This window comes from Oncorhynchus mykiss, chromosome 16 (assembly GCF_057628025.1).
Source record: "Oncorhynchus mykiss isolate SJ-2025 chromosome 16, ASM5762802v1, whole genome shotgun sequence".
Lineage (NCBI taxonomy): Eukaryota > Metazoa > Chordata > Actinopteri > Salmoniformes > Salmonidae > Oncorhynchus > Oncorhynchus mykiss.
This window is the reverse complement of record NC_143037.1, coordinates 69,897,040-70,041,218: the sequence shown is the minus strand read 5'-3', so window position 1 is coordinate 70,041,218 and position 144,179 is coordinate 69,897,040. Positions and strand designations below refer to the sequence as shown.

Sequence of the window (144,179 nt, the reverse complement as noted above, 5' to 3'; positions counted from 1 at the left end):
TACGTCGGCTTGGTTACAGAGCAATGAGAACCTAAATACATGTGGTTGAAAGTGTGTGTGTGTGGGGGGAGGGGGTTGCGGCGTCAACTGTAAAATGGAAAAGGGGCCCACCCTAAACACCTGTTTTGCTCTCAAATCATTTATACAAATAAATATTTTCTTATTGAAAGAAATATCAGGCAACAACTTTTTATCCTATAACATGTGTGACTGGCGAGTGCTGATACAGGGCTAATACAGTATAGTCTCTTCACTGTGTGTGACTGAGACTGATACAGGGCTAATACAGTATAGTCTCTTCACTGTGTGTGACTGAGACTGATACAGGGCTAATACAGTATAGTCTCTTCACTGTGTGTGACTGAGACTGATATAGGGCTAATACAGTATACTCTCTTCACTGTGTGTGACTGAGACTGATACAGGGCTAATACAGTATACTCTCTTCACTGTGTGTGACTGAGACTGATACAGGGCTAATACAGTATACTCTCTTCACTGTGTGTGACTGAGACTGATACAGGGCTAATACAGTATACTCTCTTCACTGTGTGTGACTGAGACTGATACAGGGCTAATACAGTATAGTCTCTTCACTGTGATCAAGTCTTTACTAAAGTTAAGCATGACTGTATTGTTAAACGTGCCAATGTGTCCTTTTACTGTCCTGTGAGCATGGAGCACATTGAGAGGTTATAGTGGTGTGAGCACATGTACCCTTGGTTCCCCCGAGGAGTTATATTGGTGTGTATTTAGCTTGTGTGTGTGTGTGTGTGTGTGTGTGTGTGTGTGTGTGTGTGTGTGTGTGTGTGTGTGTGTGTGTTTGGGCATTCAGAAGTGGTCTCTGTAGTAGCTGTAGCCCTCCTCTCTCCCTGGTCCAGTCAGCCAGCCACACGGCTCTCTGATCCACAGCACAGCTGCAGTAGGGTGAGGGAAGAACGGAGGGACACTCAGCCAGCCACACGGCTCTCTGATCCACAGCACGGCTGCAGTAAGGTGAGGGAAGAACGGAGGGGCACTCAGCCAGCCAAACGGCTCTCTGATCCACAGCACAGCTGCAGTAGGGTGAGGGAAGAACGGAGGGGCACTCAGCCAGCCACACGGCTCTCTGATCCACAGCACAGCTGCAGTAGGGTGAGGGAAGAACGGAGGGACACTCAGCCAGCCACACGGCTCTCTGATCCACAGCACGGCTGCAGTAGGGTGAGGGAAGAACGGAGGGGCACTCAGCCAGCCACACGGCTCTCTGATCCACAGCACAGCTGCAGTAGGGTGAGGGAAGAACGGAGGGACACTCAGCCAGCCACACGGCTCTCTGATCCACAGCACGGCTGCAGTAGGGTGAGGGAAGAACGGAGGGACACTCAGCCAGCCACACGGCTCTCTGATCCACAGCACCGCTTCAGTAAGGTGAGGGAAGAACGGAGGGACACTCAGCCAGCCACACGGCTCTCTGATCCACAGCACGGCTGCAGTAAGGTGAGGGAAGAACGGAAGGGCACTCAGCCAGCCACACGGCTCTCTGATCCACAGCACGGCTGCAGTAAGGTGAGGGAAGAACGGAGGGGCAGTGACTCACACGCTACTACACTAATTTGTACATGCATGTCACATGCCGGTTGTGTGTATGGGTGTTTGTGTCTGTGTGTTTGTGTGTCTGTGTGTTTGTGTGTCTGTGTGTTTGTGTCTGTGTGTTTGATGCAACGTGTGTGCATGTTGGTTGTTCAAGGCCAATGGGATCCTCTACTAAAAAGGTAAGACAGGTAACCATGAATCATCAATGAATCCGTTTTCTAAACAGTATTTTGGTTGATGTCATTTTTAATGCTTGAGTATGTAGTGCAAAATGCAATGAAAAAATAGCAGATTTGTGAAACCATAGTTTTTGTTCTGCATATCATATAGGATTGAAATTTTATATGTACTTAGACACCAATTATATATCTACGCCTACAAAATGTGCATTAATACGTCTTGCAGGCATGGCTTGAGTATTGCAAAACAGGATAATTTTTTTTATGATAATACATGATATGATGACAGAAACACTAAAAGTAGTCTAAATTTATAAGTAGAACTTTTCAATATTGAATGTGAAAAACGATCAATTGTGATTGTGAAACACACATTGCTTCCTTTTGTTAAATACTTTAAAGATTGGAAATAAATATAAAAAATAGTGTTCCTACAAAATCAGATCTAATGTTATTTAGATTATTACTAGATATTATCTACCGTGTCCTGCACAATCTGACTGAGCATACAAGTATCTGACAGCGGTGGTAAGCAGAAGCAAGCAGCTTTCTTACATGGCACATATTTTACATGGAACATATTGCACTTTTACTTTCTTCTCCAACACTTTGTTTTTGCATTATTTAAACCAAATTGAACATGTTTCATTATTTACTTGAGGCTAAATTGATTTTATTGATGTATTATATTACGTTAAAATAAGTGATCATTCAGTATGGTTGTAATTGTCATTATTACAAATAAATAAAAATCGTCCGATTAATCGGTATCAGCTTTTATGGTCCTCCAATAATCGGTATCGGTATCAGCGTTGAAAAATCATAATCGGTCGACCTCTAATTTCATCTAATCCCATAATTGTTCTTCACACCATGTGAAACTGTAAAATGGTAGGTTTTGTATTAGTGTGCATGAGTGCGCGTTGTACAGAGACTGGGTGGTCAGTTCCGCTCAGCTGAAAGGTGTCACAGAGGTAGAGGGACATACAGTTACAGTAGTAAGACTGACTGTGGATTCCTCACTTTTCTAGAGATTGTCATTGTGGTTCACCCCCTATTGACTGTCAATCAATTATTAGGATTGGCTTGATAAATACATTTGTAAAAAATTTTTTTTTTTTTTAATTACCTCAAAATTGAGCTCTGTTGTCTTGGTATAAACTGGGAATATCTACAGATGTAGAATCTTATCACCCTGATGCAGGAGAACTTTCCTACAATGCAGGAAATGTCAAATTTGAAGTGTATTTGAGGTTTAAAAAGGCTTCTAAAGTTTGTAATTTCCAATTAGAAATTTCAGACATGATTTTCCCTTACGAAAAAAGGTATCAACCCCTACAAAAACATCCATGAATTATAATATAATAATTTACATTTCCTGTTACTGCAGTTTTATTTTCCTGCTGAAGCAAACAAGCTCAAATTAGAATCCTACATCTGTAGTGTGTTTACATCAATAGTAGTTTGTTGTGAATTGTACAGAGGCATTGATTGGACCATAGCAATCATTAACCCATGGCTCTCTGATTGTCAGATTTGAGAAACAGAAAGAGAGAGTTGATTGAGCTGGGCCTTGATGAGCTGATGGAGCTGACGGCGCAGAGCCTGAGCCACCTAGAGATTAAAGAGCACATCAACATCATCAAGGAAATCGGCTGGGGGGAGTATGACAAGGTGCTGCTGGTCACCCATCACTGCAGGGGTAAGTAGCCTACTCATAGTTTAATAGGTTGAAATACTATTAGCTTTTCTTTGGTTCAATGACAATGAAAGATTAATTTATTTCAAGTAACTTGAAAGTGGTTGAAAGTTTTCATATCAAAGTATCCTTAGAATTGGCTTCCTAGTGTAGACTACTGCCAATTCTGGCAAAAAAATCTGCTAATATAATTTATACCGTCTGCTATATCTACAGTGGTTTCTACAGTTGTCTACAGTGGTCAAAACATTGCCTATGGTCATAACATTTTGCCAAGTTGATACAAAAAATACAAACTGTCCTGATAAACCTTTATAGACACGAAATCAATGTATTCTGTCTTCTAACAGTGTTTTCTGGTCAAAAACCTCATATGGTCAGTGGTCACATTTGGAAAGTTGTTATGAAAATGCAGGAACACCGATGGCCTCCACCAAGCTCCGGGGATTCCTATGGGAGTATTGCATCTCCTTGCACCTGTCCTGCCACTCCTGCATTGTGGGTCTCTTCGGAATCGCCTTCCAATGCAATGAGCGCTACGGCTTTGCCCAGGAGCTTGTTATTGGGAGGGAAAGTAAAAGAGTAAAGTTAACTCATTGTTTCATTTTGATGTAGTAAATCTGTGACCTATAAAGTGTTTAAGAAAACAATTAAAATGTGCATGTTATCAATGTTATTCCTTTAAGTATCGATAAAGCTCAATGTGTTGTCAAAAAAAAATCCATATGGACTGTACAGTCTTCTAATTCACATGTTAGACAGGTACAATGACCCCAGAACAAATGGTGTAGCCATGTTGCAAGGCACACTATCCATAATCACTGCGTGGGTGCGCATTGCATTATGGGTAGTGTAGGCTTTATGTTATTAACACAAACAACACACCACTCCTCTGCTCCCAGGTAGGTATCCCAGAGTGTGCTGTGAAGCGCTGTGTCCTTCAGATCACCAGTGCCCTGGAGTTCATCCACGAGCACCTTCTGGTCCACCGCGACATCAAGCCTGGGAACATCCTGCTGCTGGGTCAGTGCATTTGGAAAGTATACAGACCCCTTCCCCTTTCCTACATTTTGTAACAGCCTTATTCTGAAAAAGATAAAAGAAAAAAGGTTTTTAGATATGTTTGCAAATGTAAAACTGAAATACCCCAATTACATAAGTATTCAGACCCTTTGCTCAGTACTTTGTTGAAATCCATTCCAGGTGACTACCTCATGAAGCAGGTTGAGAGAATGCCAAGAGTGTGCAAAGCTGTCATCAAGGCGAAAGGTGACTACTTTGAAGAATCTCAAATACAACAGGTCACCTTACAGTGAAATGCTTACTTACAGGCTCTAACCAATAGTGCTATTTCATGTGTTATTTCATAGTTTTGATGTCTTCACTATTATTCTACAATGTCAAACATTTTAAAAAATAAAGAGAAACCCTGGAATGAGTAGGTGTGTCCAAACTTTTGACTGTGGTTCTATGATGATACTAGCCTGGCACACCTGTATTTGGGGAGTTTCTCCCATTCTTCTCTGCAGATCCTCTCAAGCTCTGTCAGGTTGCATGGGGAGCGTTGCTGCACAGCTATTTTCAGGTCTCTCCAGAGATGTTCGATCGGGTTCAAGTCCGGGCTTTGGCTGGGCCACTCAAGGACATTCAGAGACTTGACCTGAAGCCACTCCTGCATTGTCTTGGCTGTGTGCTTAGGGTCGTTGTCCTGTTGGAAGGGGAACCTTCGCCCCAGTCTGAGGTCCTGAGAGCTCCCGAGCAGGTTTTCATCAAGGATCTCTCTGTACTTCGCTCCGTTCATCTTTGCCTCGATGCTGACTCGTTTCCCAGTCCCTGCCGCTGAAAAACATCCCCTCAGCATGATGCTGCCACCACCATGCTTCATCTTAGGGATGGTGCCAGGTTTCCTCCATAAGTGACACTTGGCATTCAAGCTAAAGAGTTCAAACTTGGTTTCATCAGACCAGAGAATCTTGTTTCTTATGGTCTGAGAGGCTTTAGGTCCCTTTTGGAAAACTCTGTGTGGGTTGTCATGTGCCTTTTACTGAGGAGTGGCATCTGTCTGGCCACTCTACCACAAAGGCCTGATTGGTGGAGTGTTGCAAAGATGGTTGCACTTCTGGAAGGTTCTCCCATCTCCACAGAGGAAATCTAGAGCTCTGTCAGAGTGACCATCACCTCCCTGACTAAGGCCCTTCTCCCCTGATTGCTCAGTTTGGGCTGCCAGCCAGCTCTAGGAAGAGTCTTGGTGGTTCCAAACTTCTTCCATTCAATCATGATGGAGGCCACTGTGTTCTTGGGGACCTTCAATGCTACAGAAATGTTTTGGTACCCTTCCCCAGATCTGTGCCACGACAAAATCCTGTCTCAGAGCTCTACGGACAATTCCTTCCACCTCATGGCTTGGTTTTTGCTCTGACATTCACTGTTAACTGTGGGACCTTATATAGACGGGTGTGGGACTTTTCAAATCCTGTCCAGTCAATTGGATTTACCACAGATGGACTCCATTGAAGTTGTCGAAACATCTCAAGGAGGATCAATGGAAACAGGATGCACCTGAGCTCAATTTCAAGTATCATAGCAAAGGGCCTGAATAGTTATGTAAATAAGGTGCTGTTTTTTATTTGTAATAAATAAATAAAAAAAAATTTAAAAAAAATAAATTTGCTAAAATGTCTAAAAACCTGTTTCGCTTTGTCACTATGGAGTATTGTGTGTAGATATTTTTTATCCATTTTATAATTATGCTGTAACGTAACAAAATGGGGGAAAAGTCAAGGGGTCTGAATACTTTCCAAAGGCACCGTAATATATACACACACACACATGCACATAGTTTCAAATGTATGTGGACACCCCTTAAAATGTGTGGTTTTGGATATTTCAGCCACACCCATTGCTGACAGGTGTATAAAACTGAGCACAGAGCCACACAATCTCCATAGACAAATATTGGCAGTAGAATGGCCTTACTGGAGAGCTCATTAACTTTCAACGTGGCACTGTCATAGCATGCCATGCTAGAGCTGCCCCGGTCAACTGTAAGTGCTGTTATTTGAAGTGGAAACGTCTAGGAGCCACAGCGGCTCAGCCGCAAAATGGCAGGTCACACAAGTTCACATAACGGGACCGCCGAGTGTTGAAGTAGCGTGTAAAAATCATCTATCCTCGGTTGCAACACTTACTACCGAGTTCCAAACTGTCTCTAGAAGTAACATCAGCACAAGAACTGTTCGTCATGAAATGGGTTTCCATGGCCGAGCAGCCGCATGCAAACCTAAGATCCCCATGCACAATGCCAAGCGTCGCCTGGAGTGGTGTAAAGATTGCCGCTGTTGGACTCTGGAGCAGTGGAAACGCGTTCTCGGGAGTGATGAATTATCATTGATGGTCAATATGTCAACTACAGTATATATATAAGTGGATTCTAATGTTAGAATGTTTTACAAAAATGGAACGCCTGTTAAACCAGTATTTTCCTAGTATTTTCCATTAGTCATCCTAACACGACATAACAGTGCACACGATTTGGTCATCTAATACTTTGGCAGATTCCTCAATTACAACATTTACCACATTCCTGTACAGCATGCCATTGATGCGGTGGACTGTTTGCACATCATTGATTTCACCAAGCAGAAGCACAACCAATTAATGCATCTCTTCTGTTATGGAAAATCAACAAAACTGGGCCTTTGTCACAGCCAAAGGCCTCCCCATTACAGAAATCAACAGAACTGGGCCTTTGTCACATCCCAGCCTGGTCTCATAGACTAGACATTGCATGGATAAAAGTCAATCAGAGACAGTGAAATTAGTATGATATGCTACGTTTGGTATGGTTACATAAGAATGATGGTTACTTAACCTTTTCACATGTGAGTTCCAAATATCATTAATGGCCGCCCCAGCGCAAGTTTTTTTTTTATGTGTGTGATGTCAGAATGTTCTCTGACTTCCAGATCCAGATGCCTTACTCCACGGAGTTCGGGGCTCCGGGTCCGGCGCAAGAAAGCCAGCTGGACGCTCTCTCCGCATGCATGGGGAAGAGGAGAGCATCAGGGCCGAAGAAGGAGCGGAGAAGGACGGAGAGCATCAACACCGCGTTCACCGAACTGAGAGAATGTATACCAAATGTACCGGTAGATACGAAACTGTCCAAAACTGTCCAAAATTAAAACGTTACGAATAGCAACAAGTTACATTTCCCACCTAATGGACGTGCCAAGAATTGTTACGCAACATGGACAGTTATTAACCCGCGCTACCCTCAAACCAAGGCACGCTGCCTGCTAATTATCTAAAGGCTATGTTTCAATCTCTAATTATTTTCTAACATCAGTTTGAATTGAGGTATGTTCCGCCTCCTCATTAATTCGCATAAGAAGTTGCCCATTTCACTGTTGCGAACAATTTATGTTTGAGGCTTTACTCAACTGGACAAACACGAGATCCCAAGCACTTCCCCAGATCAAGTATGCAGAAATTGTTGCATCTCTAGTCAGAACCCTTTTAACTAACCATTCCCATAACACAAACTTTTTCCTCCTGACAAAGTTTCTGTCTGGCACCTGTGGCGGAAGAATCAGAATTAGCTGTGTAACATAGATCATTAAGATGTCTTATCTGCATAGTATACTTATGTGATATTCTTGTTATTAGAATGTATCCCTTCGGACTCTGGTATTGGCAGTTGCACTTCTTCCCTCAGCTGGGGCTCAGTCACCTGGGGCTCAGTCACCTGGGGCCCAGAGAGGGGAGAGGTCAGGCTTGTCTTTCACATGTCCCTGGTGCTATGCAGAATATCAGAAAGGGAAGAGGACAGGAGGGAACATTGTCTTCATACAGTGAGAGAAAAAAGTATTTGACCCCTCTGCAAAACATGACTTAGTACTTGGTGGCAAAACCCTTGTTGGCAATCAGAGGTCAGACGTTTCTTGTAGTTGGCCACCAGGTTTGCACACATCTCAGGAGGGATTTTGTCCCACTCCTCTTTGCAGATCTTCTCCAAGTCATTAAGGTTTTGAGGTTGATGTTTGGCAACTCGAACCTTCAGCTCCCTCCACAGATTTTCTAGTTGAGTTGAGTTGATGCCAAAGAGCTCCATTTTGGTCTCATCTGTCCACAACACTTTCACCCAGTTGTCCTCTGAATCATTCAGATGTTCATTGGCAAACTTCAGACGGGCATTTATATGTGCTTTCTTGAGCAGGGAGACCTTGCGGGCGCTGCAGGATTTCAGTCCTTCACGACATAGTGTGTTACCAATTGTTTTCTTGGTGACTATGGTCCCAGCTGCCTTGAGATCATTGACAAGATCCTCCTGTGTAGTTCTGGGCTGATTCCTCACCGTTCGCATGATCATTGCAACTCCACAAGGTGAGATCTTGCATGGAGCCCCAGGCCAAGGGAGATTGACAGTTCTTTTGTGTTTCTTCCATTTGCGAATAATCACACCAACTGTTGTCACCTTCTCACCAAGCTGCTTGGCGATGGTCTTGTAGCCCATTCCAGCCTTGTGTAGGTCTACAATCTTGTCCCTGACATCCTTGGAGAGCTCTTTGGTCTTGGCCATGGTGGAGAGTTTGGAATCTGATTGATTGATTGCTTCTGTGGACAGGTGTCTTTTATACAGGTAATAAACTGAGATTAAGAGCACTCCCTTTAAGAGTGTGCTCCTAATCTCAGCTCGTTACCTGTATAAAAGACACATGGGAGCCAGAAATCTTTCTGATTGAGAGGGGGTCAAATACTTATTTCCCTCATTAAAATGCAAATCAATTTATAACCTTTTTGACATGCGTTTTTCTGGATTTTTCTGTTGTTATTCTGTCTCTCACTGTTCAAATAAACCTACCATTAAAATTACAGACGGATAATTTCTTTGTCAGTGGGCAAACCTACAAAATCAGCAGGGGATCAAATGCTTTTTTCCCTCACTGTATGTGAATGTGTCTTTATCTATTCTTTAACCATGTGAAGGGATGGCATGATTATTAATGGGGAACCAATTACTTGTCTCCACAATGTCTATGCGCCAGTCACTTCCTCCTTTGGCATTGGGGGATGTGTGTGGTAGTGTCTGGAACCATTGTATGTAATCTCTGATGTTGCACTTAACCTGGAATAGTGTATGACCTAGAGGCTCACTCCCCTCAGTGAACTTGTCCAGGAGTGTGGTCAATAAGGGATTTTACTTGAGATGGGAGTATCTGGAGTTGACAATTGATTTATGTCATTGGTCAAGTTGGTGTTTTTGTGCTATGAAGTACCAGGAAAGAGATCAGAACCTCGTCTTAGGGGCCAAACTGAACGTTAATATATAGCGAATGCTATCTGGCTACGGGATATTCCTTTCTCATTTAAAAAGTCTCACCTTGGGACCCGTTCCAAACATCTGTGGTTTGTTATGTAGACTATGGGGTGGATCTTTGCTATAAAAGATCTCAGTAGCCTTTGTGTTGGCGCTCTCAACGGATCATCAGAGAAGGTGAATCGTTGACCAGCCATCGCTATTGCAAAGCTCTCACTATTAAAGATTTAGTTTAAGTATAACTCTGACTTGTGTGATAAGTTTGTCTCTCCTCATTTGATGGTAAAGAAATGAACCACCACACACCCACATTACCTTCATTGTTGTTTTCCTTACAAATAATAACCTTGGACATGTGTGCGTAAATCATGTTGTCATTTCTACTGTAGCGCACTGAATGTATGAATGTATGACGCATCATGCATTTTCTGCTTTATTCACGTTTTTTAAGTACTGGTGGCACGTCATGAATTCAAATTCTTGCGTAGTGTAACGGTTGTCTTCCTCCGAGGAGGAGTAGTAGGAAGGATCGGAGGACCAATGCGCAGCGTGGTAAGTGTCCATAATATTTCATAAGAATCATGACCACTGAACAAAACAATAAACTACACGTGAAATAACTAACCAAAACAGTTCCGTGTGGAACACACAGACACAGAAAATAAACACCCACGAAACACAAGTGGGAAAAGGCTACTTAAGTATGATTCTCAATCAGAGACAACTAACGACACCTGCCTCTGATTGAGAACCATACCAGGCCAAACGCAAACACAACATCGAAAACGTAACATAGACAAACCCACCCAACCCACGCCCTGACCATCCTAAAACAAAGACATAATAAAAGAACTAAGGTCAGAACGTGACACGTAGATTGTAATGGACACATATGATGTGTGTAAAATACTTTTTTACCGTTTATGGTGCTTTGAAGGCAGCTGGGAACTCGGAAAAACACATGGTCAAATCATGATGTCAGTGATCTTCAGGTCGGATAGTCGGAGCTCTAGAAAGAGGCCCGAGTTCCCAAGTTGGAATTCCCGAGTGGATGTTTGATGAAGTTCACATTTATCTTTTACAATAAAAAATGAAATTGAGGAATAAAGTTGTGAAGACCTTTATTTCCCATCAGTACAAAACATTATTTAGATTATTTTCAGACAACAATGCTGATTAGACGCATTTGTTGCATCATATTTTCTGTTGCTACTGTTCCAATCACATGTTTGCGATGGTACGCCCTTTAACTAACCCTTCCCATAACCCTAACCTAAACCCTTTAACCTAACTCCTAAACTTAACCCCTAACCCCTAGCCTAGCTAATGTTAGCCACCTAGCTAGATGCATGATTCTCGTAAAAACTCGTAACATATTGTACGTTTTTTAAATTTGTAACATATAATACGAATTGTAATTCGTAACATATCATACAAAATGGGTGCTGGACATCCGCAAATGAATACATACCATACGAAAAGTAACATACTAAATGGAGTGTCTCGATTTGCGTATAGAATAATACGAAATGCTCTGACACCAGGTTGCACAGACACTGGCCTCCCCATTACACCAATCAAAAGGCACCTGTGATGAGATAAAGAAACATTTCACAGCAGTTTGCTCCACCTACTTTGTCCAAGGCCAACAAAGCTGTCTATGAAAATTACAGCAACTGGCCACGGCAGGCTAGTGATGTCAGAGCTGTTGTTTTGAATATCTAGTGGAAGAGGTTAGCTGGTTGACATTTCAGCAGTTAGTTCCACAAACTGCAGGGTCTTAGTTAATTGCATTTTAATTTATATATTAATTGGAGTGTAATTAAATGCAATAAAATTAATAGTTTTAACATTGTTTTATCCATAAGTTTAAATATTCAATTAACTTCAGTAACTCGTATTATTTAATTTCAGATTCTAAATTGTAAGACACACTGTTGCTGTTCAAGCCCTCAGAAGATCTATTTACTATGAACGAGGTAGTGATAACCCATGAACCATTTTGTCATGACTGCAGCCTCAGTGCTGTTAGACAAACCACATAACGTAACGCCATACACTGTCAATATCTTTAAGAGCATGTTTTATGCAATCAAAAAAGCTAAGTCAAATTGAAATCCGTGCCAAAATACAGAGGCTGCAGAGATTGCTGTAAAATTAATTCCAAGTGTGCACTATGGATGCTCTGAAGTGACAAAAAGCAAGCCCAGAATGAAAATGTTATCCCCTCGTTTAGATATTGGTATGTACTCTGTTCTATTTCTGTTTATATGCAACCTTTCCCCCCCCTTTTTCGTGATATCCAATTGATAGTTACAGTCTTGTTCCATCGCTACAACTCCCATACGGACTCGCGAGAGGCGAAGGTAGAGAGCAGTTCGTCCTCGGAAACACAACCTCGCCAAGCTGCACTGCTTCTTGATTTGACTTGGAAGCCAGCCGCATCAATGTGTCGAATGAAACACTACACACCCGACGACCGTGTCAGCGTGCATGCACCCGGCCCACCACAGGAGCCGCTAGAGCGCGATGACACAAGGACATCACGGCTGGCCAAACCCTCCCCTAACCCGGACGACACTGGGCCAATTGTACGCCGCCTCGTGGGTCTTCCGGTCGCTGCCAGCTGGGGCACAGCCTGGGATCGAACCAGGATCTCCCTGCATCTTTTTTTAATCATGCATCCCTACCTTTACAAGAGCCCCCTGCTAGAGTGGGAGGCTGTGTGTGATGTTTACATATAACACTAGAATCACCACTTAAAAATGAATCCCGCTGGGTATATCCTCAGTCCTGGGACCTCAATGGGTACGGAACAACTCCTGATAGCGCATGTAATGCTCTGAACGGGTTACGGGATGCTGTTGTGCATGTCTCTGCCGTAAAGGGACAACATAAGAAACACCATAGCTGGTCATGGGAATCTTTTTTTGTAGGTGTAACAGGCTGTGTGTCACAGAATCATTTTTGTTTGCCTGAGAGAATGTGATGTGATGGTAAATGGCTTTTTATGCTGTGTATCAAACTATAGCTGTTCAAAAACATACAATTTAGTACACAACACCAAAGCAATCTCCTATGTCTTGAACACCTGATCCTGTTTCCAGTCAGTCCGTGTTTACGGTAGATAATATTACAGTCTAACTAAGATTCATTTATTGTCCTTTTTCACAGTATTGTCAACTCTTACCTAGAGTATGTGCATGTCCCTTCACTGTTTTCACTTCTCTAAACTGTAATAGTTTTTGGAGCATTGTAAACCTTGAAAATATGTAGGAAAAACCATATACTATATAATTACCATCAATTGAATAATTTCATGTGAAATGTTGTATAAACACGACAGGATCAATAAAGCCAATAATTGGATCTCATTACAAAACAATACTGACATCACAGTTATATGTTATTATAGCAGTGCATTTTCATCAAAAGTGAATTACATAATTAAAACAATCAGACACTTTAATCACATAATCAGGGCCAGTATTCTTAATTATATATTTTATCTCATCATCATCTCAAATGTCTTAATTTTTAAAGTTTAAGTCGACTGATTTGAACTTTACACTGGATATTCATTTTTTTCCACCTATTGATGCAATTCTTAAATTCCAGTCACCAAATCCCAAACATGATTTCATAGATAAAAAAACAAAACACTAAACAGACATGTTTTAAACAAAAGACAGACAAGCTCTTAGCTACTACAATCATACATTATAATCCTTAACATTAAACAACTTCTAAAGGAAGAAAAATATTATTATTGATGTAAGATCATAAAAATTAAGTTGAAGATCAGAATAAAAACAACATATTTTTTTCTGCACAATGCTACTGCAATTTAAAATACAAAATGTTTAAAATGTTACGTTTATAAATGGTAAAAGTAGTAATTTTTTTTAAAGTACAATAAAAAAGATTGAAAAACAGCTGTTGGGTATGAGCTTTGATGCATTCACTAAAAGCAGTTAATTTGGCAGGTCTTCATGGAAGGAAACATTTCAAGATCCTGTTTCATGAATACATGTGTTGTGGTGAGACAGACACTATTGATTCCGTGTCAAACCAGTTCTGTTTTACAGGCCATGGCACAACAAACTAATCAAAACAGATTTTTTTTTTGAAGCAATATCAAATGTTAGACAAAAAAAAAAGTCAAGAAATTTGAATAATTGTATCTTTAAATATAAAAAAGAAATACCAATATTATATGAAGGAATGTGAGTTTTTTTTTTTAACGCAGGCAGCTTTTCCCCTCCAACTTTGGGATCCTGTAGACCAATGAGACAATCCAAATGAGAGACACACTGGGTTATTTAATACCCTCCAGATGACATTTGATGTGGTAATGTGTGTTTTTTCTATTTTGTCAAATTCAATCAACCAAACAGTAATAATTTTACATGACATGATTAAAATGAATACATAAAGTAGAACCAATTATATATATCATTCAATGATGTATAGTGTCAATATAAACCATATCATCAAAACACCATAATCACCTCTCATGGTTCTGTTAGACAACAGATCACGTCAAGCCTCCACGTTGCTCACTTCTGACCATCAGGCTCCAGGTAATCCTCGTCATCATGGATCGCCAGGCATTTGGGCTTGGGTCTCTCGTGGACCTCTGCAATCTCCTCTCTGGTCTCAGCTGGCGTGATCATTGACACCACATCATCGTAGCTCTCCTGTTGATCTTCCTCCACCTCGTAGGTTGCATGTTCTGTAAAAAATGTGGTACAGAGCAACACATAAAGAATAGTATAATCTAAGCTATTTAGCAGCCACTTTGTATCCAAAGCGACTTGTAGTCATGCATGCATACATTTTTCATATGTGTGACCTCAGTGGGAAACAATCCCAAGACCCTCAGTGTTGTAAGCACCATTCTTTACCAACGGAGCCACACAGGACCAAAGACACAACACATTCATGTATGCATGTATGTAACTGAGCTGGACCTTTATATTACCGTGGGTAGCAGAAGGTCCAGCACCTGGGCCTGGGCTACTGGTTCCATCTTCTCCACTGGATGCTGGTTGAGCTGGGACATTCTCCTCCTCAGCAATGTCATCATAAGACAGGGAAGACGCAGTACTTCGCCGGCCATTCTCTTTGTCTCCGCCACTCTCTGATTCTGTAGGAACGGAGATACAGAGAGGGATGTGATGGTACAGCAACGCAGCACTTCATTTGACTAGGACAGCTACAGTGATCCATTCTCCACCCCTTATCATTACAGTAGTTATCCCTTCGGTCATATACAGTGCATTCGGAAAGTATTCAGACCCCTTGACTTTTTCCACATTTTTGTTAGATTACAGCCTTATTTTTAAAATAATTTAATTGTTTTTTTCCTCATCAATCTACACACAATACCCCACAATGACAAGGCAAAAACTGGTTTTAATTTTTTTTGCAAATGTATTACAAATAAAAAACTGAAATATCACATTGACATAAGTATTCAGACCCTTTACTCAGTACTTTGTTGAAGTACCTTTGGCAGTGATTACAGCATTGAGTCTTCTTGGGTATGACGCTACAAGCTTGGCACACCTGTATTTGGGGAGTTTCTCCCATTCTTCTCTGCAGATCCTCTCAAGTTATTTCAGGGTGGATGGGGAGAGTCGCTGCACAGCTATATGCAGGTCTCTACAGAGATGTTCAATCGGGTTAAAGTCCGGGCTCTGGCTGGCTACTCAAGGACCTTCAGAGACTTGTCCCGAATCCACTCCTACGTTGTCTTGGATGTGTGCTTAGGGTCGTTGTCCTGTTGGAAGGTGAACCTTCGCCCCAGTCTGAGGTCCTGAGTGCTCTGTAGAAGGTTTTCATCAAGGATCTCTCTGTACTTTGGTGCCAGGTTTCTACCAGACGTGACGCTTGGCATTCAGGCCAAAGAGTTCAAACTTGGGTTCATCAGACGAGATAATCTTGTTTCTCATGGTCTGAGGGTCTTTAGGTGCCTTTTGGCAAACTCCAAGCGGGCTGTCATGTGACTTTTATTGAGGAGTGGCTTCCCTCTGGCCACTCTACCAAAGAGGCCTGATTGGCGGAGTGCTGCAGAGATGGTTGTCCTTCTGGAAGGTTCTCTCATCTCCACAGAGGAACTATAGAGCTCTGTCAGAGTCACCATCAGGTTCTTGTTCAATTCCCTGACCAAGGCCCTTCTCCCCCGATTACTCAGTTTGGACGGACGGCCAGCTCTAGGAAGAGTCTTGGTGGTTCTAAACGTATTCCATTTAAGAATGATGAAGGCCACAGTGTTCTTGGGGACCTTCAATGCTGCAGAAATGTTTTGGTACCCTTCCCCAGATCTGTGCCTCAACACAATCCTGTCTCAGAGCTCTACAGACAATTCCATCGACCTCATGGTTTGGTTTTTGCTCTGACATGCACTGTCAACTGTGTGGGCCCTTATATATACGGGTGTGTGTCTTTCCAAATCATGTCCAATCAATTGGATTTACCACAGGTTGTAGAAACACCTCAAGGATGATCAATGGAAACAGGATGCACCTGAGCTCCATTTCGTGTCTCATAGCAAAGGGTCTGAATACTTATGGAAATAACGGTATTTCTGTTTTTTTAAGTTGAATAATTTTGCAAACATTTCTAAAAACCTGTTTTCGCTTTGTCATTATGTGTTATTGTGTGTAGATGAGGATTTGAGGATTTATTTTAGAATAAGGCTGTAAAATGTGAAGAAGTTGAGAAGTCTAAATACTTTCCGAAGGCACTGTATATCTGTCAATCGACAAGGTTCTCTCTCTGCTACACTAAGCACTGAATTTATATACTATATAATGTTTTGTTGATATTATATATATATATATATATATATGGACTCACCGTTGCTTTTCAAATCTCTCATTTCCATTGGTCCAAATAGTTCACTTCCGTTGGTTTCCACGTCCTCATAGTCTCCACTCTCAAAAGCAGACACTTTTCTCGTTGAGAATCTCGCTGGATCCAGAATATTACACTAATTAAAACATTTTCAGTCTCTCCAAAGCATACATATTAAGAACATATATTTAAATGCATTCAAGTTGTTGTTTTCACATATTCCATAACATTTGATTCAATGTGTTGTTGTTTCTAGTTTAGACCATGTTGTCAAAGTGCTCACTGAATGCCCTCTAGTGGTGGCTCAATTGTACAAATGCATTTGAAATGTGTTTAGGACATAGAGATAGATAGAGGACTCATCAAGAATATAACCTATTTTAGCATGGACATTGCCGTTGAGGGCTTCCACCATTTTAAAGTAGTCAACTGGGTGGGGATTCCTATAAATTGGGAGCAATCAGCCAATGAAGAAGAAGACAATTGAATACTTTAAAATTGAGATAGCCTCAATGGCGCTGCCCATGCCGCCACAGACGCTATAATGGCAAAGATACAACGATGAGTCTTATATCTATGGTTAGGATCTATACCACTTTGGGATAATTTCCTAATTGTGACAGAACTACACAGATACACAAATTATTACAAAGGTGTCCTTCAATTTGGCCATTTTACTGTAAGTGGCTTTAGTTGGTAAATCGCTACAGTATTATTATCAGCCGTTGAAATTGCACTTACACTTGAACCTGGTTACAAATCGTCTTCGCATGAAGAGACAGAGGGCAACGACCATGACCAGAGACAACAGTCCGAGGGAAAGACCAACATACAAGTTGATGGGGATCGGGGGAATGGGCACTTTGATTGGATAACCTGAAATCATATTACGTGATTGGGGAGAAATATTATAATTTAAGACATAGACTGTACACATTTTGTCCATCGAAGATTTTAGAGAAAGAGTGTTTTGAGTTTTACTAAGATGGCAAAAGCAATTCTGAAAAATGAGAGAAATATTTTGCCATTCTATAGCTAGATAGAGCCCCACAGTCAGCAATATATCTGAAAACAAGGTTACCTCCTACATCGCGCTATAGCTACTTACAACCTGAAACATTGGAAATTAGCACTTTGAACAACTAATGGCAGTGTGGTCATTGCAGTACCTTCACAGTAGATTACACCAGGTGTTTTACATTCATTCTTCTTGATGACGCAGTGCTGTAAATTGCGATTCTCATTGGAACATTTGAGAGATGTCTCTGGTATTATTTTTCCTTCTTTTTCCTCTTCTGACTGTTCAATCTGATCCCGTCGGAGAAGTTGAGGAGTGCCACATCCTACTAGCTCTTTGCAAAGTAATCGACCTTCTTGTGAGAACATATTCTGTAGACATACCGACTCCCAGGTGCCTCGATAAAATACCTTAATGTTCCCTCCACATTTCTGAGTTGAATTGAATTTCACACCACCTGTAAAAAAAATGATAAAGCTACACAATTTACTGCACTGCTAACCTCTGTTATGGAAACATCACTACTGCATTAACGACACCATTAGTTATCGCTTGTCATCTACACGTCTTCAAAGTTAATATTGAACTCTTACCTGCACAGGACACAGAAACCAATCCTCTACCACACCTTCCTCTTGTTGTTTTGCACTGTCCGAGATAGGACTCCGAGCCAATGCAGCTGACGAAATGTGCATCACTTCGACTTCCTTTGTCGATTTCTTCGAATGAGATGCTGTTGCTACACTGCTGCTCTTGACATACTATTTTGGAGTGACTCTCACTCCAGTTATCATAACACACTGGCAAGTTATTTAACATCACCTTCCCAGAGCAGTTACCTGTTTCTCCCAGGCTTGCTGTGAGATGATCTATGGGGAAACATAGATGTAAGAACATATAGGCGCCTCAGTCCTTCAGCAGTAACATCACTAATCTTGGCAACTTAAATACCACAACATTTATATGGTATTATAAACTGGGTGGTTCAAGCCCTGAATGCTGATTGGCTGACAGCCGTGGTATATCAGACCATACTATGACAAAATATGTATTTTTGCTGCTCTAATTAAGTTGGTAACCAGTTTATAATAGCAATAAGGCACCTCAGGGGTTTGTGTTATATGGCCAGTATACCACGGCTAAGGGTTTTGTACAGGCACTCCTCGATGCGTCGTGCCTAAGAACAGCCCTAAGCTGTGGTATATTGGCCATATACCGCACCCCCTTCGGGCCTTATTGCTTAAATATACAGTACATTCAGGAATATATTAGGTACGTCCCAATAATATCTCCCTACTTCATGTTGGAAGTTTCATTATTTTCCTTTCAAATCAGTGAAGGGGAGTGAACAAGTGCACACTTTGGAATGAAGGGGAGATATTTGGGACATCGCCCCTGTGTTCATAGATATAGGATGTCACGTGGGGCCTAAGGCTCATTGTGTATATGTTTCTACAGTGACTAATGTTGTCATTTTGGAATAAAGATATGCAGAGGCAAAAATCACACCATTATCAGTGAGAGTATTTAGAATTGTTTGTCTTGTACAATTATTTGATCAGTATCTTACCTTGGCACTGTAAGTAGATCGACTGGTTTAGAGAGGGCCTGTCGTTTAGTTCACAGTCCCAGATGCTGTTTGTCTCCCCTTTACAGCTGTACTTCTTCCCCCACAAGAGATCATGATAATCTGCCTTTTCCTTAGCAGTATGTTTTATGTAGGCTCCACAGCCCAAGTCTTTGCACAAAACCTTGCTCTCTGTCTCAGTCCAACCATCGCTGCTGACAGCCCGACTATCTGCTTCACTGTACACAAACACGTACCCTTCACAAGTCCCGTTCCCTAGCTTCAACATCATTCTCCTCCATTCTGTGAAATAACACAAGGCACAGTGAAGGTTGGGCCAAGTTAAACACAGCAAAGCATGTGCAGCAGGTAGCCTAGAAGTTAAGAGCATTGGGCCAGTAACCGAAAGGTTGCTGGTTCAAATCCTAGAGCTGACTAGTTGAAAAATCTGTGGATTTGCCCTTGAGCAAGATACTTGATCCAAATTGCTCTGCATAAGTGTATCTGCTAAATGACTAAACCGCAAAGATAAGTGAGGAAACCCTCAGGCAAATACAGTTTTAAGAATGCAAGGGCCCCAAACTATACTTTTTACAAAAGACAAACTAGTTATTGTGTACATAATGACTTTCATATGGAGATTGTAAATAGTAAAAAAAAGTATAGCTATTATTGTAAACTTTCTACAATATATTCTCTTATTTTGACTCCGGTGTTGAAAACATAGAAACAAACAAAATACCAGAGCATTGGAGACCACCGAGGGCACATTGTTGGTTGTTGGTCTTAGTAACTGTAACTGTGCACTCTGCCGAAGACTTGCTGTTTGCACTACAGGTGAGGCCTGACACAACAGCCCCACTGTTTGCAGATGAAGGGCCAAAGAATGAGAGAGGTTTGACACCATGTCCACAACCCTGCTCTCGGCAGATAGTGTTTTGGACATCTTTGTTGTTTAGGGCAGTCTTACAGACAGGGCTCCAATTTCCTTGGTAGAACACCTGTACGTTACCCGAGCATCTCTCTCTATGCTCCATTAGCCTGGCCTTGACACTTCCTGCATTGGAATAATGACATCACATTTTTAAAAACAATCATGCATTAGCAAAATACTGTGAGAATAAAATGACAAAAATATGGATTTAATGGAAAACAGGGACTGTTACATGATATTACCTGAGCAAACAACATAGGCTGGCTTGTCCTTACAGTAAGACTGGTCAACGTTTTTGACCATGTTGCACTGACTGATGTTAGTTGTCTGCTGGGTTCTGTGCACACTGCTGATGGTGATTTTGTCTAAAGCTGATTGTGATTTTCTCAGGAAGGACAGAGGATAGATGGCTGATCCACAATCCAAGTCTTTACACAACATGTCGGACTTCTTATCCGTCCAGGCATCCTCACAAACACCTCCACACGCTCCGTTGAGGCACACCTCCACCTTTCCCCAGCATTCTCCCTTGTCTTTAGTGTCAACTTTCAGGCGTACTGTTTTACTACCTTTCAGGGCAAAGCCCGAGATAAGGAGGAACACCATGAAGACCTACTGTTAGTATTATTATCAAATTATTACCATCACCTTTTATCATCATATGCAGTTATTCTCCTTCGAAAAATAAAATAATCAACCATTATAAATAAAGAGAGAGAGAGAGAGAGAGGAATGGGATGGAATGGGATGGAATGGAATGGAATGGGATGGAATGGAATGGAATGGGATGGAATGGGATGGAATGGAATGGAATGGAATGGGATGGAATGGAATGGGATGGGATGGAATGGAATGGAATGGGATGGAATGGGATGGAATGGGATGGGATGGAATGGGATGGAATGGAATGGAATGGAATGGGATGGAATGGGATGGAATGGAATGGGATGGAATGGGATGGAATGGAATGGGATGGGATGGAATGGAATGGAATGGGATGGAATGGGATGGAATGGGATGTCAAATGTTTTTGTCAATAGAATGCTGTGTACCTGAGCAGACGACAGAGACTATACTGTGGTTTGACAGATGCTCACTCCGCTCGCAGTCAAAAAGGGATTTTTTCCTTTCCAGGCAGCTGTAAGAGTATTTCCACAAATCAGTGGTTCCACTAGTGGATTCAAAGGTAAATGAGGTAGCATCCCCACAGTCCATCTGTTGACACACCACCATGGCAGTTTGACGATCAAAAGTGGCGTTAGACCCAGACAGCCAGTAAGTCTTCCCAGCTTGCTCTATGCCCACCTTGCCAGAGCAGTCCCCCATCAGAAACACCACCGCATGCTCTAAACAATCAGAAGAGAGGCAGGCGAAAAGTTCCACCAATCAGTAAAACACATGTAATCCTAAACAAACCATATTCAACTGCAGCATCAAAGCAGAAAATAGTTATATTTGGGTAAAAGTGTACCTATGATTAAAACAAACTTGCCATAATAAACTGTAAAGTTTAATATGCACAAAAAAAGGAAAGAAACATACCTTGGCAGATTAACATCTTGTTTGTATCCTGTTGTTGTGGCTGTTTCTTGGTTGACTTGATACAGTTAGAGATAGATTTAGAGTTACTAGTACAGATCACCTCATTGTTCAATACTTGACTTGTTCCTTGAATGAAGGAATCAGTATTAGCCAAAGCATCACCACAAATCATTTGATTGCAAATCACTTTGGAGTTTTCCTCCTTCCAGTTGCTTTCACGGACGCTCTTCCACACCCCTTCATGCTGAATCTCTACTCTTCCAGCACACCTCCCAGGGCCATCTGACAAACGCACTTTCACACTACCTGGAAAACAATGTCAGGGGAAAAGAGTGTGAAAAACGGTTGATATTATTCCAAGTATTAATAAACCTACAATTTAGCACATTACAAAATGCGAAAATTAGAAACCAATGAGAAAGAAGATAAAGGTGGCACACTGCTCTTGCTAGTATCACTGCTCCTAGAGGGCCTTGAGGCCGATACGTTAAGCTGAATAAAGAGCAGTGATACTAGCAAGAGCAGTGTGCGTCCTTCTTCTTTCCTCATCTTATTCGGCTGTTACCATGCACCTGCTACTAAGATAGCTCAGATGTGCAATTGCCTTTTGAAGAAACCAAAATTCTCCTTCTTTAGATATAGCATTTGAAATGAACAAAATAGTGGTAATAGTTTTCCACATATTTTTCATGTTGTTGTAATTCTATAAACAATGCTGAAAACAATCCTACTGCTCTCACGTTTTCTGTGTTGTGTAATGTATAGTACCTGAGCAGATGACACTGGCTTTCCTGCATGAGGTTGGGTTCTTGTAGTGCATGGCCAGACAGTGCCACAGTGAAGCCTCAGAGTCTTTGCAATCTACTAGGTCATGCTTTCCATCTTTCTGGAGTTTACTCCCAGAGCCGACTAACACAACCTCTCCACAACCCAACTCTCGGCACACGACTCGTCCATCCTTCTCATCCCAGTTAGTAGAACACACAGCCTCCAGGGTGCCAGAGTGGTTGAAGTGTACTGACCCAAAACAATGATTGACATTCTGGCTTTGGTCATCTTTCAACAGGGATATGTTGACTTTGTCTGAAACACATCGAACAATAATTCTCAAAAACTTCTAGAAAGATATTACTTCCCCCCCCCCCCCCCCCCCCCCATGCACAACAAACAGAAACATGCAGCATTTGGACATCAAATAAATGAAATACATACACTAAATAAGTTTTATTCTGATAGCCTTTTCCCTTTTTAAGATGGCCTTTTTAAAGCTTTGCTCGGGATTCCAAACTCTAGAACATTTGTGATTTTTGCCTCCAGAACACTGTAGCGCTGTCTCAAAGAATGAACATTTGACCCCTTTAGAGAGCTTTACCTGTACAATCCAGGGAGATGTTTTTGGAACTGTCACAGACTATGTTTTCCTGACGGTGACTTTTGCCACACCGCATGTGTGAGCACAGATCATCACTTGATTTGTTCAGCTTGTATTGGCTTTGGCATACAGGTTTCCAAACACCGTCATCCTCTTCCACTTCCAACTGTCCAGAACAGACATTGCTTCCACCTTGTAAACGAAAGTTGTGATGATCTGTTGGACATAAATCATACATTTTTTTTTTGTAATTACACTTACAAAGGTAACAGTAAACGTTCCACTTTTATAAAATTAGTTGACATAGACAGTATATGTTGTTAAATTTGTCTTATCAGAAGGTGATCATAGTGCACAGGCAGATATCAGAACTTTGATACATTGACATTTGACTCATAGCAGATGCTCTTATCCAGAGTGACTTACAATCAGTTAGTGCATTCATCTTCAGATATCTAGGTGGGACAACCACATATCACAGTCACAGTATAAGAATATTTTGAAGATGATTGCGCAATGCGGCGGACGAGAGGACTGGGATTAACGATCAATAGGAGTTGGTTTTCAGTTCAACATCTGTTTAGAATCTGTGTGCTGTCAGTCCTGAGAGCCACGTGTGCTACATTCTGTACATTGAGTCTGTACATTGAGTCTGGGGCAGGACCCTTGATATTTGGCCATTGGCCAATTGTCCTGCAAGGACATCTCATTGGTCAACCCCAGACTAGGGTGGAGGGTTATAAATGGCATCCTGTTCCTTTGTTGGGTGGAGAAAATCTGAGGACAGGGGAGACTGAACATCTACCTCCCAGCATAACATCTTGATTTGTCCTTCTCAAATAAACCTATTTTTCTCCCCCTCATTTGTTTTGGATTTTGTGTTATTGAAGAATAAATTGGCAACAACAGTAAGTACACTTTTCCTCAATAAAGTAGTTATCAGAGTCAAAGCTAGAAATTAGGGGGGTGGAGGGGAATCAAGTGCAAGTGTTGGTTCAGGACACCAGAGGTGGCAAAACGAAGTGCTAGGGTTGGGGTGTAAGATTGGAGCATAGCCTAAAGGTAGGGGGCAGTTCCCCTTGCTGCTCTGTAGGCAAGCACCATGGTCTTGTAGTTGATGTGAGCTTCGACTGGACGTTAGCCACCTGGCTACAATTCGTAACATATCATGCGTTTGAAAAATGCGTACCATATAATACAAATTGTAATTCGTAACATATCATACGAACATACCGTACGAAACGTAAGATATCAGACTAAACGGAGTGTCACGGATTTTACGTACAGAATAATACGAAATGCTGTGAGACCAGGTTGTTCCACTAAGACCTCCACTAACTTTAACTACTCAGTGGGCATAGAACTGCAAAAACTTATGAATGTAACCCCAAAAGTGAATGGTGAAATCTGCAAACAGTTAGACACTAAAGAACCTTGATGCATCACACATACAGTGTAAGAATTATATGAAACAATTGAGATTAGAAGATAGTGGTTGTAAGATCAATGACTGTTAGCAGTGAATGTGGTGAGGTGAATATGAAATACTTGCCTGAGCAAATCACGGAGACAGGTTCTGTACATACCACTTTAGGATTGGTTATACATTGCCAGATATGTTTCTGATGCTCTGTGTTGCTGCAATGTGTAGGTTTGAGGACCACATGATTCTCAATTTGTGAGAACATTCCGGCTGATGGGAGACCTTTAGATTGGCCACATTTGAGATGTTCACACACAATATCAGCCTGCTTTTTATCTGAGCCAGAGGTAAAGAACAGACATGTGTTACGACCCAAGGGTGAAATTGTGCTGTAGATATTGGGGAAGATGAACAGTAGATGAGGGTCCTGGGTATCTCCCCGGAATTGGTTTTGATAATTTAAAACACATTTTCTGCAATTATGCAAATGCACCTAACTCCCCAAAAATAAAATACAATTTTGCCTATTGTTTTCACTGCTCACACAGTCTAGCCATACTTCTTGAAATACATTTTTATAAATGAAACATCCTGGATAATTGACACATTTGTAGTTTTGCTATTCACTACCTAAAACAAAATGTGGATAGTGATTGCTTGCACAACCTAATTAAGCATATAAAGTAAGTTCTAATGAAAGTTAATTGTTATCAAATGATATAAAGTATAATTAGATTGTATATTAACAAAAAATTGTCATGGGTCCCAAATTTTAAAGTAATTTATAATAACACAAAATCAAATCAGCCTAAAAACGATGAATGAATATTTCACCCATGCGAATGGTAAAACTAAAACTAAAAAGTATAGTATGTATTGCTACCATCAGAAATGAAGTTAACAAGACGTAGTTCTTACCCCATTTCGGATTACAAAAGTAGCCCGTTTCTTTGACCTTCCCCATTAACATTTTTTTGTACCTGAGAGTTCCAGCACATCTAAACCCAGGCAAATTCTCAAGCTCAAGCTGAATCTTATCTGGTGATAAAAAAATGACTTGTGAGGCTCAAAATGTAATTCAAATGCATAATTTTGTGTTTAATTTATGGAATTAAATAATGCAAATACTACACAAAATAAAATCAATATTTTCAATATTCGAGTTGACAATCAGATGATGTAAAAAGTCATTTTGCTAAATATCAAAGTTAGTAGCACAACTTTTTTAATATCTGTATTTGGTATACCATATAGGCATCGGCCTTGTGACACAGAAAATATTGAGGTGTCAGTATTAGCCAACAATTAACATAAGTAAATTACCAACCAGCTGAAGAACAACAAAATAGGTGGAGGAAATGGGAAGAAAGAATGTCTGTCAATGTAGTAAAATATCCAACCTGATAGAGTTACCAATACACAACAGAATATGTAAATAACTTAAACGAACACTTACCCGAACATGTGATTTTTTTGACTGTATCCTTGGTATTAGAACTTCTGTTCCACCCTGGAAACATGCAGTCCCATAGATACTCCTCGTTTCCATTGCATTCCACCTCGTTCATCCATGTGGTAGACCTAACCTTCTTCAGCAGAATGTCTTTAGAGCTTATGGATGTCCCACAGCCGATGCTCTTGCAGATGACCTTCTCATTATTCAGCTGCCATTTCTGGTCACCAACAATACCCCATTTCCCATCATGGAAGACTTCAACATAGCCCTCACATGGACCATCCCCACCCTGCAGGATCAACCTGTCTTCCACTGCACAGTAAAATAGATATTATACTATGGTTTCAATACATGTGTAGATGATCTTTTATTTAAATACACATTTTCTGTGTATTTGAGTATGTTTTAATAATGAGGCCCAAATCAACTACTTCTATTGGAAGTATTTTAAGATATTTTGCAATAATATTTGAAAGTGTTTTCAAATACTTCTTTCAAATACTATTTTCAAAAACCTAGGTTAAATGGTTAGGAATGTACTTGAGTCAGTGTCTTTGTATGCCAACGCTTTCCAAGTCTGTTTCCAAAGTTAATTCCAATATTCAACTACTTGTCTCTTAGAATAAATATCTGAATACTTACTTTGAAATGTATTTTAAAGTAATTGAGATATTTGAACCCAGGTCTGCTATTAGGTTACTGTAAATGGGAAATCTTAATTTACTAGCTATTTAACCAAAAAATGTTAGCCCCAATTTCTGAATGTGGTAGAAATATGGTACAATGTTCATAATCTGATATGATAGAGGAATATACTCTGTTTGGCTCTGCAGTAGGTATTTGGTATTATTATTCTTCAAAAGACAAAATTGCTTGTTTGATTGCTTGTTAAAAGCATCCAGAACAGGTTAAGATTAGACAACAACAAAAAAATAAGCTTTTAAACCAAAATCCAGGACAATAATTGTATAATTATTAATAACATACATTTAAAAATCATACAAAATAATTGATTTACTAATTTAGAACAAGGCCTAATGCAGACACATCTGTATGATCTATAATTAACAAATACATTGTAGGCCTATGAAGGGATATTGTATGTATTGTTGGACAATTTACTTCCAGTGTTAACATCTTATAGAAATAATTCAGCTATGGCTAAATATATTGTCACCCTTGCACTTTTCTTAAATAATTAAATGTATTTTTCTAAAATAAGTTGACATTGTGTCAAGAACAGCAACGCTGCTGGGTTTTTCCCTCCGTGTGTGTCAAGAATGTCCCACCACCCAAACAACATCCAGCCAACTTGATACAACTGTGGAAAGCAATGGAGTCAACGTGGGCCAGCATCCCTGTGGAACGCTTTTGACACCTTGTAGAGCCCCATGCCCCGACGAATTGCGGCTGTTCTGAGGGCAAAAAGGGGTGCAACTCAAAATTAGGAAGGTGTTCCTAATATTTTGTACACTCACTGTATGTAGAACCTAGTGGTGTGCTGGAGATATTGAAAATGAGGTTGAAAAGCGGTGAAAATGACCCTAGAGAGATATTACCACCTAAGGCTGCAAATAGGCTATTGAGGAGTCTTATTATGTTTAACCAATAATAATGCACTAAATCACAGACTAGGCACATCATGAAACACATTGAGGTGAAACATTCCAGACAGTAGCCTAGTCGCTAAATATAACTCAATTGATTGAACATTACATGCATTTCAATATGATTGAACTAGCCTATATAGGCCCATATAGCCTACGTATCTTTTCATGCCGTCATCTCAATTTTTCATTTGAAACATAATTTTATCCTTCACTTATTTGTAACAATTGCAAATACTTTGGCAACTTTGTAATTGTAGTCAACTTTGTAATTGTAGTCAACTTTGTAATTGTAGTCAACTTTGTTCTGAAATGATCGGCAGTCACAGTCACACAGACAGCATAAACATCTGGATTCTATGTTTAGCGGAGGTCTTCTGTAAATAAAGTGATGCAGAAGGGCAAAAAAAGCATCTAACGATGCCCCCTGGCCACCTCTACGAATGGTCTGGAGCACTAGTAGATGTGTAAAGGTTTTTAAGAACCATGTTACTACCGAAGGCTTTGGGAAACACCTCGGCTACTAAAAAATATATCGTAAGAAGATTCTAACGATGATCTTATTAACTCTATGAATGCTCTGGGAAACGAGGCCCTGAACTTAACACATTGGCCACTCCAGAACAGTCCAGCGTTTCTTCTTGAACCGTTTCTACTTGAACCCTTCCTGGGTGCGTTTTGATGTGTGTTTGGTGTCATTGTCCTGCTGGAAGACCCACAGCCTTGTATGGAGACCCAGTTTTTGGACACTGTGATGAACATTTGATTTCAAAACATTGTGAATTCAGTTGGGGTTTCTTGTGTCTCTTTCAGAATTGGGGTATTTCTATGTAAACCAACTTAATGGAGCATTCCAAGAAAATAACACCCTCCCTACAATCAAACATGGAGGAGGTTTGATAATGCTGTGTGGTTGCTTTGCTGCTTCTGGTACCGGGGGCAAGGCATCATGAAATCAGCAGATTATCAAGGTGTTTTGGAGTCCAATGTTTAACACAGTGTCCAAAAACTGGGTCTCCGTCAAAGGTTGTGGGTCTTCCAGCAGGACAATGACCCCAAGCACACATCATAAAGCACCCAAGAACGGTTAAAAAAATAAAACGCTGTTCTAGACTGGCCAACATTGAGTCCAGATCTGAATCCCTGTTCTGAAAAGAGCAGTTGGTGGAATGCACCCCTCAAATATTGCAGAATTGGAGCAGTTTGCAGCTGAAGAGTGGGCCAAAGTTCCAGCAGATCGGTGCAGCAAGTTCATTGATGGCTACAAGTAGTGTTTGTCAGTAGTTATCATGGCCATACAACCAAGTATTATTTTTCTCAATTAATAAAAAATAAAAAAATTAGTTTAAAAAAAACTAAAATTGTTCTGCAATGTTGAACATTCAGCAACAATGTGTGGAGACCAAACATTTTTTTCAATTTCAACTGAATTTAGAGGAAATAGGAAATTGTTTAAGAAAGGTGCAAGGGTACCAATATATTTGTCCGGAACTGTAAATGCATGGAGGGAAATTGTTTCAGTTATATTATCTATAACGCACTCCAAGAAGGCTACATATCCCTTAAATAAAGTACATTTTCTATCCTATTGACTTCCATTATTAATCAAAGTTTCTACTTGCCTTCAGTGGAGGACAGGTGTGGGGATGATGCATACCAGAGCAGTAGGAAGAACCACATAGTCACAACAGAACAGAAAAAATGAGGCAGAGAAAACTACCTTGGTTTATAAGGAAGGGTTGCATTTCCTTAAACTATAAATACAGGTCATCTTTGTCACCACACCTAGAAAACGCCATACAATGCAGCTCCAATAATCCCACTATTTATTACATTACTGTATTGTGAGTTCAAGAAATTACACACTTTGATACAGCTATATTATATTTTACAGAATAATTTTTAATTGTCAAATAAAGTTACATTTTACTGTAGGTGTCCATTGTAAATGAAGAGGCCTTGCATATTGACAAAAAGTAGTCATCCACACTTAGATAAACCATAGTTTTCTTGTGGTCATATGAATCAGTATTTCATGATAGTAAGATGTAGTTTAGTAGGGTTGATGTATTTACAGTAAAGGAACATGCATTAGTGCTTACAACTGTAAAAATAACTACAAGAGTAGAGGTTATTATCAAGTTTCATATGTCTTAAGAAATAAAAAGACGTGAAAACCCGACATGAACACCAAATGCAACTAATATTAGCCTAAATTACGGTAAACACACACTTCTTGTAACCAATAGAGCGGCAGGAAGCCTGACGGTTAGAGAATTGGGCCAGTAACTGACATTTGCTGCGTTTGAGTACCCGAGCCGACAAAAGTGTAAAAACTGTTTAATGTGCCTTTGAGCCAGAAACGTAACCATCATTTTCTCCAGGGGCGCTGTACTACTACGGCTGAACCTGTAAAACAACACATTTCACTGCACCTATTTGGTGTATGTGACAATAAAACATTATTATTATTATTTTTTTTTTTACATGTAAGGTATCATATGCCATATTTCAACATAAATGAGTTTAACTTGAACAACTATGTTTTTCATGAGCAAAACAAAATCATCTGAGACCCTCAGCTAGATGTCATCATGTTAGGCTGTGGCTGTGGCTGAGATAAGAGAAATGCCAGCTAAATGGAAAGGTTGAGTGATCTGTGGTTTTGTGGTCTGTCTGCTTACTGAGGGAGATGCAGTTATCTCCTACCATCTCAGAAGAGGAAAAGCTAGGGACACTTTTATTAAGCTCATCATCTTTAGCAGAGGCATTTTCATTCGTACACACAGTTCTTCTACATGTGCAGAAGGGGAAATTCTCCATCTCCAAAGAGGACACCTCATCAGACTATGAGTAGGCCTATCAGTCATCCAAGTGTACCTTTTTTTTGTGACAAATATTTAAACATGTTTTGTCATTTTTTTGTTGGGGGTTGGGGGTGGGCGGGGGGGTTAATGTTACAATATTTAAATGAACCTCAATCCATATTCTGTTCATATATTTTCAATTCATTATTTCCCACAGAACATAATGAATACAATACAGACTGATACCTAGTCAGTTGCAAAACTGAATGCGTCTTCTGCATTTAACCCAACCTGAATCAGAGAGGTGCGGGGAGCTGCCTTAATCGACGTCCGCTGCACCCTGGAAGCAGTTGTTGTTGGTGTTAACTGCCTTGCTCAAGGGCAGAACGGCATATTTTTCCACCTTGCCGTCTCAGGGATTCAAACCTACAACCTTCCGGTTACTGGACTAACCCTCTGAACCGCTAGGCTACCTGCTGTACATAACTAAAATGTATTGATCATTTTGATCATATTATAAAGTTGAAGTAATAACACATTTAAAAAAAGAAGGTGCCTCCACCACCAACCTCCCATCCCATTCACCCAGCCCCACCCAGCCAACACGCCACCACCCCCAACCTCCCATCCCATTCACCAAACCCCACCCAGCCAACACGCCACCACCCCCAACCTCCCATCCCATTCACCAAACCCCACCCAGCCAACATGCCTCCACCACCAACCTCCCATCCCATTCACCAAACCCCACCCAGCCAACATGCCTCCACCCCCAACCTCCCATCCCATTCACCAAACCCCACCCAGCCAAAATGCCTCCACCACCAACCTCCCATCCCATTCACCCAGCCCCACCCAGCCAACACGCCACCACCCCCAACCTCCCATCCCATTCACCAAACCCCACCCAGCCAACACGCCACCACCCCCAACCTCCCATCCCATTCACCAAACCCCACCCAGCCAACACGCCACCACCCCCAACCTCCCATCCCATTCACCAAACCCCACCCAGCCAAAATGCCTCCACCACCAACCTCCCATCCCATTCACCAAACCCCACCCAGCCAAAATGCCTCCACCACCAACCTCCCATCCCATTCACCCAACCCCACCCAGCCAACACGCCACCACCCCCAACCTCCCATCCCATTCACCAAACCCCACCCAGCCAAAATGCCTCCACCCCCAACCTCCCATCCCATTCACCAAACCCCACCCAGCCAACATGCCTCTACCCCCAACCTCCCATCCCATTCACACAACTCCATCCAGCCAACACGCCACTACCCCCAACATCCCACCCCATTCACCAAACCCCACCCAGCCAACACGCCACCACCCCCAACATCCCACCCCATTCACCAAACCCCACCCAGCCAACACGTCACCACCCCCAACCTCCCAGTCCATTCACCCAGCCCCACCCAGCCAACACGCCACCACCCCCAACCTCCCAGTCCATTCACCCAACCCCACCCAGCCAACATGCCACCACCCCCAACCTCCCATCCCATTCACCCAACCCCACCCCACCCAGCCAACAATCAATCCCAGAACAACACCAAAGGACCCTGTGAAGATGCAGGAGGAAACAGGTACAAAAGTATTTATATCCACAGTATAATGAGTCCTATTTCAACATAACCTGAAAGACCACTCAGCAAGGAAGAAGCCACTGGTCCAAAACTGCCATAAAAAAGTCAGACTACGGTTTGCAACTGCACATGGGGACAAAGATCGTACTTTTTGGAGAAATGTCCTCTGGTCTGATGAAACAAAAATGTAACTGTTTGGCCATAATGACCATCGTTATGTTTGGAGGAAAAAAGGGGAGGCTTGCAAGCGGGGCGGCAGGGTAGCCTAGTGGTTAGAGCGTTGGACTAGTAACTGGAAGGTTGAAAGTTCAAACCCCCGAGCTGACAAGGTACAAATCTGTCGTTCTGCCCCTGAACAGGCAGTTAACCTAGGCCGTCATTGAAAATAAGAATTTGTTCTTAACTGACTTGCCTAGTTAAATAAAGGTAAAAAAATACATTAAAATAAGAACAGGGGTGGCAGCATCATTTTGTGTGGGTGCTTTGCTGCAGGAGGGACTGGTGCACTTCACAAAATAGATGGCCTCATGAGAAAGGAAAAATATGTGGATATATTGAAGCAACAAGACATCAGTCAGAAAGTTAAAGCAAATGGGTCTCCCAAACAGACTTCCAAAGTTGTGGCAAAATTGCTTAAGGACAACAAAGTCAAGATATTGGAGTGGCCATCACAAAGCCCTGACCTCAATCCTATAGAAAATATGTGGGCAGAACTGAAAAAGCGTATGCAAGCAAGGAGGCCTTGTTGTGGGAAGCTTGTGGAAGGCTACCTGAAAGATTTGACCCAAGTTAAACAATTTAAAGGCAATGCTACCAAATACTAATTGAGTGTATGTCAACTTCTGACCCAGTGGGAATGTCATGAAAGAAATAAAAGCTGAAATAAATCACATACTATTATTCTGACATTTCACATTCTTAAAATGAAGTGGTGATCCTAACTGACCTAAAACAGGGAATTTTTTACAATAATTAAATATCAGAAATTGTGAAAAACTGAGTTCAAATGTCTTTGGCTAAGGTATATGAAAACTTCCGACTTCAACTGTATGTGTTGGCCTTTAGCTGAGATTATTCTTTACAGAGTCAAGTATATTTGTCCAGGGCTTAATTGTGAGGTGATTGCCATCTAAGAGCCAACATTTTTTTTTGTGGCAGGGCTGCCTGCCAGGGTACTTTTAAAGAAGCACTTAGTTAAGCACAGATAAAATGCACTCTGAAACTTCCCCCTGTTGCAATATGACTGAGGATAATCATTGTATGCATTATGTTTATGTTAATTAATTATTTGCTTGGATGTAACTTAGTAGCCAACATACAGTGCCTTGCGAAAGTATTCGGCCCCCTTGAACTTTGCGACCTTTTGCCACATTTCAGGCTTCAAACATAAAGATATAAAACTGTATTTTTTTTGTGAAGAATCAACAACAAGTGGGACACAATCATGAAGTGGAACGGCATTTATTGGATATTTCAAACTTTTTTAACAAATCAAAAACTGAAAAATTGGGCGTGCAAAATTATTCAGCCCCTTTACTTTCAGTGCAGCAAACTCTCTCCAGAAGTTCAGTGAGGATCTCTGAATGAACCAATGTTGACCTAAATGACTAATGATGATAAATACAATCCACCTGTGTGTAATCAAGTCTCCGTATAAATGCACCTGCACTGTGATAGTCTCAGAGGTCCGTTAAAAGCGCAGAGAGCATCATGAAGAACAAAGAAACACACCAGGCAGGTCCGAGATACTGTTGTGAAGAAGTTTAAAGCCGGATTTGGATACAAAAATATTTCCCAAGCTTTAAACATCCCAAGGAGCACTGTGCAAGCGATAATATTGAAATGGAAGGAGTATCAGACCACTGCAAATCTACCAAGACCTGGCCGTCCCTCTAAACTTTCAGCTCATACAAGGAGAAGACTGATCAGAGATGCAGCCAAGAGGCCCATGATTACTCTGGATGAACTGCAGAGATCTACAGCTGAGGTGGGAGACTCTGTCCATAGGACAACAATCAGTCGTATATTGCACAAATCTGGCCTTTATGGAAGAGTGGCAAGAAGAAAGGCATTTCTTAAAGATATCCATCAAAAGGTGTTGTTTAAAGTTTGCCACAAGCCACCTGGGAGACACACCAAACATGTGGAAGAAGGTGCTCTGGTCAGATGAAACCAAAATTGAACTTTTTGGCAACAATGCAAAACGTTATGTTTGGCGTAAAAGCTACACAGCTCATCAACCTGAACACACCATCCCCACTGTCAAACATGGTGGTGGCAGCATCATGGTTTGGGCCTGCTTTTCTTCAGCAGGGACAGGGAAGATGGTTAAAATTGATGGGAAGATGGATGGAGCCAAATACAGGACCATTCTGGAAGAAAACCTGATGGAGTCTGCAAAAGACCTGAGACAGGGATGGAGATTTGTCTTCCAACAAGACAATGATCCAAAACATAAAGCGAAATCTACAATGGAATGGTTCAAAAATAAACATATCCAGGTGTTAGAATGGCCAAGTCAAAGTCCAGACCTGAATCCAATCGAGAATCTGTGGAAAGAACTGAAAACTGCTGTTCACAAATGCTCTCCATCCAACCTCACTGAGCTCGAGCTGTTTTGCAAGGAGGAATGGGAAAAAATGTCAGTCTCTCGATGTGCAAAACTGATAGAGACATACCCCAAGCGAATTACAGCTGTAATCGCAGCAAAAGGTGGCGCTACAAAGTATTAACTTAAGGGGGCTGAATAATTTTGCACGCCCAATTTTTCAGTTTTTGATTTGTTAAAAAAGTTTGAAATATCCAATAAATGTCGTTCCACTTCATGATTGTGTCCCACTTGTTGTTGATTCTTCACAAAAAATACAGTTTTATATCTTTATGTTTGAAGCCTGAAATGTGGCAAAAGGTCGCAAAGTTCAAGGGGGCCGAATACTTTCGCAAGGCACTGTATGTTAAAGAAATGCTTGGATGTCTATCATAAAACTACTGTACTTGCAATGCTTGCTTTCATTTCACGAGAAAAACACATACCACAGAGACATCTCTGCTAACAGAAACCACATCTTCCATCGTAGTGAGCCGATGCATTGACTGTTTTTTTTCCACATACTGTAGGTATTACATGTCCTTAAATTGAACTTGCAATTTAGATGAATTCTTAAATTATACTATTTCTCCATCTCTTTCTTTGTTTGTTTTTGATTTATTTCATTGAAAAAGTTTAGGTGTAATACAAAGTATGTGGGTTTCTAAAACGGGCTATTGCATAAGACACCCCACCCCAGTAACCGTGGTGACAGTGAGGCCTAATGGTCTATTGTGATGCAATAGGAGTAAAGCCGTGAATACCATTCAGTCATTCTCTAGCTAGCTCTGGCAGCCAATGCCACAAATCATGTTAGTGAAACAGGTTTAGTGGCACTTCAAAGGTCAGTGACAATGTCAGGAAGATTAAGTCAGACTGACAGAAAGAGATGGACAGCATCACCGAATACAGGTCATATTATGGTTAGATCATCCAGTGGTCTTAAACTAATCATACAGTACTTGAGATTTTAACTGCAAGGTATTTATTCTGCATTATTTATGAAAACAGACTGTTGGTAATTGTAATAAATGAAAAAAATAATAATTATGTCAGCCTTTGTCTACTCGCAGTGTTTCTTTATCCTGGTTCTGGGGACACAAAGGAGAGACATTTAGTTTTTTGCACAAGCACTACACACCTGATTCAAATAATCAAAGCTTGATGTTGAGTTGATAATTTGAATCAACTGTGTAGTGCTAGGACAAAAAAACAAAATGTTTGTCCCTTTAGGTCCCCAGGACCAGGATTAAGAAACACGACTCTACCGTCATTTGAGCGTAAGGTGAAAGGTGAAGATTTTATATCACACACTGTAGCGCCCCCTACTGGCGACTTATCAAATTTCACCATGAAGGGCATTATAGGTAAAAAATAAAAATATATGTAAAATAAAAATTTAAACATATCACCATCATTCAGGGGGAGAAACACTAGAACAAACAAACAACTTAATAGCAAAACCATTTTCTAAATTCTTCTTGCTTTATTTGTGAAATATAGAATACACACCTCTGTGCCTCTGGTCTCTTTCAGCCATCATCCTCCAGGGCCCTCAAACTCAACTCTGGACCTCCAAGTTAGTTTCACTGCATTTTTTCATTGTTCTCCTCTAATCAGGGACTCCTTTAGAGCTGGGACACCAGCTGTGTACAGTTAATTATCAGGTAGAACAGAAATCCAGCAGTCGTCTCCAGACCTTGCAGGCTAAGAGTTCAATACCCCTGCTCTAGGGAATCAGTGTATCTCTATTGCCGGCATGAGTACTGGTGCCACCTCTGCTGAACCTGCACATCCGCTCACTTGTCATTGGATCAGGTTTATGAGGAGCAGTATGGATAAGGTTCTCATGGCTACTACACAACCTCCCACTCACTTGTCATTGGATCAGGTTTATGAGGAGCAGTATGGATAAGGTTCTCATGGCTACTACACAACCTCCCACTCACTTGTCATTGGATCAGGTTTATGAGGAGCAGTATGGATAAGGTTCTCATAGCTACTACACAACCTCCCACTCACTTGTCATTGGATCAGGTTTATGAGGAGCAGTATGGATAAGGTTCTCATGGCTACTACACAACCTCCCACTCACTTGTCATTGGATCAGGTTTATGAGGAGCAGTATGGATAAGGTTCTCATGGCTACTACACAACCTCCCACTCAAACACTTATTTTATTCATACACCATCCATCCATCCATATATATATATATATATATATATATATATATATATATAGCATATGACACAACTTTACCCAGCTGTTATCACTTCCATTAGTGTAAATAATGTGATTCATATAGCTATGTATGTTTGGAAATGAATGTTGGCAAATATGTGTGAGATGTCCATAACATAGCTGCAGATTGTACACCAGATAATGAGATGAGAAATCACCAAAGATTTGTGTCATCCATTGCTGCACGTTACAGGTTGGCCTACACAAAACGCTGCCATCGCTTCTTCACCTGACCTGGTATTGGCGATACTCTCTTCGTTCTCGATTCTGGAAAACAGTTGTATTATAAATGACATTTACTGTATAAGGCAACTGTTTTCCAGATTTGAAAAGGAAGAGAGTATCGCCAATACCAGGTTAGTATTTTATTTGTATTTAACCTTTATTTAACTAGGCAAGTCAGTTAAGAACAAATTCTTATTTACAATGCCGGCCTACCCCATCCAAACCCTAACGACGCTGGGCCAATCGTGCGCCGCCCTATGAGAATCCCAATCATGGCCGGTTGTGATACAGCCTGGAATCAAACCAGGGTCTGTAGTGACACCTCTAGCACTGAGATACAGTGCCTTAACTGCTGCGCCACTCGGGAGCCTCAAGTTGGCATTGTTTTGTATAGGCAAACCTGTAGCGTCCAGTAATGGATGCCAGAAATCTTTGGTTATATCTCATTGTCTGGTGTACAATCTGTAGTTATCCATAACAGTGCTCATTACTCTAGTCCTATCTGCACTATATAACCCAAAATAAAGCTAACGAATAAATACTAAAGTAACTTCAAAACAGCTGTAGTGCACAGTTTCAGATTTTTCATTGCAATATTATGCAAACAATAATAATTGTAGGAGGGGGAAAAAAAGTAGGATTGTAAACACCAGATCTTATAGTCCAATCAAGTACAGTAACAGCACCGACATGTTAGCATGTTGAAGAGAAAAGTATTTTGTGTATTACACAGCCGTCAACAGGCTGCATATACACTTAAACCTGTAACACAATATTACAAGAGCGTCTGAACTGAAAAACACTGTTGGTGATAATGGATGTCAATGATAGGATACTGTGAACTCAAAGATGGATAGATACTTTTTTTCTCACTGGTAACCTCTTCTCCCTTATTTATGACTCATTGACAGTGGATGTTGCTCAATCCCTCCTCTACATTTGATTTCCCAAGGGGGGGACGGGGGGACGGGGGGGGGGACGGGGGGGGTGGAACGGGGGGACATGTAGAATACCTAAAACGGTATCCATGCATATCTGTGATGAATTAACACACGTCCTCCCAACCTACTACACACAGACCATACAATCGGACTCACTTTGCATTCTGGCGAGAAACATGCCTGAATGTTTTTTTATTTTGTTCATTTTTTTAAACCTAATGTTCACTTTTGGTGCAGACATCATTATTACGTTACAATGTTGTTGTCAGGGAAAAATAAATCAAACAAACTGTTCTGAGAGAAATAAAATAAGATACCATGCAAAACGCCAGATGAGCTAGTCGTATCTGACACCACTAATATCAGTAGCTTCTCTTCTCCACCGTCTACTGAACAGGACTAATATCAGTAGCTTCTCTTCTCCACCGTCTACTGAACAGGACTAATATCAGTAGCTTCTCTTCTCCACCGTCTACTGAACAGGACTAATATCAGTAGCTTCTCTTCTCCGCCGTCTACTGAACAGGACTAATATCAATAGCTTCTCTTCTCCACCGTCTACTGAACAGGACTAATATCAGTAGCTTCTCTTCTCCACCGTCTACTGAACAGGACTAATATCAGTAGCTTCTCTTCTCCACCGTCTACTGAACAGGACTAATATCAGTAGCTTCTCTTCTCCACCGTCTACTGAACAGGACTAATATCAGTAGCTTCTCTTCTCCACCGTCTACTGAACAGGACTAATATCAGTAGCTTCTCTTCTCCACCGTCTACTGAACAGGACTAATATCAGTAGCTTCTCTTCTCCACCGTCTACTGAACAGGAACATGCATTGCTGTATTAAGCTAGAAGATGCATGTGATTTAGAGACGTATGATAGAAAATATGTTACATATGTAGTACCATCTAACGATCACTCCTTTTATTTTCAAATTCATTTGTGTAAAGATATCTATTGCAGAATACAGTATTCATATTTCTATCTGTAAAGATGTATTTAAATATCAATATAATTGTGCAATTATTCATAATCTTTATAATCTCTCCCTGCCATTTCTTTACACACATTATGTATATTAGTTTTTCCTGCTTCTTCTAACGTTGCATATCTTTGAAAAGTTAAAGGCTTTCGATGCCACGGTGGGTATATAATTGTTGAAAAGCACTCTTAGTAACCACACCATCCATCTGTGTCCCTTCTCTGAGTCCAAGAGACATTGTCACCTGTTCCTGGTCAGCTCAGATTGTGTCTGTGGTACTGCTTCGAACCCCCCCCCCCCCCCGTATCTCCCTGGGCCAAAAGGTCAACCTCACAGTAACTGTTCCAGCACATCAAATGGATAGTTACAATTAATTTACTTTATTTTTCTCACGCTGCCCCTACCTTGACTATTCAGTAGACATTACGTTGGTATCGGAGTGAAGCATTTGCAAAGAGTGTGGACGTTATCATCCTTCTTTCCCATGTTCTTCTCTGACGGACCCCATTCCTCTTGTTTTGTGCAATGGGTCAAGCTCCTGTGCTTCAGAGGGTTATAAAGAGGAGATCTTGACAGTTTCCTGGGTGTTATAGATACTGGAGCGAGAGTTGCGTAGGATGCCAGGGATGGCGGGTGAGTTAGGTAGGCTCTCATCAGGACTGTTGGCTGGGGGAGTGGGGATACTGATGATGGCTGCTGTGTAGTCAGTACAGTTCAGCTTCAGGTCTTCAGTTCTGGCGTTTAGACTGGAGCGACTGCTCACACACACACACACACACACACACACACACACACAGATATAAAGTTAGACACTGCACGTATCTGTCACCATTACCCCAAAATAGTCACGTGTTTATGTTGAGAGGACTTGTATGTGTCCTCATTGTAAGTAGATTAGTGTATTCAAGACAAGTTGTTTGTTCTTCCACTGTCTGTATAGTGATACATCCATCATAGCAACTATGTATAGAAATGCAAGCACTCAATAAAACAAACAAACTCACCATTATCAACTGTTTCCCTTAAAAATAAACAGTGTCACACTACAGTGACAAATTAAATACATTTTCCCATTGTTTTCAACTACATTTCTCATTAAACCCAATGGAGGTTGTTTTGACAAAACATCGACAGCATCAACATAGTTAGAGCCAGCAGAGTTTGAACAACTTAGAAACTGAATGTTCTTCTTAATGAATGGGCCAGAGCTAAATGTAGTAAAACACCAACAGCCTCTACAGGTGATTGAGTGGTGAGGCAAAGATAGAAAGGGAGGAGTGGGCTCCTTGGATCAGGTGGACAGTGTGTGCTGTACAGTACCTCTGTGGGTACTGAGTACCAACAGGTGTCTTGGTGACGTGCAGCGTGTCCAGCTCCTGCACACTTCCCCGGCTGACAGATACGGTGGAGTTGGCAAGGCGAATGGCCCTCCTCTTGGCCCGCCGGGAGCAGCAGGTGGTGGTGGCCCCCTGCTGGCTGGACAAGGAAGTGCTGCGGCTGGTGCGGAAGCCCATTGAGTCCATCATACACACCTCGCTGTAGGTGACTTCATCGGTGAACTCGTGATTCTGTCGACACATAAAATACAGAAAGACGTCTATCCTGGCCTCTGAACGGCCATCTTTAAACTAGCTGCAGGTGGCTGTATACTATATGATAACTTCTCATAACTGCTGAAAGTGTGAAACAGTGTGAAACACTGCCGAGTATATATACAGTACATCAAAATGAGCAATAAACGTATCAGACAATATTATCTATGAGATTTTTAAAAAAGCAGCACTCACGGTGGTTTTCTCCAAGCACTGCAATAGATGATGATGTTGATGCTCGAAGGCGGACCTGTTCTTCACACAAAAAGCTGTGCTGTCACTATCGCCACCCTGAGGGACACAGCAAGACAGCAACTCACTTAGCCCAACATAGCCACACATGAAAAGACCTTATCAGTGTAACTCGATCACATCAATAGTAGTTAGTAGTTGGCAACGTATTGCTGTGGGAAGCAAACTTCAGATTATAAACACAAATGGGAGGTGATTTTGTCCAACAAACATTGTAGAATGAGTTATTCTTTAGGCAATAATACAGTATATTGATGAGTAGAGCATATACTGATGAGTAGACAGTATACTGATGAGTAGACATTATACTGAAGAGTGGACATTATACTGATGAGTAGACATTATACTGATGAGTAGACATTATACTGATGAGTAGACATTATACTGATGAGTAGACATTATACTGATGAGTAGACATTATACTGATGAGTAGACATTATACTGATGAGTAGACATTATACTGATGAGTAGACATTATACTGATGAGTAGACATTATACTCATTATACTGATGAGTAGACATACTGATGAGTAGAGCATATACTGATGAGTAGACAGTATACTGATGAGTAGACATTATACTGATGAGTAGACATTATACTGATGAGTAGACATTATACTGATGAGTAGACATTATACTGATGAGTAGACATTATACTGATGAGTAGACATTATACTGATGAGTAGACATTATACTGATGAGTAGACATTATACTGATGAGTAGACATTATACTGATGAGTAGACATTATACTGATGAGTAGACATTATACTGATGAGTAGACATTATACTGATGAGTAGACATTATACTGATGAGTAGACATTATACTCATTATACTGATGAGTAGACATACTGATGAGTAGACATTATACTGAAGAGTAGACATTATACTGAAGAGTAGACATTATACTGAAGAGTAGACGGTATACTGATGAGTAGGCAGTATACTGACGAGTAGAGCATATACTGATGAGTAGAGCATATACTGATGAGTAGAGCATATACTGAAGAGTAGACATTATACTGATGAGTAGGCATTATACTGAAGAGTGGACATTATACTGAAGAGTAGACAGTATACTGATGAGAAGACATTATACTGAAGAGTAGAGCATATACTGATGAGTAGAGCATATACTGATGAGTAGAGCATATACTGATGAGTAGGCAGTATACTGATGAGTAGGCAGTATACTGATGAGTAGGCAGTATACTGAAGAGTAGACAGTATACTGATGAGTAGGCAGTATACTGATGAGTAGAGCATATACTGATGAGTAGAGCATATACTGATGAGTAGGCAGTATACTGATGAGTAGGCAGTATACTGATGAGTAGGCAGTATACTGAAGAGTAGACAGTATACTGATGAGTAGGCAGTATACTGATGAGTAGAGCATATACTGATGAGTAGGCAGTATACTGAAGAGTAGAGCATATACTGATGAGTAGGCAGTATACTGATGAGTAGGCAGTATACTGAAGAGTAGACAGTATACTGATGAGTAGACAGTATACCTCCACAGCTTATTACTGAGTGACTGCCCTTGACTGTCTGTACAGTAAGTCTTCTCCCTCTCTAATGATGTTAACCCGGACACAAAGAACTGTCTCCTGTATACCCACGACTACGTGGTCTCACACAGTTCCAACTACATCATCAAGTTTGCAGACGACAATTTTATGCCTGACTACCAACAATGACGATACGGCCTACAGAGAAGAGGTAGGTACTCTGACGTCGTGGTGCTAGGTAAGCAACCTCTCCCTCAACGTCAGCAAAACAAAAGAGCTGATTGTGGACTTCAGGAAGAACCAGGCTGGGCACGCCCCCATTGTCATCAACGGAGCCGCCGTGGAGACGAGAGGTCGACCGATTATGATTTTTCAACGCCGATACCGATACCGATTATTGGAGGACCAAAAAAGACGATACCGATTAATCGGCCGATTTGTAATTTTTAAAGATTTGTAATAATGACAATTACAACAATACTGAATGAACACTTATTTTAACTTAATATAATACATCAATAAATTCAATTTAGCCTCAAATAAATAATGAAACATGGTCAATTTGGTTTAAATAATGCAAAAACAAAGTGTTGGAGTGTAACGGTTGTCTTGGGTGGAAGAAGGAGAGGACCGAAGCGCAGCGTGGTTAGTGTTCATCTTATTAATGGAAACCTGAACACTTCAAAAATACTAAACAACAAAGTGACACCCGAAACAGTTCTATCTGGTGCAGACACACAAAGACTGAAAATAACCACCCACAAAACACCAACACAAAACAGTTCTATCTGGTGCAGACACACAAAGACTGAATATAACCACCCACAAAACACAAAGGAAAACAGTTCTATCTGGTGCAGACACACAAAGACTGAATATAACCACCCACAAAACACCAACACAAAACAGTTCTGTCTGGTGCAGACACACAAAGACTGAATATAACCACCCACAAAACACCAACACAACAAAGTGACACCCGAAACAGTTCTATCTGGTGCAGACACACAAAGACTGAATATAACCACCCACAAAACACCAACAGAAAACAGTTCTATCTGGTGCAGACACACAAAGACTGAATATAACCACCCACAAAACACCAACAGAAAACAGTTCTATCTGGTGCAGACACACAAAGACTGAATATAACCACCCACAAAACACCAACAGAAAACAGTTCTATCTGGTGCAGACACACAAAGACTGAATATAACCACCCACAAAACACCAACAGAAAACAGGCTACCTAAATATGGTTCTCAATCAGGGACAATGACTAACACCTGCCTCTGATTGAGAACCATATCAGGCCAAACACAGAAATAGAACATCATAGAAAAACTAACATAGACAACCCACCCAGCTCACACCCTGACCATACTAAAACAAAAGACAAAACAAAGGAACTAAGGTCAGAACGTGACATGGAGAAGAAAGTAATATGTGCCATGTAAAAAAGCTAACGTTTCAGTTCCTTGCTCAGAACATGAGAACATATGAAAGCTGGTGGTTCCTTTTAACATGAGTTTTCAATATTCCCAGGTAAGAAGTTTTAGGTTGTAGTTATTATAGGAATTATAGGACTATTTCCCTCTATACCATTTGTATTTCATTAACCTTTGACTATTGGATGTTCTTATAGGCACTTTAGTACTGCCAGTGTGACACTATAGCTTCCGTCCCTCTCCTCGCTCCTCCCTGGGCTCGAACCAGCAACACAACGACAACAGCCACCCTCGAAGCAGCGTTACCCATGCAGAGCAAGGGGAACAACTACTAGAAGGCTCAGAGCGAGTGACGTTTGAAACACTATTAGCACGCTAACTAGCCAGCCATTTCACTTCGGTTACACCAGCCTCATCTTTCGGTTACACCAGCCTCATCTCGGGAGTTGATAGGCTTGAAGTCATAAACAGCGCAATGCTTGACGCACAACGAAGAGCTGCTGGCAAAATGCACAAAAGTGCTGTTTGAATGAATGTTTACGCGCCTGCTTCTGCCTACCACCGCTCAGTCAGATACTTAGATAATTGTATGCTCAGTCAGATTATATGCAACGCAGGACACGCTAGATAATATCTTGTAATATCATCAACCATGTGTAGTTAACTAGTGATTATGATTTATTGATTGTTTTTTATAAGTTAAGTTTACTGCTAGCTAGCAACTTACCTTGGCTTACTGCATTCGCGTAACAGGCAGTCTCCTTGTGGAGTGCAACGAGAGAGAGGCAGGTCGTTATTGCAGTGGACTAGTTACCTTTAAGATTAGATCCCCCGAGCTGACAAGGTGAATATCTGTCATTCTGCCGTCATTGAAAATAAGAATGTGTTCTTAACTGACTTGCCTAGTTAAATTTAAAAAAATACAGATTTCCGATTGTTATGAAAACTTGAAATCGGCCCTAATTAATCGGCCATTCCGATTAATCGGTCGACCTCTAGAGGAGACAGTGAAAAAGTGAAGTACCTCGTAAAGTCCCACATCTTCAAGGAGCTGAAATGGTCAAACAACACGGACACCGTAGTGAAGAAGGTAAGACAGCAACTCTTCAACCTCAAGAGGCTGAAGAAATTCGGCATGTCCCTGTGAGCCCTCACAGTGTTCTACAGGATCATCATCGAGAGCATTCTGTCAGGCTGCATCACAGCCTGGTACAGCAACTCCACCTCCGCTGTCCACAAGGTACTACAGAGGGTTGTACACTCAGTCGAACGCACCACTGGCTGCACACTGCCTGTCCTCCACGACAACTACAACACCAGGTGTCACAGGAAGGCAAAGAAGATCATCAGGGAACCCAGCCTGACCCAGCCTGCTTTCACGGGCTGTTCTCCCCCAAAACATACATTTATCCACTGGCCCCTGCACACCCTCACCCCTCAATGAACAGTTATACTTGTCAGTCACTGGTCACAATCTTTGTTTACACACTTCGCCACTTTTAACTGCAGCAACTGTATAGAATGTTTAACTAATTGTAAATATATATATGTAGACAAGACAAGGTTCTGTCTATATTATATTATTTTACTTGGTATTATTACTAGTATTATTGCTATTATTAGTACTATTATCAGTACTTTTATTACCAGTAGTATTACTAGTATTATTGCTATTACCATTATTACTAGTGTTATTACTATTACTCGTAGTATTATTATCACTGTTATTACTAGTATCATTATTAGCATTATTACCAGTGCCATTACTATTATTGGTACAAGCATTATTACCATTACTATTATTACCGGTATTATTACTATTACTATTATTACTAGTGTCATTACTGGTGTGATTACTAGTATTATTATTAGTACTATTATTAGTGCTGTTGCTATTATTGCTAGTATTATCACTATTATTAGTACCATCGCTACTATTACCAGTGGTATTACTAGTATTATTACTATTGCTATTATTACTAGTATTATTACTGTTATTATTACTAGTATAATTATTGTTGCTATTATTACTGGTATAATTACTAGTATTATTGTTACTGTTAGTGCTAGTATGATTACTAGTATTATTACTGGTATAATTACTATTATTGGTGCTATTATTGTTACAATTACTATTACTGGCATTATTACTAGTAGTATTACTATTATTACTAGTATTATTACTAGTATTATTACTCATATTAGTACTTGTATTATTACTTTGGTTATCAGTATTACTATTATTAATAGCATCATTACTATTACAATTATTAGTACTATTATTATTACTTTTACCACTATTACTGGTAGTATTACTATTATTACTGGTATTATCACTGGTATTATCACTATTATTGGTACTATTAGTATTACTATTACTATTTTTACTAATATTAGTACTATTATTATTATTGCTGTTTGTATTACTGTTACTATTATTACTAGTATTATTACTATTATTAGTACTATTATTATTACTGTTACTATTATTACTAGTATTATTACTGTTATTATTACTATTATTAGAACTATTATTATTGCGGTTGCTACTATTACTTGTATTATTACTAATAGTCTTACCTTTATTACTATTGTTAGTACTATCATTATTACTATTACTATTGTCACTTGTATTATTACTAGTATCATTACTAGTAGTATTACTTGTATTATTGCAAGCACTATTATTACAAGTATTATTACTAGTATTATTACTGGAAACCAATACTATTATTATTGCTGGCATTAGTATTATTACTATTGCTATTTGTGTTATCACTAGTATTATTACAAGTGTTATTAATAGTGTTAGTACTATTATTATTGCCTTTGTTAGTACTATTATCATTACTTGTATTATTACTGCCGTTATTACTATTATTACTATTATTACTTTTATTACTTGTATTATTACTATTATTACTGTTATTACTTGTATTATTACTGTTATTGCTGTTATTACGTGTATTATTACTATTATTACTGTTATTACCAGCATTATTACAATTATTACTATTATTACTGCAATTACTTGTATTATTACTGTTATTATTACTATCACTTGTATTATTACTAGTATTATTACTCTTTGTATTATTATTACCAGTATTATTACTATTTTTGCTACTATTACTATCATTACTTGTATTGTTACAAGTATTATTACTATTGTCACTATTATTACTTGTATTATTACTATTACTACTTGTATTGTTACAAGTATTATTACTCGTATTATTACTGTCGTTATCACTGGTGTTATTACAGGTATTATTACTGGTGTTGGTGCTATTATTATTACTTGTATTGTTACTAGTATTATTACTGGTGTTATTACCAGTGTTATTACTAGTGTTAGTACTATTATTATTACTTGTATTATTATTACTGGTGTTATTACTATTATTACTATTATTACTGGTGTTATTACTAGTAGTATTACTGGCGTTATTACTAGTATTATTACTTGTGTTAGTGCTATTATTATTGCTTGTATTATTATTAGCATTATTGCTATTATTACTACTATTACTTGTATTATTGCTGGCATTAATACTATTATTATTTCCTGTATTAGTATTATTATTGGTATTATTACTATTATTACCTTTATTATTACTAGCATTATTACTATTATTATTACTTACATTATTATTATTACTATTATTACGTATATTATTACTAGCAGTATTACTATTATTAGTACTTGTATTAGTATTATTACTCATGTTATTTTTAGCATTATTACTATTATTGCCTGTATTAGTGCTATTATTAGCGCTAGTATTGGCAGTATCACTATTATTACTTGTATTATTACTGGCATTATTGCTATTATTAGTACTGTTACTATTATTACTTGTATTATTACTGGTATTATTACTGTTGTTATTTCCTGTATTAGTACTATTATTTGCACTATTATTAGTACTATTACTATTATTACTTGTATTATTACTGGTATTATTACTATTGTTTCACTCACTTATCTTTGACCTGCATTGATGGAGTTTGGAGCTTAAGAATTTCATTGTACCCTTCAATTACTGTACATCTGTGACTAATAAACTCTAATTTGATTTGAACACAGAACCCCAGAGGACCAGTGCCACCTCAGATGCTTCCTAAAAATCTAGCTAAGATTTCCAGGTCAAGGTGGTTAATCACCATCATACAGTGCCTTGCGAAAGTATTCGGCCCCCTTGAACTTTGCGACCTTTTGCCACATTTCAGGCTTCAAACATAAAGATATAAAACTGTATTTTTTTGTGAAGAATCAACAACAAGTGGGGCACAATCATGAAGTGGAACGACATTTATTGGATATTTCAAACTTTTTTTAACAAATCAAAAACTGAAAAATTGGGCGTGCAAAATTATTCAGCCCCCTTAAGTTAATACTTTGTAGCGCCGCCTTTTGCTGCGATTACAGCTGTAAGTCGCTTGGGGTATGTCTCTATCAGTTTTGCACATCGAGAGACTGACATTTTTTCCCATTCCTCCTTGCAAAACAGCTCGAGCTCAGTGAGGTTGGATGGAGAGCATTTGTGAACAGCAGTTTTCAGTTCTTTCCACAGATTCTAGATTGGATTCAGGTCTGGACTTTGACTTGGCCATTCTAACACCTGGATATGTTTATTTTTGAACCATTCCATTGTAGATTTTGCTTTATGTTTTGGATCATTGTCTTGTTGGAAGACAAATCTCCGTCCCAGTCTCAGGTCTTTTGCAGACTCCATCAGGTTTTCTTCCAGAATGGTCCTGTATTTGGCTCCATCCATCTTCCCATCAATTCTAACCATCTTCCCTGTCCCTGCTGAAGAAAAGCAGGCCCAAACCATGATGCTGCCACCACCATGTTTGACAGTGGGGATGGTGTGTTCAGCTGTGTTGCTTTTACGCCAAACATAACGTTTTGCATTGTTGCCAAAAAGTTCAATTTTGGTTTCATCTGACCAGAGCACCTTCTTAAAGATGTTTGGTGTGTCTCCCAGGTGGCTTGTGGCAAACTTTAAACAACACTTTTTATGGAAATCTTTAAGAAATGGCTTTCTTCTTGCCACTCTTCCATAAAGGCCAGATTTGTGCAATATACGACTGATTGTTGTCCTATGGACAGAGTCTCCCACCTCAGCTGTAGATCTCTGCAGTTCATCCAGAGTGATCATGGGCCTCTTGGCTGCATCTCTGATCAGTCTTCTCCTTGTATGAGCTGAAAGTTTAGAGGGACGGCCAGGTCTTGGTAGATTTGCAGTGGTCTGATACTCCTTGCACACTGCTCCTTGGGATGTTTAAAGCTTGGCAAATCTTTTTTGTATCCAAATCCGGCTTTAAACTTCTTCACAACAGTATCTCGGACCTGCCTGGTGTGTTCCTTGTTCTTCATGATGCTCTCTGCGCTTTTAACGGACCTCTGAGACTATCACAGTGCAGGTGCATTTATACGAAGACTTGGTTACACACAGGTGGATTGTATTCATCATCGTTTGTCATTTAGGTCAACATTGGATCATTCAGAGATCCTCACTGAACTTCTGGAGAGAGTTTGCTGCACTGAAAGTAAAGGGGCTGAATAATTTTGCACACCCAATTTTTCAGTTTTTGATTTGTTAAGAAAGTTTGAAATATCCAATAAATGCCGTTCCACTTCATGATTGTGTCCCACTTGTTGTTGATTCTTCACAAAAAAATACAGTTTTATATCTTTATGTTTGAAGCCTGAAATGTGGCAAAAGGTCGCAAAGTTCAAGGGGGCCGAATACTTTCGCAAGGCACTGTAACTGTTTTAGACAGTGAACAGCCTGTCGAAATCCTTACCATACAGATGATCTACTCTGTTAGACTGAGAGACATGAGTGTGCCAGGCTGGGAGGGATGGAGCAGGGAAACAGCTCTGTTAGTCACAAAGCCAGTCTGGAGACCTGCTGGAATCACTACAGACATGTCTGATAACATCGTCCCACGAACTGATATAGAGACTATACTGCAGCCAAAACCAAGAAAAGACCTGGGAGAGAAAACAACCCTTCTAGGTTTATAAATAACTCTGCAGTCCTGTAAGTAACGGGTTTATAGATCCCTGATCTCACTCTGGGATTGTAAATATTGGATTATAGTGACTTCAACTGCTGAGAAGAAACAGAATAAAGACTACTCAGGACTCAACCTGGTACATTAGTAAAGATGGGAATTCAATCTCTCTCTATCTCTGCCTCCTCCTCTATCACCTCTAGTCCTTAAATCAGCAGAATACCTTCTCATATTCTTCTGTCCTCCACTGGTGTGAAGAGAGATTAGGATACTGAAATATGTCTGCCAGGAGGATGGAACACTTCTTCACCTCCTTCCCCTGGCTACGGTTATTCAGGATAGTTACAGGAGATATTTACAGTTGAATTGTTTTCAATCATATTTGGCATCATAGAGTGTACACTCTTAGAAAAAAAAGGGTTCTTCGTTTGTCCCCATAGGAGAACCCTTTTTGGTTTCAGGTAGTCAAACCCTTTGGTGGTGAGGCAGGTAATACTGTTTAGTGGTGAACATTTTAGAGGTGAAAGGGTTCCATGTATATGGATAGGGCTCCCGAGTGACGCAGCGGTCTAAGGCACAGCATCTCAGTGCAAGAGGTGTCACTACAGACACCCTGGTTTGAATCCAGGCTGTATCACAACCGGCTGTGATTGGGGAGTCCCAGAGGGCGGCGCACAATTGGCCCAGTGTCGTCCGGGTTCGGCCGGTGTAGGCCGTCATTGTAAATAAGAATTTGTTCTTACCTGACTTGCCAAGTTAAATAAAGGTAAATATAACACTTAGAACCTGGTATTTGTGGTACCTGGTAGAACCTGGTAGGGTTCCACTTGGAACCAAAACAAGAGTGATTTCAGAGGTTTCTCAAATAAGGACAATGGAAGAATACTTTATGGTTCTAGGTAGCACCTTCTGTTCTAAGAATGGATTCAACACACAGTTACTAAATAGACTAGTCTCACATACACACAGTACTGTATGTCGGTAGGTACAGCTGCAGGCCGACAGTAAACCTTCAGCCTTTTCTATTTTTCCAAAGCTTTACCCACAGGCTCTCCTCTCCTCTTACGGTAGGATGCAGAATTTCTTCAGAATCAAAAAACACAAATAATACAACTAAGGATTACCGACCGCCGTCGGCATAGCAACCCCATGAACTGCAATGGTTACGTGGGGTAAAATCCCTGTGAGGAGGGGTCATCCTGGAGGGGTTATGTGTTATGTGCAATGACAACATTAGAATTAGTTACCCAATGCCTATATTCCATATAGGGCATTTCAAAAGAGGATATGGCCAATATACTATATGACATGATTTTATACTATATGACATGATTTTATACTATATGACATGATTTTATACTATATGATGTGATTTTATACTATATGATGTGATTTTATACTATATGACATGATTTTATACTATATGACATGATTTTATACTATATGATGTGATTTTATACTATATGACATGATTTTATACTATATGATGTGATGTGATTTTATACTATATGACATGATTTTATACTATATGATGTGATGTTATACTATATGACATGATTTTATACTATATGATGTGATTTTATACTATATGACATGATTTTATACTATATGACATGATTTTATACTATATGATGTGATTTTATACTATATGATGTGATTTTATACTATATGATGTGATTTTATACTATATGACATGATTTTATACTATATGACATGATTTTATACTATATGATGTGATTTTATACTATATGATGTGATTTTATACTATATGATGTGATTTTATACTATATGACATGATTTTATACTATATGACATGATTTTATACTATATGACATGATTTTATACTATATGATGTGATTTTATACTATATGACATGATTTTATACTATATGACATGATTTTATACTATATGATGTGATTTTATACTATATGATGTGATTTTATACTATATGATGTGATTTTATACTATATGATGTGATTTTACACTATATGATGTGATTTTATACTATATGACATGATTTTATACTATATGATATGATTTTATACTATATGATGTGATTTTATACTATATGACATGATTTTATACTATATGACATGATTTTATACTATATGATGTGATTTTATACTATATGACATGATTTTATACTATATGACATGATTTTATACTATATGACATGATTTTATACTATATGATGTGATTTTATACTATATGACATGATTTTATACTATATGATGTGATTTTACACTATATGATGTGATTTTATACTATATGACATGATTTTATACTATATGACATGATTTTATACTATATGACATGATTTTATACTATATGACATGATTTTATACTATATGATGTGATTTTATACTATATGACATGATTTTATACTATATGATGTGATTTTATACTATATGATGTGATTTTATACTATATGACATGATTTTATACTATATGACATGATTTTATACTATATGATGTGATTTTATACTATATGATATGATTTTATACTATATGACATGATTTTATACTATATGATGTGATTTTATACTATATGATGTGATTTTATACTATATGATATGATTTTATACTATATGACATGATTTTATACTATATGATGTGATTTTATACTATATGATGTGATTTTATACTATATGATGTGATTTTATACTATATGATGTGATTTTATACTATATGACATGATTTTATACTATATGATGTGATTTTACACTATATGATGTGATTTTATACTATATGACATGATTTTATACTATATGATGTGATTTTATACTATATGACATGATTTTATACTATATGATGTGATTTTATACTATATGATGTGATTTTACACTATATGACATGATTTTATACTATATGACATGATTTTATACTATATGACGTGATTTTATACTATATGACATGATTTTATACTATATGACATGATTTTATACTATATGACATGATTTTATACTATATGACATGATTTTATACTATATGATGTGATTTTATACTATATGACATGATTTTATACTATATGACATGATTTTATACTATATGACATGATTTTATACTATATGACATGATTTTATACTATATGACATGATTTTATACTATATGATGTGATTTTATACTATATGATGTGATTTTACACTATATGACATGATTTTATACTATATGACATGATTTTATACTATATGATGTGATTTTACACTATATGACGTGATTTTATACTATATGACATGATTTTATACTATATGACATGATTTTATACTATATGACATGATTTTATACTATATGATGTGATTTTATACTATATGATGTGATTTTATACTATATGATGTGATTTTACACTATATGACATGATTTTATACTATATGACATGATTTTATACTATATGACGTGATTTTATACTATATGACATGATTTTATACTATATGACATGATTTTATACTATATGACGTGATTTTATACTATATGATGTGATTTTTCCTCAGGGGGGCAATAACTAGGGAAATCCAAGTGATAACAACCTAGATACAGTATGTTAGAATGTTTCATTTAGGTGAGGTTCTGGGTATTGGTAATACAACTGAGGTGAAAACAGCTAGGAGTGGAGGGTGACTCCTGAGAGAAGTGAATTGCAGCTCATCCTCTAGTAACTCTTTATCTGTTCTGGTCCCCTGCTGCTAACATCATTATCTCTGTGTGTCCATAACCCACCTGTCCACAGCATCTGCTTTCTGCCCTCTGACTCGATGACCTCACAATAGGATTCCACATCACACACACACCTCTCAAGAATGTCTCATATAGGCAGGGACCTTATGTCATTGGTTAACACAGTGTCAATGAGAATTTGTCTCATTCTGGGGGGGGGGGGGGGCTGCAGGACTGCCTCCGGTGGATAGATTTAATCAAGGGGAAGTTTGGGATGAAATATTAATGACTGTCAATGTGACATTTGGTTATTTTAAACACCTTTGAAACTGAAGATGACTGATCCCCACAATGTGCTTTATTCATCCGTTTTGTGTTGTTGTCAACGACATGACATTCTTATGCAGATTTAGTGGAACTGCAGCAGAACGTGCTGGTGAAGTGAAGGTGTTCCAGAATGGAGAGAGAGTGTTAGAGATATAAATAGAGAGAGAGAAAGCGAGACAGAGAGAACAGTAATCTGTCTAATTCTGAAGTAAATACAGTCATTACTGGCCAAGAACAAGCTCCAATAAGTTACAAGCTCCAGTTAGTTACAAGCTCCAGTTAGTTACAAGCTACAGTTAGTTACAAGCTACAGTTAGTTACAAGCTATAGTAAATGATACCATGGCAACAAAACTGTCTCCTGAACAGAAAAAGCTTCAGATTAAAAGCTTTAGTGTTATCACAAGGCTGAACAAGTGCTTGATCTTATCAGTCCATCCCAGCACTTTGGAGCCTCTGCTAAAAGCATTAATGTAGGTATATTTAACCGTTTACTATTCACTCTTCACTACTGTGTTGAACATACTTTAGATTAAATACTGTATTCTGTACATTTGAAATCCAAACGTGAACACGTGAAACATCCTTGATTGTCTGTATGTGACCATAAGGTAACATTTGTTCATGTGAATTCCTCACCTGCAATCCCCCATCCTCTTTGTGCTGCAAGAATGCATTGGTGGCCCCTTTCTTGGCCATTCGAATCCTTGCCTGACGCACTTTCTGGAGAATGGAAAAGAATTGGACAGAAATGCCCGTGTCAGCACTTGTTCCACATACAACCCAGTGAGCAATATCTGGGGAATAGAAACAAAACTCCCATTTCACAAGACAGTGTGTTTCCTCGTAGCTTTACAATAGGCCTTTTGCCTGACAAGAGCACCTTGTTATTTGAAGGCAGATTGCTCCGACTTATTTATCACACATATATCGCGCCATACAGCAAAAGAACAACAATGTGACACACACATGATAATAATGACATCATGCCTCTCTCTCATTTACCTGCTGTGCCCTCATCTTATCTGCCCTTTGGTTCTGGTGGTAGATCCTTGCGAAGTTGGAGACTATGACAGGCACAGGTAGAGCAATCACCAGCACGCCACTGAGGGAGCAAATGGAGCCAAATATCTTGCCCGCTATGGAGTCTGGAACCATGTCTCCATATCTGCGAACAGCAACAACAAGCCAGCAGGGGGTTAATGTGAGCAACGCTCCTCTCAGGTCATTACGGGGACTCGTACGACGGAACAGCTGTATCTCAACATCACACTATAGACAGACAGAAAGAGGTACAAACTAACGGCTGTGAGTGTAAGCATGTCAATCGTCCTGCCTTGAATTTCAAACAGTTTACTTTAGAATTGCTCTAAAAAAATATTTAAAAAATAAATGTGGCAGAAATAGATGACAATTACAGCACTCTACCACCAGTGAGAAAACATATTCAAATGAGAAACTCATAGGGTGAGAAGAGAATGAAATCAACCGAAGCATGCTCTTACTACAGTATGTGTAGTGAGACGTCAATACTGTATGTCCATTGTGACAAGTCTTCACTGTGCATGTATGAACATGTTATTTATAGTACATTACTTGTCAAAATTCAGAAACGTATCTTTGTAATTGAACAGCTCATTAAAGAAAGGCTGATTAGGGAGTGTACGTTGTTATGATGAGGTTTACCTGTAGAAAATCAGACCTCTCTGAAATGAGAATGGATGGAAACGTGGTCCTGTAAGCATTACAATGCATTCATTTTGCACAACCAGAAGGTTGTGGACCACAGTACACAAAAGTAGGGATGGAAATATATTTTTTATAATAAAAAGAATTGCATGAATCTATCATCGTATTTGCAGGTCTGAGATTTTTGTTGTTGTTGACTTTTATAAAACTTTCATGCAATTCAATGTCATTTCACATGACTAGAAACATTAGCAGAATACCACACAAATTACCAAAAATTCAAGCTAAGAATGGACCGAGAGAGAGAGGCCGATGCGTTCATCTTATCATATTCCTCCAATGCCAAGTAAGCATGTCTTGTTTGCAATGAAACTGTCCCTGTGTGCAAATAATTAAATCTGAGATTTCATTATGCATGGTATTTTTAAAAGTTTTATTTAACCAGGCAAGTTGATTAAGAACAAATTCTTATTTACAATGACGACCTACCAGGGAACAGTGGGTTAACTGCCTTGTTCGGGGGCAGAACGACAGACTTGTATCTTTTCAGCTCGGGGATTCAATCCAGCAACCTTTCGGTTACTGGCCCAACAATCTAACCACTAGGCTACCTGCTCTGTCTGTGGTGGAAAGGTAGACAGAGTAGGCCTAATGACGCATAAAAATGTAGGCTTTCACTGCTGGCTACTCTTCTTCTGTGGTTTAACCTAACGAGAGAAGGTCACAAGTGTTTCCCTAAAAGCTGTATTTGTTTAAACATCTATTTTTTACAGAAAGTTAATAGCTCAATCAATTGATAGCGACAGAATTAGATTACTTTCCAAGCAAAGTACATTTTTGTTTCCTCGGCTATAAAAGGTTGTAGCTCAGCCAATGAACGTCATAGAAACGTAACAAAGGTTGTAGCTCAGCCAATGAACGTCATAGAAACGTAACAAAGGTTGTAGCTCAGCCAATGAACGTCATAGAAACGTAACAAAGGTTGTAGCTCAGCCAATGAACGTCATAGAAACGTAACAAAGGTTGTAGCTCAGCCAATGAATGTCATAGAAACGTAACAAAGGTTGTAGCTCAGCCAATGAACGTCATAGAAACGTAACAAAGGTTGTAGCTCAGCCAATGAACGTCATAGAAACGTAACAAAGGTTGTAGCTCAGCCAATGAACGTCATAGAAACGTAACAAAGGTTGTAGCTCAGCCAATGAACGTCATAGAAACGTAACAAAGGTTGTAGCTCAGCCAATGAACGTCATAGAAACGTAACAAAGGTTGTAGCTCAGCCAATGAACGTCATAGAAACGTAACAAAGGTTGTAGCTCAGCCAATGAACGTCATAGAAACGTAACAAAGGTTGTAGCTCAGCCAATGAATGTCATAGAAACGTAACAAAGGTTGTAGCTCAACCAATGAACGTCATAGAAACGTAACAAAGGTTGTAGCTCAGCCAATGAACGTCATAGAAACGTAACAAAGGTTGTAGCTCAGCCAATGAACGTCATAGAAACGTAACAAAGGTTGTAGCTCAGCCAATGAACGTCATAGAAACGTAACAAAGGTTGTAGCTCAGCCAATGAACGTCATAGAAACGTAACAAAGGTTGTAGCTCAGCCAATGAACGTCATAGAAACGTCACAAAGGTTGTAGCTCAGCCAATGAACGTCATAGAAACGTAACAAAGGTTGTAGCTCAGCCAATGAACGTCATAGAAACGTAAAAAAGGTATGCCCATATGTATTTGGTCACCTCTTTCCTGTTTATTTTACAGCTTGTTTCTAGCATAAAGCATCACGGACCAAATCGCTGTTATCGATCAAGTTATATGACTGGATCTGTTTAATTTCAGCACCACGATGTAATTTTCTCAATCTGTCTTACTGTGAGGTCAATAACTCTGATAAATACATTATGGGAAAGAAACATATTGTTTTTATAAAAATATATATTATAGTAGTAGCAAGCTATCAAAGTTGACCTCCGGTCCTCCTTCTCATCTTTAAACGCTCCCTCTCAAACTGAACAGAACATAGGCTAGTCTTCGCACACGATATAGAACTTTCTGGACTAATGTATATTTTTTTAGGAAGAAGCCTTTGACTCTACTCCTGAACTGCCACTATAGGCCTACATAGCACAGCCATTGGTTAGGTAGCACAAAAAAAAAGTTTTGATCAGGAAGAGCAGAGCGGGGCACAGGGTTAGAATATCTGCACTCTAAAAATTAGGGGTTCAACCAGGGCTCTTCTAAGAACCTTGGGGTAATTGATGATGAAAATTGCCCCCAAAAAGGTTCTTCCAAGAACCCCATAAGAGGTGGGGTTCATCGAGGAACCTCCTTAGTTGGCGGGGGTTCTTGCAGGAACCTAACTGCCCATCTGAAACATTTGGAATTGAAAGAACAGCAGGCACTTAACTGAAAAATGTAAAGATCTCAATTTAAGGTTTGTCCCTAGTATGATCTAAATTGATATTGTTTTCTGATGATATCTTTACATATTTGCTCAAAACAGAAAATGGACACAATTCAATGGATATCAATCAACAAAGAGGTACAAATATGTCGGCTATAAGAATATGTTGAAGGGTAGCTGTAATGGGTGCAGATGACTGAACTGCTCACTTTTGTGTCTGTAGGTATACGAGGAGGCATAACCAAGGTATGTCAACTGGCAATGTTACGCAGATCACATGAACCATCCTCCTCCCTTACCTCTTCAATGAAAATCCAACAGGCCTTTACACTTTGGACAAGGTATGTCCATAATACCGTTTTTTTTTCATTCATATTTACTACAAAAACCAAGGTATGAATATTGTTGAGTGCATGTTTTTTTGATCAACTGTATAATTAAACATTTTTTGGATTCACAGACTTCACCCTCCCTACACCTGTTCGAAACCTGTTCGATCACCAGGCACTGTAAAATCATTCTGGCTGGCTGTGGATACGGAGAACATCAACACATTAACATCAACAGGCCAGAGGATATACCCATTGACACTTGGAGCTCTGCTGGGAGTTTACCTCATATTGGGATTTTGTTATACTGCTTTGCCACTAAAATCATAATAAACACTGAGAACTAAAATGTTGTGTTATTGTTGTTATTGTCATGCATATTATTATTAGTAATAATAAGAGAGGGGGGGGGGGTAGTTAAAACATTTACCCCAAAAGGTTCTACAAAATGTTATTTGAGGATAAATTAAAAGGGGTTCTTTGTAGGTGTTCCCCCACAGGTTTAATTTGAAAACCCCCTAAAGGATACTCCTGGAACATTTTCCTTTCAGAGCGCATTGCAGTGTGTAATGCAGCCTAGTTTTATTTACACCATCCCAGCAACTACCTTAGAAATATAACTTTTCTATATGCTTCTCAGAGCACTTTGTAGCCTATAGGCTACGGATCATTTGATAGAGACCACACTAAATAGCCTATAGGCTACGGATCATTTGATAGAGACCACACTAAATAGCCTATAGGCTACGGATCATTTGATAGAGACCACACTAAATAGCCTATAGGCTACGGATCATTTGATAGAGACCACACTAAATAGCCTATAGGCTACGGATCATTTGATAGAGACCACACTAAATAGCCTATAGGCTACAGATCATTTGATAGAGACCACACTAAATAGCCTATAGGCTATGGATCATTTGATAGAGACCACACTAAATAGCCTATAGGCTACGGATCATTTGATAGAGACCACACTAAATAGCCTATAGGCTACGGATCATTTGATAGAGACCACACTAAATAGCCTATAGGCTACGGATCATTTGATAGAGACCACACTAAATAGCCTATAGGCTACGGATCATTTGATAGAGACCACACTAAATAGCCTATAGGCTACGGATCATTTGATAGAGACCACACTAAATAGCCTATAGGCTACAGATCATTTGATAGAGACCACACTAAATAGCCTATAGGCTACGGATCATTTGATAGAGACCACACGAAATAGCCTATAGGCTACGGATCATTTGATAGAGACCACACTAAATAGCCTATAGGCTACGGATCATTTGATAGAGACCACACTAAATAGCCTATAGGCTACGGATCATTTGATAGAGACCACACTAAATAGCCTATAGGCTACGGATCATTTGATAGAGACCACACTAAATAGCCTATAGGCTACGGATCATTTGATAGAGACCACACTAAATAGCCTATAGGCTACGGATCATTTGATAGAGACCACACTAAATAGCCTATAGGCTATGGATCATTTGATAGAGACCACACTAAATAGCCTATAGGCTATGGGTCATTTGATAGAGACCACACTAAATAGCATATAGGCTATGGATCATTTGATAGAGACCACACTAAATAGCATATAGGCTATGGATCATTTCATAGAGACCACACTAAATAGCCTATAGGCTATGGATCATTTGATAGAGATCACACTAAATAGCCTATAGGCTATGGATCATTTGATAGAGACCACACTAAATAGCATATAGGCTATGGATCATTTGATAGAGACCACACTAAATAGCCTATAGGCTATGGGTCATTTGATAGAGACCACACTAAATAGCCTATAGGCTATGGGTCATTTGATAGAGACCATACTAAATAGCCTATAGGCTATGGATCATTTGATAGAGACCACACTAAATAGCCTATAGGCTATGGATCATTTGATAGAGACCATACTAAATAGCCTATAGGCTATGGATCATTTGATAGAGACCACACTAAATAGCCTATAGGCTACGGATCATTTGATAGAGACCACACTAAATTGCATATAGGCACACTTGATATTGTGTGCCCAGCGGAGAATCAGAGACGAGGGGCAGCATCGGGCACACATCGATATATAGCCTAACAAGCAACTCATTCTAAAACACAGAGAAATATTGACATTTCATCAATTACAAATGACATGAACCTCCCCAGGACTAGATCTAAATAATAATAAACCCTCCACTTGACTGAAATGGAAAATTCATGACCCTCCCTCATTTTCCTCCAGGTAACCATTCTGTACATTTCCATCCATCCCTTATCATGACTGAAAATGATCACGTCAGAGCAGCTAAGAAAAATATTTCTGTCTCTCTCCTCCACTCTCACTGAACACACACGCGCACGCACACTTTTTTCCACTTCCTCTTAGCACATGCTATCAGGCACACAAGTTGCTGGTGGTTGCCTCATAAAGTACACCATCTGACCTCTGATTGGCATAGTTCGTTCCATTGATCACTGGTGCTGAGTTGATTGGCAACTGTTGAAAATAAATAAAAGTGGAGGGGTGTCAGAAGCAGGTCAGGTGTGTAGGATGCATACGACCATAAAAGGTCAAAATAAAAATATATAGGAACACTGCCCCACAAACATATTTGATTTACTGCTGAAATTTTAAGCTACTGATGGACTCCTCAAGGCATACAGCCTTAGAAAAAAAGATGCTATCTAGAGCTTAAAATGGCTTTCTTCGGCTGTCCCCGTAGGATAACCCTTTTAAGGAACCGTTTTGGTTCCAGGTCCCACCCTTTTGGTTCCAGGTAGAACTATTTTGGGTTCCATGTAGAATCCTTTCCAAAAAGGGTTCTACCTGGAACCAAAAAGGGTTCTCCTATGGGGACAGCAGAAGAACCCTTTTGGAACCCTTTCTTCTACAGTTGAAATCAGTGCTGGATAACTGCAGGGGGAAACAGAGTGCTGAGAAAGACTATTATTATTTTTTTATTAATTTTTTATTTTATCCCTTTTTTCTCCCCAATTTCGTGGTATCCAATTGTTAGTAGCTACTATCTTGTCTCATCACTACAACTCCCGTACGGGCTCGGGAGAGACAAAGGTCGAAAGCCATGCGTCCTCCGAAACACAACCCAAACCAAGCTGCACTGCTTCTTTAACACAGCGCGCATCCAACCCGGAAGCCAGCCGCACCAATGAAGGAAACACCGTGCACCTGGTGACCTGGTTAGCGTGCACTGCGCCCGGCCCGCCACAGGAGTCGCTGGTGCGCGACGAGAAGGGGATATCTCTACCGGCCAAACCCTCCCCAACCCGGACGACGCTAGGCCAATTGTGCGTCACCCCACGGACCACCCGGTCGCGGCCGGCTGCGACAGAGCCTGAGAAAGATTACTCTACAATTGATTGGAAAGCTAATGGAGTTACGTGGGACTGGGGACATTTGTAAACCAACAAAGGCCTTTAGATTGGCACCGTTTGAAGCCTTTTTTTTGTGCCTCATACTGTAGTTATTGCAATACACCATAATCATGCTTAGGAGCTTCAGCCATTTACAACCATCTGAGGAGTTGTAATAGCACTGTAAAGGTAGAGCTTCAGCCATTCACAACCATCTGAGTAGTTGTAATAGCACTGTAAAGGTAGAGTTTCAGCCATTTACAACCATCTGAGTAGTTGTAATAGCACTGTAAAGGTAGAGCTTCAGCCATTTACAACCATCTGAGTAGTTGAAATAGCACTGTAAAGGTAGAGCTTCAGCCATTTACAACCATCTGAGTAGTTGTAATAGCACTGTAAAGGTAGAGCTTCAGCCATGTACAACCACCTGAGTAGTTGTAATAGCACTGTAAAGGTAGAGCTTCAGCCATTTACAACCATCTGAGTAGTTGTAATAGCACTGTAAAGGTAGAGCTTCAGCCATTCACAACCATCTGAGTAGTTGTAATAGCACTGTAAAGGTAAATATTCAGCCATTTACAACCATCTGAGTAGTTGTAATAGCACTGTAAAGGTAGAGTTTCAGCCATTTACAACCATCTGAGTAGTTGTAATAGCACTGTAAAGGTAGAGTTTCAGCCATTCACAACCATCTGAGTAGTTGTAATAGCACTGTAAAGGTAGAGTTTCAGCCATTTACAACCATCTGAGTAGTTGTAATAGCACTGTAAAGGTAGAGCTTCAGCCATTTACAACCATCTGAGTAGTTGTAATAGCACTGTAAAGGTAGAGTTTCAGCCATTTACAACCATCTGAGTAGTTGTAATAGCACTGTAAAGGTAGAGCTTCAGCCATTTACAACCATCTGAGTAGTTGTAATAGCACTGTAAAGGTAGAGCTTCAGCCATTCACAACCATCTGAGTAGTTGTAATAGCACTGTAAAGGTAGAGCTTCAGCCATTTACAACCATCTGAGTAGTTGTAATAGCACTGTAAATGTAGATCTTCAGCCATTTACAACCATCTGAGTAGTTGTAATAGCACTGTAAAGGTAGAGCTTCAGCCATTTACAACCATCTGAGTAGTTGTAATAGCACTGTAAAGGTAGAGCTTCAGCCATTTACAACCATCTGAGTAGTTGTAATAGCACTGTAAAGGTAGAGCTTCAGCCATTTACAACCATCTGAGTAGTTGTAATAGCACTGTAAAGGTAGAGCTTCAGCCATTTACAACCATCTGAGTAGTTGTAATAGCACTGTAAAGGTAGAGCTTCAGCCATTCACAACCATCTGAGTAGTTGTAATAGCACTGTAAAGGTAGAGCTTCAGCCATTTACAACCATCTGAGTAGTTGTAATAGCACTGTAAAGGTAGATCTTCAGCCATTTACAACCATCTCAGTAGTTGTAATAGCACTGTAAAGGTAGAGCTTCAGCCATTTACAACCATCTGAGTAGTTGTAATAGCACTGTAAAGGTAGAGCTTCAGCCATGTACAACCATCTGAGTAGTTGTAATAGCACTGTAAAGGTAGAGCTTCAGCCATTTACAACCATCTGAGTAGTTGAAATAGCACTGTAAAGGTAGAGCTTCAGCCATGTACAACCATCTGAGTAGTTGTAATAGCACTGTAAAGGTAGAGCTTCAGCCATGTACAACCACCTGAGGAGTTGTAATAGCACTGTAAAGGTAGAGCTTCAGCCATTTACAACCATCTGAGTAGTTGTAATAGCACTGTAAAGGTAGAGCTTCAGCCATTTACAACCATCTGAGTAGTTGTAATAGCACTGTAAAGGTAGAGCTTCAGCCATTCACAACCATCTCAGTAGTTGTAATAGCACTGTAAAGGTAGAGCTTCAGCCATTCACAACCATCTCAGTAGTTGTAATAGCACTGTAAAGGTAGAGCTTCAGCCATGTACAACCATCTGAGTAGTTGTAATAGCACTGTAAAGGTAGAGCTTCAGCCATTCACAACCATCTGAGTAGTTGTAATAGCACTGTAAAGGTAGAGCTTCAGATATTTACAACCATCTGAGTAGTTGTAATAGCACTGTAAAGGTAGAGCTTCAGCCATGTACAACCATCTGAGTAGTTGTAATAGCACTGTAAAGGTAGAGCTTCAGCCATTCACAACCATCTGAGTAGTTGTAATAGCACTGTAAAGGTAGAGCTTCAGCCATGTACAACCATCTGAGTAGTTGTAATAGCACTGTAAAGGTAGAGCTTCAGCCATTTACAACCATCTGAGTAGTTGTAATAGCACTGTAAAGGTAGAGCTTCAGCCATGTACAACCATCTGAGTAGTTGTAATAGCACTGTAAAGGTAGAGCTTCAGCCATTCACAACCATCTGAGTAGTTGTAATAGCACTGTAAAGGTAGAGCTTCAGCCATGTACAACCATCTGAGTAGTTGTAATAGCACTGTAAAGGTAGAGCTTCAGCCATTCACAACCATCTCAGTAGTTGTAATAGCACTGTAAAGGTAGAGCTTCAGCCATTCACAACCATCTCAGTAGTTGTAATAGCACTGTAAAGGTAGAGCTTCAGCCATGTACAACCATCTGAGTAGTTGTAATAGCACTGTAAAGGTAGAGCTTCAGCCATTCACAACCATCTGAGTAGTTGTAATAGCACTGTAAAGGTAGAGCTTCAGCCATTTACAACCATCTGAGTAGTTGTAATAGCACTGTAAAGGTAGAGCTTCAGCCATGTACAACCATCTGAGTAGTTGTAATAGCACTGTAAAGGTAGAGCTTCAGCCATTCACAACCATCTGAGTAGTTGTAATAGCACTGTAAAGGTAGAGCTTCAGCCATGTACAACCATCTGAGTAGTTGTAATAGCACTGTAAAGGTAGAGCTTCAGCCATTTACAACCATCTGAGTAGTTGTAATAGCACTGTAAAGGTAGAGCTTCAGCCATGTACAACCATCTGAGTAGTTGTAATAGCACTGTAAAGGTAGAGCTTCAGCCATTCACAACCATCTGAGTAGTTGTAATAGCACTGTAAAGGTAGAGCTTCAGCCATTTACAACCATCTGAGTAGTTGTAATAGCACTGTAAAGGTAGAGCTTCAGCCATTTACAACCATCTGAGTAGTTGTAATAGCACTGTAAAGGTAGAGCTTCAGCCATGTACAACCATCTGAGTAGTTGTAATAGCACTGTAAAGGTAGAGCTTCAGCCATTCACAACCATCTGAGTAGTTGTAATAGCACTGTAAAGGTAGAGCTTCAGCCATGTACAACCATCTGAGTAGTTGTAATAGCACTGTAAAGGTAGAGTTTCAGCCATTTACAACCATCTGAGTAGTTGTAATAGCACTGTAAAGGTAGAGCTTCAGCCATGTACAACCATCTGAGTAGTTGTAATAGCACTGTAAAGGTAGAGCTTCAGCCATGTACAACCATCTGAGTGGTTGTAATAGCACTGTAAAGGTAGAGCTTCAGCCATGTACAACCATCTGAGTAGTTGTAATAGCACTGTAAAGGTAGAGCTTCAGCCATTTACAACCATCTGAGTAGTTGTAATAGCACTGTAAAGGTAGAGCTTCAGCCATGTACAACCATCTGAGTAGTTGTAATAGCACTGTAAAGGTAGAGCTTCAGCCATGTACAACCATCTGAGTAGTTGTAATAGCACTGTAAAGGTAGAGTTTCAGCCATTTACAACCATCTGAGTAGTTGTAATAGCACTGTAAAGGTAGATCTGCAGCGGAGATGGTTGTTCAGTAATATTAGTAGAATTAGTACTGGCATTTGGTTTAGTATGCTGATACTGTACATGAAAACTGTATATCTTCATTCAGGACAGAATTTACATGCTCACAGCGAGACTCACACGTCTTATTAAACAAGTAATCTATCATAAGCAAATGGGACTTTATGAATAAGAAACAACAGCATATTTTTGTTTTACTGCAGAATCATTCAATTCCATCCTAGGTCTGATCCTAATAAATTCCACAACTAACTGTTTTCCCTTTGAAATAAAAAATAGATGAATGTGAGCAACGTTTTACCTGGTTGCAAGTTAGCGAGGAAACAATGCGACCAGCCCATACCCGGAAGAATAATTCTCAGAAAGCCCATAACACAAAGTGTTTGCTGAAATCCTGCCTGCTGCCTGCTTCTAATGGGAAGAGGCTGCCTATTGTTGCATTCCCTGCTCCCCTTTCTTCAATAGCCCTTAAGGGGCTCTGCACTCCCTGGACCAATCTACATCAACCCCAGCCTCTAATCTCCGCACTGGAAAACATCAAAATGATCGAAAGGAATGATATCTGCAGATGACTCTGGGTTCAATGATATACATAGATCTGTAGAAAGATGGTCATTAACATAATTGTCTCTCTATGTGCTATGAATGTTAATGTTCATTGATATCATGCTATGAAAGCTATACTGCATAATTGCAAACCATATCAATTTGAACAAGGGAATATTTACATTCGATTGAACACAGGCATTAATATTATTCAAATGTGAATTTGATATGAAAACCAGAAAACTACTGTACACAGGCAGGCGATCAGTATCAGCGTATCTGTGTTTTCTTACACAGCAATATCCATGTGTTTCTCATCAGTATTATGAGCTCTTTCATTTCTCCATAATATAATAATGTCTTAGTTGGATGCCTCCCCCCCTATGGGAAAGAGTGATAGAGAAAGAGAGAGAGAGAGAAAGAGAGAGAGAGAAAGAGAGAAAGAGAAAGAGAGAAAGAGAGAGAGAGAAAGAGAAATAGAAAGAAAGAAAGAAAGAAAGAGAGAGAGAGAGAGAAAGGGAAGAGAGAGAGAGAAAGAGGAGAGAGAGAAGAGAGAGAGAGAAAGAGGAGAGAGAGAGAGAGAGAGAGAGAGAGAGAGAGAGAGAGAGAGAAAGAAATAAAGAAAGAAAGACAGAGAAAGACAGAAAAAGAGGAGAGAGAGAGGCAGCCTGTCCTAGATGTGGGTCCAGAAAAGGGTCAAGTGATGGATATCAGTAGTTAACATGCAAGATTGAGTAGAGAAGAGTGAACCGAAAAATAAAAAAAGACTGTTCACTCCTCTATTTTTTTTTAAACAGCCCTACTGGTAAATGCTTCACAAAATTCATTTTGAACATGTCTTTTAAGGTCAGCTATTATTTCTATGGCTACCCAAAATGCTTGGCAGCCATGTGAATGCAGTACAACAATGCAGTGTCTGTAGTGTTAATGGTGCTTCAGCTGAAAAGCATCAGCTGAAGCACCATTAATACTACAGACACTGCATGGCTTTATGTCTGTCTCTTTACAATCAAGGCATGATATTTGGCTGCTTGAAGGAGAGGTTTTGTCCATGATCCATGTATCCAGCCCAAAGGCTGTTTTCATGTCTAATAACAGTGCCATATGTTGCACGTCAGTGGAGGCTGCGAAAGGGGAGGACAGCTCATAATAATGGATGGAACAGAGTAACGAAATGACATGAACAGGAACCGTGTGTTTCATACCACTCCACTGATTCCACTCCAGCCATCCCCACTAGCCCGGCCTCCCCAATTAAGGTGCCACCAACCTCCTGTGTTGCACGGCAAGCCTGAGAAAACCCCCCAACTGTGACTAAGAGGTCTGATTCAAACGAGCCACATCCAGCGTTCTCATAGGATGATCCGAACCTAAAAAGGTGAGAAGAAGAGTTCATGAAGTGATCACAAACAGGTCCATTGTGCTGGAGTCACCCAAGTTGAACCTACCGTCTGAGATCAGGAGTCTCACCTAATCAATACGGACTGTCACATAATATGTATGGAACTGTGAGTTGTGAGTTGTGAGTGGAATGGTGATTGTGTGCGGCAGCTGTGACTGGTTTAACACTGATCCACTGTACATGATAAACAGCTGCTCTGGAGAGGTTTCCAAACTCTTTGGGCCCGTGACCTCAATTTGATAGAAAAAATGTATTTATTTGAGACTACACCATGTAAAAAATAAGTGATGTAATCAACGGCCAATGTTTACGTTTTCTTATTGGGGCTATGACAGTCTATATTACAAATTAGGTGTTTCAATCTAAAGGAAGTATGGTCTTGAGAAGTTCAGAAGATCATCAGGCAATCATTTTGTATGATCTTCTGTGTAGAAAAGACTTTCATCATTGATGATGTTCTTTTTCCCCTCAGTCTAATTTAGTACCTGGTCTTGTCCACTCTGTTCTAATGAGCCCTGCTCGTGAGGATTGTAGACACATGTATGTTCATGTGAGTCTTATCTTTCAGTGATGGGGTCAGAATATTTTGTAGCTTAAACCATTCAAAGAGCTCTGTTTACTGCAACCGCATCTTGCAGCTAACAAAGGTTAATGATGTCACCCCTGTTCTATGAACGAAGCACAGAGTTTCTTTCGCGACCCCATTTTCACATCAACTGATTGGACAGGATTTGGAAAAGCACATAGCTGTCTAAATAAGTCAGAGCATAAAGCAAGCCATGAGGTCGAATAAATTGTCCATAGAACTCAGAGACAGGATTGCGTCGAAACACAGATCTGGGGAAGGGTACCAAAACATTTCTGCAGTGTTGAAGGTCCCCAAGAACACAGTGGACTGCATTATTCTTAAATGGAAGAAGTTTGGAACCACCAAGACTCTTCCTAGAGCTGGCCGCCCAGCCAAACTGAGTAATCAGGGGAGAAGGGCCTTTGTCAGGGAGGTGACCAAGAAGCTGATGGTCACTCTGACAGAGCTCCAGAGGTCCTCTGTGGAGATGAGAGAAACTCCTTGATGGACAGCCATCTCTGCAGCGCTCCACCAATCAGGTATTTATGCTTGAGTAGCCAGACGGATGCCACTCCTCAATAAAAGGCACATGACAGCCCCATTGGAATTTACCAAAATGCACCTGAAGGACTCTCAGACCATGAGAAACAAGATTCTCTGGTCTGATGAAACGAACTTTGAACTCCAAGAGGACCTCAGACCGAGGCAAAGGTTCACCTTCAAACAGGACCACAACCCTAAGCACACAGCCAAGACAATGCAGGAGTGGCTTCGGGACAAGTCTCTGAATGTCCTTCAGTGGCCCAGCCAAGCCCGGAATCGAACATCTCTGGAGAGACCTGAAAAGAGCTGAGCAGCGACGCTCCCCATCCAACTTGACAGCTTGAGATGATCTACAGAGAAGAATTGGATAAACTCCCCAAATACAGGTGTGCCAAGCTTGTAGCATCATACCCAAGAAGACTCAAGGCTGTAATCACTGCCAATGGTGCTTCAACAAAGTACTGAGTAAAGGGTCTGAATACTTATGTAAATGTAATATTTTTTATTGATCAATTTGAAAACATTTATAAAAACGTGTTTTTACTTTGTCCTTATGGGTTATTGTATGTAGATTGATGAGGGGAAAAAACTACTTGATAAATTTTAGAATAAGGCTGTAAAGTAACAAAATGTGGAAAAAGTCAAGGGGTCTGAATACATTACAGGTCTTGATTCACTCATATCAATTAGAAAGCCTAAAGATAAATAATCTTCCTTAGGATACAATGGTTCTTTGAAAATCATCAGCCACAATATAGGTACCCTTCACTATACTCTGTAGACATGACGGGGGCAGGGAGTCTAGCGGGGTTAAGAGTTGGACCTGTAACCAAAGGTTTGAATCCTCGAGCCGACTAGGTCAACAATCTATTGATGTGCCCTTGAGCAAGGCATTTGCTCCTTCCTGTAAGTCGCTCTGGATAAGAGTGTCTGCTAAAATGACTGTAAATGTAAACATGATAAGGTGACTAACGTGGGAGCACAAGACATCAATGGAGAGTGATACTGTATGAGAATGTTGCCTGTGTTGGGTCATTGCATCTCTGGACCAATATAAATGACTTTACATGATCCTCAGAAAACTGATTACATCCAGTTCTGTGCTGATGGAGATAAAGTGAACAAAAACCTTTACGTTTTCTCAGTGAGAAAGTTGTGGATGAAGTTCTCCTTTGTGTTTGTCTGATTGTTTTACACTTCAGAGATAAGGAATCCAAATACTGAACTGCACCTTTAAGTGAGCTAACAAAACAGCCTGAAGGAAATTCATTCAAAACAAACTCTTCTCCTCTTTTTCACAGGTTTATCTAAATGCTTCCCTTGAGCAAATAGTCACTTTTTTTTTTTTTACATTCAATAAGCCATCTTGACATGCTGCTCATTGAGGTGTTGACGCTACAAACTAGATCATTAGGTCAAAGGTCTTCATTAGCTGAGCACTATTTGCAGGATACTTGACTAAAAACAGTGAAGCTAGATCTCATTCAGGATCCTTTATTAAAAACAGTGAAGCTAGATCTAATTTGAGGAAGAACATTCTGTATTGCCACTGCAGAATATGCACAAATTCCACATAGTAGCACAGAGAGAATGTGTTATTCCACTACTGTGATTCCACATAGTAGCACAGAGAGAATGTGTTATTCCACTCCTGGGATTCCACATAGTAGCACAGAGAGAATGTGTTATTCCACTCCTGGGATTCCACATAGTAGCACAGAGATAATGTGTTATTCCACTACTGTGATTCCACATAGTAGCACAGAGAGAATGTGTTATTTCACTCCTGGGATTCCACATAGTAGCACAGAGAGAATGTGTTATTCCACTCCTGGGATTCCACATAGTAACACAGACAGAATGTGTTATTCCACTCCTGGGATTCCACATAGTAGCACAGAGAGAATGTGTTATTCCACTCCTGGGATTCCACATAGTAGCACAGAGAGAATGTGTTATTCCACTACTGTGATTCCACATAGTAGCACAGAGAGAATGTGTTATTCCACCCCTGGGATTCCACATAGTAGCACAGAGAGAATGTGTTATTCCACCCCAGAGGGATCAACTGAAGGCCTCTGAAATAAAGAGTTACCACATGTGACGAGGATGGAAAACTGTACACAACAACAGTGGTTGTAGTGTATGACCTCATAAAAAGACGTACCGTACAGTGTGTCACATGTACAGTGTACAGTGTGTCATCATGTACAGTGTGTCATCATGTACAGTGTACAGTGTGTCATCATGTACAGTGTGTCATCATGTACAGTGTGTCATCATGTACAGTGTGTCATCATGTACAGTGTAGTGTGTCATCATGTACAGTGTGTCATCATGCACAGTGTACAGTGTGTCATCATGTACAGTGTACAGTGTGTCATCATGTACAGTGTGTCATCATGTACAGTGTGTCATCATGCACAGTGTACAGTGTGTCATCATGTACAGTGTACAGTGTGTCATCATGCACAGTGTACAGTGTGTCATCATGTACAGTGTGTCATCATGCACAGTGTACAGTGTGTCATCATGTGCAGTGTACAGTGTGTCATCATGTACAGTGTGTCATCATGTACAGTGTACAGTGTGTCATCATGTACAGTGTGTCATCATGTACAGTGTGTCATCATGTACAGTGTACAGTGTGTCATCATGTGCAGTGTGTCATCATGTACAGTGTGTCATCATGTACAGTGTACAGTGTGTCATCATGTATGAAAAGGTCAATCAGTTTACTGATGACACACTGTACGTCTTTCTCATGCCGTCATTCACAACAACTACTGTCATGTCACCCACGAAGCATCGTTACCCATCGCTCCACAAAAGCCGCGGCCCTTGCAGAGCAAGGGGAACCACTACTGCAAGGTCTCAGAGCAAGTGACGTCACCGATTGAAACACTATTTAGCGCTAACTAGCTAGCCGTTTCACATCCGTTACACTGTACTGTATGTGTCCTTAACATAAACCTGAATCTTCCACCTGAAGCTCTGAAGCTCGGCGTCCTCAGCCACATAAAGCATGACTATGATGCGTGTACCTCTACATTCCAATGTCTGCTGTATGCCAGGCCTTGGACGGGCACAACATTCCATTTGAGGTCATTCTTGAAGCACTCTCATTCCATTGTAAACGTCACTCTACAGGGAACACAAATGACGAACACTAATTACAAACAATAATATAACAAAACAAAAAAACGCCCATTTCATAATCTCAAAACAGAACTGTTCCTCAATGGGTGTTTTCATTTTCTAACACAAGATTTCATAATCCCCCTTCCTCCTTCCTCTCCTCTTCCTCCATCTACTTAAACTTACAGACTTGGTTCATCATTTTGTTTCAGAGCTGTTTTGTCTCAAAAATGGCATATTCATACCAGTTTTAGAAATCTGCTTGCCTGTTTATAAGGTATGCTTGTTCAGGTGTACACCAGTCTTAATAAACCTTTTCAACGCTAGAGGGGAATCCACAGCTAACCATTACATATCACCTGCACAGGGGCTTCATATCTGCATCTCAGTGGTTTTGAATAAGTACTCACACCTCATTATGGCTGAAATGATTTCAGTGTGCAGAGCTCTCATGATAAATAATAGACAGACACAATGCAGGCAGTTGGACCATATGTGCTTTTAGTCTTGCCCTTCACGGTACCTCTGTTTAAAAAGGGAAATGCAACCCAAGCCGACTGCGTCTATTGGCTTCAAGCCCAGGGCGAGGGACTGAGAGACTGCAGCATCGCTGTCAGACTAGACCGGGACCAACACGTTATTTCAGACCAAGGACAATCTACATATATTACTAAAAATATCCCCAAGATATGGATATACAATCAAGAAAATGAAAATTATACAGACAAGTCACTGACAGTCTGGCTGTAACAGATAACATTTTAATGGAACTTTATTCAGGGGATGATCATTTGAGGTTTTTGTTCTTTTACTTTTTAATATTTCATCTGGAATGTTCTACCGTCATACCCAGAGCCTTTGGTCTGCATAGCCGAGCGCTAAAGCTGTTGACGTCAAAAGTTACAATATAATTAGGCTACTCCCCTCAGCACAACCTAAGTTCATTGCTTTCATGATTTTGCTCTGTCTAAAGCAGGCTAACCCTTTTCAAAATGATTGTGGCTTTGTCGTAAATATTGAGGAACTGGTAACAGATAGTCAACTGGAATCTAATGACAAAGAGAAAAGGCCTCCAGAAGAGTTTTGACGAAAGGGTATTGCAGATAACTACATTCTTATGGTGTTTTCAAACCTGCTCCCTTACAGCCAATCTTTGTGAATTGTTTGTGCAGTGTGAACACGCCAAAGGTTCTCAGATCCCTTAAAAGAGTCTCTAAAGCGAACCGAATTGAGAGCATCGTGAAAGGGCAATGTGCAGGGCCGGCTGTAGCTTTGTGGGGGCTCTAAGCAAGATTTGGTTGAGCAAACAGCTAGTTTCCTGCAATTTTACCCATTTGGCAATGGGGTAGAATCAAATCAAATTATATTCATCACTTGCTTTGTAAACAACAGGTGTGGACTAACTGAAACGCTTACTTACATTTTTTCAGTTTTAAAGCAAATTTCCAGCAATTCTACACATTTTGCCAATACTTATTCCATGTTAATGATATCTGAGTGAGATATCAAAATCAATGTGGGCCCCCTGGAGGTTGGTACCCCTGGGCACATGCCCTGCCCTGCGTGACATGTCGGTATTTGGCCTTGATTACTACAAGTGTTAGATAGCTAGCTAGACTAATTTACCAATCTGAAAACTGGTAGCTGACATGGCTAGTTGAGTGACTGTCAGTGATTGACATAGAAATAGAAACATTTCTGATGCAGAATAAAACTTCAAACCTGCATCTTGTGTATTCTACAATTCTAACTCTCAACAGTAAGATACTTTTTTTTTGGGGGGGGGGGGGCAGCGGGGTTCAATTATGTGCAGGTTTTTGGATATTGAATATTTTACCTTTGTTTAACGAGGCAAGTCAATTAAGAACAAATTGTTATTTACGATGACGGCCTACCCCAACAAAACCCTCCCCTAACCCGGGCGACGCTGGGCCAATTGTGCACCACCCTATGGGACTCCCGATCACGGCAGTTGTGATACAGCCCGGGATCGAACCAGGGTCTGTAGTGACACCTCTAGCACTGAGATGCAGTGCCTTAGACTGCTGCACCACTCAGGAGCTAGTGATTAGTGAATGTCAAGGATGCACAGAAATGCCAACATTTTTAGTTCAGATTATTTATTTGCAATATGTGATCTATATGCTAAGAGAGCTTCATAAGCTGTTTATTCCATTGTGGGGTTTGAATAGTGTGAGAAGACAACAACATATTTGGAGAGAATCACAACATAGGGTACAACATCTACTCTAGCTCTTAAAGGGCCAGTAGCCTACATTGGGAGTACAATGTTCAATTACAGCATCATATAAACTGCAGTTATTCTTCTGCTATTTATTCTCTTACCAATAATATTTACGTGTTAATAGCATCTTCTGATTACAATTATTATGTCTCATCTTTTTGACAAAATGTAAGTAGGTATATCTAGCTGTCCGATAACACGTTCTGATGGAAGGGCTTGTCCTGCACTTTGTGAAAACCCAGAGTGCATTGAGTGAATGGTAGAAAAAAGATCATGGTTCCTTTCCAAACATAGCAATGTGAATGCAAAGAGGACTCGGACCACAAAATAGGAGAAGTTAACTGGCAAAAGAGTTTAGTCCTCATTCAAAGGCAGTGGCTGTGTGAATACAAAGGGAAGGGAGTTATTTTAGTCTATCACAGTTCCATCCGTTTTGTCACCAAAGCCCCATACACTACCCACCACTGCGAACAGTATGCTCTCGTTGGCTGGCCCTCGCTTCATACTCGCCACCAAACCCACTGGCTCCAGGTCATCTACAAGTCTCTGCTAGGTAAAGCCCCGCCTTATCTCAGCTCATTGGTCACCATAGCAGCACCCACCTGTAGCACGCACTCCAGCAGGTATATCTCACTGGTCACCCCCAAAGCCAATTCTTCCTTTGGCCGCCTTTCCTTCCAGTTCTCTGCTGCCCATGACTGGAACGAACTGCAAAAATCACTGAAGCTGGAGACTCATATCTCCCTCACTAGCTTTAAGCACCAGCTGTCAGAGCAGCTCACAGATCACTGCACCTGTATATAGCCCATCTGTAAATAGCCCATCCAACTACCTCCTCCCCATACTGTATTTATTTATTTATCTTGCTCCTTTGCACCCCAGTATCTCTACTTGCACATTCATCTTCTGCACATCTACCATTCCAGTGTTTAATTGCTATATTGTAATTACTTCGCCACCATGGCCTATTTATTGCCTTACCTCCGTTATCCTACCTCATTTGTACACACTGTATATAGACTTTTTCTACTGTATTATTGACTGTATGTTTTGTTTATTCCATGTGTAACTATGTGTTGTTGTATGTGTCAAACTGCTTTGCTTTATCTTGGCCAGGTCACAATTGTAAATGAGAACTTGTTCTCAACTAGCCTACCTGGTTAAATAAAGGTGAAATAAAATGTTTGTTTTTTTGCTCTTTCACTTTAAAGAGGACTAAAAGTGAAAACCTTGGAAAAAGGGGTTCCAAAGGGATCCTCACCTGTCTCCATAGGAGAATCATTTTTGATTCCTGGTAGAACCATTTTTGGTATCAGGTATAAGTTAAATGTAGAACCCTCTGTAGAAAGTGTTCTCCATGGAACCCAAAAGTGTTCAACCTGGAATCAAATGGGTTCTACCTCCAACCAAAAATGGTTCTTTAAGGTTCTAGATAGAACCATTTTTTCTAAGATTGTATCCTTCTCTGTGTACCTGCCTGCCACCCTACCCTCCTCTCCAGACTGTGTACCTGCCTACCCCTCTACCTTCCTCTCCAGACTGTGTACCTGCCTACCCCTCTACCCTCCTCTCCAGACTGTGTACCTGCCTACCCCTCTACCCTCCTCTCCAGACGGTGTACCTGCCTACCCCTCTACCCTCCTCTCCAGACTGTGTACCTGCCTACCCCTCTACCCTCCTCTCCAGACTGTGTACCTGCCTACCCCTCTACCCTCCTCTCCAGACTGTGTTCCTGCCTACCCCTCTACCCTCCTCTCCAGACTGTGTACCTGCCTACCCCTCTACCCTCCTCTCCAGACTGTGTACCTGCCTACCCCTCTACCTTCCTCTCCAGACTGTGTACCTGCCTACCCCTCTACCCTCCTCTCCAGACTGTGTTCCTGCCTACCCCTCTACCCTCCTCTCCAGACTGTGTACCTGCCTACCCCTCTACCCTCCTCTCCAGACTGTGTACCTGCCTACCCCTCTACCCTCCTCTCCAGACTGTGTACCTGCCTACCCCTCTACCCTCCTCTCCAGACTGTGTACCTGCCTACCCCTCTACCCTCCTCTCCAGACTGTGTACCTGCCTACCCCTCTACCCTCCTCTCCAGACTGTGTACCTGCCTACCCCTCTACCCTCCTCTCCAGACTGTGTACCTGCCTACCCCTCTACCCTCCTCTCCAGACTGTGTACCTGCCTACCCCTCTACCCTCCTCTCCAGACGGTGTACCTGCCTAACCCTCTACCCTCCTCTCCAGACGGTGTACCTGCCTACCCCTCTACCCTCCTCTCCAGACTGTGTACCTGCCTACCCCTCTACCCTCCTCTCCAGACTGTGTACCTGCCTACCCCTCTACCCTCCTCTCCAGACGGTGTACCTGCCTACCCCTCTACCCTCCTCTCCAGACTGTGTACCTGCCTACCCCTCTACCCTCCTCTCCAGACTGTGTACCTGCCTACCCCTCTACCCTCCTCTCCAGACGGTGTACCTGCCTACCCCTCTACCCTCCTCTCCAGACTGTGTACCTGCCTACCCCTCTACCCTCCTCTCCAGACGGTGTACCTGCCTACCCCTCTACCCTCCACTCCAGACTGTGTACATGCCTACCCCTCTACCCTCCTCTCCAGACTGTGTACCTGCCTACCCCTCTACCCTTCTCTCCAGACCTCCTGTTCTCACTCAGCTCTTTTAGACATTGACGTTATTATCTGAGTGTGGTATCGAGACAGGAATCCATCCTATAGTCTAGGTAGGACAGCAGCGAGGGGCAGAGGCAGAGAGGGGCAGGGTACAGAGAGAGCGAGAGCAACAGAGAGACAGAAAGACAAACAGAGAGAGAGAGAGAGAGAGAGAGAGAGAGAGAGAGAGAGAAAGAGAGACAAAGAGAGAGAGAGACAAAGAGAGACAGACAAAGAGACAGACAAAGAGAGACAGAGAGACAGACAGAGAGACACATAGACAGACACACAGAGAGACAGAGAGACTCCTCCTATAGTCTAGGTAGGACAGCAGCGAGGGGCAGAGACAGAGAGGGGCAGGGTACAGAGAGAGCGAGAGCAACAGAGAGACAGAGAGACAAACACAGAGAGAGAGAGAGAGAGAGAGAGAGAGAGAGAGAGAGAGAGAGAGAGAGAGAGAGAGACAGAGAGAGAGAGAGACAGAGACAGAGACAGAGACAGAGACAGAGACAGACACACAGACAGACACACAGAGACAGAGAGATATACAGAGAGAGACAAAAATAGAGAGACAGAGAGACAGACAGAGAGACACATAGACAGACACACAGAGACAGACACAGAGAGACAGAGAGACAGACAGAGAGAGACATACAGAGAGACATACAGAGAGACAGACACAGAGACAGACACAGAGACAGACACAGAGACAGACACAGAGAGACATACAGAGAGACAGAGAGAGACATACATAGAGACATACAGAGAGACAGAGAGAGACCGAGAGACATACAGAGAGACAGAGAGACAGACACAGAGAGACAGAGAGAGAGGAGGAAGAGAGTAGTGAAGATAAAAAGTTAAGAGCAGAGAAATGGACACCAGCTAAATGGAAAGGTGCAGTGATAATAAGGAAAGGAGGTGTGAGTGCCGGCTTGTCAGGACGCCAGAGGTGGATAAGTGGAAGAGGTGGGCCAAGGACAAATAAAAGGGTAAGGAAGAGGAAGTCCAGGAGAGGTCAAGGAAACAAGAGGAGCATGGGGGGGGGGGACACCAGTGAAGATGCTGTTTGTGACCATGTCAAAGGGCTCAGGTGGAATGTTGTGGCTCTCTAAGCAGGAAGGGCATTCTAAATGCCCCCTATGCTCCAATGGATAAGGAGTCTGCTATTTAGAGGAGTCAGTCAGTGTGCCAGGGGATCTGAATGTCCTGGAAGAACACAATGTAGACAATGTGTACATTCTAGCGAATACTCTAACGCGGATTACAGAAAGTCATTAGGCAAGAATAATAATAACAATGACTTTAATCTTTACATGGCACTCAAAGTATTCTATATAAAACAGAAAACTAAGTAAATCTAAAATAAAAGATTGTCACCGTTTGTTTACCTCTAACTAGATGTTGCTATCCTCCATTTTCATTTTGAGTTTGAGGTGACTATTGCCCTAAGGGATAACCGTACCAAAATATTAGATCAATCAAAGCAGACCCATTGAAGTTAAATGAAACCTGATGGACCTCACACTAAACAGAGGTTCAATAAGCTGTACTGTATAGACTGACCATCACATCACAACTGCAGGAAGAGAAAGTCTGTGGCCTAACCAAGATGATCAAATCCCAAAATCAAATCAAATTTTATTAGTCAAATGCACCGAATACAACAGGTTGTAGACCTTACCGTGAAATGTTTACTTACAAGCCCTTAACCTTAACCAACAATGCAGTTCAAGAAATACAGTTAAGAAAATATTTACTAAATAAACTGAAGTAAAAAGTCAAACGATAAAATAACAATAACGAAGCAATATACAGGTGGTACCGGTACTGAGTCAATGTGAAGCCTATATACAGGGGGTACCGGTACTGAGTCAATGTGAAGCCTATATACAGGGGGTACTGGTACAGAGTCAATGTGAAGCCTATATACAGGGGGTACTGGTACAGAGTCAATGTGAAGCCTATATACAGGGGGTACTGGTACAGAGTCAATGTGAAGCCTATATACAGGGGGTACTGGTACAGAGTCAATGTGGAGGCTATATACAGGGGGTACTGGTACAGAGTCAATGTGAAGCCTATATACAGGGGGTACTGGTACAGAGTCAATGTGAAGCCTATATACAGGGGGTACTGGTACAGAGTCAATGTGAAGCCTATATACAGGGGGTACTGGTACAGAGTCAATGTGAAGCCTATATACAGGGGGTACTGGTACAGAGTCAATGTGGAGGCTATATACAGGGGGTACTGGTACAGAGTCAATGTGGAGGCTATATACAGGGGGTACTAGGTACTGAGTCAATGTGGAGGCTATATACAGGGGGTACTAGGTACTGAGTCAATGTGGAGGCTATATACAGGGGGTACTGGTACAGAGTCAATGTGAAGCCTATATACAGGGGGTACTAGGTACTGAGTCAATGTGGAGGCTATATACAGGAGGTACCGGTACTGAGTCAATGTGGAGGCTATATACAGGGGGTACTAGGTACTGAGTCAATGTGGAGGCTATATACAGGGGGTACCGGTACAGAGTCAATGTGGAGGCTATATACAGGGGGTACCGGTACTGAGTCAATGTGGAGGCTATATACAGGGGGTACCGGTACTGAGTCAATGTGGAGGCTATATACAGGGGGTACCGGTACTGAGTCAATGTGGAGGCTATATACAGGAGGTACCGGTACTGAGTCAATGTGGAGGCTATATACAGGGGGTACCGGTACTGAGTCAATGTGGAGGCTATATACAGGGGGTACCGGTACTGAGTCAATGTGGAGGCTATATACAGGAGGTACCGGTACTGAGTCAATGTGGAGGCTATATGCAGGGGGTACCGGTACAGAGTCGATGTGGAGGCTATATACAGGGGGGTACCGGTACTGAGTCAATGTGGAGGCTATATACAGGAGGTACCGGTACTGAGTCAATGTGGAGGCTATATAAAGGAGGTACCGGTACTGAGTCAATGTGGAGGCTATATACAGGAGGTACCGGTACTGAGTCAATGTGGAGGCTATATACAGGGGGTACCGGTACTGAGTCAATGTGGAGGCTATATACAGGAGGTACCGGTACTGAGTCAATGTGGAGGCTATATGCAGGGGGTACCGGTACAGAGTCGATGTGGAGGCTATATACAGGGGAGTACCGGTACTGAGTCAATGTGGAGGCTATATACAGGAGGTACCGGTACTGAGTCAATGTGGAGGCTATATACAGGGGGTACCGGTACTGAGTCAATGTGGAGGCTATATACAGGGGGTACCGGTACTGAGTCAATGTGGAGGCTATATACAGGGGGTACCGGTACAGAGTCAATGTGGAGGTTATATACAGGGGGTACCGGTACTGAGTCAATGTGTGGGGGTACAGGTTAGTCGAGGTGATTGGTACATGTAGGTAGGGGTAAAGTGACTATGCACAAATAATAAACAGCCAGTAGCAGCAGTGTAAAAACAAAGGGTGGGGGAAGTCAGTGTAAATAGTCCAGGTAGCCATTTGATTAATTGTTCAGCATGTCAAAGAGAGCATCCTTAGCTGGTTGTGTCGAGCCAGATAGAGCAGAGGACACCATGTGTGATGACTAAGGCAGAGAGAGGCATTAGATCACAATCAACAGTATATCAAACACAACCCACATCTAATCTGATTTAAGAAGGAGACGAGGAAGGGCAAGTAAACGTCATGTTTACTGCAGCCACAAAAGAGATGATCGTGGACTTCAGGAAACAGCAGAGGAAGCACCCCCCTATCCACATCAACGGGGCAGTAGTGGAGAAGGTGGAAAGTTCCTGGGCGTACACATTACAGACAAACTGAAATGGTCCACACACACACAGACAGAGTTGTGAAGAAGGCGCAACAACGTCTCTTCAACCTGAGGAGGATGAAGAAATGTGGCTTGTCACCCAAAACCCTGACAAACTATTACAGATGCACAATCGAGAGCATCCTGTCGGGCTGTATCACAGCCTGGTACAGCAACTGCACCGCCCTCAACCGCAAGGCTCTCAAGAGGGTGGTGCGGTCTGCACAACGCATCACTGGGGGCAAACTACCTTCCCTCCATGACACCTACAGCACCCGATGTCACAGGAAGGCCAAAAAGATCATCAAGGACAACAGCCACCCGAGCCACTGCCTGTTCACACCGCTATCATCCAGAAGGCGAGGTCAGTACAGGTGCATCAAAGCTGGGACCGAGAGATTGAGAAACAGTATCTATCTCAAGGCCATCAGACTGCTAAACAGCCATCACTAACTCAGAGAGGCTGCTGCCTACATTGACACCCAATCACTAGTCACTTTAAACAATGCCACTTTCAAATCAAATCGTATTTGTCACATGCGCCGAATAGACCTTACAGTGAAATGTTTACTTACAAGCCCTTAGCCAACAAATGTATTTCCGTAAGAGATAAGAAAATAAAGAGCAGCAGTAAATAACAATAGCGGGCCTATATACAGGGGGTGCCGGTACAGAGTCATTGTGTCAATGTGCAGGGGCACTGGTGTCTGGGGGGGGGGGGGGGGGGGGGGGCAAATAGTCTTGGTAGCCATTTGATTAGCTGTTCAGGAGTCTTATGACTTGGGGGTAGAAGCTGTTTAGAAGCCTCTTGGACCTAGACTTGGCGCTCCGGTACCACTTGCCCTGCAAGAGAGAACAGTCTATGACTAGGGTGGCTGGAGTCTTTGCCCATTTTTAGGGCCTTCCTCTGACACCGCCTGGTATAGAGGTCCTGGATGGCAGGAAGCTTGGCCCCGGTGTTGTACTGGGCCGTACGCACTACCCTCTGTAGCGCCTTGCGGTCAGAAGCCGAGCAGTTGCCATACCTGGCAGTGATGCAACCAGTCAGGGTGCTCTCGATGGTGCAGCTGTAAAATCTTTTGAGGATCTGAAGACCCATGCCAAATCTTTTCAGTCTCCTGGGGTGGAATAGGTTTTGTCGTGCCCTCTTCATGAATGTCTCGGTATGCTTGGACCATGGTAGACTTTCTTTTTTTCTATTGTGTTATTGACTGTACGCTTGTTTATTACATGTGTAACTCTGTGTTGTTGTTTCTGCTTTGCTTTATCTTGGCCAGGTCGCAGTTGTAAATGAGAACTTGTTCTCAACTAGCCTACCTGGTTATATAAAGGTGAAATTAATAATAAATAAAAGATGGTAGTTTGTTGTTGATGTGGACGCCAAGGAACTTGAAGCTCTCAGAGTGCTCCACTACAGCCCCGTCGAGGAGAATGGGGGTGTGCTCGGTCCTTTTTTCCTGTAGTCCACAATCATCTCCTTTGTCTTGATCACATTGATTGAGAAGTTGTTGTCCTGGCACCACATGGCCAGGTCTCTGACCTCCTCCCTATAGGTGTCACTCCCTGACTTTAGAGATCCTTTTTATGTCTCAATTTGGTTTGGTCAGGGTGTGATTTGGGGTGGGTAACCGAAAGGTTGGTGGATCGAATCCCAGAGCTGACAAGGTAAAACTCCGTCATTCTACCCCTGAACAAGGCAGTTAACCCACTGTTCCTAGGCCGTCATTGTCAATAAGAATTTGTTCTTAACTGACTTGCCTAGTTAAATAAAAAATATATACTGTCTTGAGACCCAATCACTGGACACTTTAATAAATAGTCATTTTAAATATCGTTTACATATCTTACATCACTTATATCACATGTATAAACTGTATTTTATACCATCTACTGCACCTGCCTATGCTACTCGGCCATCGCTCATCCATAAATGTATATGTACATATTCTCATTGACCCCCTTTAGATTTGTGTGTATTAGGTAGTTGTTGGGAATTGTTAGATTACTTGTTATATATTACTGCACTGTTGGAACTAGAAACACTAATTTTGCTGCAACTCGCATTAACATCGGCTAACCATGTGTATGTGACCAATAGGATTTGATTTGATTAGATTGGACTGTGGTTTGGATGCCATGTGTGGTTGTTTGTTTCAAGTCTTTTTGCTAATGGTCGCTTCCTGGTTTACTACACTGTTTCAGAATAGACTAATATTATTGTTTTGTCAATATTTGTCGACTAGCCTACATGCACATTTTTGCAAGTAGCTCGAGAACTTTTCTCTAAGTTAATATTTATTTATACTGTACACGCAATTAACAAGAAATGACGTAGGCAAAAGTCATTATTCTTAAGATGAACGATCACGATTGGCCCATTTCAATTTACTTAGGCTCAGTTACTGGTGCATTAAAATCCAATTAGCATAACCCAATCTCTCTCTTTTAAAAACCACTGCATTGAAATTCTATCTTCTGGGTGGCCAGTTGGTCATTCTCTGTGCCCCAGCTAAAACTTGAGGCGAAGTTTTTACCTTTATTTAACCAGGCAAGTCAGTTAAGAACAAATTCTTATTTTCAATGACGGCCTGGGAACAGTGGGCTTAACTGCCTGTTCAGGGGCAGAACAACAGATTTGTACCTTGTCAGCTCGGAGACTTGAACTTGCAACCTTCCGATGCTCTAACCACTAGGCTACCCTGCCGCCCCTAAGTGATATATATTTTTCTAAATATAAAATAATATTTTCAGTACGTTCGGCCTCTGGTTATTATGTATAAACTGTCTGACTGGAGTGCAGGACCTGGAAGGTTAATGGTATTGTGAGGTAAATATTACCCCAGAGAAGAGGTTTCTCTGCACCATCTGGTTTCTCTTAAAGTGGAATATCAATTCTATACTACTAGAAGCTATGGTAAAATATATACCTCCCTACAGCTTGGGGCTTAGGGAGAAACAAAGAACGCAATTAAAAGACTTACTCCACCAAGCTATCTAATCCATACTATGCCTATAAATTAACCCACATGGAAATCGAATTAGCATAATACAAAAATCCCCATACAAATCTGTCAGTTTAAACTGTCCGTTTTTGCATTGGAGCGGTGTTTGTCAGACCATGAGACATCCCGAAAACAGGTATTCTCACAAAATTTAACCCCATAGGTGTCTTGGAACTTATCTGAAGTCGGGACAGCCGATCTGCCAACTTCTGTATGTAGCGTCCGAACAATTAGGGCTACACACTATGATGCCTCTGGGTAAAGGTGAGACTCTCACGAACACATGCATGTTTGTTGTTTTAATACGGGACTGCCACAGGCCTCACAAGACTCGTCTGAAGGTCCCCTGGTACCAGTTGAAAAAAATGTATGGAAGTATATATGGAAAAGGAAAAGGGGGGTACCTAGTCAGTTGTACAACTGAATGCATTCAACCGAAATGTGTCTTCCGCATTTAACTCAACCCCTCTGAATCAGAGAGGTGCGGGGGGCTGCCATAATCCACATCAACTGTTTAGTTCCAAAGATAAGGTGTTAAATATGTATTATATATATTTTGTTTCCTGATCTTTCTGATGTCTCTCAGATATAGGCTTGACGCTTCAGAACAAACTTCCTTTTTTTGAAGGGACTATCTGTTGTTCCATGTAGTGAATCTGTTATTCAATGCGTTTGTATGGGCTAATAGCAGTAAGGCCAAATAAAGTGTTTTGGATACTTCAAGGTATTCGAGGTATTAAAATGCTAAATCAAATACAAAATTATCCTCCGCCGGCTTAGATAGAGTTTAGATCGTTTAATACCAAAAATAAGGGGTTAAAAAAATTACATGTTTCGTATATCTCTCAGATAATAATGACAAAGCCTCAATGAATTGCAGAGAACACATCACTGCAGAGCAATTCACCTCCGCTTCTTCAAATAGGGACTTGTTTTCTGTTCTAAATATAGCCACATCCATGCAGAGAGGGTTAATGCAATGAACACAAAGATCACTTTGCAAATAACGCCTTTGCCATTTGCAAATCTACTAGAGAAAGATACCTCTTCAAGACACCTCTCAGTATCTTGGTAGTCTTTGAAACTAAAGTATACACCTCAAACACATGGTTAATGGGTTTAAAAATGAAGACACCTGGACCATGTCACATATTGAGTTGAAATGCATTACATTTCCGTCTGTAAAAAAAACAAACATTATGAAATTATGAAAAATATTAATGTCACACCCTGACCATAGTTTGCTTTGTATGTTTCTATGTTTTGTTTGGTCAGGGTGTGATCTGAGTGGGCATTCTATGTTGTGTGTCTAGTTTGTCTGTTTCTGTGTTTGGGCCTGATATGGTTCTCAATCAGAGGAAGGCGTTAGTCATTGTCTCTGATTGGGAACCATATTTAAGGTAGCCTGTTTGGTGTTGGGGTTTGTGGGTGATTGTTCCTGTCTTTGTTACACCAGATAGGGCTGGTTTCGGTTTGTCACATTTCTTGTTTTGTATATTGTTCATTTATCATCTTCATTAAAGATGTATCACAATAACCATGCTGCGTTTTGGTCCGCCTCTCCTTCAACAGAAGAATCCCGTGACAATGAATAACATTCCACCCATGAGGCCACTTGTCATTTGACTGCAGAAAAGGGCTACAGATACAGTACCGCTCAGGGAGAAATCTAGAGAAAATAATGGTTAACTCTGTCACATTAACCTTTAACTCATGATCCTTGTTTTTTCACCCAGAGATGATTTATGAGATATTCTGTCATTTATAAATGACATTAGGAATTATAACGTTATAATTAAGCAATAAGACCAGAGGGGAAGATGCACAACTACTTGTTTACTGTTCTAATTATGTTGGTAACCTGTTTGAGGTATATGGCCAATATACTACATCTACGGGCTGTTCTTAGTCACAAAGTGAAGTGTCTGGATAGAGCCATTAGCCGTGGTATATTGGCCATATACCTCAAACAGGTTACCAACATAATTAGAACAGTAAACAAGTAGTCGTGCATCTTACCCGTGGCATATTGGCCATATGAGACATATATGAGACAATATACCACGGCTTTCAGCCAATCAGCATCTAGGGCTTGACCGACGTGGTTTATAATGGCCTTCATAAAAGAGACATACATTCTCATATAGTCATTTCAGTCATCACGTACAGTACTGTATTCTCTAAAGAAAGAATGACTCGGTCAAAGTAAGTCCTCATGAGCATTTAGAGAATCTTATTATAACCATTATACTGTCATTTTATGCATGACCAAACACCAACACAAAAAGAATGTAATTCTATTTGGCCTACTACAGGTCTGGAATAAAACTGTATTTTATCATACTAACAGAATGACCAACTGTAGACTGCCATTGTCGACCATGGCAAGCTTTTGTACTCAACAAATGTGACAAATACAATTTAATTAGATTTTCCATGAATATTAAAGACTGTCAGGGAAATTACATTTAAATCAAGTCTCAATAATAGCAGATTGCTCAAGTGCAACGGAGAACTGTCATGTAGTTGTCGGAGAAACTGTATTTTCATAGAAGGAACTAAAGGACCAACCTTACTGTGCCATTGAGATATTTTCGTATATATTACTGTAAAGTATGTTCATGAATAATGTAAATAGCACCATGCAATAATTATTTAACAAAAATTCACTCAATTCAAAAAGACCTTCAGTTTTAGTTTATAGAAACATATCACATTCACAGTGTAGCTTCTGTACATACAATTGATTTAAATGTAATTTAGCTAAGCGTCTATGTCCTTTTCAGTACCACATACAGTAGATGGCATGTGCAATGCAAGCATAGCTTCTCCCATTCCAAAAGTTCATCAAAACAGTGTAATATTCAATTGAATATGATTTATTGATTAGACTCGTATGAAAGTTACAGGAGGAAGGATTGGTATTTTGTGTTACTATGCTCTTTGCTCGTCCCTGATATTGAATGGTTTACAGCTCTTTCTTCAGTGATCCTGTGGTATGCAGCTGAAATGGAGCGACAGAACCACACACACACACCCTAGTTAGACACAAGAGCACTGTGCATTGACGTTGCTTGTAGATCGCTACTCAACACGTTCACTCCATCCTGCTTGACAGACCTGAAGAGATTATAATTGTTTTATTACAGTATCAACGTCAACTTTGTTCACACCTTTAATGGCATTGACGTGCTCGTCTCAGTGGTCTAAAACTGTCCCTTTAAAATGAAGGAGTAGTACAAGTAGTGTTGTGAAGCAGTGCGATCACATGGAGGTATGAAACCCTTTGGATTATGGGTAGTATGTGCATTGATTTATCAGAATCAAACTGTAAAAAATGAAGTGAGTGGCAATGGAGGCAGCTTTTTATAAATGTCCTGGTGAACGTTACATCTCCTCCTGGGGAACGTTATCTCTCGTCCTGGGGAACGTTATCTATTGTCCTGGGGAACGTTATCTCAATGGCAATGGAGGCAGCTTTTTATGCATGTCCTGGGGAATGTTATCTCTCGTCCTGGGGAACGTTATCTCATGTCCTGGGGAATGTTATCCCTCGTCCTGGGGAACGTTATCTCTCCTCCTGGGGAACGTTATCTCATGTCCTGGGGAATGTTATCTCTCGTCCTGAATGAGGCTGGTAGATACAGCCTGAATGAGGCTGGTAGATACAGCCTGAATGGGGCTGGTAGATACAGCCTGAATGAGGCTGGTAGATACAGCCTGAATGGGGCTGGTAGATACAGCCTGAATGGGGCTGGTAGATACAGCCTGAATGGGGCTGGTAGATACAGCCAGAATGGGGCTAGTAGATACAGCCTGAATAGGGCTGGTAGATAGAGCCTGAATGGGGCTGGTAGATAGAGCCTGAATGGGGCTGGTAGATAGAGCCTGAATGGGGCTGGTAGATAGAGCCTGAATGGGGCTGGTAGATAGAGCCTGAATGGGGCTGGTAGATACAGCCTGAATGGGGCTGGTAGATACAGCCTGAATGGGGCTACTACTGAAGATACAACTTTCGGGTATTGAGCAGTCAGTAGTCCCAGTCATGTTGTACAACTATTTCTCCCCTAGTCTATTAAATCCCAGATCTAGGGAAACAGCGCTATGGGAACATTGTTAACGTGGGAAGGAGACTATTTTCCCCCCTAAACACTCAGTGTATTTTCCACCTGCCTCAGTGTAACCACTGCCCTGCCCAGTCCCGGTGAAACCACTGGCCTGCCCAGTCTCAGTGTAACCACTGCCCTGCCCAGTCCCGGTGAAACCACTGCCCTGCCCAGTCTCGGTGAAACCACTGGCCTGCCCAGTCCCGGTGTAACCAGTGGCCTGCCCAGTCCCGGTGTAACCAGTGGCCTGCCCAGTCCCGGTGTAACTAGTGGCCTGCCCAGTCCCGGTGTAACCAGTGGCCTGCCCAGTCCCGGTGTAACCACTGGCCTGCCCAGTCCCGGTGTAACCAGTGGCCTGCCCAGTCCCGGTGTAACCAGTGGCCTGCCCAGTCCCGGTGTAACCAGTGGCCTGCCCAGTCCCGGTGAAACTACTGGCCTGCCCAGTCCCGGTGAAAGCCCTGCCCAGTCCCGGTGTAACCAGTGGCCTGCCCAGTCCCGGTGTAACCAGTGGCCTGCCCAGTCTCGTGTAACCAGTGGCCTGCCCAGTCTCGGTGTAACCAGTGGCCTGCCCAGTCCCGGTGTAACCAGTGGCCTGCCCAGTCTTGGTGTAACCAGTGGCCTGCCCAGTCCCGGTGTAACCAGTGGCCTGCCCAGTCTTGGTGTAACCAGTGGCCTGCCCAGTCTCGGTGTAACCAGTGGCCTGCCCAGTCTCGGTGTAACCAGTGGCCTGCCCAGTCCCGGTGTAACCAGTGGCCTGCCCAGTCCCAGTGCTGAGCCCAGCCCAGTCTGACAAGGCTGGATGTAATGGCTGAAAGCAGAGGCGATGCATCCCAGCCATCTCCTGTGATTAATGTTAGAATTGACAGAGGACATAAATCCAGAACTGTGCATAAAAGGTGTTAAATTAGTGGCTGTGCTGAGAATGAATGTGAGGCATCACCCCTCGCAACAGAGTCCTCTGAACACTGCAAATGACCTCATAACTTAAGGAGAAACATTGAATTACCATTTGGCCAATTTTTACAGGTTTTGTCACCTCAACTGTACATTAACGCGCTGATTGTTCATGTTCAATTGCTCCGTTTCCAAACCTTAAACCACCCACTTTTAGGCCTACAGTAGGTGAAGTATGGGTCGAGGTTGTTTGTAGACCCGAAATAAAGATTTAGATCACCTGTTAATTGTCTCAACAAATATTATAGTTACATGATTGGATGTACAAGACTACAAAAGGCAACTTAAACTACTGTACCTCAGGATTACAGCAACAAGGTGAGAAAATGTACACGTATATAAATAAGGTTGTGATTATATTACAGTTGCAATGGTTATTTCCATTTATGTAATTCTGATTGGCTGAGAGTTCATTAGCATACAGAGGAGTGGAATTTGCAGAAAACATTTCATGAAAATGAGAAAGCTCGCTTTAGAAATGTGTTCCTCTCTGTCTATTTTCAGAGAGAGATTGAGAGCTGCTGTCTCCTGGAGACGACACATCCCGAGAACGACACATCCCGAGAACGACACATCCCGAAGACGACACATCCCGAAGACGACACATCCCGAGAATGACACATCCCGAGGACGACACATCCCGAGGACGATACATCCCGAGGACGACACATCCCGAGAACGACACATCCCGAAGACGACACATCCCGAGAACGACACATCCCGAGGACGACACATCCAGAGGACGACACATCCCGAGGACGACACATCATGAGGACAATGAGATCCTGGGGCTATACTGTATTAAAATACAGGTACTGTAGGCTAAAGCCATATATTTAGAGAGTTGGGCAAACTTATCATTTTTTATGTTGTTGTAATTCTAGACATACAGTTAGAATGGGTTATTTAAAGTAACTGTCCAGTGTTTCCAGAGGTTTTCTTTAAGTGTTTTTTTCTCCAATTTACGCTTTGGCCACAAATACGAGTATAGGATGAGTCAACAACATTATTTGGGTATGAGTTAACGGAATATGAACTTTTAAAAGTGAGGATTTCACTGGACAGTTACTTTAAATATTCCCCATGTAATGTTAATGGGTCACTAACATGGCTGCCATAGAATGTTGTAGTGTCATCTTAATATGTCACTAACATGGCTGCCATAGAATGTTGTAGTGTCATGTTAATGAGTCACTGACATGGCTGCCATAGAATGTTGCAGTGTCATGTTAATGGGTCACTGACATGGCTGCCATAGAATGTTGTAGTGTCATGTTAATGAGTCACTGACATGGCTGCCATAGAATGTTGTAGTGTCATGTTAATGGGTCACTAACATGGCTGCCATAGAATGTTGTAGTGTCATGTTAATATGTCACTGACATGGCTGTCATAGAATGTTGTAGTGTCATGTTAATGAGTCACTAACATGGCTGCCATAGAATGTTGTAGTGTCATGTTAATGGGTCACTAACATGGCTGCCATAGAATGTTGTAGTGTCATGTTAATGGGTCACTAACATGGCTGCCATAGAATGTTGTAGTGTCATGTTAATGAGTCACTGACATGGCTGCCATAGAATGTTGTAGTGTCATGTTAATGGTCAACTAACATGGCTGCCATAGAATGTTGTAGTGTCATGTTAATGGGTCACTAACATGGCTGCCATAGAATGTTGTAGTGTCATGTTAATGGGTCACTAACATGGCTGCCATAGAATGTTGTAGTGTCATGTTAATGGGTCACTGACATGGCTGCCATAGAATGTTGTAGTGTCATGTTAATGGATCACTAACATGGCTGCCATAGAATGTTGTAGTGTCATGTTAATATGTCACTAACATGGCTGCCATAGAATGTTGTAGTGTCATGTTAATGGGTCACTGACATGGCTGCCATAGAATGTTGTAGTGTCATGTTAATGGGTCACTGACATGGCTGCCATAGAATGTTGTAGTGTCATGTTAATGGGTCACTAACATGGCTGCCATAGAATGTTGTAGTGTCATGTTAATGGGTCACTAACATGGCTGCCATAGAATGTTGTAGTGTCATGTTAATAGGTCACTAACATGGCTGCCATAGAATGTTGTAGTGTCATGTTAATGAGTCACTGACATGGCTGCCATAGAATGTTGTAGTGTCATGTTAATGAGTCACTAACATGGCTGCCATAGAATGTTGTAGTGTCATGTTAATAGGTCACTAACATGGCTGTCATAGATTGTTGTAGTGTCATGTTAATGGGTCACTAACATGGCTGCCATAGAATGTTGTAGTGTCATGTTAATGAGTCACTAACATGGCTGCCATAGAATGTTGTAGTGTCATGTTAATATGTCACTAACATGGCTGCCATAGAATGTTGTAGTGTCATGTTAATGGGTCACTAACATGGCTGCCATAGAATGTTGTAGTGTCATGTTAATGGGTCACTGACATGGCTGCCATAGAATGTTGTAGTGTCATGTTAATATGTCACTGACATGGCTGCCAAAGAATGTTGTAGTGTCATGTTAATAGGTCACTAACATGGCTGCCATAGAATGTTGTAGTGTCATGTTAATGGGTCACTGACATGGCTGCCATAGAATGTTGTAGTGTCATGTTAATGAGTCACTAACATGGCTGCCATAGAATGTTGTAGTGTCATGTTAATGGGTCACTGACATGGCTGCCATAGATTGTTGTAGTGTCATGTTAATAGGTCACTAACATGGCTGCCATAGAATGTTGTAGTGTCATGTTAATGGGTCACTAACATGGCTGCCATAGAATGTTGTAGTGTCATGTTAATGGGTCACTGACATGGCTGCCATAGAATGTTGTAGTGTCATGTTAATGGGTCACTAACATGGCTGCCATAGAATGTTGTAGTGTCATGTTAATGGGTCACTGACATGGCTGCCATAGAATGTTGTAGTGTCATGTTAATGGGTCACTGACATGGCTGCCATAGAATGTTGTAGTGTCATGTTAATGGGTCACTAACATGGCTGCCATAGAATGTTGTAGTGTCATGTTAATGAGTCACTAACATGGCTGCCATAGAATGTTGTAGTGTCATGTTAATATGTCACTGACATGGCTGCCATAGAATGTTGTAGTGTCATGTTAATAGGTCACTAACATGGCTGCCATAGAATGTTGTAGTGTCATGTTAATAGGTCACTAACATGGCTGCCATAGAATGTTGTAGTGTCATGTTAATGGGTCACTAACATGGCTGCCATAGAATGTTGTAGGGTCATGTTAATATGTCACTAACATGGCTGCCATAGAATGTTGTAGTGTCATGTTAATAGGTCACTAACATGGCTGCCATAGAATGTTGTAGTGTCATGTTAATATGTCACTAACATGGCTGCCATAGAATGTTGTAGTGTCATGTTAATGGGTCACTGACATGGCTGCCATAGAATGTTGTAGTGTCATGTTAATATGTCACTAACATGGCTGCCATAGAATGTTGTAGTGTCATGTTAATGGGTCACTGACATGGCTGCCATAGATTGTTGTAGTGTCATGTTAATGGGTCACTGACATGGCTGCCATAGAATGTTGTAGTGTCATGTTAATGGGTCACTAACATGGCTGCCATAGAATGTTGTAGTGTCATGTTAATGGGTCACTAACATGGCTGCCATAGAATGTTGTAGTGTCATGTTAATGAGTCACTGACATGGCTGCCATAGAATGTTGTAGTGTCATGTTAATGGGTCACTAACATGGCTGCCATAGAATGTTGTAGTGTCATGTTAATGGGTCACTGACATGGCTGCCATAGAATGTTGTAGTGTCATGTTAATGGGTCACTGACATGGCTGCCATAGAATGTTGTAGTGTCATGTTAATGGATCACTGACATGGCTGCCATAGAATGTTGTAGTGTCATGTTAATGGATCACTGACATGGCTGCCATAGAATGTTGTAGTGTCATGTTAATGGGTCACTGACATGGCTGCCATAGAATGTTGTAGTGTCATGTTAATGGATCACTAACATGGCTGCCATAGATTGTTGTAGTGTCATGTTAATGGGTCACTGACATGACTGCCATAGAATGTTGTAGTGTCATGTTAATGCGTCATAATTTAGAATCCTCCATGTCCCATTACTCTAAATACATGGCTCTGCTGTATTTTACCTGTCGAGGCTGAAGAAACACAGGGAGTAAACAGCTCTCTCATCCCGACTTGGACCTTTTCTGCACAAGACTGTTGTATGTAAGCAAGTGTGTTGCTGACTATGTCTACAGTAACTGTGTAGACAGTTTTAAAAAAGTGTTGCAGACAGTGTCTGTTTTGTTAAATCAACATTGTCCAATAGATGTAACATGGGTTGGCAGTATCAGGTATTGTTAGGAACAGCCAATGCCAGAACATTCTGTACAATGTAAACAGTGGTCCTAATTTAGTTAAGGCACAGCAGTAGACAAGAGAGAGGACGATATGGTGGAGTGATTTTGGAAGAAGCATAATAACATAATCCAATGTGCAGATCTCAACCGCCAATTGAGTTACAACTTGACATATGCCACTGTACTGGTTGCTACACATCATCTTCAATGTCCAGTTATGGGCATACTGTTGTAAATATAATTGTATAATTATATAATTGCTTTCTTGTACTCTTTGTAAGTTGATATGTGACTGAATAAGAGAGAATGCTGTGCGATGCAGAGCTGATCGATTTTCTTCCAAGGTATTTTAGGGAAGGCATCTTGTAGTTAATGTGTTCACTGACTCTGGAAAAAGCGGGGGCAGGACAGGGAGGGGAACTTGCTCAGACTATCAGGAACATGTTTTGGGCGCCAAATAAAATATGTATAATAGTGTTAGCTCTTCACTGTCATCATGAGGCATCTACATTTCATAAAAAACAATGACCATACCTTGTGGCATGACCGAAATTAGGGAAGTAGTTAATTTATAGTGAGCTATAGAAGAGCATTACAGCTTTAAAATTATATCGAAACAAAACATTGAATTCATAATGACGGAAATTACATAATTTCCTTTGAAAGATGTTTCTCAGCAGCGATACATTATAGTGTTTCATTATTAGGCTACATTACTGGATCCAGAACATCCATTAGTCTCCCTGATCCTTTCCACATCAGATAAAAAAACCATCCAGTTTCACAAAACAAACACTATCCATGGTAGGCTTATTACATTATGGCTTGTGCTAAGATATTTCATGGCATATATTAATATAAATCGTAGTGGAATGCCTTGGGGACTCTTACAATATGTAGATTCATTATTTTTCTCCATGGAGAAATCCTATTTTTAAAAACTTTGGCTATTTGAAAGTTAATGGATTCCCTCCCTGATTTTCCAGAAAAATAACTATATAAGTTGGTGGTATTTTGTATTTTCATTGAGGACATTTATGTATTCTGAGAACTTGGATTAATATAATTGAAGAGTTTCATTCCAAAACGCAATATATAGATTTTCAGAAATGTTGGTAACTTGACATTAATTAAAAATACATCTGTGAAAGAGAGCTATACTTCTTTACATTTTTTATCTTACCATGACATGGGCTAGTGAAAAGACAGATGTGATTTAGTCTGAAATATATTTGCAAGGTGATTATTTTTGAGACAAATAGTCATGTATTGTGGCAAAATGTACTTCAAAGAACAGATCTCCAAGAACAAAAAATCAAAGATGGCGGAGCAGTCAGGCGTCTGTCTTCGTCTTGTTGTGTCTGTGTATATATCTTTTAATATCTTTTTTCTTTGCATATATTTTCTTAACCTCAACTTCAACATGCTCTCCTGCAACCCGCCTCACCTAATGTGGTATGGATCTGCTATTTTCTTTACTTTAGAACCAGAACCCCTAACAGAAGTGAGCCAGCTAACTAGCTACTAGTCAGCTAGCCACTGCAAGCAGTCATCAGCTAACCTTTAGCCCGGACAACTTCTGCCAGTCTGCACAGCGTGATTCAACCCAGAGCATATCGGACTTCTTCTTCTCCATATCTCCAGATTCCTACCGCAAGCTCTGAACCTTTTCACCTGGATCATCGCAGCTAGCTGGCTGCTATCTGAGTGGCTACTCCTGGCTAACGTCTCTGTCCCAAAGCAAGTACCAATCAGCCTGGAGCTAGCATATGCTAGGCCCATCTCCCGGCTAGTTGAAGAGGTCCATCAGCCACTCTTTGGGCTACAATACCTATTTTGCCAATTGGCCTGGACCCCTTTTACTGCCGATACGGAGCCCCGCCAATTCATCACGACTGGACTACCGACGTAATCCGCCCGAGGTTTTTTTTCAACAAGCTCCATCGCAATGTCCCCTGAATGCCCATCTGCTAGCCTGCTAGCCGCGGCCCGCTAGCTGTCTAGAGCATATCGGACTGTTAGCTGAAGAGGTCCATCAGCCAATTTCTTGGGCTACAATAACAATTTGCCAATTGGCCTGGACCCTTTTACTAAACAGAGCCCTGCTGATCCATCACGACTGGTCTGCCGACGTAACCGCACGATGGTGGCAACAGACTGTTTCTGCCGCGATGTCCCTCTAGGGCCCTTCTGCTAGCCTGCTAGCCCCGGACCGCTAGCTGTCTGAATCACCATGTCTCCAGCCCGCCTAGCTACTCACTGGACCTCTATGATCACTCGGCTATGCATGCCTCTCCCTATGCCTTGTCCCTTGCTGTTTTGGTTAGTGAGTATTGTCTTCTTTCCCTGTAGAGCCTCCAGCCCAATAAACCCTGAAATTTCCATCCCTATCTATAATATTTTCTGACAAGATAGAACTGCCAAAGGGGGCGGAGTTGCAGAGAGAGTCTGTGTAACAGTACAAATTTAGACCGTCCCCTCGCCCATACCCGGGCGCGAACAAGGGACCTTCTGCACACATCAACAGTCACCCTCGAAGCATCGTTACCCATCGCTCCACAAAAGCCGCGGCCCTTGCAGAGCAAGGGGAACTACTACTTCAAGGTCTCAGAGCAAGTGACGTCACTGATTGAAACGCTATTTAGCGCCCACGCTAACTAAGCTAGCCGTTTCACATCTGTTACACTCACCCCCCTTTTGACCTTCCTCCTTTTTCCGCAGCAACCAGTAATCCGGGTCAACAGCATCAATGTAACAGTACAAATTTTGGGCGAGGGGACGGTCTAAATTTGTACTGTTACATTGATGCTGTTGACCCGGATTACTGGTTGCTGCGTAAAAAAAGGAGGAAGGTCAAAAGGGGGGTGAGTGTAACGGATGTGAAACGGCTAGCTTAGTTAGCGTGGGCGCTAAATAGCGTTTCAATCAGTGACGTCACTTGCTCTGAGACCTTGAAGTAGTAGTTCCCCTTGCTCTGCAAGGGCCGCGGCTTTTGTGGAGCGATGGGTAACGATGCTTCGAGGGTGACTGTTGATGTGTGCAGAAGGTCCCTAGTTCGCGCCCGGGTATGGGCGAGGGGACGGTCTAAAATTTGTACTGTTACATCTGCAGAGTTCTGTCTTACTATCCAGGTCTGTGCGCAAACAATTTGAGCTTCTACTTTTAAAAATCCACCTTTCCAGAAACAAGTCTCTCACCGTTGCCGCTTACTATAGAAAACCTTCTGCAGCCAGCTGTGCCCTGGACACCATATTTGAATTGATTGCCCCCATCTATCTTCAGAGGTCGTGCTGTTAGGTGACCTAAACTGGGACATGGTTAACACCCCGGCCATCCGACAATCTAAGTTGGATGCCCTCATTCTCACACAAATTTTCAATGAACCTACCAGGTACAACCCCAAATCCGTAAACACGGGCACCCTCATTCTAACCAACCTGTCCTCCAAATACACCTCTGCTGTCTTCAACCAGGATCTCAGCAATTACTCCCTCATTGCCTACGTCTGTAATGGGTCTGCGGTCAAACGACCAACCCTCATCACTGTCAAATGCTCCCTAAAACACTTCAGCGAGCAGGCCTTTCTAATCAACCTCTGCAGCACTCCACCAATCAGGTGTTTATGGTAGTGGCCAGACTGAAGCCACTCCTCAGTAGACTGAACTCTGGCCTGAATGCCAAAAGTCACATCTGGAGCAAACCTGGCCTCCATCCCTTTGTTGAAGCATGGTGGTGGCAGCAGTCTCTGAATGTCCTTCAATGGCCCAGCCAGAGCCCAGACTTGAACCCGATCGAACATCTCTGAAGAGACCTGAAAATAGCTGTGCAGCAACGCACCCCATCCAACCTAAATGAGCTTGAGAGGATCTGCAGAGAAAAATGGGAGAAACTCCCCAAATACAGGTTTGCCAAGCTTGTAGCATCAAGAAGTATCCAAGAAGACTCAAGGCTGTAATCGCTGCCAAAGGTGCTTCAACAAAATACTTGAGTAAAGGGTCTGAATACTTATGTAAAAGTGATATTTCAATTTAAACACCTGTATTTTCTTTGTCATTATGGGGTATTGTGTGTAGATTGATGAGGGGAAAAAACTAAAACATTTCGAATAAGGCTGTAACGTAACAAAATGTGGAAAAAGTCAAGGGGTCTGAATACTTTCCGAATGCATATCACATATTGTATCGAGAGGGTGAGCAGCATATAAAATGTGTTTTCTTTGCAGACATTTAAGCAACTTTTACAAAAAAAATTACTGTTTTTTTTCGTTAGGATAAATCAAGGGCAGTTTTTATTTATTTATTATTTACAGCTAAGGGAAGGATTTAAGGACTAGTAAGGACATTGAACGTCTGGTGGGTTCTTAGTGTCAGAGTGACACAGGCTGCTGTTTGCAGTCTCAGTATATGTTTGCTGTCTCAGTATATGTTTGCAGTCTCAGTATATGTTTGCTGTCTCAGTATATGTTTGCAGCCTCAGTATATGTTTGCAGTCTGAGTATATGTTTGCAGTCTCAGTATATGTTTGCAGTCTCAGTATATGTTTGCAGTCTCAGTATATGTTTGCAGTCTCAGTATATGTTCGCAGTCTCAGTATATGTTTGCAGTCTCAGTATATGTTTGCAGCCTCAGTATATGTTTGCAGCCTCAGTATATGTTTGCAGTCTGAGTATATGTTTGCAGTCTCAGTATATGTTTGCAGTCTCAGTATATGTTTGCAGTCTCAGTATATGTTTGCAGTCTCAGTATATGTTTGCAGCCTCAGTATATGTTCGCAGTCTCAGTATATGTTTGCAGTCTCAGTATATGTTCGCAGTCTCAGTATATGTTTGCAGTCTCAGTATATGTTTGCAGCCTCAGTATATGTTTGCAGTCTCAGTATATGTTTGCAGTCTCAGTATATGTTTGCAGTCTCAGTATATGTTTGCAGTCTCAGTATATGTTTGCAGCCTCAGTATATGTTCGCAGTCTCAGTATATGTTTGCAGTCTCAGTATATGTTTGCAGTCTCAGTATATGTTTGCAGCCTCAGTATATGTTTGCAGTCTCAGTATATGTTTGCAGTCTCAGTATATGTTTGCAGTCTCAGTATATGTTTGCAGTCTCAGTATATGTTTGCAGCCTCAGTATATGTTCGCAGTCTCAGTATATGTTTGCAGTCTCAGTATATGTTTGCAGTCTCAGTATATGTTTGCAGTCTCAGTATATGTTTGCAGTCTCAGTATATGTTTGCTGTCTCAGTATATGTTTGCAGCCTCAGTATATGTTTGCAGCCTCAGTATATGTTTGCAGTCTCAGTATATGTTTGCAGTCTCAGTATATGTTTGCAGCCTCAGTATATGTTCGCAGTCTCAGTATATGTTTGCAGTCTCAGTATATGTTCGCAGTCTCAGTATATGTTTGCAGTCTCAGTATATGTTTGCAGCCTCAGTATATGTTTGCAGCCATATTACGGTTTCCCCTCACCTGAGCGGCGATGGATCTTGGCTCTCTCCTTCTTATGAGGTTGTTTAGCAAGTTTCCCCTTTGAGCCAACAGGAAGAGATATCTCGGGCTCCAATAAACTGCTGAAGGGATCCATAATCAAAAGGTCCGGGACACACAAGAGTTCAAAGCTAATGTAACACTAGGTAGACAGCTGAGAGTGACAGCTGTTAGCCTAAATTAATAAGATAAAGGTTCGGATTATGTTCCTCAGTGTGGAAAAAGTATTTTGAAAAACGTAACTTACGACCGAACAGAGAAATATGAAAACAATTTGCTAAATTACTCACTTTCACGCCATCGTAAAAAAAACATATGGACTGTTCCATCCATCTGGACAGTGGATATAGCCAGAGCCATGTATTTAGTTATGTAAATGCATCATAATGCAGGAACTTCATTGTCCCAACTCTGTAAACACATGGCTCGGTATATAGCGCGTTTTGGTATGAAACAAGTGTTTTGCAAAGAAAAACACATCTAAAGTAAATGTTTTAAAAGGATGAGAACAGCCGTTCATACACATACAAAGCCTTCAGAAAGTATTCATACCCTTTGACGTATTCCACATTTTGTTGTCTTACAGCCTGAATTCAGATTGGATTGAAAATACCCATCTGCACACAATTACCCATAACGACAAAGTGAAAACATGTTTTCAGAAATGTTGATCATTTATTGAAAATGAAATGAAGAAATATCTAATTTACATAAGTATTCACACTGAGTCAATACATGTTAGAATCACCTTAGGCATCGATGTCACGATCGTCTAATTAAATAACGGACCAAGGCGTACGTAGAGTTCCACATGTTTAATCAAATGAAACAATAACAACAAAGAAGAATAAACGATACGTGAAGCTCAAGCAGTGCTCAACAGGCAACTACACAGAAACAAGATCCCACAAAGCACAATGGGGAAATGGCTGCCTAAATATGATCCCCAATCAGAGACAACAATAAACAGCTGCCTCTGATTAGGAACAATACCAGGCCAACATAGATATAAACACACTAGATCACCCACCCTAGTCACACCCCGACCTAACCAAAATAGAGAATAAAAAGGCTCTCTATGGTCAGGGCGTGACAGTACTCCCCCACCAAAGGTGCGGACGCCGGCCGCAAAATCTGACTCTATAGGGGAGGGTCCTGGTGGGTGTCTAGCGTCGGTGGTGGCTCTGGTGCGGGTCTTTGGCCCCGCCCAGACCCCGGGTCCAGCAATGGAGCCGGGTAGAACGCCGTACCCGGACTGGGCACCGACGCAGAGGAAGGCTCCAGCCTTGGAGCGGGACTGGACGCCGTGCCTGGACATCGGCGCAGAAGAAGACTCTGGCTTTGGAGATGGGCTCTGACTCTGGCCGTGGACTGTCGCAGGAGGTTCCGGACCGTGGACCGTCGCAGGAGGTTCCGGACCGTGGACCATCTCAGGAGGTTCCGGACTGTGGACTGTCTCAGGAGGTTCCGGACTGTGGACCGTCTCAGGAGCTTCTGGACTGTGGACTGTCTCAGGGGGTTCCGGACTGTGGACCGTCTCATAAGGTTCCGGACTGGGAATCGTCGCCAGAAGCTCTGGACTGGGGACCGTCGCCGGAAGCTCCTGAGACGGTCCACGGTCCGGAACCTCCTGAGACGGCCCACGGTCCGGAACCTCCAGCTCCATGGCCGGAGCCTTCCCCTGCGCCAATAACCAATCTGAGCACAGTGTCCAGTTTAGCTCCAAGGCCAGACTCTTCTTCTGCATTGGTGCCCAGTCCAGGCACAGTGTCCAGTCCCGCTCCATGGCGGGAGCCTTCCCCTGCGCCGATATCCAGTCCAGACACGGTATCCAGTCCAGCTCCATGGCAGGAGCCCTCATCTGCGCCGATGCCCAGTCCAGACACGGCATCCAGTCCCGCTCCAGGGCAGGAGTCTTCTTCTGCACCTAGGTCCAGTCCAGGCACAGTGTTCAGCCTGGGTCCATGGCTGGATCTGCGGGATGAGTGGGTTCTTAGTCCCGCACCAGAGCCTGCCCCGATGCTGGCGGATCCACGGGATGAGCGGGTTCTTCGTCCTGCACCAGAGCCGCCCCCAATGCTGGCGGATCCGCGGGAGCCGCCACCAACACTAGACACCCCCCTAACCCTCCCTTTTTGTTTCAGGTTTTGCGGTCGGAGTCCACACCTTTGGGGGGGGGGGGGGGGGTACTGTCACGTCCTGACCATAGAGAGCCGTTATTTTCTATGGTGGAGTAGGGCAGGGTGTGACTGGGGGATTAGTCTAGTTTATATTTTCTACGTGGGGTTCTAGTTTTGTTTTCTATGTTGGTGATTGGTATGATTCCCAATTAGAGGCAGCTGGTAATCGGTGTCTCTAATTGTGGATCATATTTAGGTAGCCTTTTTCCACCTGTGTGTTATGGGATATTGTTTTGAGTTAGTGCACGTAGCATCTCGTTAGTCACAGTTCATTGTTTGTTTCTTTATTTGTTTTGTTCTAAGTTTTTCACTTTAATAAATGATGTAGAAACCATATCGCTCTGCAGCTTGGTCCGACCATTATTACGACGAACGTGACAAGCGATCACAGCGTCTTTCTGGGCAGTGGTGGGAAAAGTACCCAATTGTCATACTTGAGTAAAAGAAAAGATAGATGAATAGAAAATGACTCAAATAAAAGTGAAAGTCACCCAGTAAAATACTACTTGAGTAAAAGTCTAAAAGTATTTGGTTTTAAATATACGTAAGCATCTAAAGTAAATGTACTTGCTGAAATATACACTACCGTTCAAAAGTTTGGGGTCACTTAGAAATGTCCTTGTTTTTTAAAGAAAAGCACATTTTTCGGGCCCATTAAAATAACATCAAATTGATCAGAAATACAGTGTATTTACAATAGTTGTAAATGACTATTGTAACTGGAAACGGCAGATTTTTAGGAAATATGAAGAGTGGTACTCAGTGATGTGTTGTATATGCCACAAACATGCAGTAAGGCTTTGTATTCAGGACATACAGTAAACATTTTAGCCATATTTTGGGGATTTTAATTAGGTGCCGTATTCTGTCATTTAGGTAAGTATTGTGGAGAAGCTACAATGTTGATGCAGCCTCAGTTTTCTCCCATCACAGCCATTAAAGGAAAAATCCACCCAAAACCACTCAGTCCTGTAATTTACAGTGTTGCATAACACTAATATGCGAGAACAATATTTTTTTGTAAACAAATGTTTTATTTTGTGGTTATAATAAGGTTGGTAGCAACATGTTCAAATTGTTGTGGAAATCTGTTGCAGCTCAAGTTGCCCACAAAACCCACAATTCAATGGTCTCTCTATGGGCTGGCTGCCGAGCTAGCTAGCAAACGTAGCTACACACAATAATACCAAAGTCAATATCAGCATGTGAATTAGCTACTTAGCTGTAAAAACCTAAACAAACTGTACTATCAATTTAGGAGTCTACAATCTCACCATGTTCAACCTGCAGATCGATGTGCCTCACAGAGTGAACATGCACAAAATACGTTTTCGCAATCTAAAAGTCATATTCCTATTAACTTCCAGTGTAGTGAGAGAGACTTTATCACAATGCTGCGTCATACCGGCAGAATTTCTGCCTGCTTGAATGGCCATAGCTCAGATACACATAAAATATAACACAATATAACATTCAAAATGGGTGAATCTTTACTTTAAAATCTAACTATTTTAAAGTCACCATTGGCCTCATGGTAAAATGTCTGAGCGGTTTCCTTCCTCCCCAGGGTGTAAACCTACAGGACGGTAGCTCTCCAGGAACAGGGTTGGAGTGTAAACCTACAGGACGGTAGCTCTCCAGAATCAGGATTGGAGTGTAAACCTACAGGATGGTAGCTCTCCAGGAACAGGGTTGGAGTGTAAACCTACAGGATGGTAGCTCTCCAGAATCAGGATTGGAGTGTAAACCTACAGGATGGTAGCTCTCCAGAATCAGGATTAGAGTGTAAACCTACAGGATGGTAGCTCTCCAGAATCAGGATTGGAGTGTAAACCTACAAGATAATAGCTCTCCAGGAACAGGGTTGGAGTGTAAACCTACAGGACGGTAGCTCTCCAGAATCAGGATTGGAGTGTAAACCTACAGGATGGTAGCTCTCCAGAATCAGGATTAGAGTGTAAACCTACAGGATGGTAGCTCTCCAGAATCAGGATTGGAGTGTAAACCTACAGGATGGTAGCTCTCCAGAATCAGGATTGGAGTGTAAACCTACAGGATGGTAGAGCTCCAGGAACAGGGTTGGAGTGTAAACCTACAGGATGGTAGCGCTCCAGGAACAGGGTTGGAATGTAAACCTACAGGATGGTAGCTCTCCAGAATCAGGGTTGGAGTGTAAACCTACAGGATGGTAGCTCTCCAGAATCAGGATTGGAATGTAAACCTACAGGATGGTAGCGCTCCAGGAACAGGGTTGGAATGTAAACCTACAGGATGGTAGCTCTCCAGAATCAGGGTTGGAGTGTAAACCTACAGGACGGTAGCTCTCCAGAATCAGGATTGGAGAGCCATGACTGAATCCCCTGTGTTCCCCACCACTCAAGACAAGAAACATGCTTTGCTCATTATAGCCATATAAATGAATGATGTTGAACCACAGAATGGGCACAATTACATGTATTTTTCCCCTATTGAGAGTGTTACATTGATCACACAACAAGAGCAATGGCATGTGTGTGCTTCTAACAAACCAAAGCTATCTACTGTAGCAATATGTGGGTCATATACAGTAGAGACAGAATATAAACACTGCACAGAAAACATTTTTTTGTACATTTTCTTGGAGAGAAGGAAACTGCAATAAGTACTGATGGAGTAAACTGTCCAGAAATTAATTTGCAGTAAAGACCCAGTTAGATGCAGTTAAATTGCTCATCTCAAGCATTGTATTGCCGTTTTAGCAAATTGTGTTATTGATTTGGTGCTATGCATAGAGCTAAGGAGCTCCCATTTTGAACAAATGAATATGGATCACTGTACAGTAAGTATGTCCTCAGAGGGTCATCTTTGTTATTCTCATCTTAATGTGGAGGTTGAGCTGAGTTATATTCCAATAATAACTCACAATCTCACATTTTGGCTAGGCTACATATACATATTCGTGCGTGCATGCAAGTGTTTTGATTATCAAGTAACACAAAACCATGGAAACAAAAGAATGATATAACCCAGCTTAGCCCAGTGAGGATTTCAGGGCCTTTAAATATACACTGTGACGCTGTTATAAGTACAAGGAAACTTAATGAAAATAATTGATGAGAGTAGAGTATTCGCTGGAGTTTTTTTTTCAGCGGCTGTGCTCTCTGCCTCAGTGAGAGAGATATTCAGAGACAGAGTCTAAGCGCCGCAGCTGTACAGTGTCTGCCCATTCCGGAGAGCTCCGCGGGGAGAGGTGTGGATACTACTGAGGCAGACGGGAACTTGGGAGGAAGATACGTCAGTGTTGTCATCGCTCCATGCAGCCTGTAAATAGGTCAGCCTGAGAAGGCAGAAGGGCCACAGCGAGAGCCTGCCCAAAACTGTGAGCACATCCAATTACTTAGAGAGGAAGCCAACACAAAGCTACATAGAGAACAGGAAGGGGGAAAAAAGGAATAGCAGACTAGGAAGTATTTTTTCTACTGAAACATGTAAGACTGGTGCTCTTAGTCATACGTTTTACTGACCTTGTTTAAGGTTTCATGCCAAGTACTTACTTACTTACCTACTACTTACTTACAACCAACTTCCTACTAACGTACTATTAATGTACTACTAACGTGCTATTAACGTGCTATTAACGTACTATTAACGTAATACTAACGTACTATTAACGTAATACTAACGTACTATTAACGTAATACTAACGTACTATTAACGTGCTATTAACGTGCTATTGACGTGCTATTAACATACTATTAACGTAATACTAACGTACTATTAACGTAATACTAACGTACTATTAACATGCTATTAACGTGCTATTAACATGCTATTAACGTACTATTAACGTAATACTAACGTGCTATTAACGTAATACTAACGTACTATTAACATGCTATTAACGTGCTATTAACGTGCTATTAACGTACTATTAACGTAATACTAACGTACTATTAACGTAATACTAACGTACTATTAACATGCTATTAACGTGCTATTAACGTGCTATTAAAGTACTATTAACGTAATACTAACGTACTATTAACATGCTATTAACGTGCTATTAATGTGCTATTAACGTAATACTAACGTACTATTAACGTACTACTAACGTACTATTCACGTGCTATTAACGTACTATTAACGTACTATTAACGTACTACTAATGTACTATTAACGTACTACTAACGTCCTATTAACGTCCGATTAACGTACTATTAACGTCCTATTAACGTCCTATTAACGTCCTATTAACGTACTACTAACGTACTACTAACGTACTATTCACGTACTATTAACGTACTATTAACATACTACTAACGTACTATTAACGTACTATTAACGTACTACTAACGTACTATTCACGTGCTATTAACGTACTATTAACGTACTATTAACGTACTACTAACGTACTATTCACGTGCTATTAACGTACTATTAACGTACTATTAACATACTATTAACGTACTACTAATGTACTATTAACGTACTATTAACGTACTACTAACGTCCTATTAACGTCCGATTAACGTACTATTAACGTACTACTAACGTCCTATTAACGTCCTATTAACGTACTACTAACGTACTACTAACGTCCTATTAACGTCCTATTAACGTCCTATTAACGTAATACTAACGTACTATTAACATGCTATTAACGTGCTATTAATGTGCTATTAACGTAATACTAACCTACTATTAACGTACTATTAACATACTATTAACGTACTACTAATGTACTATTAACGTACTACTAACGTCCTATTAACGTCCAATTAACGTACTATTAACGTACTACTAACGTCCTATTAACGTCCTATTAACGTACTACTAACGTACTATTCACGTACTATTAACATACTACTAACGTACTATTAACGTACTATTAACGTACTACTAACGTACTATTCACGTGCTATTAACGTACTATTAACGTACTACTAACGTACTATTATCGTAATACTAACGTACTATTAACGTGCTATTAACGTACTATTAACGTAATACTAACGTACTATTAACGTAATACTAACGTACTATTAACGTACTACTAATGTACTATTAACGTCCGATTAACGTACTATTAACGTACTACTAACGTCCTATTAACGTCCTATTAACGTACTACTAATGTACTATTCACGTACTATTAACGTACTATTAACGTACTACTAACGTACTATTAACGTACTATTAACGTACTACTAACGTACTATTCACGTACTATTAACGTACTATTAACGTACTACTAACGTACTATTATCGTACTATTAACATACTATTAACGTACTACTAACGTACTATTATCGTACTACTAACGTACTATTCACGTACTACTAACTTACAATTATACTTTTTTAATTGAACCATTTGTAGCGACGCGCACAGACAGCTGTGTGTTGTGTGTTATGCTGTTCATTGGTTGTGTTGTACGTATCAGTACCCAGTGTTCGCGAGGTCTGACATGCCAGTCAACCTGCTCTCTGCCAACCATGGGAATGCCTGGAATGTTCTGGTGAGGGCATCCTGGTGGTTGGCGGAGCGGGGTTTGGCAGCGGGGTGGAGCATCACAAGTTTAATATCATGTTTAGCCGTTGTTCTCTCTCTCTTATGTCTGCTCTTAACAAGAGATGGTCACAGTTGTTTTATACGGGTATCTTTGATTTATTTGGCGTGGGTTGATAAACAGGGAATTCGTAAACTAAATCCTTTGTCCGGACAATTGTTAATTTATGATCCAGCCAGGTCATTAGTGTCAGAAGTAAAAAGGTAGATACAAGTTAGCCAGCTAGCTAGCTGACTACTGTAGCCAGCTAACGTTACGTGGGGAATGAGTGTTGAAAATGCTTCGAGGGAATCCGAAAGGGAAGGTGGTGGTAGGGTTAATAAAGAGAGAATTCGTAAACTCAATCCTCTGACCGGACAATTGTTCATTTATGATCAAGCCTGGTCATTACACTTTATTTAACTAGGCAAGTCAGTTTAAGAACAAATTCTTATTTACTATGACGGCCTACACCGGCCAAACCCGGACGACAATGGGCCAATTGTGCGCCGCCCTATGGGACTCCCCAATCACAGCAGGTTGTGATACAGCCTCCCTACCTACCTACTTACTATGTGTCATGCAATGTATGCAGAGTGACAATGCTATTTAACTTATAGGTTACATGGACAACAGGGATCAGCATCGTGATTGATTGTACAGTCTACAGTACCATTAAATAAAAGAAGACATCATGGTGCAGATCTACCTTTCCATTTGTTCAGTCTCTGTTAAACTCCCTGACTGAAGTGCAGACGTATCCCACTTTATATTTCAGTCATTTAGTAGGTGCTATTATCCAGAGCGACGTACAGGAGCAATTAGGGCTAAGTGCCTTGCTCAAGGGCACGTCGAACATGTTTTTCACCTAGTCAGCTCTAGGATTCGAGCCAGCGACCCTTCGGTTACTGGCTTAGCTCTCTTAGCCACCTGCTGCCCTACCGGCTGCAATGCATGACATCAATTAAGCCAAGGGCCATTACCTCAACCTGTTGTGTTTTGCTTATGTTTTCTTCTTTGGAATAGAATCCCCTACGGAGCCACCGCTCCTCACGTGTGCTTTATCCTGGAGGTTCATCAAAGTCCACAAAACAGATTTCAATTACTGTGACCTCAGAATGGTCCCTGAAAGAACTCAAATCAGCTTAGCATTTGCACAGTGCACACTGAATCTCTTCTACAATAACTGGGTTATAACAAGAGTTTTAACCTAATACCAATTATCTTTTCAATTTCCATTGACCGATTTGATTGAGAAAGAGAAAGTAGCATACTCTTCTGACTCCCAACTTCCAGGTCCTTGTCAGTGTGTGGTTTCACATGACACTAATCCGCGCAACGCACAGCCGATCTGTACACCTTAATGGGTCAACAAATCCAGTTATCTGTAGAAAATCCAGTTGTCTGCTTTTTCCAAAGATTATGGATAGCTTGTCATTGTCAAGCTGCAGAGTACTGTCAAAATGACAGCATAATTACACACGACAATCCATCTAATGGTATAGAAAAGAGCTTAGAAACGGCTCCATGAACAATTAACCCTTGCCTGTCCTGACAAATAGTCAGTGTCTCAGAAAAGTAAAATACATAGTGAATGTTGGATCGCTGCTTTGGCACAGGCTGTTCTCCACCTCTCTCTCTCTGAGGAGTGTTGACTTCTGGGAACACTGTGTTCTGCCATCCAGTGGGCGAGAGCAGTTCGAGAACAAAAGGTCAGACCAGTATGAAACATCATACGATATATGGTACTTGGCTGACATGGTTAAAATGAGATTCTTCAACAAAAGGAAACAAAACTAATTTCAAGTCAACTAAAATCAGTTTCTCTTTATGGGTGTTCTCAACCTCCAGCAACAAAGTTAATAGCACCAGCAGGTAGGTAGAAAAGTCCGGTACAGTATTTGGAAAGTAGAAGGCAATTTCTAAGTATCACATGCATCAGAAATGAAGATTAAGGAACGTTACATCACAAGATATTACAATTTTGTTCATAAATACTAAACCCAATCTCAGGCAAAGGAGCTCATGGTCAGAACTACACGTTGAGATACAACAGTTTGTCACGGAAGATTATGTGCACTCAGTGATAAAACATTTTGGTGTCGATGAGCCCAGTCAGTCAGCCTATTATTGTTCAAGGAGAGAGGCGCTCCCCCAAAAGGCACTTACATAAGACAGTAACAGATGGTGACTGATGTGTGTTGGGACTGATTTACTCAGGAGAGAGGAAAATGATGCAACGGAAGTAAAGAGGCTTGTCATTTAACCAAAATCAAGGATCAAAGTCAATGAGGTATTTCACCTCCTTTTGTAATGGATTTCACCGGTTCCTGATGGGACTGGAGAGTTTCACTATGAACAAGGTATGCAATGATGTATAAACACTGTATACAATGATGATTATTTCTTAATAATATTTGTAATAAGAGTAAATAAATAATTGCTACATATAGGAAAAAGGGACTGTGATGACATTGTAGGAAGGTTTTCACGGCTAGTTATTTCGTACTACTATCTTGAATAATTCCTTTCCTTTTAAACGATTAGCCAGTGTGCTGGATGGGAATAGGCCAAGCTCAAACAGGGGAATGAAAAAAAGGTAGAGATGAAGTCCTATTAATGAGGAATCAAGTCAGTTGCCTTAGAGACATGGTCAAGTAATTACAAATAGAAAAATGCACTTATTGGAGCCTCCACAAGTCTCTCCCTCTGCTTTGATCAGCATAGCTACATTACATGCAATCTTTCTGCAAAGGAAGACTAGAGCATTATGTTTAATGAGCTATCATCAGTGAGCATATTACCTAGCTTCTAGCCTGAACAGATAGAGAATACATTACCCAGAGTCTAGCCTGAACAGATAGAGAATACATTACCCAGAGTCTAGCCTGAACAGATAGAGAATACATTACCCAGAGTCTAGCCTGAACAGATAGAGAATACATTACCCAGAGTCTAGCCTGAACAGATAGAGAATATATTACCCAGAGTCTAGCCTGAATAGATAGAGAAGGCATTACCCAGAGTCTAGCCTGAACAGATAGAGAATACATTACCCAGAGTCTAGCCTGAACAGATAGAGAATATATTACCCAGAGTCTAGCCTGAACAGATAGAGAATACATTACCCAGAGTCTAGCCTGAACAGATAGAGAATACATTACCCAGAGTCTAGCCTGAACAGAGAGAGAATACATTACCCAGAGTCTAGCCTGAACAGATAGAGAGTACATTACAGGAAGATGTATAACCATGCCAGTAGAAAAAATGCTTAATTACCATTAAGAATGACTGTGTACCGCTCTATTCTGAGCAGTAGCAGTTCTTTACACTATTAGGGAACGGTTCCATCTGTCTGTAATTCTGCCCGGATCCACTCTCAAAAAGTCAAACCTTGGCAGGCTGATAATGTGTTTTGATTCCTCTTTGGTATGCACATTCTACTACAGCCCAATACTGTATGTACATGTTCAGACATTCACATTTAGAGTCATTTAGCTGACACTCTTAGAGCAACTTACAGGAGAAATTAGGGTTAAGTGCCTTGCTCAAAGGGGCACATAGTCAGATTTTTCATCTAGTCGGCTCAGGGGAGTCAAACCAGCAAGCTTTTGGTTATTGACCCAACTCTCTTAACCACTAGGCTACCTACCTGCCGCCTATATCTAGACAAAATAAGGTCAGTTTCAAGGACATCAAGCTACTTCAAAGCAGTCTGCTCTGACAATATCAAAGATCTAAGATCATTATTGAAAATGAAAACATATCAAAGGAAAACATAAGTTCTGTAATAGTGTAACAGTTATCATGACAATGTGAGATTTACAGTTTTCAAATCCTTTTTCCTCTTCAGATTAATTATGATAGCATTCCAAGAGGAAACGGCATGAATAAGGGGTTTTGGATAATTATGCATGTTTCCATTTTGGGAGGATGGTGTCATATATATAATCCGGACATGCTCCAAACCTGAGAGGATAAAGTAGGTGCTAACCTAACGTAGCAGGCGTAAACAAACACCTGAAACTAGGTCCCCTACATACGGATCTTGACGAGAAGAAAAAAACTGTTGGGTGAGGTTCTCTTCTGCACTGCTCAACCAATCCACTAAATGTGGAGGAGGAGTTAAGATGGAATGGTTCTCTTCTGCACTGCTCGACCAATCCACTAAATGTGGAGGAGGAGTTAAGATGGAATGGTTCTCTTCTGCACTGCTCAACCAATCCACTAAATGTGGAGGAGGAGTTAAGACGGAATGGTTCTCTTCTGCACTGCTCGACCAATCCACTAAATGTGGAGGAGGAGTTAAGATGGAGTGTCACCTTTTTAACGTCCAAAAGCTTACGTCACAGGCTGTCTTTCCATTTCCCCTGAAAACCGGAACATCCGGTTGTTGAGGACTATAGTATAATCCCAGAATGTATCTTTACTTTCTCTCTCTGTTGTATAACTACACAATAATAAACAGCTTACTGTATAACATAGAATAACCACAGTATAGTAATCTCCATGCCCATGTTCCTTCCCTCTGTCATGGTCATTTGCTTTTGAATGAGTAGGAAAAGCTTTTGATCTGAAATGGTGGTTAAAAGGTCCACGGCAGCTGTTTTTGTCTCATATATCAAATTATTTCTCGGCAACAAATAAGTACCTTACTGTGATTGTTTTAAATTTAAAAAAAAAAAAATGTCTTAATGCTGATGTCGCCAGGCAGGACAAAACTAGCTCTTTATAGCAGAGACATTAGGAACTCTCTTTCTTAATGGTGATGTCGCCAGGCAGGACTAAACTAGCTCTTTATAGCAGAGACATTAGGAACTCTCTTTCTTAATGGTGATGTCGCCAGGCAGGACTAAACTAGCTCTTTATAGCAGAGACGTTAGGAACTCTCTTTCTTAAAGCTGATGTCGCCAGGCAGGACTAAACTAGCTCTTTATGGCAGAGATGTTAGGAACTCTCTTTCTTAATGGTGATGTCGCCAGGCAGGACTAAACTAGCTCTTTATAGCAGAGACATTAGGAACTATCTTTCTTAATGGTGATGTCGCCAGGCAGGACTAAACTAGCTCTTTATAGCAGAGACGTTAGGAACTCTCTTTCTTAAAGCTGATGTCGCCAGGCAGGACTAAACTAGCTCTTTATGGCAGAGATGTTAGGAACTCTCTTTCTTAATGGTGATGTCGCCAGGCAGGACTAAACTTCATTCCACCAAAACAGGCAGTAATTTCAGGTGGTCTTTTCAAACAGCTTTTACACTAAAAGGGCTTTATCATTTTCAATTTCATAGTATTATTCCAACCTCAGTGTGTGAAAATACACAGAGTGAACTAAACATTAAGAACACCAGCACTCTACACACACGCTCCAAGACTAACCAGGTGAATCCAGGTGAAAGCTATGATCCCTTATTGATGTCACTTGTTAAATCCACTTCAAACAGTGTAGATGAAGGGGAGAAGACGGGTTAAAGAAGGACTTTCAAGCCTCGAGACAAGTGAGACATGGATTGTGTATGTGTGCCATTCAGAGGGTGAATGAGCAAGACAAAAGATTTAAGTGCCTTTGAACGGGGTATGGTAGTAGGTGCCTGGCGCACTGGTTTGAGTGTGTCAAGAACTACAACGCTGCTGGGTCTTTCACGCGCAACAGTTTCCCATGTGTATCAAGAATGGTCCACCACCCAAAGGACATCCAGCCAACTTGACACAACTGTGGGAATCATTGGAATCAACATTTGACACCTTGTAGGGTCCATGCCCAGACGAATTGAGGCTGTTATGAGGGCAAAAGGTGTTCCAAAAGTTTTGTACACTCAGTGCAGTGTACATACCCAGTGCAGTGTACATTAAACACTGCACTGGGCCTTTAACACAGCCCTGCTATTGACTGCCATTGAACTGTTAATCAATCTTTGAAAAGCAGAAAAATGTCACAGCCGAGGAAAGCCCATGCATCTACATCGTTACATCATACTCTCAGGCAGCCTCCACACAATAGCAGAAACCCAGGTCAAAACAGGTCACCTGACATCACACATACATGTGTCACGCAGGGGAGGCTGGTAGGAGGAGCTATAGGAAGACGGGCTCACTGTAATGGCTGGAATGGAATAAATGGAATGGTATCAAACACAAACATGTAAACCACATATGTGACTGTTCCATTTACTCCATTCCAGCCATTACAATGAGCCGGTCATCATTTCAGCTCCTCCCACCAGCCTCCACTGGCGTGAGGAAAACAATAGGCCAAGCTAGCTCTCCCTTCTTTGATCTCTTTGGCTCTGACCGTTTGCACGCTGACACTGAAACAGCCTCCAACCTCCATCAATCAAATGGAAAGATGCTGTTGTAGCGGTGATAGCCAGAAACCTGGAGCAGTCCGTCTGACAGAGCCCATTTCTCCGTTGATAGCATGGTTGCTACACTTCAGTAGAGGCTCATCAAGCATCTCTTGCTAGATCATTAGCTAAGGGTGAAGCTACAGTCGTAAGCCGGCGCTAGATAATGTCATTCGACATGTGGTAAGATGGACACAGATATATGTTACCACACTACAGGCACTACATGGGCTCCAGAGTGGCATAGCGGTCTAATGATCTGCATCTCAATGTAAGAGGTTTCACTACAGTCCCTGGTTTGAATCCAGGCTGTATCACATCTGGCCGTGATTGGGAGTCCCATACGGCGGCACACAATTGGCCCAGTGTCGTCTGCGTTTGGCCGGGGTAGGCCGTCATTGTAAACAAGAATTTGTTCTTAACTGTCTTGCCTAGTTAAATTACTTTTTTAATTAATTTTTTTTACATTAAAAAGGCCAAAACCACACATCCAGTTTCTAATCCATTCCAGGAAATTTGCAAACACAGATATTTTTCAACTGGATGACTTTGTAATTCTACAGAGGAAATCAAGGAGATTGCATGAAGTTTTATGGCGTCGCGGTACATTAAATGTCTCTACATATTAACACATTGATAGTCTCAGAGTCAAATTGGTTCGAAGCTGAAATCATAATGGAGGATGAAGTTTGTCAGGCAAAATGGAGACAGTGGTAAAAGCTTATGTGCTGCGTTAATTGAGCCCATTTAGTGCTTGGACACATACTGATTTGAGTTAAATGGCCTGGGGGGATTGCCATAAAACCAAGCCGGGTGAAAGGTTGAAAATGGGGCGTACTGAAGAAGCCTGGGTGAAGACAAGGCGAGGACCACGGCTCACCGGGGTACTGTCGTTGCTGTGGCCCAGCCACACTTGAAATAATCCAACAGATGAGTCCTCAATCACCAAAACAACATGTACTCTCTGCTGCAGTGGTAGTCTGATGAAGGACCGTTTGAAACAGCATGCAGCTCATCTGAGGTCCCTTAAATATCTATTTTCCTGCACATATTTCATTCCCCTCCACCACAGCATGATACTCATCCGCCAAACGCAGCTCTTATTTACAAAAATATTTTTTGTAGTATTTTAATATGGGGAACTGTAATAAAACATTCAGTATCTTATCTACAGCCCAGAGTACTATTATTACATAATGATAAACCTTATGTCAAATAAAACATGCTAAATATTTTTTTTACTACTCAATCTCAAATGCAAACTACAATCATTATTGTTAAACCCTGGTCGTTTACATCAAGTGCCTGGAGTGGGCTGTCAATTCTTCTGAACCCCATTCATTTCCCATTCACAGCACACAACCCATTACACCCCCATTCATAACACACCTGCAGGGAGAGTGTTTGAGAGTGTGACACCTGAGAGCAGCGTAGCACTGAGGTGACGACAAGGGATCGGCGCTATAAAATTACTAATTCACAGTCCAAGACATTTCTCGATTGATTCTACTGGGAATACTCCCACCCATTTCATATTCAGAGCAGCAAAGTAAAATATTTGGAGGCCTATGCAACAGTATGTGGGTGGTAGAAGTCGATATGGAACTGGTGATGATGCTCTTGCAGTATATAAAGGTTAAGTAGCATAACAACATCCAAACACTTACCCTAGTGTTGTCATGGTGACAATGGTGTACCAGAAGGAGGCGGGGATGCTGGAAAACGTGGTTCCCTTGGTGCCTTTCTCAGCATAGAACATGACGGTGGCGAAGATGATGACAGCCATGGTGAGGGAGAAGAGGAGGAAGCCCAGCTCCGAGGCGCAGGCCTGCAGAGTGCAGCCTAGGATGCGCAGGCCCTGAGAGTGGCGGGAGAACTTGAAGATTCGGAAAACCCGGAAGACTCGCAGGGTGACAAAGGCCCCGCTGACTTCTTCGTTCTCGGGCATGATAAGGCCGATGTAGAAGGGCAAGATGGCCACCACGTCAATCACGCTCATCACCGAACGTGCAAAATCACAGCGGCTGGGGGCAGCATACAACCTCATGAGGTACTCGCAGGAGAAAATAAGCACACAGGCCGTGTCCAAACAAGAGAAGGCCACAGAAAACTTCTCACCACACGGCAGGTCCTTTATACTCCCTTTGAGTGGTCGGCAGGGAACCGTTTCCACAACGTTGGCAATAACAGACACAGCGATGAAGAAGCCGGTGACGTAGTAGAACACCAGGGCCATGGTAGAGGTGTGAGGGTTCTCGAAGGCCCTCCATAGCTTATCACGTAACGTGGCGTCTGGGGGCAGGGGAGCGTCTCCGGCATTCTCTGCCTCGGTGTCCTCAGCCAAACGCTCCTGGTTCTCCTTCTTACGATCCCGGTACTCTTCCATACAGCAGTCACCTATGATCTCAGGTATTATGCCATAGAAAGCCAGCTCCTCCTCAAAGGCCTGAATGCATTCATGTCGGGGATAGTGTAGCTTGCCTGTTCTAAAAAAGTTGAGAATATGGCGAAACATCTCTGGATCCCTGTCAAAGAAATATTCCTGAGTTTCCTCATTGTAGAAAAACTCCTTTTCTGAGCTGCCTAGAAGGGTGTCCGGATAACGGTCCAACGTGTTCTTCCATGTCTGGAAGCGTAGTCCACTCACATTAACAAACAGGATCTCATCACTGCGACTTGTTTTGTCCACAGGAGGCTTGGGCATGGTCTGTTGGGCCAGTGGTAGCCAGCCCACGGCTGCTGCCCGAGCAAAGGGCATCCATGTTGCAACTCCAGCAGCCATTTTGTTAAGTAGCTTATGTTTCCGGAGTAAACGGGATGTTGAGTAATGGTACAGAGAGTCTCTAGGTACTTGATGGTTATTTCTGGGTCTTCTCTGATCAGAAGGAAAAGGATAGGTATATCCAATCTAATCATCCGTCTGAACTGAAGGCCTCAACAACCAGATTGGCTTGCCTCCATTCCCAGTCTGTCAATTTGTTTGTGCATCAGTTTCAACAGGAGAGGGAGAAGTGATGCCGGGAGAGAGATGATAGTGTTTTCATTGTCAAAGAAAAGGGTCACGGCAGTTGTGGACTGAACAAAGGTCAGGCCATTGGAATAGTTCAGGAAAACTTACTCTGATTCATAAAACATCAGACTATTGACCTCTCATATAAGTAATAGCACAGTGATATTGTAGAACAATACTGTATATGGCTTTTCAGTCGTGTTTAAACAGACTTCCAGAGAACTAGTGGTTGAAGTCTCTGGCCTTTGCTTGCTGCCTCGCCTCTCTCAGAAGACAGATTGGTTGCAGTGCTGTGGTTTTCAAATTCGTATTAAATTGTGATGATGTTCCCCGAAGATGCACGATAGACACATTTTTCTCTTGCTTTTTTTTCTCTCCCTTGCAGTGTTGCTCTCCAACTTTGATTATGGGATGGCTCTCTTTGTCCCTTAGTTTCTCTATCCCTCTCTCTCAAATGCACAACCAAACCTTAAGTGTACTCGATTTCTCTGATGTCTGAGAGGCCTTCTGAATGGAAAAGTTAGAGTCTTAGGCGTTTCTATCCCTTGTATGGCGGTCCCTTTTTTATACCTGTCAAAACACACAACACACACAACTTAGATATTGAGCAGCACAGGCTGTAAAGGAACGGTATGCTACATCTATTTGTGTCACAGCTTGGGTGAACTGCTTAAAAGTCTGAGCTTCAAAATACAAAACAGAGAGGTTCCTCACAAAGGAAACGTTGAAGTTGACCACGTTCGAATGGTATTTAGAACCCAGACCAAACAGTTGTACCAATATAAATACAATCCTTATACTTAAATGTCAATTTTGCAATAATTGTCAATCTGTACAGAGCCTCAACCCAAATAAGCACTGTGCCCCTTTGATCTTTAAACTCATTGTGCATCAACCACACAACTGTACCTCTTCCGTATCAATCCACAAAGGGATTATGCTTTCAATGTGTCATAACATAAATAATGCTGAATTGAATTTCAATATAAAAAAGGTTACCATTAAATCAATTACTATATTTTGTTTTGAATTTAAACGTCACTCTTCTAAACAAGAGAGGTGTTAGGGTGTATCCATGAAACATCTAGTCTGCCTTGTGAGGGAGTTGGAGTGTACCCAGACCCGTCTCTAACCAACAGACCCATCCCTCTAACCAACAGACCCGTCCCTCTAACCAACAGACCCGTCCCTCTAACCAACAGACCCGTCATTCTAACCAACAGACCCGTCCCTAACCAACAGACCCGTCATTCTAACCAGCAGACCCGTCACTCTAACCAACAGACCCGTCCCTAACCAACAGACCCGTCATTCTAACCAACAGACCTGTCACTCTAACCAACAGACCCATCATTCTAACCAACAGACCCGTCCCTAACCAACAGACCCGTCATTCTAACCAACAGACCCATCCCTAACCAACAGACCCGTCATTCTAACCAACAGACCCGTCCCTAACCAACAGACCCGTCATTCTAACCAACAGACCCGTCCCTAACCAACAGACCCGTCATTCTAACCAACAGACCCATCCCTAACCAACAGACCCGTCACTCTAACCAACAGACCCGTCCCTAACCAACAGACCCGTCATTCTAACCAACAGACCCGTCACTCTAACCAACAGACCCGTCCCTAACCAACAGACCCGTCACTCTAACCAACAGACCCGTCATTCTAACCAACAGACCCGTCATTCTAACCAACAGACCCGTCACTCTAACCAACAGACCCGTCACTCTAACCAACAGACCCGTCCCTCTAACCAACAGACCCGTCACTCTAACCAACAGACCCGTCACTCTAACCAACAGACCCGTCCCTCTAACCAACAGACCCGTCCCTAACCAACAGACCCGTCCCTCTAACCAACAGACCCGTCACTCTAACCAACAGACCTGTCCCTCTAACCAACAGACCCGTCCCTAACCAACAGACCCGTCACTCTAACCAACAGACCCGTCCCTCTAACCAACAGACCCGTCACTCTAACCAACAGACCCGTCCCTAACCAACAGACCCGTCACTCTAACCAACAGACCCGTCATTCTAACCAACAGACCTGTTTCTAACCAACAGACCCGTCCCTCTAACCAACAGACCCGTCACTCTAACCAACAGACACGTCCCTCTAACCAACAGACCCATCCCTAACCAACAGACCCGTCCCTCTAACCAACAGACCCGTCCCTAACCAACAGACCGTCCCTCTAACCAACAGACCCGTCCCTCTAACCAACAGACCCGTCCCTAACCAACAGACCCGTCACTCTAACCAACAGACCCGTCCCTCTAATCAACAGACCCGTCACTCTAACCAACAGACCCGTCCCTAACCAACAGACCCGTCCCTCTAACCAACAGACCTGTTTCTAACCAACAGACCCGTCCCTCTAACCAACAGACCCGTCCCTAACCAACAGACCCGTCCCTCTAACCAAAAGACCCGTCCCTAACCAACAGACCCGTCCCTCTAACCAACAGACCCGTCTCTCTAACCAACAGACCCGTCCCTAACCAACAGACCCGTCCCTCTAACCAACAGACCCGTCCCTAACCAACAGACCCGTCCCTCTAATCAACAGACCCGTCACTCTAACCAACAGACCCGTCCCTAACCAACAGACCCGACCCTAACCAAGAGACCCGTCCCTCTAACCAACAGACCTGTTTCTAACCAACAGACCCGTCCCTCTAACCAACAGACCTGTCCCTCTAATCAACAGACCCGTCACTCTAACCAACAGACCCGTCCCTAACCAACAGACCCGACCCTAACCAAGAGACCCGTCCCTCTAACCAACAGACCTGTTTCTAACCAACAGACCCGTCCCTCTAACCAACAGACCTGTCCCTCTAATCAACAGACCCGTCACTCTAACCAACAGACCCGTCCCTAACCAACAGACCCGACCCTAACCAAGAGACCCGTCCCTCTAACCAACAGACCTGTTTCTAACCAACAGACCCGTCCCTCTAACCAACAGACCCGTCCCTAACCAACAGACCCGTCCCTCTAACCAACAGACCCGTCCCTCTAACCAACAGACCCGTCACTCTAACCAACAGACCCGTCCCTAACCAACAGACCCGTCCCTCTAACCAACAGACTCGTCCCTAACCAACAGACCCATTTCTAACCAACAGACAGGTGACCCAACCCAGAAGCATAACTGTGTACAAGATGTTCCCCCAATCAAAAATCAATAAGACACCATAAGACAGCATTCCTGCTGCAGTGGACAGGAATTAGATCCAAAACAGCTACTACAGTAAACAAAAACAGAACAATCTCACATATCAGTCGAGTACTAATGGTTAGTCTACAAGTTAAATGAGGCTTTCTCGCTGTGTTCACTTAGCCTTCTATGTAAAGTGTTACTTGAATGTGCTCCTCATGTTACTGTGCTCCTCATGTTACTGTGCTCCTCATGTTAATGTGCTCCTCATGTTACTGTGCTCCTCATGTTACTGTGCTCCTCATGTTACTGTGCTCCTCATGTTGATGTTTTCCTCATGTTGATGTGCTCCTCATGTCACTGTGCTCCTCATGTTACTGTGCTCCTCATGTTACTGTGCTCCTCATGTTACTGTGCTCCTCATGTTGATGTGCTCCTCATGTTACTGTGCTCCTCATGTTAATGTGCTCCTCATGTTACTGTGCTTCTCATGTTGATGTGCTACTCATGTCACTGTGCTCCTCATGTCACTGTGCTCCTCATGTTACTGTGCTCCTCATGTTGATGTGCTCCTCATGTTAATGTGCTCCTCATGTTAATGTGCTCCTCATGTTGTTGCTTACAACAACATGGCCACTCAGTCAAATGAAAATTAAATATGAAATATCCCTAAGGAAAAGGCATAATTTCAACTAAAGTATCTCTAGACTAGCATTTAAATTCAGGTAAGGATGATAAAAAAAAAAAATGTATTGTAGAGTATGTTATGTGCATCTGAATAACATACATCTGAATAACATTAATCTGAATGACTCCTGAAGTTATGTGTCTGTTCCATTACTATTAAGGCTTTTAAATGTCTAATGATGTATCTGGAGAAATGAAGATCATAGCTACTTACCATGCATTACAGCTGAAGACAATGTAGGATGAAGGGTCCAATGTATCAGAAAAGAGAAAGCAAAGGCAATAGGAGATTTAAAACCAGGCATGAACAAGCCCCTCTCCTGGAATGGAACCATATCGCACACCGGATAGTGGGGGAGTGATTCTCATGCTTTGCCTTAGCTCCACTCTCTCCTCTCACTCAGCACTGTGACTCCGCTTGCTCTCACTCTCTCCAACTCTACCTCTCATTTGCTTGCTCAACCCTCCCTCCCACCCTCTCTATTGTGCTCTCCCTCTCTCCGATCACACATACTCACCTCCATAACCAATGAAAAACACAGAACATAATACATTTACAATTGAGTCATTTAGCAGACACTCCTTATCCAGAGCGACTTACAGGAGCAATTAGGGTTAAGTGCCTTGCTCGAGGGCACATCGACAGATTTTGTCACCTCGTCAGCTCAGGGATTCAAACCAGCAACCTTTAATTTACTGGCCTAACACCCTTGACCACTAGACTACCTGCCGCCATTAGGCTGATAGGAAACAAAGATAATGTTATTTGATATACCAAAAGCCTACAGACTGTTCAGAGTGTTTTTGAATGCACCATAGCTAATGAAGTTTGACTCAGCAGTTTTACTGGGGGAATACACTTCATATTCTATACTCAGTCTCGACCCATTCCTAAAGATTTTGTTTTCCTACAGTATTTATAGGGCAGCTTGATTAGAAAGCAATAGGAGTGGAATTTCAGGCCGTGTTTAAGCTTTAATACCTAGCCAAGACAGGGCGGCTCCGTAAGGTTGGGAATAGTAGTGATCTTAATCGTTATCGCCCCATTTCAAGGCTTCCTTGTCTAGCTAAGATTCTTGAATCCTTAGTTGATGTATCTGAGAAATTCATTTTGAATGTAAACCAATCAGGAATTTGGCCTGGGCACAGCACTATTACAGCTACCACTTTAGTTGTTAATAATCTTAGACACTCAAAGGAAATGTGCTGCTTTGTTTGTGGACTTGTCAAAAGCTTTTTATACTGTTGATCATGTATTTTATTGAACAAGTTGTCCTTGATAGGCCTGAGGTCTGACTCCTGTTCATGGTTTAATGATTATCATAGTGACAGACCTCAGGCCATCATGATTGATGGGGTTACGTCTGAATTTCTTGATGTACTTAAAGGTGTACCACAGGGGTCAATTTTGGGACCAGTTTTCTTCACTATTTATATAAACACTATTGGTCAATCTGTTAAAAATGTGAAACTTAATCTATATATGTGGATGATACTATTATGTATGCTGTCGCCCTGACTGTTGATCTGGCTGTGTCAAAACTACAGTCAGATTTTTATAGCTATGCAGGAATTCTCTGCTGATTTAAAACTTTACGGGCAAAACGGAATACATTATGTTTCTAAACTCTCGTAAGAATGTTTCAGATGAACTACATGTTCACTCATTAAATCAAATCAAATTTTATTTGTCACATACACATGGTTAGCAGATGTTAATGCGAGTGTAGCGAAATGCTTGTGCTTCTAGTTCCGACAATGCAGTAATAACCAACAAGTAATCTAACTAACAATTCCAAAACTACTGTCTTGTACACAGTGTGAGGGGATAAAGAATATGTACATGAGGATATATGAATGAGTGATGGTACAGAGCAGCATAGGCAAGATACAGTAGATGGTATCGAGTACAGTATATACATATGAGATGAGTATGTAAACAAAGTGGCATAGTTAAAGTGGCTAGTGATACATGTATTACATAAGGATACAGTCGATGATATAGAGTACAGTATATACGTATGCATATGAGATGAATAATGTAGGGTAAGTAACATTATATAAGGTAGCATTGTTTAAAGTGGCTAGTGATATATTTACATAATTTCCCATTATTAAAGTGGCTGGAGTTGAGTCAGTGTCAGTGTGTTGGCTGTTTAACAGTCTGATGGCCTTGAGATGGAAGCTGTTTTTCAGTCTCTCGGTCCCAGCTTTGATGCACCTGTACTGACCTCGCCTTCTGGATGATAGCGGGGTGAACAGGCAGTGGCTCGGGTGGTTGATGTCCTTGATGATCTTTATGGCCTTCCTGTGACATCGGGTGGTGTAGGTGTCCTGGAGGGCAGGTAGTTTGCCCCCGGTGATGCGTTGTGCAGACCTCACTACCCTCCGGAGAGCCTTACGGTTGAGGGCGGAGCAGTTGCCGTACCAGGCGGTGATACAGCCCGCCAGGATGCTCTCGATTGTGCATCTGTAGAAGTTTGTGAGTGCTTTTGGTGACAAGCCAAATTTCTTCAGCCTCCTAAGGTTGAAGAGGCGCTGCTGCGCCTTCTTCACAATGCTGTCTGTGTGAGTGGACCAATTCAGTTTGTCTGTGATGTGTATGCCGAGGAACTTAAAACTTAAAACTTAGATGGTTCTCCAATTGAAAGTGTTCCTGCATATAAATACTTAGGCATTTGGATTGATATGGATTTGACGTTTAAAAAACATTTAGATAAGCTGGTTAAGAAGCTAAGATTTAAAACGAGCTTTTTTCTACATAAACAAATCGTGCCTCTCAGTAGAAAGCAGGTTATTCAGTCAACCTTTTTTTATCTGTTCTTGATTATGGTGATATTATTTATCAACGTGAATCTGCTACTACTCTTAAACTTTGTATGACATCTACCATAGTGCCCTTTGTTTTTTATTTACAGGTGACAGTTTTGAAATTCACCACAGCAATTCTATATCAAAAGGTTGGCTGGACTTCGCTAAAGACCCACAGATCTCTACATTACTCCCTTTTTGCTTACACGGCCCTACTTCATAAACTTCCGTCTTATCTAACTTTTCTGTTGAAGTATAGACACCTGATTGTCTAACACATTCACAGGGTTGAGGATCCTAGGATCTCCACCGAGCTAGGTAAATCTGCTTTTAGGCCAAACACGTAGAAAATATAACCTAGAAAAAATAACATAGACAACCCACCCCAACTCACGCCCTGACCAACCTAACACAAAGACATAAAAAAATAAACTAATGTCAGAACGTTGGGGACTTTGTAGAGGAATGTAACTGTTTTTCTGGATGATTTGTGATGTTGTATTTGTGCTTCCCGTGACTGTGTTTTTTATTTTAATGTGTGTGTATACAGTACATCCGGAAAGTATTCAGACCAATTGACTTGACTTTCCACATTTTGTTACATTACAGCCTTATTCAAAAATGGATTAAATTTGTTTTTCCCCCTCATCAATCTACACATAATACACCATAATGACAAAGCAACAGTACATTCTTATACATTTTTGCAAATGTATATATATTTTTAAAGTGGTCAAAAGTTTAAGAAAAGCTGTCATTATGGCAAAAAGTGGCTATTTGAAGAATCTCAAATTTAAAATATATTTTGATTTGTTTAACACTTTTTTGGTTACTACATGATTCCATATGTGTTATTTCAGAGTTTTGATGTCTCTGGACCGGTAGTGTAAGTATTCAGACCCTTCACTCAGTACTTTGGTGAAGGACATTTGGCAGCGATTACAGCCTAGAGTCTTCTTGGATATGACGCTACAAGCTTGGCAAACCTGTATTTGGGAAGTTTTTCCCATTTTTCTCTGCAGATCCTTTCAAGCTCTGTGATGGGGCGCGTCGCTGCACAGCTATTTTCAGGTCTCTTCAGAGATGTTCGACCGGGTTCAAGTCTGGGCTCTGGCTGGGCCACTCAAGGACATTCAGACTTGTCCCTAAGCCAGTCCTGCATTGTCTTGTCTGTGTGCCTAGGGCCTTTGTCCTGTTGGAAGGTGAACCTTCACCCCAGTCTGAGGTCCTGAGCATTCTGGAGCAGGTTTTCATACAGGATCTCTTTGTACTTTGCTCCGTTCATCTTTCCCTCGATCCTGACTAGTCTCCCAGTCCCTGCCACTGAAAAACATCCCCAAAGCATTATGCTACCACCACCATGCTTCACTGTAGGGATAGTGCCAGGTTTCCTCGAGATGTGACGCTTGGCATTCAGGCCAAAGAGTTCAATCTTGGTTTCATCAGACCAGAGAATCTTGTTTCTCATGGTCTGAGAGTCTTTAGCTGCCTTTTGGCAAACTCCAAGTGGGTCGTCATGTGCATTTTACTGAGGAGTGGCTTCTGCCTGGCCACTGTACCATAAAGGCCTGATTGGTGGAGTACTACAGAGATGGTTGTTCTTCTGGAAGGTTCTCCCATCTCCACAGAGGAACTCTGGAGCTCTGTCAGAGTGACCACCGAGTTCTTGGTCACCTCCCTGGCCAAGGCCCTTCTCCCTCAATTGCTCAGTTTGGCTGGGCGGCCAGCTCTAGGAAAAGTCTTGCTGGTTCCAAACTTCTTCCATTTAAGAATTATGGAGGCCACTGTGTTCTTGGGGACCTTCAATGCAGCAGACATTGGCTCAATTTCGAGTCTCATAGCAAAGGATCACCCGTCTCAACGTCAACAGTGAAGAGGCAACTCCGGGATGCTGGCCTTCTAGTCCAGAGTTGCAAAGGAAAAGCCATATCTCAGACTGGCCAATAAAAAGAAAAGATTAAGATGGGCAAAAGAACACAGAAACTGGACAGAGGAACTCTACCTAGAAGGCCAGCATCCCGTAGTCGTCTCTTCACTTGACGTTGAGCCGGTGTTTTGCAGGTACTATTTAATGAAGCTACCAGTTTAGGACTTGTGAGGCGTCTGTTTCTCAAACTAGACACTCTAATACACTTGTCCTCTTGCTCAGTTGTGCACCGGGGCCTCCCACTCCTCTTTCTATTCTGGTTAGAGACAGTTTGCGCTGTTCTGTGAAGGGAGTAGTACACAGCCTTGTACGAGATCTTTAGTTTCTTGGCAATTTTTTTGCATGGAATAACCAGAACAATAATAATTCCCAGAACAATAATAGACTGATGATTTTCAGAAGAAAGTTCTTTGCTTCTGGCCATCTTGAGCCTGTAATCGAACCCACAAATGCTGATGCTCCAGATACTCAACTAGTCTAAAGAAGGCCAGTTTTTTTGCTTATTTAATCAGAACAACAGTTTTCAACTGTGCTAACATCATTGCAAAAGGGTTTTAAAATGATCAATTAGCCTTTTAAAATGATAAACTTGGATTAGCTAACACAACGTGCCATTGTAACACAGGAGTGATGGTTGCTGATAATGGGCCTCTGTACACCTTTGTAGATATTCCATAAAAAAATCTGCCGTTTCCAGCTACAATAGTAATTTACAACATTAACAGTATATATATATATTATTATATAATGTGTATATTTATGTCTTATCATACAGGGCACATTTGAAAACGAGACCAATTTCTCAATGTCTTCACTGTTAAAATAAAGTTATGTGGTGTCATGTTTGCCCTACCACTTACAAATGCAAAATTCATGTTCAAATAGCTCAAACTATGTCCTACGTGGATACTGTGCTTGGACAACATTTTTAAATAGACAAATGAATGGCTGAAGAGAAAAGGTTACGACGATCACAGACACAGCCTGAAGAGAAACATATAGGATCAACAGCATCCTAATAAGAACATGAAGAAACAGTAATACAAACACAAGCTGTGGCCATTCTATTCCCTCACTTGAATTATTAATGTGGGCAAAAGCTGCATTCAGCACTCTGACATTCATTCAACCTACCATTTACAACTAGCCAATGACCATTGACCGAAACAAACATACAGCACAATGCCACGTGTGTGATTGGGATCACCATTTAATGCAACTGTACTGAAATATTGGTTAATTCTGCAACAATAATGAGACTTGATTCTGTTAACATCAATAACATGTAAATAAAATATATATATATATACTGGATATATATAATGCACATTGTACAAAAAGTCACATTATACGACGTTCTCAGAATATGAGAAGAGTACATACGTAATGATGTGTACCTGCAGGAAGCTTGTGAGGTATTGAACTGCACAGCAATCAGATATGGATCTGTTTGCCTTTGAAACCGTCACTGGAAAGGATCTGGAGCTGATGAACTATTTTGTGGATTCTCTGGTTCTATTTTTATGCCCACTTGTTTATTTTCAATGGTAGCACAGCCAGTACAGAGTACATGCGACTCTCCTGGTCTAATTAAATGGTGGAAATGTGTTCTTTGGGGCATGAGGACCAAAACGGATGTAAGTTGTATACTTCTTTGTGATTATCCTCAATGAGTATTAATCAAGTGTGTCATTTGTATGTGCACCTTGTTTTAAATGATCAAATAAACTAAACCAAACTAGGTAATTGTGACTGAAATACTATAAGAATGGCCCCAAGACACCAACATGGATTCTTCACTGCGTTGGGTATTGATTTATAGGGGGTCGATATCCCTGCCTTCAATAGTGAATAAAAACACAACAGATACATTTAACTACAGAGAGAGGGAAAGCACGGCAGAGGCACTTCGTCGAAGGAAGATGGCTGAATTGCATTGAGGTGAATGACTTGATAGTGATTGAGGCTGCATAAAGACTCACCGCTCAAACTAATATTAATGGCAATCATGGCAGTTAGTTAAAGGAAGAGTTTCTCTATTCCAATCAGTGAAGTAGTGATACAATAATCAAAGGGAGGGCTTTTCATTGAAGTCAAATTTCATTGGCTGCTTCTGCAGTCTGTATTATCTTATTAATATTTCAGCAATCTCAGTGCAGTCCTGTGCAGAGTGGAAACAATGGGATGGAGAAAACTGTTGAAGTGAATAAAAAAAAAGTGGATAAGGAATGATGATGGGGAAAAGAGGAGCTCATTGGCTAGTCTCTACCTGTCCCTGTAGCTGTCTAATGGCTAGTCTCTACCTGTCCCTGTAGCTGTCTAATGGCTAGTCTCTACCTGTCCCTGTAGCTGTCTGATGGCTAGTCTCTACCTGTCCCTGTAGATATATGATGGCTAGTCTCTACCTGTCCCTGTAGATATATGATGGCTATTATCTCCCTGCCTCTGTAGCCATGTGATGGCTAGTCTCTACCTGCCCCTGTAGCCATGTGATGGCTAGTCTCTACCTGCCCCTGTAGCCATGTGATGGCTAGTCTCTACCTGCCCCTGTAGCCATGTGATGGCTAGTCTCTACCTGCCCCTGTAGCCATGTGATGGCTAGTCTCTACCTGCCCCTGTAGCTGCCTGATGTCTGTGTTGGTGTTCCTCTGTAACAGTTACTGTATGACCTCTTAATTTATTCCATTGCTTGGTCTGGTTGGGTCTGGCTTGGTTTGGTCTGGCTTGGTCTGGCTGGGTTTGGCTGGGTCTGGCTTGGTCTGGCTGGGTCTGGCTTGGTCTGGCTGGGTCTGGCTGGGTTCGCCTTGTGTGGTTCACTGGGCTTTCACCTCCTGTTCTCCAGGGACGTTTGGTGGCTGGCTTTACATTCTTGTTAACTCAGCTAAGAGGCCTCAGCTCCCATCACATCCACCAACACATTCCTCCCTCCTTTCCTTTACTGTAATGTTTAGTAACCTGGTTAGAAATGGGCCCTTTGACACTTTTTCATTTTCCATTCAGTGATGTTATGTTAAAATCTTAGAGCAGTACTACGCAGCCTAATGACCCTATTCTTCATACAGTACATTAAGAGTCATTATACTTGCCATCCGAGCACCATGCATGTTGGCCTGTAGCTGAGAGCAGTGTATGTTTCATGTTTAATTTATCGGTACCTTTCTATGAATGATTTACAGAGAGGTTTAAAAAGCCCTCCTGTGCATATAGCACTTCATTCCATCACTTCAAACGCTCACTCAGCTTCGTCTAACAGCAGGCTATACGGCTTTACTTGGGATTCTTCCTCGTATTCATACTAACCTCTACATTACACTTCCTGGCCCGCTATCCAGGAAAGAAACCGTGCTGAAATATATGCAAACTTGCTTTTTGACCACGCACTTACATTTCCTTCACTTATTAATCATAGCATTTTCCCATGTTCATAAACATGTAGTACACTATGGTTTACTGTGAAATTTGTTTGGCATATGCCCTTTACGCCCGTCTCTATTTCATACTAGTTCAAATCACCCGGAAGACACAAGGACTAAAATTGAATTAGCCACCTATAATACTAAAACAATGACAGTATGTGTGATGCATGCAATAGAAAGTCAAGGCCTTTATATAACTCTGTTTCCCAGAACATGTTAGTCTGGTGAAATAGGGACCAAGTGTATATAATTTAAGATTCATGAATGAAATATGAGGAGCTCACATAGACTGGGTAGAATTCAGACACAAAGTTATGAGTTTAAAGCTATGAAATGGAAATGTGTCTGAAATTGCATTTGAAAGCACTCTCAAAATTCTGAGTGCCACCTCAAAAATCTGCTCATCCTCTGGGAGGACAGCCAGTGGAACAAAAACAAAATCACTATTCATAGCGACTGACATTTTTTAATTTTTTTTTTACCTCAGCACAGATCATGTTTATAGTGTACATACTGTGGATTCATGTACATTCTTCGCCTGTGATTTATGTTTTTCATCTACCCAGCCAACGCTGCTGTCCCATGTATAAAGAGACATTATAAACAAGGTGATTCGAGCCCTGAATGCTGATTGGCTGACAGCCGTGGTATATCAGAACGTATACCAGGGTATGACAAAACTTTTATTTTAAGTGTTCTAATTACGTTGGTAACCCGTTTAAAATAGCAATAAGGCTCCTCAGGGGTTTGTGGTACATGGCCAATATACCACGGCTAAGGGCTGTATCCAGGCACTACACGTTGCGTCGTACAAAAGAACAGCCCGTAGCCAGGCCAAGGATTGGGCGGCAGGAAGCCTAGTGGTCAAAGTGTTGGGCCAGTAACCGATCGGTTGCTAGATCGAATCCTTTAGCTGACAAGGTACAAATCTGTCGATCTGCCCCTGAACAAAGCAGTTAACTCACTGTTCCTAGGTTTTCATTGTAAATAATAATTTGTTCTTAACTGATTTGCCTGGTGAAATAAAAATAACTAAAAATGACCACCGTGCCTTATTGCTTGATTCAACACTGGACACTTTCTGTTTCTTTTAACACCGTTTTCACAGTGTGTATTTACATACTGCATTCTTCACATCCTGTATCTCATTCTAATATACACTGAGTGTACAAAACATTAAGAACACCTGCTCTTTCTGTGACATAGCTTTCACCTGGATTCACCTGGTCAGTCGATGATCCCATGTCTTTTGTTAAATCCACTTCAATCAGTGTAGATGAAGGGGGAGGAGACAGGTTAAAGAAGGATTTTTAAGCCTGGAGACAACTGAGAAATGGATTGTGTATGTTTGCCATTCAGACGGTGAATGGGCAAGACAAAACATGTAAGTGCCTTTGAACGGGGTATGGTGGTAGTGCCAGGCAGAGGGCTGTTGTGGTGACCGTATTACTGACACACCGGCAGTCATGAGTCAGGACCACAGTAAAATTCCATATGACTGTTGAGTCACGGTAATCTCCTTTAATGTACTCTGGACATGTTTTGGTAGTACCTTACTTGCTAATGACCATCAGGTCACTAATGACCTGGTACTCAGAGCTCTACTGTCCCTCGAACCACTCTGACGTCAATGCAAATACAATCTAAAAATCACATCAAACACTCATCATCAAAACATTTAAAACTCACCCCACTATGATAATCAATGAGTGTGGACTGTATTATTATGCATACTGGACAGTTTACATACGTTATGTTACGCTTCAATATGAAACATGTCTATCCGCGAGTCTGGAAGAGAACCTATAGCCCTAGGCCATGCTGTTGGTTCATTGATTGTGCAGGGTGGCTCACAGTTAGCCTATAATTATAGTGCATTTGTATAGCCTAGTAACAAGGCATTTTTAAAATTTTCATAACTAATAGGCTGAGACATTACATTTAGCTACATAGAATATCTCACCACCGTGCGTTTCCATTTCCTCCTCTCTCTCCTTTATTCCTTTCTCGACAGCGTACACGGGCTGTCAACAGCTTAGTGAAATTCTGTATGTTTTGTTGCAAAAACATGTTACTATCAATGTTCCCAAACAGATTTTTACTTGGTTTCCTAAATTAAGCACTGGGTAGCTGTAGGAACAGGGTTGGAGAGCCCATGGCATACAGAGTTAGGGCAGAATCACCTGTCGCGCAGCGAGAGCATGCTCCTCAAACTGTCACACCCTGATTTGTTTCACCTGTCTTTGTGTTTGTCTCCACCCCCCTCCAGGTGTTGCCCATCTTCCCCATTATCCCAGTGTACTTATACCTGTGTTCTCTGTTTGTCTGTTGCCAGTTCATTTTGTTTTGTCGAGCCTACCAGCGGTTTTCCCCTTACTCCTGTCTTTTCTCTAGTTCCTGTTTTCTAGTTTTCTTGGTTTTTACCATTCTGCGTGCCCTGACTCCGAGCCTGCCTGCCGTTCTGTACCTTTCTGACTCTGCTCTGGACCACTGACCTCTGCCTGTCCTGTCATTTTCCTGCCCCCCTGTTTTTGTAATAAACCTTTGTTACTTCGAAACTGTCTGCATCTGGGTCTCCTCCTGAGTCGTGATACAAACAGTGGTTAACGCGAGAAGTGAAATAAGTGTTCTTGTATTTATTTCTCAGCTGCTCATATTAAGCACATGCTCCACTATAAAACCGAAGTAGCCTACCCGGCATCATTGCAAAACTGACCGTTGGGCCTCCATTCACTGACCGAGTGCATTCACTGACCCTGTTCCTGCCCATTGGATAATGGGCCATTCGAAAGCTAAACTAATTCTACATATTAGTAAAGACAAGATTAAATTGAGAATAATCTGATGGGTGTAAATATGATGATCACTTGATGAGGGAACAGCTGTGCAGCTTGAGGCAAGGAAAAGAGCTTAAGCTTTTTTTGCGAATTTCTCAAATCATCAATAGCCTGTAGTCGCATTATGCAACCCATGTATGTTTTAATTTCTAAGACATTCTGAGGTTTGTATCAGTCACAAATAAAGTTGCCAAATAACTCTAAATCTAGCATATACAGTTGAAGTCGGAAGTTTACGTACACTTAGGTTGGAGTCATTAAAACTTGTTTTTCAACCACTCCACAAATTTCGTGTTAACAAACTAGTTTTGGCAAGTCGGTTAGGACATCAACTTTGTGCCTGACACAAGTCATTTTTCCAACAATTGTTTACAGACAGATTATTTCACCTATAATTCACTGTTTCACAATTCCAGTGGGTCAGAAGTTTACATACACTAAGTTGACTGTGCCTTTAAACAGCTTGGAAAATTCCAGAAAATTATGTCATCGCTAATTGACATCATTTGAGTCAATTGGAGGTGTACCTGTGGATGTATTTCAAGGCCTACCTTCAAACTCAGTGCCTCTTTGCTTGACATCATGGGGAAATCAAAAGAAATCAGCCAAGACCTCAGAAAACTTGAAAGGCCGCTCAGCAAGGAAGAAGACACTGCTCCAAAACCACCATAAAAAAAGCCAGACTACGGTTTGCAACTGCACATGGGTACAAAGATCATACTTTTTGGAGAAATGTCCTCTGGTCTGATGAAACAAAAATAGAACTGTTTGGCCATAATGACCATCGTTATGTTTGGAGGAAAAAGGGGGATGCTTGCAAGCCAAAGAACACGATCCCAACCTTGAAGCACGGGGGTGGCAGCATCATGTTGTGGGGGTCCTTTGCTGCAGGAGGACCCCAAGCATACTTCCAACGTAGTAGCAAAATGGCTTAAGGACAACAAAGTCAAGGTATTGGAGTGGCCATCACAAAGCCCTGACCTCAAACCTACAGAAAATGTGTGGGCAGAACTGAAAAAGTGTGTGCGAGCAAGGAGGCCTACAAACCTGACTCAGTTACACCAGCTCTGTCAGGAGGACTGGGCCAAAATTCACCCAACTTATTGTGGGAAGCTTGTGGAAGGCTACCCAAAATGTTTGACCCAAGTTAAACAATTTGAAGGCAATGCTACCAAATACTATTTGAGTGTATGAAAACGTCTGAGCCACTGGGAATGTGATGAAAGAAATAAAAGCTGAAATAAGTAATTCTCTCTACTATTATTCTGACATTTCACACTCTTAAAATAAAGTGGTGATCCTCAAATACCTAAGGCAGGGAAGTTTTTGAAGGATTAAATGTCAGGAATTGTGAAAAACTGAGTTTAAATGTATTTGGCTAAGGTGTATGTTTTGAAGGTTTGAAGGTAGGCCTTGAAATACATCCGCAGGTACACCTCCAATTGACTAAGTGTATGTTAACTTCCGACTTCAACTGCATTGTTGGTGTTGGCATAGACTGAATTTGGATTAATTACTGATAGTGTTATTTATGTTGTTAACTAGATTAGTCCTGACATTTGTGATTGTTTTTCGTTTTTGATTATTTGTGTACTTGTCTGACATTTTTACCTCACTGTTAGGAGCTAGTAACACAAGCATTTCGCTGCACCTGCTATAAGATCTGCTAAACTGTGTATGCGACCAAACTTTGATTTGATTTATATTCTGTCTTCTGCAGCAGCACGATTTCACCAAATCAAGTTCTGGGTACATTATATGTAAATGTATTGCCGAATAAAGGTGATTCTGATACTGATTCGGATCATACCTTACAATACAGTAGCATACAATACAATAACACTATTTTAATTTTGCCACAGGATTGGTAGTTAGTATTGAATAAATGAGTAAAAGTACCACAGCGCTAAAGAAACCAGAGTAGATGGTGGTTTGATCATCAAGATAAGCTGGTAATACAGTGGCTTCTCCATTAAGCCTAATATCTCACTCTGATTGGACCAAATCAAATAAAAAGGAAGATAAACTAAACTGCCTCCGGAGAATAAAAGCACCGTAACCACTGTGTACAGTATTATGTGCTCCTTCCAAATGAAAAAAAGTATTTTAATGGAATACTGTAGTATTCTTTCATCACAAATGTTTTGTGTTTAGCCAAACTGGACAGAATCCTTCAATAATGTGTACCCAACAGGTGGCTGAATGCTGTGCTACAGCATAATTGATTTGATCTTTAAATAGTAAGCAGCTAATTACAGTTACAATTTAGGCCAGTTGCTCTGGCTGAGATACCCAATGGAAACTGAGGGTTTCTCAGAGAAATGGAGCTCTACATCAAAACTATTGCCTGGAAAAGGAGTCAGATTTCGATGGTATTGTACAGTTGGGACCTGTTTGAGTCCACATCTGCCATATCTGCATGTATGGTTTGTAGGGTGTACCCATACATTTAGTTACATGGACATTAATACAGAACATTATCCGACATTTTGGATATCCTTGGACATCTCAGGGAGACGGTTAGGATATCTTAATCATTACTCCTCTATGGCTTGCTCAAATAACTGTGGAAGCTCAGAGACATGACGTGAACGAAATGCAACACTGACAAACTGTGGGATATTCTTAGGAGAGGAGTATCCTTGCGGAGAGATGAGAGAGAGAGATTTTTTTGAGCATGTCTAATTCCTACCTCCCCAGAGAGGTTTTCCATCAGGAAGGTCACTGTCTCCATTAGTGGCAACATAACAGTCAGGAGGAACACTCACTCCTTACTGGACACTTTTATACACTCTGATATCGTCGCTACACACACTCGCTCCTTAATAAAAATGCTTTCTTAGTTCCAACTTCAAAATGGACACCTTTGCAAATCTAATTATCTTCGACGTCATTGTAGGGATTACTTTTCCCTCATTGACTAACTGTCTGTCTAATTGTCTGTCTCATACATGGCCTCATTGACTAACTGACTAATGTCTCTCTCATGCATGGCCTCATTGACTAACTGACTGTCTGTCTCATACATGGCCTCATTGACTAACTGACTGTCTGTCTCATACATGGCCTCATTGACTAACTGACTAATGTATGTCTCATACATGGTCTCATTGACTAACTGACTAATGTCTCTCATACATGGCCTCATTGACTAACTGACTAATGTATGTCTCTCATACATGGCCTCATTGACTAACTGACTAATGTATGTCTCTCATACATGGCCTCATTGACTAACTGACTAATGTCTGTCTCATGCATGGCCTCATTGACTAACTGACTAATGTCTGTCTCATGCATGGCCTCATTGACTAACTGACTGTCTCTCTCATACATGGCCTCATTGACTAACTGACTGTCTGTCTCATACATGGCCTTATTGATAAACTGACTGTCTGTCTCATACATGGCCTCATTGACTAACTGACTGTCTGTCTCATACATGGCCTTATTGATAAACTGACTGTCTGTCTCATACATGGCCTCATTGACTAACTGACTAATGTCTGTCTCATACATGGCCTCATTGATAAACTGACTAATGTCTGTCTCATACATGGCCTCATTGACTAACTGACTAATATCTGTCTCATACATGGCCTCATTGATAAACGGACTAATGTCTGTCTCATACATGGCCTCATTGATAAACTGACTAATGTCTGTCTCATACATGGCCTCATTGATAAACTGACTAATGTCTGTTTCATACATGGCCTCATTGACTAACTGACTAATGTCTCTCATACATGGCCTCATTGACTAACTGACTAATGTCTCTCATACATGGCCTCATTGACTAACTGACAAATGTCTCTCATACATGGCCTCATTGACTAACTGACTAATGTCTGTCTCATGCATGGCCTCATTGACTAACTGACTAATGTCTGTCTCATGCATGGCCTCATTGACTAACTGACTAATGTCTGTCTCATGCATGGCCTCATTGACTAACAGAATGTCTGTCTCATACATGGCCTCATTGACTAACTGTCTGTCTCATACATGGCCTTATTGATAAACTGACTGTCTGTCTCATACATGGCCTCATTGACTAACTGACTAATGTCTGTCTCATACATGGCCTCATTGATAAACTGACTAATGTCTGTCTCATACATGGCCTCATTGATAAACTGACTAATATCTGTCTCATACATGGCCTCATTGATAAACTGACTAATGTCTGTCTCATACATGGCCTCATTGATTAACTGACTAATGTCTGTCTCATACATGGCCTTATTGATAAACTGACTAATGTCTGTCTCATACATGGCCTCATTGACTAACTGACTGTCTCTCTCATACATGGCCTCATTGACTAACTGACTAATGTCTCATACATGGCCTCATTGACTAACTGACTAATGTCTCTCATGCATGGCCTCATTGACTAACTGACTAATGTCTGTCTCATGCATGGCCTCATTGATAAACTGACTAATATCTCTCTCATACATGGCCTCATTGACTAACTGACTGTCTCTCTCATACATGGCCTCATTGACTAACTGACTAATGTCTCATACATGGCCTCATTGACTAACTGACTAATGTCTCTCATGCATGGCCTCATTGACTAACTGACTAATGTCTGTCTCATGCATGGCCTCATTGATAAACTGACTAATATCTCTCTCATGCATGGCCTCATTGACTAACTGTTTAGCGGTTAAGGGCATTAGGCCAGTAACTTAAAGGTTGCTGGTTTGAATCCCTAAGCTGACTAGATGAAAAATCTGTCGATGTGCTCGAGATAGGCACTCATCCCTAGTTGCTCTGTGAAAGACTAGCACTAAAATGTCAACGTTAGGATGGATGTCAGAGGTGGTGCAGTGTCATCTAACTAATGAATAATCCCCAGGAGCATGGTTAGACCCAGTCTTAGTGCTCTCCCTGGGCCAAAGTGTTCAGAGAGAGTCTAGATTATGAATTTGTGCACTGACAACGCTATGCTTTAGCCTACAGAACCTGTTAAAATCCAGGTAGTCAAATTTAAAAGAGGCCAAGAAAAATAAATGAGTTCATTTTAAGGGCTGCATCTTCACCAGGTTGGGTCCCATACAGTTGTAGCAATGAGATACACAGTAGACTCAGTCTGTCATAATGACACAGTATGATACCAACATAGCTGCAGGGATAACTGGTGCTGATGGGGCAATGAAAGTCCCTCGTGTAGCTTAATGAACACTCTGCACTCGGAGGCCTTTAACTGAGTGTAGATTACTGTGTTGTGAATGATGGTCATCTCATAATAGTCAGTGTGCTAAAGCTTCTACACAATGTCTCCCTTCCATGCCGACTTGACGTGACATTGTAATTATTTCCAGATGTTACCCGAGTGGGAAGGGTTTTTAAAATGTAAATGCCCAGTGTTTCACAGCAGATCTCTTTTATACGTGTACAAGTTGGTGTGCAGTGGGAGGACGTTGTGGCATAGTCACAATTCATGGAAACCGAATCATGAAAGTGTGTGTGTGTGTGTGTGTGTGTGTGTGTGTGTGTGTGGCATGAGTGCCCATTCTCCCACCATGTCCACTCTCCTTCTCCGAGGCCACACCCCTTCAATTGTCAGCACTTATTGTAGATAATGCTATTGATTGTCAAAACGAATTGTTCATTGTGATGGATATCCTGTTGTATGAGCATTAGTGCTTAAGATGATGTTGGAAAGGATCTTTGAAATGTTCTTATTTTATAACCATTATTTAACTAGGCAAGTCAGTTAAAAACAAATTCTTATTTACAATGACGGCCTACCCCGGCCAAACCCGGACGAAGCTGGGCCAATTCTGCGCCGTCTTGTGGGACTCCCAATCACGGCTGGATGTGATACAGACTGGAATCGAACCAGGAACTGTAGTGACACCCCTTGCACTGAGATGCAGTGCCTTAGACCGCTGCGCCACTCGGGAGCTCAATGTTATTTATCAGAGAACCTCACAAAAGGCACATACAGTGCCTTGCGAAAGTATTCGGCCCCGTGAACTTTGCGACCTTTTGCCACATTTCAGGCTTCAAACATAAAGATATAAAATGTATTTTTTTGTGAAGAATCAACAACAAGTGGGACACAATCATGAAGTGGAACGACATTTATTGGATATTTCAAACTTTTTTAACAAATCAAAAACTGAAAAATTGTCCGTGCAAAATTATTCAGCCCCCTTAAGTTAATACTTTGTAGCGCCACCTTTTGCTGCGATTACAGCTGTAAGTCGGTTGGGGTATGTCTATCAGTTTTGCACATCGAGAGACTGACATTTTTTCCCATTCCTCCTTGCAAAACAGCTCGAGCTCAGTGAGGTTGGATGGAGAGCATTTGTGAACAGCAGTTTTCAGTTCTTTCCACAGATTCTCGATTGGATTCAGGTCTGGACTTTGACTTGGCCATTCTAACACCTGGATATGTTTATTTTTTAACCATTCCATTGTAGATTTTGCTTTATGTTTTGGATCATTGTCTTGTTGGAAGACAAATCTCCGTCCCAGTCTCAGGTCTTTTGCAGACTCCATCAGGTTTTCTTCCAGAATGGTCCTGTATTTGGCTCCATCCATCTTCCCATCAATTTGAACCATCTTCCCTGTCCCTGCTGAAGAAAAGCAAGCCCAAACCATGATGCTGCCACCACCATGTTTGACAGTGGGGATGGTGTGTTCAGCTGTGTTGCTTTTACGCCAAACATAACGTTTTGCATTGTTGCCAAAAAGTTCAATTTTGGTTTCATCTGACCAGAGCACCTTCTTCCACATGTTTGGTGTGTCTCCCAGGTGGCTTGTGGCAAACTTTAAACAACACTTTTTATGGATATCTTTAAGAAATGGCTTTCTTCTTGCCACTCTTCCATAAAGGCCATATTTGTGCAATATACAACTGATTGTTGTCCTATGGACAGAGTCTCCCACCTCAGCTGTAGATCTCTGCAGTTCATCCAGAGTGATCATGGGCCTCTTGGCTGCATCTCTGATCAGTCTTCTCCTTGTATGAGCTGAAAGTTTAGAGGGACGGCCAGGTCTTGGTAGATTTGCAGTGGTCTGATACTCCTTCCATTTCAATATTATCGCTTGAACAGTGCTCCTTGGGATGTTTAAAGCTTGGGAAATCTTTTTGTATCCAAATCCGGCTTTAAACGTCTTCACAACAGTATCTCGGACCTGCCTGGTGTGTTCCTTGTTCTTCATGATGCTCTCTGCGCTTTTAACGGACCTCTGAGACTATCACAGTGCAGGTGCATTTATACGGAGACTTGATTACACACAGGTGGATTGTATTTATCATCATTAGTCATTTAGGTCAACATTGGATCATTCAGAGATCCTCACTGAACTTCTGGAGAGAGTTTGCTGCACTGAAAGTAAAGGGGCTGAATAATTTTGCACGCCCAATTTTTCAGTTTTTGATTTGTTAAAAAAGTTGGAAATATCCAATAAATGTCGTTCCACTTCATGATTGTGTCCCACTTGTTGTTGATTCTTCACAAAAAAATACAGTTTTATATCTTTATGTTTGAAGCCTGAAATGTGGCAAAAGGTCGCAAAGTTCAAGGGGGCCGAATACTTTCGCAAGGCACTGTAGCAGCTGTACCCTCCTCCTGTCACAATAGGAACGTGTGGAGGGCTATGGAGATATCCATCCCTGCTAATGCAACATGGGAAACATGCAAAAACAAATGTATTAAAACTTAACATGCTCTTGAGAGATGTCCAAAAGTGATTTCAATCTACCTATTAGAAATGACTGTCATTCAATGCATAGTGCCTTCAGAAAGTATTCATACCCCTGGACTACCCCTAAATTCAACATCTACACACAATACCCCGCGATAACATGGTATAAAAAAAAAGAAGAGATTTTTATTGAACATTTATTGACAATTAAATACAGAAGTATCTATTTTACATAGGAATTCACACCCCTGAGCCAACACTTCTTGTCACGATCGTCGTATGAGTGAGACCAAGGCGCAGCGTTGAAATGAACACCGAACAAACCAACAAAAATAACAACCCGAACCGTGAAGCTATACAATATAGTGCTGACAGGCACCAAATATAGTCAAGATCCCACAAACACCAAAGGGAAATGGCTACCTAAATATGATCCCCAATCAGAGACAACGATAAACAGCTGTCTCAGATTGGGAACCATATCAGGCCAACATAGAATTACAAAAACACCTAGACCTACTAAAACACTAGACAATACAAAAATCCTACACAATACAAAACTAGCTTACCCACCATAGTCACACCCTGACCTAACCAAAATATAAAGAAAACAGAGATATCTCAGGTCAGGGCGTGATACTTCTGGGAGCACCTGTGGGCGCAATTACAGCTATGAGGCTTTCTGGGTACATTTCTGGTCACCTGAATGGTTTAATATTTGCACATTATTCTTTAAAAAATTATTCAAGTTCTGTCAAGTTGGTTGTTGATCATCGCTAGACAGCTATTTTCAAATGTTGCCATAGATTTTCAAGTAGATTTAAGTCAAAACTGTAACTAGGCCACTCCGGTACATTCAATTTCTTCTTGGTAAGCAACTCCAGTGTAGATTTTTGTTTTAGGTTATTGTCCTGCTGAAAGGTGAATTAATCTCCCAGTGTCTGGTGGAAAGCAGACTGAACCAGGTTTTCCTCTAGGATTTTGCATGTGCTTAAGCTACATTATTTTTTTTTATCCTGAAAAACTCCCCAGTCCATTACGATTACAAGTATACCCATAACACTACGCTTGAAAATATGGAGAGTGGTACACAGTAATGTGTTGTATTGGATTTGCCCTAAACATAACACTTTGTATTCAGGACAAAGAGTTAATTACTTTGCCACATTTGTTTGCAATATTACTTTAGTGCCTTGTTGCAAACAGAATGCATGTTTTAGAATATGTTTTATCCTGTACAGTATTCCTTCTTTTTACTGTCAATTAGGTTAGCATTGTGGAGTAACTACAATATTGTTTATCAATTCCTCAGTTTTCTCCTATCACAGCCATTAAACTTTGTGACTGTTTTAATAAAGTCACTATTGGTTTCATGGTGAAATCCCTGAGTGGTTTCCTTCCTCTCTGGCAAATGAGTTAGACAGGACGCCTGTATCTTTGTAGTAACTGAGTATATTGATACACCATCCAAAGTGTAATTAATAACTTCACCATCCTCAAAGGGATATTCAATGTCTGCTTTTTTTTTATACCCATCTACCAATAGGTGCCCTTCTTTGCGAGACATTGAAAAACGTCCCGTCCATTGTGGTTGAATCTGTGTTTGAAATTCACTGCTCGACTGAGGGACCTTACAGATGATTGCATGTGAGGGATAAAGACACGGGGTAATAATTCTAAAAATCATGTTAAACACTATTATTGAACACAGAGTGAGTCCATGCAACTTATTAAGCAACCTGCCTGTTAAGCAAATGTTTACTCCTGAACTTATTTAGACTTGCCATAACTAAGGGGTTGAATACTTATTGACTCAAGAGATTTTTGCTTTTCATTTTTGATTAACTTGTAAACATTTCTAAATACATAATTCCACTTTGAAATTATGGGGTATTGTGTGTACGCTAGTGACAACATAATCTATATTTAATCCATTTTAAATTCAGGCTGTAACACAACAATGTAAAAATAAAAAAAAGTCAAGGGGCGTGAATTCTTTCTGAAGACACTGTATGAGGCCTAAACTACAAATCAAACATCTCATAATGTAATTACTGGGAGCTCATATTAATATTACATATGATTTACTAGCCCTGCCACAGTGATGACTTGAGAAACAGATCATATTATCTGAATGATCAGCAGTAATCTTAAAAGACTGGTGTTTTTATAGTCAAACTGGTCTCATTGACCATACATATAACATAGTATATGAAAATCAGCGACACTGAAATTAGTATGATATGTTATGTTTGGTATGGTGAAATATATTTTCATCACAGACAACTTTAGCATTTTAGCTAATAATCAACTTTGCAACTACTTAGCATGTTAGCTAATCCTAACCTAACTCCTAACCCTAACCTTAAAGAGCCACTGAACACGCCGATTAGCATGTGTTTTTCTGTTGCTCAAAATAATTGTTTTGGAGGTGTGTTTCCTGACCAGTTTGGTTGTCCCTCATGAGACACTGTAGATGTGGAAGCCTATTTCACTTCCCCAAACCTACTTCCCCATAACTATTTTTTTTTAAAGTAAGAAATCTGTCATTAATTTTGCCGTTTTTGCAGAGGATGTTTAAGTTGCACAATTTTACATCTAACTAAAGGTGTTTGGTGCAGTATTTCTCAAGTTAAAAAAATGTGAGACGTGTTGTCTTATGCAAGGCAGGTATGTCTCGCTGTCTATGCTATCGGATAGAGAGCAATCAACGCAGCTGTTCATCTCAAGTCAGTGGGCAAATGTACATCGTCAAATCAAAACCCAACCTTCATTTACCCATTGTGACACACGGATGTTCCAAACTCTGTTTTAGATGAGACCAAAATGATCCTATTTACACTTTGTAGTCAAGTTTGACAATAGAATAACTGTTTCTGACTCATATCAATACCAAATAGGCCATATTCAAAGGGATTTGTTGCTTTTTAAAGGCAGTCGCTCTTTAACCCCTAGCCTAGATAACGTTAGCCACCTAGCTAACATTAGCATTAGCCACTAGCTAACGTTAGCATTAGCCACCTAGCTAGCATTAGCATTAGCCACTAGCTAACGTTAGCCACAACAAATTGGAATTTGTAACATATAAAACGTTAAGCAAATTTGGAACATTGTAAGAATTGCAATTCGTAACATATCATACAAAATGGTTTATGGACATCCACAAATGAATACATACCATAAGAAACGTAACATAACTAATTGGAGTATCCCGGAATTTAATTTACTATGTTATGTCTAACCCCTAGTCCAGGTTGGGATAGTGCAGTGGGAAATGCCTGTAGAGCAACATCATTTTTTGACTACTTAACAAAAACATTTAAAGGATAGATGATTCTGTAAGTATTCATTTGCCATTCCATGTCATACATACTGTATTATTTTACCTTTATTTAACTAGGCTTGTCAGTTAAGAACAAATTCTTATTTACAATGACGGCCTACCAAAAGGCAAAAGGCCTCCCGCGGGGACGGGGGCTGGGATCAAAAATAAAAATAAATAAAAATGTAGGACAAAACACACATCACGACAAGAGAGACAACACAACACTACATAAAGAGAGACCTAAGACAACAACATAACATGGCAGCAACACATGACAACAACATGGTAGCAACACAACATGACAACAACATGGCAGCAGCACAACATGGTAGCAGCACAAAACAGGGTACAAACATTGTTGGGCACAGACAACAGCACAAAGGGCAAGAAGGTAGAGACAACAATACATCATGCAAAGCGGCCACAACTGTCAGTAAGTGTCCATGATTGAGTCTTTGAATGAAGTGATTCAGATAAAACTGTCCAGTTTGAGTGTTTGTTGCAGCTCGTTCCAGTCGCTAGCTGCAGCGAACTGAAAAGAGGAGCGACCCAGGTGCTTTGGGGACCTTTAACAGAATGTGACTGGCAGAATGGGTGTTGTATGTGGAGGATGAGGGCTGCAGTAGATATCGCAGATGGGGGGAGTGAGGCCTAAGAGGGTTTTTATAAATAAGCATCAACCAGTGGGTCTTTCGACGGGTATACAGAGATGACCAGCTTACAGAGGAGTATAGAGTGCAGTGTCCTATAAGGAGCATTGGTGGCAAATCTGATGGCCGAATGGTATAGAACATCTAGCCGCTCGAGAGCACCCTTACCTGCCGCCTCCGTAATCTAGCATGGGTAGGATGATCATCTGAATCATGGTAAGTTTGGCAGCTGAGGTGAAAGAGGAGCAATTACTTTAGCCTGCAGCTTTGATATTTGCTGAGAGAAGGACAGTGTACCATCTAGCCATACTCCCAAGTACTTGTATGAGTTGACTACCTCAATCTCTAAACCATCAGAGGAAGTAATCACACCTGTGGGGAGAGGGGAATTCTTCATACCAAACCACATGACCTTTGTTTTGGAAATGTGCAGAACAAGGTTAAGGGAAGAGAAAGCTTGTTGGACACTAAGAAAGCTTTGTTGTAGAGTGTTTAACACAAAATCCGGGGAGGGGCCAATTGAGTATAAGTATCATCTGCATATAAATGGATGAGAGAGCTTCCTACTGCCTGAGCTATGTTGTTGATGTATTATCCATCATCACTATTTTACTAGCATGACAGCAAATTGCATTCCTCTGCACTGAATATAAGCTTCTTAATGAAATGGGATGCAAAGAAACAAGGAAAGCAAAACCAATAAAGTAATGTGACAGAAGTGTGTGTTTGGATTTTAATGTGTCCTTCACACAGTTGTGGTGCTCTGAGTCAGTGTACATCCTCATTTACCCAGCCTCCTCTTTCTCTCGCCTCCACCCAGGATTACGTCTCCACTGCTTGTCTCAGTGACTCCATTACATTTCAATTATGTCTCCTTTTCCCCCCGTCCTGTAAATCCAAGGAAGCGTTAGAGTAAGGAGAGAAAAGATGCTGTGTGGGGCAGGAATAGAGCACGGGTGAGCGAGAGTGAGTACTGTAAAAAGATTGGTGGAGATCGAGGCAGAAATACATTATTAAAAGATTGGTGGAGATCGAGGCAGAAATACATTATTAAAAGATTGGTGGAGATCGAGGCAGAAATACATTATTAAAAGATTGGTGGAGATCGAGGCAGAAATACATTATTAAAAGATTGGTGGAGATCGAGGCAGAAATACATTATTAAAAGATTGGTGGAGATCGAGGCATGAATACATTATTAAAAGATTGGTGGAGATCGAGGCAGAAATACATTATTAAAAGATTGGTGGAGATCGAGGCATGAATACATTATTAAAAGATTGGTGGAGAAATACATTATTAAAAGATTGGTGGAGATTGAGGCAGAAATACATTACTAAAAGATTGGTGGAGATAGAGGCAGAAACATCTTATTTATTCATAATGATGATTCTGTAATGATTTATAGATAGCACCCATTAACAGAAGGTAATCTCTTTTTATTTCTGTCTATTTCTTTGAAGTCAGTTTTATACTCCGGACTGGAACATCAATGCAGGGCAATGGGGGAGCCAAGGCTGTTTGTCCTCTGGAGTGGGATCAGTGTGAGAAAAAGGCTGAAGTGTGAGAGTTATCTGAAGCTGTTCTCTCCCTCACCTCCTGCTTCTAAAGCCAATCTCTTTGTCTCCTGGGTCACATTGTGCGTATTGATGATTAGTGTCCTCTCTTAACCTCTCTCTCTTGACAACAACAAAAAAGTTCTTTCCCATTCATTTTTAATGCTCAACGTTGGCAGATAATGTGTCCCAAAAGAGCTACATTCGGTTATGGATTATACATTTAAGACCATTTTGTGCTATTACTATAAAGAATAGATGTAGTTGAGAAAAACAACAAACGACCTTAAAGCTAGGATCCTATGCTGCTGCTATATCCATTTTTTGACTTATAAGTAAATTATTATATACACACACACACACACACACACACACACACACACACACACACAGACAGTGTGACATAGTTAATGTTGTAAATTACTATTGTAGCTGGAAATATCTCCATAGGCGTACAGATGCCCATTATGAGCAACCATCACTCCTGTGTTCCAATGTGTTAGCTAATCCAAATGTATAATTTTAAAAGGCTAATTGATCATTTGAAAACCCTTTTGCAATGATGTTAGCACAGCTGAAAACTGTTGTTCTGATTAAAGAAGCAATAATACTGGCCTTCTTTAGACTAATTGAGTATCAGGAGCATCAGCATTTGTGGGTTCTTTCTTCTGAAACTCGTCAGTCTATTCTTGTTCTGAGAAATTAAGGCTATTCCATGCGAGAAATTGCCAAGAAACTGAAGATCTTGTACAGCGCTGTGTACTACTCCCTTCAAAGAACAGCGCAAACTGGCTCTAACCAGAATAGAAAGAGGAGTGGTAGGCCCCGGTGCACAACTGAGCAAAAGGACAAGTCCATTAGTGTCTAGTTTGAGAAACAGATGCCTCACAAGTTCTCAACTGGCAGC

At 41.2% G+C, this 144,179-nt stretch overlaps 2 protein-coding genes and 1 long non-coding RNA gene across 4 annotated transcripts; 1 reads left to right on the top strand and 2 right to left on the bottom strand.

Moving 5' to 3' along the window:
* Window positions 1–823: 823 nt before the first annotated feature.
* Window positions 824–6,139, top strand: LOC149976972 (uncharacterized). 2 transcript variants are annotated; one of them, XR_016487059.1, is made up of 3 exons: window positions 824–1,410; window positions 3,289–3,456; window positions 3,869–6,139. It is a non-coding gene; the product is annotated as an uncharacterized LOC149976972 (long non-coding RNA). The 2 variants fall into 2 exon arrangements; XR_016487058.1 differs by having other exon boundaries at window positions 878–1,548.
* Window positions 6,140–13,143: 7,004 nt separating this feature from the next.
* On the bottom strand, window positions 13,144–29,281 carry LOC110492590 (scavenger receptor cysteine-rich type 1 protein M130). The gene is made up of 18 exons (XM_036947600.2): window positions 29,172–29,281; window positions 25,943–26,254; window positions 25,405–25,524; window positions 24,616–24,822; window positions 23,064–23,279; window positions 22,460–22,774; window positions 21,692–21,997; window positions 21,202–21,495; window positions 20,392–20,718; window positions 19,958–20,272; window positions 19,219–19,518; window positions 18,242–18,517; window positions 17,800–18,105; window positions 17,372–17,506; window positions 16,634–16,747; window positions 14,754–14,918; window positions 14,281–14,504; window positions 13,144–14,046 (listed from the first exon to the last, which is right to left on the bottom strand). Exons 1-17 carry the CDS (start codon window positions 29,227–29,229, stop codon window positions 14,329–14,331), a joined length of 3,942 nt encoding a protein of 1,313 aa, XP_036803495.2. The 5' UTR covers window positions 29,230–29,281; the 3' UTR covers window positions 13,144–14,046; window positions 14,281–14,328.
* An 8,824-nt stretch (window positions 29,282–38,105) lies between these two features.
* Window positions 38,106–119,490, bottom strand: LOC110492589 (A-type voltage-gated potassium channel KCND1). The gene is made up of 7 exons (XM_021567005.3): window positions 119,291–119,490; window positions 113,868–115,780; window positions 54,753–54,915; window positions 54,387–54,470; window positions 40,721–40,816; window positions 40,254–40,501; window positions 38,106–39,688 (listed from the first exon to the last, which is right to left on the bottom strand). The coding sequence occupies exons 2-7, from the start codon at window positions 114,980–114,982 to the stop codon at window positions 39,487–39,489; spliced, it is 1,908 nt and encodes a 635-aa protein (XP_021422680.1). The 5' UTR covers window positions 114,983–115,780; window positions 119,291–119,490; the 3' UTR covers window positions 38,106–39,486.
* Between the last annotated feature and the right edge of the window lie 24,689 nt (window positions 119,491–144,179).

Bases quoted from the DNA above. Each gene is read 5' to 3' on its own strand.
- LOC110492590 (XM_036947600.2), bottom strand. From the start codon at position 29,229: ATGTGGTTCTTCCTACTGCTCTGGTATGCATCATCCCCACACCTGTCC. The intron at 19,519-19,957 runs GTATTTTGTTTG...GTTATTTCACAG, and splicing joins CGGTGGTCTCCAATGCTCTG to AATGGAGGAGAATGATGTTG. The intron at 18,518-19,218 runs GTAAGATACTGA...GTTTCCCCATAG, and splicing joins GATCTACTTACAGTGCCAAG to ATCATCTCACAGCAAGCCTG.
- LOC110492589 (XM_021567005.3), bottom strand. From the start codon at position 114,982: ATGGCTGCTGGAGTTGCAACATGGATGCCCTTTGCTCGGGCAGCAGCC. The intron at 54,916-113,867 runs GTAAGTGTTTGG...TGCTGTTCGCAG, and splicing joins GTCACCATGACAACACTAGG to ATATGGAGACATGGTTCCAG. The intron at 39,689-40,253 runs GTACTGTACAGC...GTGTGTGAGCAG, and splicing joins GGTACTCAGTACCCACAGAG to TCGCTCCAGTCTAAACGCCA.